Raw genomic sequence first — 117,486 nt, 5'->3', positions numbered from 1 at the left:
TAGTGGGTTTTGAAGCTCTTAACTTTATTAGAGGACAGATGTGATCAAACAAATGGGGGATCGGAAAAAGCTTATACTTTCCTGTTTGCATTTTGATTTTAATACCACCTGAAAAACCTTGTGGAACATAGTGAATTATTTAGAAGGTGAATTTCTGAAATGAGAAAGCTTATGAGGTATGTTAGTGTTTTTAGTAGTGAAGGCAGAAACATTTTTTCTCTAAAGAGGGATGGACTTGAGCTTGGCTTGGGGAAAAAAACCACTGTTGTGTGTATTGTTTTCCTTGTTTTGCTTATTTAATTTTGCATTTGTGAAGGGGTGCTCCAAAGAGATGCCTGAATGGCATTTAAAAAAAATTGGTATTTTATCATGAGGAAGGATGACAAGATAATAAGCTTTGACTGGGTATTTGATGTAATGTTAGAAAATTGTGGGGGTTCCTTCTTTGAATCAATTCAATCTGGTGAAGTTAGAGAGACCCAAGAGGAGACTATGTCTTTTCTGCATATGCCAAATAGCTTCAAATACAAGTAGTCCATTAGATGCTGCATGGTACCTTTCATGTTGTAGGGTAGAGGCTTAATATTTTTATTTGAGTTCTAAGTGTAGCCATTTCTTTCATCTTTCTGTCATTTATCACTAAGAACTTTGCCTTTCAAATAGCATCTTTTTTTTTTTTTGGTGAGGCAATTGGGGTTAAGTGACTTGCCCAGGGTAACACAGCTAGTAAGTGTCAAGTGTCTGAGGTCAGATTTGAACTCAGGTCCTCCTGAATCCAGGGCCGGTGCTCTACTGTGGCCCCTCAAATGGCATCTTAATTACTACCTTTCTTCCCATTAGGCAAGAACCAATGAATTTTTATAATTGTACAGTTGTCCTTTAGCTTGGCTAGATATGGAACAATCATATAACTCAGTATGGGAATGAGAGAGGATAAGGACAGAACATGATTGTTGGGGCACCTCCATTTTAAAAATTATATATTTTTATTGTATTATATATATTATATTTTTATTTTATTTTGATACAATGCTGGGCTTTAAGTCAGGAAGTCCTGAGTTCAACTTTTATTGTTTAGGTGTTTCAGTCATCTGATTCTTCATGATTCCATTTGGGGTTTTCTTGGCAAAGATACTGGAGCAGTTTGCCATTTCCTTCTCCAGCTCATTTTACAGAAGATCTAAAGCAAACAGAGTTAAGTGACTTGCCCAGGGTCAGATAGCCAGCATGTTTCTGAAGTTGGATTTGAACTCACAAAGATGAGTCTTCCTGACTCCAGGCCTGGCACTCTACCCAGTGTGCTACCTAGCTACCTCAGATTCAATTTTTACTTTTAGTAAATATTAGATATGTGACCATAGATATAATTTTACTTCTCAATGCCTCAGTTACCTCATTTGTAAATACGAATAATAGTACCTATAATTCCTGCCTCATGGGATTTTTACGAAGTTCGTGTGAGAATGTATATAAAGCTATTTGCAGATTTTATGTCACTATGTAAATGTCAGATATTATCGAGTGCCCACATCTTTGCTTAACATTTTAACCAACACATGGATTAAGTGCTTGTTATTATTAGAGCCCTCTGCTGTAGCCTAGTTAAAATAATATTAGACATCCTAACTTGCAAAGCACTATTCTGTTTGATACAGCAACTTTTAGATTCAGGTAGTACAGACAAGGAAGTTGAGAATTCAATGGAAATAGCAGATGTTGCCCATCTCTTAGCACAAGTAGACCTTAAATCCAGTTTTCTGATTAAACCTACTGTCTGGGGGCAGCTAGGTGGTGCAGTGGATAGAGCATTGGCCCTGGATTCAGGAGGACCTGAGTTCAAATCCAGCCTCAGACACTTGACACTTTTACTAGCTGTGTGACACTGGGCAAATCACTTAACCCTCATTGCCCTGCAAAAAAAAAGAAAAGAAAAACCTACTGTCTGTGCCTGCCCATGGGAGCCTTTTAAAATAAAAGCCAACAACCACTGGCAATACACACATGAAGTCATGTTCTGCCATATATCTGGGCCAGATTTCTGACCATTTTACACTTCAGAAATAACTCAAAAGGGGAGGAAAATTCCTAAAAGGATTAGAAGTTTCTCTGCCCAAGAGAAAAGGGAATAAGGTTCACTGGTAGGAGTCTCTTGAACCTCCTAGCAGTTCCAAGAAGCCCTGGCTGCTCTTTCATGTATGGGACCACCAAAAGAGACCCTCTTACAGAGCCTGGCAGTAGGTACCAGCTTCACTTAAAACACTCTAGGTGATCACTTGCATGGTGAAGTTGACCTACATCCATAAAAGGTTGAATTTAAATTTTTTTGGTGGGGACTTTATGATTCTGACCATAAATCCCAGAAAACCAGTGGTTGATAAAGAGTACACAGCAGAATTGAACTACTTTCCTGAAGTGACTGAACATTCCCATGATTATGGTACAAGCAATTTTCAGGAGATGAGGCCACTTCACTGTACCTGTCAGCCTTGGAAAAGTGAAAAAAGTTACCCCTACTTGATGATAATCATGTTCAGATTTAGGTTGGATTAATCAGAGATGTCAAACTTGTGTCTTAAACAAGGTTAAAATGTAATCGGGGAAACATTTAACAAAATAAAAATGTTACAGATAATGTTAGTTTGTGGTTTTCTAAGTATGCTGCCCCTAGGGATTAGTTTCTATTTGAATTTGACCCCTCTGGACCAGATGATCTCTCACCTCTTAACTCAAGATTCTGTACTCCCTGAATAAATAAATTGCCTTGAACTTAGACTATTGCAGTAGCTTCTTAATTGGTCTTCCTGCTTCAAGTCTCCAATCTGTCTTCTACACAACTACCAATGATATTCCTAAAGGATATGTTACTCTAGTGGCTGCCTATTTTAGGATACAATTCAAAGTCTTCTGTTTGATATTTAAAGCCCTTCACAATCTGACTCCAATTTACTTTCCTGGGGTTTATGGATTACAGAGGTGGCATAGCTTAGTGGATGGAGAACTCATCTCAAAGCCAGGTAGACATGGGTTCCAGTTCCACTTTCGACACACTGGTCATGTTAGAGAAGGGGCCAAGACTTAGATTGGCAGTGGGAGTTTCCTCACATGGAAGTTCTTATCCTAAAGATACAAGTCCAGCAGCTACCCTATTAGACATTACTCCCTTTCATGCATTCCATGGTCCAGCTAAATAGATTTCCTTGCTGTTCCTCATACATTCTAGTCTCCTTTCTCTACACCTCCATGCATATATACTTCTTGCTCATCTCTGCTTCTTAGACCTCTGGTTTTCTTCAAAGGTCAGCTCAAACACTACCTCCTACATAAGGCCTTTGTTTCCTGAGTACCTAGCACAGCCTTTGGCACAGAGCAGGCAATAATAATTGTAATAAATTGTTGCTGGGTTGATAACTGTGATAAACCTCTAGTGTAGTCCAGCTACTAGGAGGGTGCTCAGGCATTCTGAGGTGAGCCACACAACTACAGCTTTCTCTAGTGATTATGATCTCAAGCATTAGAAGGGAGGTCAGAGGCCATCTACTTCAACCAGTAACTGAACATGATTACCCTTGGTGGGGTAACAAGATTTTTTGCATTTTTTTTAGGGCACCTCCTAAAAAACTACTCATCCTGTCATGATGGTGCTATTCAGCCTGCTTTGGGAAAGTAGTCCAACCCTGCTGACTACTTTGTTCAACAATTAATTATTGGATCTCCAGGTTAAAGAATTATAAAGCCCCAGAATCTTATGATGAATATTATTAATAGCATGTATGTGTATAGCACTTTGAGGTTTGCAAAATACTTTACAAATATTTTATCCTCAGAACAGCCCTAGGAGGTAGGTCTATTATTATTCCTATTTTATAGGGGAGGAAACTGAGGCAGATAGAAGTAAGCAATTTGCCTAGGGTCACACAGCTAATAGTCTGAGGACAGATTTAAGCTCATCTTCCTGTCCAAGGCTCGGTCCACTGCACCATCTAACAACCATTATTTAAGTCCTATTTTTTATCGGATGCATTTCCTCATCCCTGACAAGTTGTCATCTAGCCTGTTTGAAGATGTAGTACTCATTGCTATGCTCTTAGGAGAATGTGGGTCCTTAGAGAAGGAAAAGCCGACTAGCAAAGAAGTTTGGATATCCTTCTTGTTCCTTTCCCTTTCTAATTTCTGAACAAGTACTAAATGAAAAAGCTGAGCAAATGAAACAATCCTATTTCCCCTCATTCTCCTTGGCCTCCCAAGGAAACCCCTGTCTTTATTCAACTCATGGAGTCTACAAAAATGTAGAAGACATGACGTACTTTCTGCCTTCCCTTAGATCCCAGCCCTGCTAAGAAGTATTTTGGCCTAGGTGGAGAGCTAGATTTTGCTGCTGTTCTTACAGGCTTTGCTTTCTCAGAGTGGCTCAGCAGGGTTTGAACTCCTTCCGAGTTGGAGGGAGAGAGAAGTTATTTGGAGCAGAAGCCGTTGCCACCACACCTACCACCAACAGTGCCCGTGCCAGTAATGAAAGGGTCAGGGAGCCAGAAGCTTCTGATGGAGTCTTTGTATGTATGCAGGGTTTGCCCCGGACCTTAATGGCAGTCATTCCTTCTCTGGGGCTAGGATGACATTTAAGGGAAGGGAGGTAGGAAAAAGCCAAGGCAGGAGCAAAATTGGGATGGAAACTGATCAACCCACTCCCAACACCCAAAGCCAAATGTGGAGGGCCTCCTCCCTCCTCCCCCAAGCCCTTGTCCTCTCCCCCTGCTTCCGCTTTGGAAATTCTGAAGCGCCTGGAAAAAAAACGGGGTTTTTGTGTCCCCCCCTTTCATTCCTACCCCGCCCGTCATGCAATCTCTTGCGTAACTCTGAGAGTACAGGGTTTGATGGGCTCCAGATGTGGAGGTTGGGATGGGGGGATAGCGAGAGGAAGGGAGGGTGTCAAGTCCTCTCAACCCTGCAACTGTGGGAACCTGGAGCCTGGCCCCAGTGGGAGATGAGAGGGCACATTACTCAGAGCCTCTGTCATGGGGTCAGCCCGGCCAGCCGTGAGTGGGCGGGAGGAGAGGAAGAGGGGAGCCTGCTGCTCAGCCCTGCCTGAACCCCTGCCTCAGCCGCCTCGGTGGCCAATTCATTTGTCCCTGAAGCAGCTGGAGGAGCTGCCTCTGCTTGAAGAGAAAGGGTGGAGCAGGGAGGAATTGGGTCATTCTGTATACACAAGATCCCATGAAGGGCCCTAATCTATGTTCTGGTTCCCCTGGGCCCCATATAATAATAGAATAACAGTAGCCAGCAAGGTTTGCAAAACACCTTACAAATATCTCATTTTATCCTCCCAATAATCCTGGGAGATAGTGCTATTATCATCCCCATTTTTCAGATAAGGAAACTGAGGCAGACAGAAGTTGTGACTTATCCAGGGTCACACAACTAGTATCTGAGGAAAGATTTGAACTCAAATCTTCCTGACTCCAGGTCCAGTACTTGTTCTCCAATTACTTGACTTTTCCAACTCAGGCCCTTTTTCTGAAGGTATTGACTTTATTGGTATCACAAAGATAGGATCTCTCAGCCTGGTTAGGATGAGTTGAAAGTCCTTTACCATCTTTTCGCTGAAGTGAAATGTCAAGAAGTTCTGCAGGCTTGTTTTTTTAAAGCCTGCTAAAGTAGAGAGGACGGGGGCAGCTAGGTGGCACAGTGGATAATGCACCAGCCCTGGATTCAGGAGGACCTGAGTTCAAATGTGGCCTCAGACACTTTACACTTACTAGCTGTGTGACCCTGGGCAAGTCACTTAACCCCCATTGCCCTGAAAAAAACTCAAAACCAAAACCAAAACCAAACCAAAAAAAAAGTAGAGAGGGCCATCCTCCCAAAGCCTAGAGAAGTTTCAGCTCACATGGCATAGGTTACATAGGACCTGTCTGTAGGACACAGTGTCTGCCCAAAAGACACAACTGGCTTGCCAAGGGCAAGATGTAGGGGTCATGTAGGGTTTGAAAAGCAGTCCCTACACTTCCTCCTCCACATGACTCCCACACTCCCCAGTTCTAGTCAGCTGCAGCCCTAGGGGGGCCTCCCTGCTGGACATCGGTCATGTTAATAAGTGACCAACAAACCAGCCTCCTCCTGTTCCAGTGCGGGAAGGGATGGGACTGAGAGGGGGTGGTGGTGATGGTGGTGGTGGTGAACTGTTGGACCAGTGACTGAGTCTGGAGCCTTTGGTTTCCCTCTGGTCCTGAGTAAAAGGACAGTCTGCCTTTCACTCCAAGTCAAGTTGCCTCCATCTTGGTGGGTCACAGTTTTGTAACAAAACATTTTGTGCATGTTATCCCTTTCCATCCTCTGTCCAAAGGGCCCCGGGAGAGGAGGGAGATCCCTGGGGGGAGTGGGAAGGGACGAAGGGAACACAATGTCCAATATCCCCCCCCCCCGTACAGGGGTCTGCCCAGATTATGAACAGCTTTCTGGAGCCTCCCCTATAAATCACCTTGCAAAGGCTAAACTCTAAGTTGAGGCTCTCCTGTCTCGGGCTAGTATTGGGTTTCCATGGGTACAACAGCTCTGGCCAGGTTCGGTTTCTAGACGGCTCTTGGGTTTCCAGCCCCACTTTTTTTTCTCACCAAGCCGTCCCCAAGCCAGCTTGGGCTGGTGTCCCGCTTCCCCCCGTCAGGGCTACATCTCTAATCTAGCCGGTTTGGTTTGGAGCTGCGGCCACGGAGACATCACTAAGCCCTCACCTTTGGTTGCTCAGAACTGGACGAGTGAGAATTGGACAAGGACACCTGAATCCTGGGGTTACTGATGAACTGGAAGTCGGTTTGAGGAGAATAATGGGTACAAGCCAAAGCCTTGGGGGGAAATAAATGGTGATTTATGGAGGGACAGAAGATACAGAAGTTTAGAACTGAGATAGGGACCGGTTGGAGCTCTCAAACGTACCCCTCCATGCACCATTATTTAAAACCTGAAGGGTGATCTGGGAAAATGGGGGGAGGTCAAGCCAGGAAGGGGGAGCCCAGCTGCAGAGAACAAAGCCAACGCTGTACAGCCGAAGGGAGGTGCAGCTGCAGGAAGAGGGGGGTGCCTCAGACTCCAACCCCACAACAAGGGCGGCTTTTCTGGCCTGGGGTGGGGGGGAAATGAGACTGAGATGGGGGGCGGGTCCTCGCCTGGGGGGCGGTCCTGGAGTTCTCTCCTCCTCTCTGGGCTCAAGGGGAGAGACACCCGCGTCCTGGAGCTGGAGCTCGAAGCGACCAAGGCAAGAGAAGGCACTGCCGCCCGCCCGCCCTCCCCAGGTAGGGGCACCTCCTCGTATCTTATCCTGTCTGATACTGGGGAGTTGGAAGGGGGTGCGAAATGTCGGGGCTTGGGTTAATGCAGGAGGTAGCTCGGGAAGGGAGTCCTGGGAGTAGAGGAGGTGTTGTTCAAAGAGCTCAAGCCCCTTTTCTGCACCGTCCCCCCCCCCCCGACCCAGAACCGAGCCTGCCTTGTCCGTGTGTAGGGAGGCGCCCACTCCTCCTACCCTGGCATCAAGAAAAGCCATTGCCGCCACCACTGCTAGAGGGAGCCCTCGCTCCCCGCCCCCCGCCCTTCGGCCCACCTGGAGGGTATCCGGACCTCTAAAAGGCTCCGCCTTCTTACCCTCCAACTTTGCTCCAGGTACTCGCCTGTTCTGGGGACTCTGGCTTCTAGGTGGGAGTAGAGGAAAGGGACCGAAGCTAGAATGGGACGCCTTAACCCTAAGGCTTGGTCCCCGGGACTCCCAGGAAAGGAAGTTGGGGTGTGGGAAGGCAGTAGAGGAGGCGGGATTCGGGGGCAGCCGCTTCTCTTTCCTAGCCGGCTCATCACACTCCTACGCGGCCAATGACTGGGCTGAAGGGGGGGGACAGGAATCCCAGGGGATCCGGGTAGAACTTGGTAGGGAAACTCCTCCAGGGCTTTCCCCTGGAGCCCGATGGCCTGATTCCTACAATTAAGCCAAGTTATCCAGGACAGAGTCCAGGAAGGGGAGAGGGAAGACTTGGGGAGCTGGGGTGGAGGCTGCTGACTACAGACTGTGTTCCAGTGGAAGGCCCGAGACACTTGGTTTTTCTATGTCATTTGGGGAGCAGGTCTGTGTTTTCTGGACATTCTCCCGCAGACAACCCCAATCCTGGGATTACTTCGGGAGGCAGAACTGTAGGAACCTAGAATTCAAGACTTTTTCTAGCCAGATATGCCCGCTGAGCCCTGGGTTCGAATCCCATCTGATCCTTCCCTGAGGCTGGGGAAGCACCAGACCGAGCCAAGTGAGCCAGGATTTCTCTGGAAGATGGAGAGGGAGGCGGGGAGGGAATCAGGAGTTGTCATCGACCTCTTCGAGGGGCCGCCCTCACCCAGAGGAGACTTCCAGGAGCGAGATGGGAGCAGGATAAAGTTGGGCCGGGGGTCTTGGGTTAACTTCGTCTGTCCCCACCCTGCCCTAAGGTCATGGGATAATACTGGACAGTCATACCAGGGACAGTGGGGTGGGAGAACAGAGTGGGAGACAGGGGCGGAGGGAACCCGGGTGGGCCATCAGGAGGCAGGCGGCCCGGCGCTCATTCTGGCCGGGTTAGCTCAGTTGTCCCGGCTGCTCGCTAGCACTGACTCATTGGCTGCGGGGGCGGGAGAGGGGCAGACCCCTGCAAGCAATAACAGACTTCCAGCACCCCAGGGGCCGCAGAAACGGGCGGGTCGCCTCTCCTAACCTCGCTTCATCCTCAGCCCAAAGCAGTACTCTTGCTTTACTGGGGAGGGAGTGTGGCTGGGGCGGGCCGAGGGGTGTGTAGCTCCGGCCCCCTCCCCCTGAGTTCCCCGGCAGGCCAGGCTGCTTCGCAGCCGAACAAGCGGCGCCTTCTCCCCAGCCCAGCCGGGCCGAGCCGAAGAAAGGACTCTTGTCCAAGAGCGGGGACGGGCGGGGCCGGCTGCGGCTGAGGTCCCAACACAGCCGCCTTGTCCGGGCCAGAACTAGGAAGGGGAGGGGGGCGCACTGCACAGCCCCCTGCCCTGGGTGACGGAAGGAGGGACGAAGGGAGGAAGGGGGAGCTAGGGAAGCAGAGCCAGGTGCCAGGGCACCTGGACGCCTGGGGAGCCGACGCCTCCCGGGCTTGGCCTCACGTCCAGTCTCCTCTCCCCCCTCAGGCAACCTGAATCAACCGAGCAACTCAAGAAAGCACTAAGCTGGCCGCAGTTCAAGATTCCCTTCCACCTCCCCCGGCCGAGCCTCCCATCTCTTCTCCCTTTCAGCCTCAGTTTCTTAGACCCCGCATTCCTTCTCTGTCTCTTCTCTGTACCTCAGCTTTCTCCTCGCTGCTCCTCACTCGCTCTCTCAATACCTCAACGTCTATGTGTCGGTTACCCTTTGCCCGCCCTCTTGTCCCTGTGGGCCTCGGCTTCCCCACTCAGGCTCTCCTCCTCATTCCCGTCCAATGCCCTTCTGGCGGATACTCTCTTCCCCCGGTTCCTCCCCCGCCTCCGCCTCAGTTTCCTTCCCCTCCAGACTCCTTCCTCCCTCTCCAGGGCCGGTCCTTGGCCTGGGGAGCGGATGTGCGCGGTAGGGACAGAGGGGAGGCGTTGGCCAGGCCGGAGCTGGCTGGGGTGCAGCTTAGCCCAGCAGTTTGGCTAGCCATGCAGCGATCGGGGCCAGAGCGGGGTTACTTGCCTCGGGGACAGGTAAAGGGCAGGGGAAGCCACCAAGGAGGGTTGGGGAATTTGGAGAGCAGAGCAGGCGCTGGGGTCACTCCGGGAGCACACATCCAAGTCGGGCAGTCGTGGCCCCAAGAAACAATGAAGGAGCAGCGCCTGGGTCTCTCCCCGATTCTGGTCTCTCTGGTCTTGGGCTTTCTTCATTTATTTTAACCATTGTCTTTTTTTTCTTGTTAAAACTTGACTTTCCTAAGTCTGACTGTTCCTTCCTTCCTCTACACACACACACACACACACACACACACACACACACACACACACACACACACACACACACACACACACACACACACACACCTTCCCCTTTCTCTTAGGGAGGAGAGAATGCTGAACAAGAACCCCAGGGAACGCAAGGAGTTATGGTTGGGTTTTCTCGGCTTCTCGGAGAGCCCCTTCTTCCGGGACCCCAATTGGAGGAGAGTGGAGGGAGACAGGTTGATCTGGTTGGGAAGAGACTTGGGGCTTCAATCAGAACCCTCAAAGACTCACCTCTGGAGTTGCCATTTGGTACCTACGTAGAACATTGTGCCTGTGTTTTGGTATCCTATCCGGGTCAGCTGGGCTTTAAAATGATTGAATGGCCAGCCACTGGAACCGGTTCGGGATCAGCAGGTGATGTCGGGCGGTGCTCTTATTCTACGGGGTTCACAGGGTGCCTCGGATTCCCCAAGTTAATATCTGACAATAGCAACAAATCGCAGCTAACCTGAGCCCAAGGAAAGCACCAGTTGCTTGTGTCGGGAATTTGTGGGTCAGAGTGAGGTGCACAGGGTTATCCCAGGGAGTCACGCCCGATCTAGGGGTGAGAAGCAGCTACAGGCAAGAGTTCCCCCCAACACACACACACACACACACACACACACACACACACACACACACACACACACACACACACACACACACACACACACACACACACACACACCCCGAGTCTGGGTTACACCGCAAGGACCTTTTTTTGGCTGCGGGACTCTGCTGTACTTCCCAGAAAGGCCTTAGGAGGGGTGAGGCGGGTAATTACAGCTCTTTGGGCTCCAGCTGGACTCGATGGGCTGGGTCAGGAGCTGTAGCGCTCGCCTAAGGGGGGGGGTCAACCGGCAGGGGGCTCCCTCGGGTTCCTCTGGCTAAACTCAGAAAGGGTAAATGGGGGTGGGGGGAAGGTCTGGAGAGAAGTCTAGCGCTACCGCCCCAATCTAGTGAGGCTGCTTTTGAGTGAAAAGTTCTGTTATAGTAAAGGGTCTAGTTGAGCTAGTTTCTCTTCCTTCTTCTAGGGAATTCCAGGTCTCAAAACCTCATCTGCCTCTGAGTCCACAGCATCTCACTTCCCACCTCCCCTCTTCTCTCTACCTTATCTTCTTCTGGCTCGGTCTGTACTCTGTCACTTCTTGTCTCTCTTTCCATGATACCTCTCTTTATCCCTGTCTCTCCTCTCCCCTTATCTTTCTCCATCATCATTAGCATCTCTGTGATGAAACTTCTTCCATTAACTTCTCTTTACCTTGAATTTTTCTCCCTTCTACTCGACCTGCACAGCTCCTCACACTCTCTCCGGCCTTTTGGGGGTCCCCCTCCCTCCACTCACCCATACAACAGGAACTCTCCCCGGGAATATTAGAGGATTTAAAATTACCCATAGCCTGAAGCAGAAGCTACTCTTCAGGTTGATAACGATATGGAGATGGAGGGAGCAGCAGCGCCCTAAGTCCCCGAAAATCAGTAATAACCTGGCCTCTTAGGGTTGTGCCCAGTCTGCTTGAGCCTCTTATACGTGCTCTCTCTTGCTATTTAGTCCAGGGTTGGGTCCTAGGGACATTTCCAGACTCTTTCCCTCCAGCTTGGGTGGAAACGGTGACGTTGCAGTCCAAGCCCGGAAGGGTGGGAGCCAGGAGGGTAAAATTAGCAACACCCCTGGCTTAGCCCTTTCGGCCCCCATGCCAGAGGCTGAGGCTGAGCTGCTCATGGCTCCGGCGGTTGCTTCCTCTCCAAATTGGCTGATTGTCGGTTTGAGGAGAAAGGCAGCTAGAGGCACTGATCTGGATTCCCCAACTTCCCCTTCCTCTCTCTTCCACCTCTGACTTTTCTCAATAACATCGAAAGAGGGACTTTTTGGGGGGCATTGTCAGATTGTTTAAGGAACATGCAAATAAGCACAAATGTATGTGTGTGCGCCATCTTCACATACCTGTGTTTGTACACAGGTCTGGTCCCTGAGAAATATGTGTGGAAGAGGAAAGCAGGTATCTTTTTTTTTTTATCCTGGAGAGGACATAGTATGGTGAATGGCTAAACCCAGGAAACTCTCAGCCTTCCCAGTGCATCTATGTGGCTCCCATGTCACCCATTTGGTTCATATATTGGGTCATGATAATCCCAGTATCTCCCCATTTAGTTTTGTTGCTGGGGGTGGGGAAAGAGTTGAAAGGATTGAGTGTAAGAGTGGGGTGATTTTTTTGTGGGGGAGAGAGGGATTGTAAGACCTGGGACAAGAGTTTGTTTTTGAGTTGCCAGGGAAAATTAAGTGTTGTTGAGTCCCCTTTAAGAACATAGATCCTCCTGAGACCCTTGGGAGAGGAGACAAAGGGAGAGAGAGGGAAGGGCTAAGAGGGGGAGCTGAGAGCCTCCTATTCTGCCTCAGCCTTAGCTGTGCCACCCACCTGGGTGTCCTCCAGCTACCAGTGTATTTGGAACAAACCTCTCTAGGTTCCTGTTCTCAGAAAGGTACAGTTCACTTGGAAGATCCCACTTTCTACACACCCATCGTTGTTCAGTCGTGTCTGGCTCTTTGTGACCCCATCTGAGGTTTTCTTGGCAGAGATGCTGGATTGGTTTGCCATTTCCTTCTCTGGCTCATTTTATAGATGAGGAAACTGAGGCAAACAGGGGGAAGTAACTTGTCCAGAGTCACACAGCTAGTGTCTGAGACAGGATTTGAATTCAGGAAAGATGAGTGTTCCTGACTCCAGACCTGGTATTGTATCCAGTGCACCACCTAATTTCCTCAACACATCCATCCCCAGCTCCAATTATTTGAAGATCTGGGCACTCTGGGTTGCCATGGCATGGTGGGCCGTGGTATACAGATCCAGGACAGGACTCTGAGGAGAAAGCAGGGCATCATGATGTGATGTGAGTGCGCAGGCTGATGGTTCAGAAGACAGCTCAGGGGTAGCTGTGATCTATAACTGAAGAATTGGCAGTATTCTTTTCCTCTGTGCTTTTCTCTTGCTGCATCTGCTTTTCTACAAGGATAAAGACACAAAGAACAGTTTCTGGCATGTCTCAATGTCCTGAGACCCTTGTCTGGTGATGGGCACAAGTCTTATCCATACTTGCTGTTCCTTTCTTCACCCCTCTTACACCGTCAGCCTAATCTCTCCCATTCTATGCTCCTAGGAGTTCTGGAAAGACAGGACCATGGATGGTTTCAACAGAAATGCAGCGGGCTCCGGGCGCAAGATCCAAGCAAGAGTCCAGGTGAGTTGGTTACCAGGTGGTATTTGGGGGCAGGAGAGGTAGAGGCTGAGGTGGTGAAACTGAGGGGTAAGACTGACATTTTGCAAGAACTGAGTCTGCTTTTGTGCCCACCAGGTCTCTGGACTTGAAAGAAAGGGCTGGTGGTTGGAGTTGAGGGGAGAGATAAATAGTAAATCTGCCTCAAAATCCTATTAAGAGCTTGCTCTTCACTCTAATCTGGTTAAGTGGTTCGCCCATCGAATATCCCCAGAAAAGGTTTGGAACTCACTCTCAAGGTGTTCTCTGATATGTTGGAAGATATTTTGTGCTGTGCAATCCTTTTCTCCCTCTCTTTCCCCTCTCTTCTCTCTCCCTCCCCTCACCCCACAACACATTTACCCTGCTATACTGGTCAGGTCCTAATTTAATTCAATAAACATTTATTAAGGACCTACTATGTGAAAATCACTGGACATACAAAGAAACCAACAGTGCTCGCCCTTAAAGAACCTATAGTCTCCTGAGAGCAACCAAGGGGAACTTTCTTTATCAATGTAGACATATGTTCTTCAGCTTGTAGTCTTAGTTCCTGGAGGCACTGAGAGGTAAAGTAAGATGCTCAGATCACACAGCAAGTACCAATGAAGACTTAGACCCTTCACTAGGCTCTGGTGATACGAAGACATTTTTTGATAGTATTTTATTTTATTTTTTCCAATTCCATGTAAAAAATAGTTTTCAACATTCATTTTTGTAAGATTTTGAGTTCCAAATTTTTCCCTCCTTCTCTTCCTCCCCCCAAGCCAGAAAGCAATCTGATATAGGTTATACATTATCATGTTAAGCCTATCACCACATTAGTCATGTTGTGAGAGAAGAGTCAGAACAAAAGGAAAAAAAACATAAGAAAGAAGAAACAACAACCAAAAACCAACAACAGAAGTGAAAAAAGTGTGCTTCAATCTGCATTCAGACTCCATAGTTATTTCTTCTGTATGTGGAGAGCATTTTCTATCATGAGTCTTTTGGAATTATCTTGGTTCATTATATTGTTGAGAAGGGTCAATGCTGTTGATACTGTGTACAATGTTCTCCTGGTTTTGCTCATTTCACTCCACATTAATTCATGTAAGTCTTTCCAGGTTTTTCTGAAATCCATCTGCTTATCATTTCTTACAGCACAATAGCATTCCATTACATTCATATACCAGAACTTGTTTATCCATTCCCCCATTGATGGGCATCCCTTCAATTGGCAATTCTTTGCCACCACAAAAAGAGAAGCTATAAATATTTTTGTATATGTGGGTACAAAGACATAGTATGATGATGAATCATTCCCTGACTTCCCAAAGAAGAGGAAGATAACAGGTCTGCATAGTACATAAGGTATTTCTTGGAGACTGGACTGGAACCCAGGTCTTCCTGACTCTGAGGCTGGCCCTTTGTTTACTTACTACTCCACCCTTACTCCTAAGTGCAGATAATATGGTAATTTGATAATATAGTAGTAATAACTCATTTGATATAGCACTTTGTGGCTTACAAAGCACTTTTTTCACACCAGCCCTGAAGTAAAAAATAATAGCTAACACCTATAGAGTGCAAGCTTAAATTTATATGGGGCAGTTAGGTGGCACAGTGGATAGAATGCCAGGCCTGGAGTCAGGAAGACTCATCTTCCCTGAATTCAAATCTGGCCTCAGACACTTACTAGCTGTGTGACTCTGGATAAGTCACTTCTCCCTGTTTGCCTCAGTTTCCTTATCTATAAAATGAGCCAGAGAAAGAAACAGAGCTGATAGAACAGGTAGTGGGATAGATGGGCTATTTGGGAAGTGAGGCAGAAGGTCGGAGGAGAATGTTATTTAGGTGTTGAAGGGTAGATAGGCAAGCCAGTAAGAACTTAGACTGAGGCTTGGTGTCTCAACTCTTCATCATACTGATAATGTTCCCTCCTCCCAGAATGGGCCCCTGGATTTAATTGAGACGGGCAAAGGGCTGAAGGTGCAGACGGACAAGCCACACCTGGTGAGCCTGGGCAGTGGGCGGCTTAGCACAGCTATCACTCTTCTGCCGCTGGAGGAAGGTGAGTCAGAAGAAAACATATGTGTCAGGTTATCCCACAAACCAACCCCCAACCTCACAGTCACAACTGCTTCAGGGCCCAGAAGCCTCTGCAGGAAAATAGGTACCCTGCCTATCGCCAAGAAATTAAGACAATTGTAGTTGTGAGCCGCCCTCCCCACTGCCCTGCTGGGGTGATACATTCCATTCCCACCAGGACATCTTTTCTACCAATGCCCTCTCCCTGTCCACTCCTCTGGGAGGAGTAAATACGGAAATATGGAAATAATCTGGTTCTCTGATGGCTAGAATTAAAAATCAAATTAAAAACTAGAGATAAAGCAGAGGAGCAAGTACCCTTTGGTCCTTGGTTAGGAGCCTTGGACTTGGAGGTTGGAAGGATGGGAGATCAAGAGTAGGGGAAGGGAAGGCGGTTCCTATCCTAGGAGTCTCCAGAGAGAAGATGTAAACAGGGAGTCGGGGTGAGTTGGGGTCAACCTTCGGAGAAGAGGCCCAGACAGAGCATCTCTTTTGCCCCTAGCTACGTCCCTCCCTTCTTCCCTCTTCCTCCTCCTCTCTCCTTCCTGAGCTGCACTTGTTGCCTGGGTGATCTGACATTCCCAGCATTCTCCAAATACCAGCCCCAGGGGCTCTGCTAGGGGTGGGGTGTGGGGAAGCCCATGTAGGTGTGAAGAAGCGGTGAGGGGGAGAGGGTGGGTCTGAGGAGGGAGTAAGGGAAGAGGGAGGGAGGGGAGTGAGGAGGGCAGGAGGAGTAGGGTGGGAGGGGGTGGCAGAACTGGGAGCTAGGTAAAGAAGGGACCCCGGGAAGAAGGAAGAACAAAGTGAAAGAGGAGCCTGTGCAAAGAAGTGCAGAAGGGCTGGGGCCTGTTTGGAAGGAAGGGAGGAGGGAGGCCTAGGAAGAGACAGCCCAGGCCAGGAAGGGGTGGGAGGAGGGAGGAGCTGGGAGGAAGGAGAATGGAGAGGAGCCTCTTTGAAGGGAAAGTTATCTATTTCTACATCTTCCTCAGGCCCCAGATGGAGCCTGTGCATCCAGATGGTGCCTATGTCTGGGTCTCCCTCTCCTTCCCTGATGCAGGGTATCATTTCCTCCTTTGGAGGATGCTTGCTACCTGTGCCAACTATGCCCAACCAAAGTGTATGTGTGGGGGCAGCTAGGTGGCACAGTGGATAGAGCACCGGCCCTGGAGTCAGGAAGACCTGAGTTCAAATCCGGCCTCAGATGCTTGACACTTACTAGCTTTGTGACCCTGGGCAAGTCACTTAACCCCAATTGCCCCACCAAAAAAAAAAAAGTGTATGTGTGTCGGGGGTGGGGATAGATAAGGGAAGGTGTAGACATCTTTCTCTCTGTTGTGGCTTCTCTTCCCTTTAGTGTAGGAAGCTGGGGAAAGGCATATAGTAACAGTTCTGGGTCTCTGCTATTTCCTGCCTGTCCTTGGGCAAACACTACTAACTCTCTTCCTCCCTTCTTCTCCACCTCCCCTAGGAAGGACAGTGATTGGTTCTGCTACCAAGGATATCTCGCTACAAGGTCCTGGCCTAGCACCTGAACACTGCTACATTGAGAACCTACGAGGGACCCTCACCCTCTATCCCTGTGGCAATGTCTGCACCATCGATGGGCTACCCATCCACCAGCCCACTCGACTCACCCAGGGTAAGGCCCTGGACATCCTCAAACCTGCTTATTGATTGATTGATTGATTGATTGAGAGGGGTTGAGGGCTGGGGGCTAAAATCTAATCAGATTGAGGTTCAGGTGCTGGTGACATCCTCATCTTAGTGTGGTCATGGAAACTACCTAGGGGTGGGGCTTATGGGTAGGCTATTCAAGAGGATTCTGTGTATATGTGTAGGGCCTTCAAGCCTATTGGCTGGAAGAGATATCCTTGGCTGGAGGGACCTCAGCTTCTCTGCCCATTACTGGTCTCCCTATAATGATGATGATAGCAGTGATAACAATCCCTGGGATTGTATCAGCCTCTTCAAAGTGCTCTTATATACATTCTCCTTTGACCCTAACAAGCCTTACATGATAGGAGTAATAATAATAGTTGGCATTTATATAGAACTTTGAATTTTGCAATGTGCTTTACATATATCCTTTCATTTGTATTTCACACCAATCCTATGAAATAGGCCCTAGAGGTATTATTATCTCCCTTTTACAGATTAGGAAACTGAGGCTCAAGGTTACCTGATTCACCCGAGGTAACTGTCAGAGGTAGGACTCAGGGATCCTTCTTGACTCCAGGTCTGGAATTCTATCCACTATACCATGCTAAAAGTGCCACTGTGATTATCTCCATTTTGCAGCTGAGGAAATTGAGGCTAGAAGAGGAAATGATTTGAACAAGGTCACATAGCTGATAAGTGGAAGGAAGAAGCAGGACCAGAACCCAGATTTTCTAGCTCCGAGTGTAATGCCTCTTCCCACTCCTGACTTCAGCCTTCTCTCTTCTCCTGGTTATCCCACTGCCCCTGGCAAAGGGTAGGGTTACATCATTAGTTGTCCAAGGGCACAAGAGAAGGTGGCGTGACAGCTGCAAAAGGCATCAGCTGGAGCAACTAGGAGTGGGAACAATGATGGTGTTTGTGTGAGAATAAGAAGGAACTAGGCTCCACTGGGAGCTGTTCTCCCAGAGCCTGGGCCTCTGGGCATCCCTCTGTGGACAGGGAAGGGAGGAGGAGATCTCCTAGCAAAGCAGGAACAGAAGCTGGTGGCACCAGTTACCACCACAACAAGGAGGAGAGCAGGGGAGACAGTCTCCCATCCTGTAACAATATCATAAGACCAACAGTAGCATCCTGGTTGCCATAGGGATCAGCACCACTTTCTCTGTTTCCTATAGCAACAGAGTATCCGTGGCAAAGTGAAATGCTTAGTAGCCTCTGATTTCTAGAGTTACCAGGGTGGGCAAGGGTTTTTCCTTGATTCTGCTGTTGTGTACCGGTTTGGGTTGCCATGGAAACAGGGAATCCAGCCTCATTTCTTCCCTTTGGCCAGCTTGGGAGGAAAAAGAGCATTAAGGGGGAGTTGTGGGTGGGGATAGGGACTCAGTACCAAGTCAGACTGTGGAGGAAAGGTTGGAATGACAAAACCATCTGGTCCTCTCAGTGTCTGGAGGAGCTGGTGCAGAAGGCACCTTCTACCCACTTTTGACTGTTTTTCCCTTTTCTTGGGTTTCTGACCTTCCTTCTCATCACATCCCTTTGGGGCCTTGGCTCAACTTTTCCCTTCCCTTAGAAGTCAATGTGGGGGGCAGCTAGGTGGCGCAGTGGATAGAGCACCAGCCCTGGACTCAGGAAGACCTGAGTTCAAATCCAGCCTCAGACACTTAACACTTACTAGCTGTGTGACCCTGGGCAAGTCACTTAACCCCAATTGCATCACCAAAAAAAAAAAAAAGAAGTCAATGTGGGCTAGATTTGGAGTCAGAAGATCCATATTGGAGTCCTGATTCTGACACTTACTAGCTAGCTTGGGCAAATCCTCTGGTAAAGCTCCCTGGGACTCAGTTTTCCCATCTGTAAAAGGGGTTAATAATATAGAAAGATTTATGTAAATGTGGACTGTCGTTATCGAAGGCAGGGACTGTTTTGCTTTTGTCTCTATCCCTTGAGCCTATCAGAGTGCTGGACACATTTTACGTGATTAATAAATGTTTGGTGATTGAATAATTTGATTGATCTATTGATATTAGAAGTTGATGCCTTGGGGGCAGCTAGGTGAGCACCGGCCCTGGATTCAGGAGTACCTGAGTTCAAATCTAGCCTCAGACACTTGACACTTACTAGCTGTGTGACCCTGGGCAAGTCACTTAACCCCCATTGCCCCACAAAAAAAAAAAAAAGAAATTGATGCCCAGCTTGGGGCAGCTAGATGGTGTAGTAGATAGAGCACTGGCCCTGGATTCAGGAGGACCTGAGTTCAAATCCAGCCTCAGACACTTAACACTTACTAGCTGTGTGACCCTGGGCTAGTCACTTAACCCCAATTGCCTCACTAAAAAAAAAAAGAAGAAGAAGAAAGAAGTTGATGCCCTGAAGGAGTTAGCAAATACCCCCCCTCCCCATCTAGCCTCCCTCCTCACTTGTTGGTGCTGGTGACTCTGATGCCTGTTCCCCACTCTTTTTCTCCTACCTGTGAATCAATTTACTCTTACCTCGTGACTATCTGACTAACTTTGGGGAAGGCTCTGACCTTTGTAGGGCATCAAGGTCTCCAAATAAAGCAGGCAATGTGGTTTAGTGGAAACAGCTCCAGGTTTGGAATCAGAAAAGCTGATTTTGAATCAAAGCTCTGTTATTTACTGCCTGTGTGACCCTGGACAAAGGACTTCCTTGCAGGGCCTCAGTTTCCTCACCTGTCAGATAAGGGGCTGGACTAGATATTCTCTAAGATACCCGTTTCAGCTCTGACACGCTATGATATTTGGATATCTCCCTCTGGTCAGTTCTAGGCAGAGCATCTTCCCCTCCCCCTAGTCAAGGAAATGGGGGGGGGCAGCAGAAGAGGGTTTGGAGGAGGAGTAAAATAAGGAACTGAAGCAGAAATTCAAGGGAATCATCAGTGACGGCCCAGCTCTAGCGCTCCTCTCCTCGTTCATGTCCCATGCGTACATAGGAACATGTCTGTATGTTCAGGCTAAGTAAGAGGAGAGTCAGAGATCTGAGGGTCCCCCCAATGCTTCTCCTCCACAAGTACACAAGCAATCTACACAATGCACCCATTTACTAGCCAAGGAGTGGGAGGGTCTGGAGCCAATGCTGGAGTGTCCTTAAGAATTCCCAGTGGTCCTAATGATGCCTTTTGTTTGATGCCACCCTGTGTCCTCCTCTCCCTCCTGGACCGCACAGCTGGACAGGGACCAGGCCCATGCCCCCAGTCCCCTTTGCCTTGAAGCCCACCCCCTCCCAGCCTCCTTGTCTGCACTCGCCCGTCTCTTAGGGGTTTGGCAGTCTGGGGAGCAAGTTGGGGGGTGTGCAGAGAGACACAAAGGAGCCGGTGTTCTACATCCTGTCTCCTCCCCCTCCCTGGGACTTGGGAGCTGAGGGTTTGCCTTGTTTCATCTCTAGAGCAAGGCACCAGCCCCTTCATGCTCTGCCCCCCCATCCCCTCTTATTGCAGGCCCGGCTCCGGACATTCTTCAGAGTTCATCTCCCTGGAGACTGTGGGGCTCAGATGTACATGTGGTGTCTCTGTGTGTTTGTGTATTTTAGTATGTGTTTACAGATCTCAGTATGTGTGCATCTGTGTGAGTTTGGCGATCGTCTCTGTGTTTGTATAGCTCTGTGTTTATTTGCACATATTTTAGGGTGTCCGTTTATTTGCTATATTATATATATACATATATGTATATATACACATACATATACATACATATATACATTGTTGTCGTTCAGTCATGTCCTGAATCTAGGTGACTTCATGGACCAAGGGGTTTTCTTGGCAAAGATACTGGAGTAGTTTGCCATTTCCTTCTCTAGATCATTTTACAGATGAGGAAACTGAGGCAAATAGGGGTTAAGTGACTCTCCTAGGGTCACACAACGAGTAAGTGTCTGAGGTCAGATTTGAACTCAGGTCCTCCTGACTGCAAGCTTGGTGCTCTATCCACTGCACCACCTAGTTGCCCCATATATATGCATGCATACACACATACAAACATATTTCTTTTCTGCCCAGACCTGTGAAATATTTCATCAGTGTGGGGAACTTCTTGTATGGAAACTCTTTCCATTGATGTGGATCAGCAACTTGTGTGAAACTTCTAGTCTTAAAAATCTATTACTTGGAAGCACTGAGAGGTTGAGTGTCCATGATCGCACAGCTAGTTTGTATCAGAGGCAGGGCCTGAATACATGTCTTCTGCCTCTCTGGGAACCATCTGTACCCCTGTAAATGCAAATAGCATGTGAACCTGCATTTTAGGAGATTCTTACCTAAATGTAGATTTGTGTATATTGCCTGATCTTAGCATTGTACTTGGTTGTTCATATAACTGTTTGTACCTATGAATGAATGTATATATGATATGAAGGGCCCATATGTCTGTGTAGAAAATAATAACAATAGTAAATACAATTTCTAAGTGCTTTAGGATTTATAATACACTCTGCTTATAACAGCCCTGTGAGATAGGTAGTGAATTTGTTATCCCCATTTACATGTGAGCAAACCAAGGTTCTAAGAAATTAAATAAATTTACCTACAGTCACACTGCTAGTAAATGTCTGAAGGAGGATTTGAATGCAGGTCTCTTGATTCTAAGTCCCTCACTCCCCCCGCCCCTTTATCATGCTGCCTTCCCTAGGCGCTATCTTCCAATCCAAACCTTCCGTAGGTAGCCCATGCATCTGCTTTGGAAGGAAGAGGCTTTCCCATCTCTGACTGCCCCACGCCCTCAATACCTCATCCTGGGCATCATGCCCAGAAGGGATGGCAGTAATAGGCTCCTCAGGCAGGCCCACTCCTATGGAAGGAGGGGGTTAGAAGCAGATGCCAACTTTGTCCTGTCGTGGTGGGGGACCAGAGTCTAAATGAGACAGCTGAGAAGCTCCTTGCTCTCCTTCCACCCTTTTTGGATGCCTTAGCACCTCCTCCCCTGACCTCTTTGCTCAGAGCAAGGGGTGAAGCTGGCAAAACAACCCAGGAGGTCAGGCGTCTATACGGGACCCTGCCGTTCCACCCTGGGACCACATGAAAGAACTATATGGAAAAGCCACATTACTAAAGACCCAGGATGTCTGGATAGAGGGTCCCTCATCACCCATTTTCAGGAGAGATTACCCTCACTTCCTTCCCACTCTGTGACACCATTCTAGATGGGCAGTGGTTCACGTCAAAGCAAGCAAAGGGATGATTGGGTCTTATTGTTGTCTACCTCCAGGATCCAGGAGGGCATCCTTTACTTCCTCAGTAATTTAGAGTGACTCAGAGGAACATGCTGGATCCATAACCCAAGGATCAGTGGAATGCAGCCACCGGCTGTTAAGTAGTCTTTGAGAAGCAACATCTGACAGTGCAAAGAATGTCAGACCAAGATTCAGACAAGTTCAGTTCAAATCTCAACTCAGACATTTTCTTGTTTTCTTTTTCTTTTTTTTTTTGGTGGGGCAATGAGGGTTAAGTGACTTGGCCAGGGTCACACAGCTAGTAAGTGCCAAGTGTCTGGGGTCAGATTTGAACTCAGGTCCTCCTGAATTCAGGGCCAGTGCTTTATCCACTGTACCACCTAGCTGCCCCCTCGACCATTTTCTTTTAGGCAAGTATCTGAACCTTGGTTTCCTCATCTATAAAATGAGGTGGCTGGACTAGATGATATTTAAGGTCCCTGTGACCCTATGAGATTCCTTCTAGGAAGAAGAGAAGAAGCCCATCTCTTTCCTGTGAGACTGGAAAAAAACAACATAGGAAAAAGAGATGTTGAAACTTTTCCTCCCTTACGTGGCCTTCTGTCATAATCTCACCCCAGCGATCATTCTCTTATGTTGGTCTGTATCTGTCCAGCTTGCTCTCATAGTTTCCAGATGGGTGAATCATTCTTCCTGATGAGATTTCTTTATTTAAAAAAAAAAAAGGCTTTCCCAACTTTGCAGCTGAAATCCTTTGATTCCTTTCCCTGCCATCAGAAAAGGAGAGAGGCGGATAAAAGGAGGGGGCGACTTGGGGATGGAAAGTGGGCCTGAATTTCTTTGGAAATCTGAGTCACATCCCAGAATCTCTCCAGGGCTGTGTGTATATGTGGTCGGGAGTATAGTGTGGGTGCCCGTGTAGCGTAAGAGAAGACTAATATATGGAAGTGAGAAGAGTGAGTTGTACAAGAAATGTGCATGTTTCTCTGTGTGGGGGTGCATGCCCAGAGTGGATACGGGTGTATGTGAAAGAGAAGAGTATTTGTAAGTGTTTGCCTGTAAGAGGCGTAATGATCCAGTGGATAGGAAAAGCCTGTGGGTTCAAGGCCCAGCTCTGGCTGTGTGACTTGAGCAAATCGCTTAACCTCTCTGAGCCTTAGTTTACTCATTTGTCAAATGAGGAGATTAGAGAGGACAACTGACAACTTTTAAGGTTGTGGTCAACAGCATAAGTATATGAGAGAGAGAGAGAGAGAGAGAGAGAGAGAGAGAGAGAGAGAGAGAGAGAGAGAGAGAGAGAGAGAGGGAGAGAGAGGGGGGGGGAGAGAGGGAGAGAGGGAGAGAGAGAGAGGACAGTGGGCGAGAAAGGGAAATCTCTACATGACAGAAAAGACTCTCCTTGTGAGAAAGAATCTGTATTTTTGGGGAAAGTTTCTACCTTTATGTGGTAATGGCAATGCCTGCTTTGGCTAATTGTGTGTAATGGACTTTTATTTAGGGAGGGTGGTTGGGTTGGTGTTGTGTCTGGCTGGCTGGCTGCCCCTCCCTGCTTGTGACCTTGGGGGTTACAGCTACAAGGTAACTGTGAGTGATTCCCAGGATGGGATAGGGAGGGGCCGAGCGCTGGAAAGCCAGCTGTTGAAATAGGCTGCTGGCTTGGACAATATATCAGCTCACACTGGGTGGCTGAGAGAACCTGGAAAGAACTAATCCCTGATCCCTGCGAGTCCTGTGGGTGTGTCTGGGGGAAAATTTGTTAAATGAGAGAAAAAAGGAGGGCTGGATTCTCAAGCTGTCTGCATGTTAGAAGCATCTGAGGCAGTAAGGTGCAATGGATAGGACCCCGGTCCTAGAAATCCATGTTCAAATCTGGTCATAGATACTTGTTAGCTATGAGAGCCTGGGGCAAGTCACTTTTGTCTTCCTCAGTTTCTTCACCTGTAAAATGGGGATAATAATAGCACCTATTTCCAAGGGTTGTTGTGAGGATCAAATGAGATATTTGTAAAGCTTAAAACATCAGATATGTGCTTTCCACCACCACCACCACCACTATCATCATTACAAACCCTTCCTTTCAACAGAAGCCTGTAGGATTCAGAGGAAACATTGCTCTATAGTCATTTTTTTTCCCCATCTTTGTTTGTTTTTGGCGGGGCAATGAGGGTTGAGTGACTTGCCTAGGGTCACACAGCTAGTGTGAAGTGTCTGAGACCGAATTTGAACTCAGGTCCTCCTGAATCCAGGGCCTGTGCTTTATCCACTGCGCCACCTAGCTGCCCCCTCTATAGTCATTTCTTACAGATAATTATGAGGGGTATAGTAGGGCCATATCTGACTACCCAGTGAAGTTCCTGAAGATTTTTCAGATTTTTCCCTCCAGGGTCTTTTTAACCTACTTCCTGCTTCCCCACCCCCCCCCCCAACACAGAACCACTGAAAGACAAAGCTCTAAGGAGTCTTCACAATTATCTAATCCACTCTGATCATTCTGTAGATGAGGAAACTGAGGCTCAGAGAGGAGTAATTATCACGCTGAGTAGTATAGATTAAAAGCAACAAATTGGCACCCAGTGCTGGGTTTGGAATCAAGAAGATCTGGATCTGAATCCTGCCTCAGACACACTCCCTGTGTGACCCTGGACAAATCTTTTTTTTTTTTTAATGTGTAAGGTATTTTATTTTTTCCGTTACATGTAAAGATAGTTCTCAACTTTTGTTTATACAAGCTTTACAATTTCAGATTTTTCTCCCTCCCTCCCCTCCCTCCCCCCTCCCCTAGACAGCAGGTAATCTGATATAGGTTATATCTATATATCTATATACATATACATATAGATATATATACATATATATATACACATAATAACATTAATCCTATTTCTGCATTAATCCTGTTACAAGAGAAAAAATCAGAGCAGTGATGCAAAACCTCAAAATAGAAAAAAAAAACAGCACCCAAAACAAAAGAAATAGTATGGTTCAATCAGCATCTATACTCCACAGTTCTTTTTTTTTTTCTTGAATTTGGAGATCCTCTTCTATCATGAGTTCCCTGGAACTCTTCTGTACCATTGCATTGGTGAGAAGAATATAGTCCATCACAGTAGGTCAACACTCAATGTTGATGATACTGTGTACAATGTTCTGGTTCTGCTCATCTCACTCATCATCAGCTCACGTAAGACCCTTCAGGTTTCTCTGAACTCCTCCTGCTCATCATTTCTTACAGCACAATAGTATTCCATTGTATTCATATACCACAACTTGCTGGACAAATCTCTTAACCACGATCTGCCTCAGTTTTCCTTCTTTGCAAATAAGGGGGTGATGATAATAGCACCTACTTCTCAGGAATGTTGTGAGGCTCAAATGAAATTTTATATGTAAAGGGCTATATAAATGTTATTATCATTTATTATTACATTATCTATATTATTATTATCATTATTACATCTACCATTAGAGATTAAATAACACTCGACTGGGTACCAGAGTCCTTGGGTTCAAGTAGAAGACCCACTACTTAAATGCTTGGTGAATGAGATCCATAGAGATCGTGGCTTTGGAGTGGCAAGGGGCTCTTCTGGCTAGCTAGACCAACCCTCTCTCTCTCTCTCTCTTTTTTTTTTTTTTTTTTTTGCGGGGCAATGAGGGTTAAGTGACTTGCCTAGGGTCACACAGTTAGTAAGTGTCAAGTGTCTGAGGTCGGATTTGAACTCAGGTCCTCCTGAATCCAGGGCCAGTGCTCTATCCACTGCACCACCTAGCTGGCCCCAACTCTCTCCTTTTAAAGATGAGGAACCGGAATCCCAGAGGTGATCTGCTTTGGTTCACTTAGTAAGGAGCAGAGCCAAGGTTTGAGCCCAAGTCCCCCATTCCAAATCCAGCTCTTTCCAAAGCACCCTATTTCTTCTTCTATGTTTTTTCATCTGCAAAATGGGGATAATACTTTCAGGACCTACTCACAAGGTTTCTGTGAGGGAAAAAGTGAGGGGGAAAGCTGGGACCCGCACCCAAGGACACATAACAAGTTAATGGCAGAATGAGGTCTTTCTACCAGGTCTCCTGCCTCCTAATCGTCTCTTCTCCGGCTTCTTAGCAAAGGGTGGGTGGTGGGTGGAGACACTTGTAGTCTCTTGTCACCCTTACCTCGGAGCTCCCTTCAACCTCCTTCACTCCAGGGCTTTGTGCGTCTGGCTTTCCCCTATCTCCTCATCCCCTTTCCTCTGGGGTCCTTTCTCCATCTCTGCCCCCCTGCCTCTTAGAACCGCAGACTTCGGGAGTCGGGGTCTTGCTTTTTATCCCTCTTCCCTATCCATCTCCATCTCCTTATCCATCTCCCTTGGTCCTCTCCCTCTCTTCTCTCCTCTCCTCCCCTCCCTAGTCCTCCATCACTTCCTCTTCCCCTCCCTCCGCCTCTCCTTTGTCCCTCCTCCCTCCTTTCCCCCTCCTCCCTAGCCCCGGCCCCAGCCCCAGCCTCTGCCCGGCCCCGGCCCCGCCCCAGTCCGCTCCAGTGGCTGTGCGGGAGGTCGGGACCGCCCCCTCAATAGGCCCCGGGCCGGGCTGTGGAGCCGGAGCAGGAGCCGGAGCCGGAGCCGGGGGGCCGGGCCGAGCCTGGCCGGGCCAGAACTGGAGCTGGAGCCCAAGCGCCCAGGGAGGTCCAGGCTCGGCTGGTGAGTTACTGGCTCGCGGCCAAGATGAGGCCGGGAAGCCGGAGGCGGGGAGAGTGGCCCGACCATCGGGAGGCATGCTGCTCTGCGTGCTGGGGTGATCCGGGGTGCGGGAGCAGGCGGGGGACCTTCTCCCCTTCCAGCTGTTGTTAGCTGTGTGTGTGCTCGCCTAGAGCTGGGCGGACTGCTGTGGGGTGATGGGGCTGTAGTGGCTACCGGCGTGGGTCTGTGGGCACACAGATTGTGGCTGTGGGGCTCCACCGGCACTGTTGGGTCTGGTACCAAATCCTGGTCATTCTTAGTTCCTCCGGGACAATCTTCACCAGTGTGTTGGACTGGGAATGAGAGGTTAGGAGGACACCCCTACTGAACTCCAGATCCTGTTCTGGACCGGAGTGGGGGTGGGGGGTGGAGAGCAGGGAAAGGGTCCCTGGTGGGAGGTGTTAGGAAGGGGCTATGAAGCCCCCTCCAATCTCCTGTTCCCTGCCCCAGCCTCACTTTGCATGATTCCGTCTGCCTGTCTCTCTGGCAGTCTGTAGTGCGTGCCTTTCCAAGGCAGACTCACTCCCCTCATCTCTGGTACCTCCTCTTCTGTTCCAAATATACCAGCCCCTGCTTTGGCACCTAACTGAGGCGTGGCTGAACTCCTTAGCACACTGGAGTACCTGAGAGAGAGTCTGTGTCTGGTGCTGAGATACTGTTCCTGGGCCCCCTGGTTGGGGAAGGAAGACGGTCCTGGGGAAAACAGAAATGGGTTAGGAGTAGAGAGTAGAGAATGAAAGAGTGAAAGCTCAGATGAACCCTGGGACAAGTTGGGGGCAGAGCAGAGGCAGCCCCAGGGGCTCCAGCACTTCACCCTCACCAAGTGCAAATAGAAAGTTAATTTGGTCCGGAGCCCTACAGTGCCTGTCCTTCTAGCCTCCTTCCCACTCTATTAATACAGCCCTCACCCCACTGCCTGGCATCCCCTATTTATAGCCCTAGAGGAAATGTGGCCACACCCCCTCTGCTGGAGGGAGGAGGGAGGGACGGAGTGGGTGGGATCCAGTCATGGGGGTCCCACCCTGTGTGCATACTCCTTGGGTGGGCTGGGGGGTCTAAGTAGCCATCAATACCTACCATTTCTCACCCTCTTCCCTTCCACTAGGGCACTGTATGGTTTCCTAAGCTCCTCTTTCCCCTCCTTTCTTGGGGTTAAACAGTTCGTTAGGAGCTTGGGCCAGTTACTAAGAGCTGCTCATTAGGTAGCTTGTTAAATAGCTGTAAAGTATGTGCGTGGGGGCAGAGGGTGGGACTGGGTAACTCAAAATAGCCAGGCTTGTTATTAGTACTGATTAGTAAAGTTATGATTATTCTCATGCTGGCTCCATGTGACCCGTGGCATGACTACAGATACCCCCTGACTGACTGGCATCCTTTAGGAGTCTTGAATCCAGCATGGCTTGAGCGACCGGGAGAGCTTGGGGGCATCCTAGGTTGCCACATTCTGACATTCTCTGCCCTGGGGAGAAGGCTAGTAAAGCATTTTTGTATCTAAGGCAGGTGGTAGCATTGTCAATGGCGCTGATCATTGACCACCCTAGGATCTTAGGATAAAACTAAAAACTTCCACAGCTTTGCCCATGTCCCTGGCATCCAGACATATCAGCAGCTACCAGTTCCCTTCCCTGCAGGGCAGAGGGAATTGCCAGTGCAGACACGTGGCCCGAGATGCCCCCTACCCTTGCTGCCTGCCTGAGCAAAACTGTCTCAGCGTCCAAGAATGCAGTCCTTCTTGCCAGCCTCAACTGCATATTGGCAGAGAGCGTGGGGGTGCCAGGTGGTACCAGGTTAGGCAGACTGGAGGCTGGTGGGGGATAGAGGGAGCATGTGGGCAGAGGAAAGAGTGGGTAGTGGCATCTGCACAGACCACAGAGGGTATCCCCTGAACCACCTGTCCCTGCCTCTCTCCTCTCCCTCAAGAACCTATGTGAATGGGAGCCCATAGGATAGCTGGCACAGTGGTAATGATGGCAGTGGAAAAAGATTTGCTAACTCGTGCCCCGGGGAGCCTGCAGGCACACCTGCTGCGGTGCACCCTCCTTGGTGCTCCCGGCTACATTCCCTGGCTCCGTCTCCGACTTCCTTGACTTCGTGGGCAGGACCAGGCTTGTGCTTCTGCCTAGGAATGTGTTGGGCTCTGAGGCTGGGGACTGGCTTAGTGAGGGCAGGGTCCAGGGGACTCCACTTGGGTGGTTCCAGTTCCACAGTTCATCTGTGATTTCTTGCCCTTGCCACCTTCCTCCTGACCAAGCACCTTCTGGACCAAAGCTCAGAATGTTAGCATTGGAAGGGACCTTAAGGTCATTGTTTTATAGCTAAGGACCTTGGAGGCGAAAAGTCAGATAGCCAGTAAATAGCCTAGTTCTAGACCACCCTACCTCTTTCCCTATTTCCTTGGGTGTCAGAATTCTCTCTAGTTAAGAAAGAAACCAGAGTCTCACTGAGGGGTAGCAACACACCCTTGGCCACAGTGTCAGTCAAAGGCAGAACTAGAAATAGAGCCCACAGCTTTTTTTTTTCCCCCGAGGGGCAATGGAGGTTAAGTGACTTGCCCAGGGTCACACAGCTAGTGTCAAGTGTCTGAGGCTGGATTTGAACTCAGGTCCTCCTGAATCCAGAGTGGGTGCTTTATCCACTGTGCCACCTAGCTGCCCCGAGCCCACAGCTTTTAATAGGAGGGTCTTCTGACTCTGCAGTTGTTCCTCTCCATGCCTCCCCCCACCCAAATCTGTCAACGGTCCACTTTAAAACCAAACCATCTAGAAGGTGGCGTATGAATACACATAAGCGTGTGTTTCCAGATATACATAGCAGTGCATTGGTCTCAGGTGGTTTTTAACTTAGGGGTCTGTGGACTTGTGTTTTTAATAGGATGATAATATTTATTTAATGTTTTGATTTCAATATAATTGGATTCTTTTGGAATTCCATTTTATTTGATGCATTTAGTATTATTCTAAGAAGGGGGCCGTTGGCTTCACGAGATTCCCCAAAGGGGTCCAATCGAACACAAAAGGTAGGTAGAGTCCCTGGTTTGCAGTGCTTTACAGTCTACAGAACACTTCCATGTTGTCTTAGGCGATTCCCCACAACTACTATGTGATGTAGGCAGGGAAAATTTCCCTACTTTACAGATGAAGAAATTGAGGTTTGGAGATCTTGAATGATTTGTCCAAGACCACATTTTTTTTTTTAAATGGTAGAGGTGGGAATAGAACTCAGGTCTTCTGCTTCGTCATCCAGAGCTCTTTCCATTCGATACAAAACATGCTGGACACGGAGGTGTGTTTGTGGGGGAGGGGGCGACTCTTTTACCTGTGTGGAGAAGTGTGAAACTTTGTTCATGAGTCTATTATAGTTAAGGGCATATAAATAAGTGAGGGGCAGCTAGGTGGTGCAGTGTATAGACTGTGGGGTCTGGAGTCACAGAAGATTCGTCTTTATGAATTCAAATCTGGCCTCAGACACTTACTAGCTGTGTGGGGCAGCAAATGTATGAATGCCTGTATGTGTTCTGGGGTGCCAGGACTGCCTCTTGGCCCAGAAGTTCATTGTAGGGGGGTAAATAAAAAGGGGGCATCCTTAGTTCTGAACTCTGGCTTTCTCCTCTTTCACAGGTTGCATGTTGTGCCTGGGTCAATCCACCTTCCTCCGATTTAACCACCCTGCAGAAGCCAAGTGGATGAAAAGCATGATCCCATCTGGAGGTAGGGGCCCTGGAGCACCCTATACCCCTGCCCTAGGTAGGTACCACGGAGTAAGGTGGGATCATGAAGTCTTGGTGGCCTGGCAAAGAGCTAGGTTTAGACTGACTCCTAGTGTCCACAGCTGGGCCCTAAGAGAGCCGCCCCCTCCCACCCTGAGCACATTTGGAGTGTCTGCACAGGACAATACAGTGGGTTTGGCTCCCCGTCATCTACCGAGTGCCCAGTAGGCAGAGGGGATGCCAGGCAGCAGAGGCTCTGGGACATATGCAGGGCAGTGCCAATTGGCTAGTATCAGGCTTTCCTGGGGATCATGTGACTAAGAGAAAAAAAGAGCTTTGCCAGCCCTACTCCCCACAGTGTGGTGCCAGGCAGGATCTAAGGCCTGAACCTTCTAGTTATGCCACTGTTGAAGTGCCTTGCCTTTCCCCTCTCTGGTAGCCTGAGGGGAGGCAGAAGGTCAAGGATTATGCCAGACAAATGCCTGTAAGCTGGCTAGATTGGTTCCTGCCTGCTGGCAAGCACTAAAGGGCTCTGCCTCATGCCCCACCCACCCCCAGTGTCGGTGATTCAGGCCAGCAGCTGGGGCTAGTGTGTGAATTATTGATTCTGGTAGGGGAGGATCTGAATTGCCCACGGGGCCTGGGTCTAACTCCCTAGCCCCATCCAGCTAAACAGGTGGGGAAAGAGACACCCTGAGCTTTCTCTTTACACAACCCTCCCGTGGTTATTACTTTTAGGGGAAAACTTAAGCTTGGAGCCAATAATAGGACAGGATAGCTTCCACAGCCACTAAGGTTAGGCCTAGACAGGAGATGTGGGGGAAGGTGGTGACAGGAGAATAATCTGGGTGGCTCTGGCCGATGCCACCGGTGCCTAGAAAAATGCCCCCTCCCCTTTGCCTGTTGTCCTACCACAGGCTCCTTAATTCCCCTGTTGGGTTTCTATGATGGAGGTCCCCAAACTTGTGGCAGAAATAGCTTCCCTCCCTTGCTGGCCCTCCTTAGCACAGCCTTTTCTGCTTGCCTGGGGGCTTGCCCCCTCTCCTTCCTCTCCTCCCTCCATTCCCTGCCTTTCAACCCCAATGCAGGCCCGATTGAGGCAGTCAGTGGTTCCGGAGCTGCCAGGGTGGCAGTGGGAGGAGAGGAGAGGAGGGGCAGGGCCGGACAGCAATGTGGAGCTCCTGTGGCTAGCAGCTTAATGGGGATAATTGGAGCCACAGAGCTTTACCTAGATGTCTGCTTTAGCTTCCAGGAACTGGCCATTAGCACTAGATCCCGCCTCTCTGGCCTCTCAGTGCTCCTGATTGGTTGCAGATGGTGCCGCCCCCAGCCTCCCCTTCCTCCTTTGTGGGAGGAAGGAGGCAGGTGATTTCTACCCCCCTCTTTGGGCTCCCCTGAATTGGATGGGGTGAATGTTCCATGTTTCCTAGCCTAGCCCCTGCCCGGTTATGCCCCCTTTGGGGGGCAGACTTCTCTTATCTCCCTAACACACTGTCAAAACCTACCCTTCTTACAGGGAAGTGAGGTTGGGGAAACCAAGGCACTGGAGGTTCTTAGTGAGGGGTCTCAGGCTTCAGGACCGAGGGACGCTCAGCATTTCGTTCTCCACAGCTCTCCTCCCTGCAGTTCTCTGGGAATTAGGATAGAGCTGGAGGGAAGCTTGATATAATATAATTTAGTTCAACATTCTCACTTTACAAGTGAGGAAACTGAGGCTCAGAGTGGTTCAGTCATTTGCCCAGAGTCACATAGATAGCTAGAATCAGAGCGCATCCTAGAACCTGGGTCTCTTGTATGCTCTGGGAGAGGAAGGGGAAGGTGGATTAGATGGTAGGGACCAGGTACTGGACCCAGTAAGAGATTCAGACCTGACTTACCACATGACCTCGGTCTGCTCTGTCCCAGCTGAGTCAGAGAGCCTGGTGAATGGGAACCACCCCCCACAGCCCCCCAACCGGGGTCATGCTGCTTGTGCCAGCCACAGCTCCCTGGTGAGCTCCATTGAGAAGGACCTACAGGACATCATGGATTCCCTGGTGCTGGAGGAGCCGGGGGCACCCGGCAAGAAGGTCCCTGCAAGCTCCCCCCTCTCCAATGGTGGGCGCTACACACTCTCACCCCCCATTAGCCCGGGGGCCATGTCGGTGGGCTCCAGCTATGAGAACACCTCTCCCCCCTTTTCCCCTCTCTCCTCGCCGGCCAGCAGTGGCAGCTGCGCTAGCCACTCACCTGGAGGGCAGGACCCAAGCCCGGCCATTCCCCCCCTGGTGCCTGCCCGCTCCTCAAGCTACCATCTGGCCTTACAACCCCCGCAGATCCGACCTGGTGGTGCCCGCCCCACAGAGAGCCCCCGGCTGGGCAGGAAAGGGATCCATGAAGGGCCTCCGAGCCCAGGCCGGCGAGGTCTGCTGACCGACAGTCCTGCTGCTACTGTGCTGGCAGAGGCCCGCAAAGCCACCGAGAACCCGCGGCTGGGGGTGTCGCTGCCCGTTGTGGCCATCAGCCTGAGTGAATACCCTGATGGCAGTGCGCGAAGCCAGGCCACCAACATTCCTGGCAGCCCCAAGTTCCAGCCTCCCATCCCTGCCCCCCGGAACAAGGCCAGCACCCTCCAGGAGCGGCCCCCTAGTCCCTTCCGGGAGCTGTCGGGCACCGAGCGAGCAATGACGGCCAGTCCTTCACGCCAGCTGGTGGGCAGAACCTTCTCAGATGGGATGGGCACCCGATCCCTGCAGCCCCCAGAGAGTCCTCGCCTGGGCCGGCGGGGAGGTCCCGATAGCATGCGGGAGCTCCCGCCCCTGAGCCCATCCCTGTCTCGGCGGGCCTCCCCACTGTCTCCCATGCCTGCCCGGGCCACTCCGGACACTAAGCTGACCAGGGAAATGGCTGAGAGTCCCCGGCCCCGCCGCTGGGCAGCCCACACAGCCTCTTCCGAAGACTTCAGCCTCACCCTGGGTGGGAGGGGCCGTCGGACAAGGAGCCCCTCCCCCACACTTGGAGAGCCACTGGTGCCTCGAAAGGGCAGCTTCGGTGGTGGGTTGAGCCCGGCCTACAGCCTCGGCTCCTTAACTGGAGCCTCACCCCGACAGAGTCCTCGGGCTCAGAGGAAGCTCTCTAGTGGGGAGCTCCGGGTGCCGGCCCCCCGGGAGAGGAAGAACAGCATCACTGAAATCAGCGACAATGAAGATGACCTGCTGGAGTACCACCGGCGCCAGCGGCAGGAGCGGCTCCGTGAGCAGGAGATGGAGAGGCTGGTGAGTGAGCACTGGCGTGGAGTGACCCTTCCCCAGGGGCCCCAGATTCCCTGTCCTAAGACCCATTGCATGTGTGACATGGAAGAGATCTTAACAGGTTTTTCATACGTTGTTAATAATGTCTTGTTTTTTACATCATCGTAGTCACCCCCATTCTCCTTGCCTCTCCCCCACTCAGAAACATTCCGTATTACAATTAGCATTTCTTTTTAAAAAATTATTTATTTATTTAATTTGGGGGGGGCAGGGCAGTGAGAATTAAATGACTTGCCCAGGGTCACACAGCTAGTAAGTGTCAAGTGTCTGAGGCCAGATTTGAACTCAGATACTCCTGAATCCAGGGCTGGTGCTTTATCCAGTGTGCCATCTAGCTGCCCCCACACATTTCTTTTAAAGAGGAAAAAAAATCAGCACAACTGATCCATACATTGAGAAAGTCCATGGGGCAGCTAGATGGCACAGTAGATAGAGCACCAGCCCTGGATTCAGGAGGACCTGAGTTCAAATCCAGTCTCAGAAACTTGACACTTACTAGCTGTGTGACCCTGGGCAAGTCATTTAACCCTCATTGCCCTGAAAAAAAAAAAAAAGATCCTATAGAGAAAGTCCAAAAACATATGCAAGATATAACACCTGGACACCTAGTGGAGGAAATGCTGGGGGCCATGAGACCCTGATAAAATTTAGACGGGGGTATCAAAGGCAGTGTCAATAGAGATGGCTGGGACTATCTTCATGTCCCTTCAATTGAGTCATGCTTGAGCTTTATAATCTTGTTAATTCACTTTTGATTTCTTTGGTGTATGGTTGTTCATTTACATTGCTGTAGTTCTGCATGTTTTCCTGCTCATGCTTACCTCACTCTGTATCAGTTTGTATAAATCTTTCCAAGCTGCTTCTCTGGATTCATCACACACATCATTTCTTACAGCACAGTCATATTCCATTATGTTCACATACCACCATTTGTTTAACCATTTTCCAATCAGTAGGCATCTACTTTGTTTTCCAGTTCTTAGCTAAGCACAAAAAGTGTTGCTGCAAGTATGTTGGAGTATATGGGGACTTTCTTCTTATCAATGGCTTCCGTGGGGTATAGGTCTGGTAAAGTTATCGAAGAGACCTTAAAATGATGTAGCTGCCATTACAAGATGAGGACATGAGATCCAGAGAAGGGAAATGACTTACCCAAAATCACACAGCTAGTTAGTGGCAGGCACAAGATTCGAACCCAGTTCTCCTGATTTCTTGTCCAGTGTTCCCTCCATTGAAACCCTCTACTCTGGCAGGAAGCTTTGTAGTCAGGAGACCCAAGCTCATATCTTTCCTTCGACATTTGATATGACAATGACGATGATATCTACTGCTAATAATACCTGACATTGAAGTAAAGAAATCTAAGGTACGGAAAGCACTTTATATCCATTATTTCATTAAAGCCTCATGATAGATAGCCCTGCGAGATGAGTTCTGCTTTTATCCACATTTACAAATGAAGAAACTGAAAGGATTGGATCAGTGGTATCAAAGTCAAATAGAAACGAGGACCACTCATTTGTACAGAAGGACACCTGTGGGCCGCATGTTGATTTAGTTGTTTTTTTTTTTTATTTTTTTTTTTTTAGTGAAGCAATTGGGGTTAAGTGACTTGCCCAGGGTCACACAGCTAGTAAATGTTAAGTGTCTGAGGCCGGATTTGAACCCAGGTACTCCTGAATCCAGGGCCAGTGCTCTATCCACTGTGCCACCTAGCTGCCCCTGATTTAGTTTTAAAATGTAATATTATTTATGTTACATTTTTATTTATTTTGTTAAATATTTCCCAGTTACATTTTATTCTGATCTAGGCCCACTCAGGAGTATTGTGGGCCATATGTTGTCTGGGGGCTTCGTGTTCGATAGCTCTAGGTTAGATGACTTATCCAGGGTCACAAAGCTATCTAGTATTCATATTTATAAAGAACTTTATGATTTACGAATATTTACTAGCTGTGTGACCACAAACAAGATAGTTAACTTTTTTAAAACCTCAGTTTTCTTATTTGTAAAAAGGGAAGGGTGTGTAATAATAAAATATACTACCCGCCATTAGGATTGTCAAGAGGAAAGTGCTTTAAATCTTACAGCACTTTTGAAATGTGACACCATCATCATCATTTCGGAAGAGTCTATTTAATAAGGGAGGACCTTTAAGAGCCCAGGCACCTCTCCTTTTCTCTCCTCCCCTTCCAAGGTAAAAAGAAGGAGGCTTAGGGGTTAGGCTGTTGTCTAGGCAGAGAATGCTCTGCCAAAGAGATAAAGGGGCAGGCTGACTAGGGGCAGGCTCTGGACAGGAGAGATTCATGGAGCAATGACAGGTAGGCTCCTCTGTCCCTGGCTGACCTCTCATCCCACAACCCAGACTGGGATCAGATACTTCTCTTCGCTCTTCCAAGCTGAGGTTCTCACTTGGTCAAGTCGGAGCTCAGATTGTCTGAGTTTAGAGAGTAGCAGGAACCCTTGGCCAGGCCCCTAGGGCCAGGTCTACGTGTCTTCCTCTCCCTGTGCAGAGGGGTCTGGGGGATGGGAAGGGCTCTGGGCAGCTGTCTCTGAGCTGGCATCTGAGCTGGGTGGGGGCCTGGGATTCCCAGGATAGCTCAGGGAAAGGGAGGGCCAGGGGAAAGTGGGGAGAACATGAAGGAGGAAGAACAGATTTTATCATCCTTCCCACCCTCACTATTTCTGCTCAGATCTGGGAAAGAATTCCCCAGCCCGGAGGAGGGGCTCCCCTAAGTTTTTCTTGCCAGCCTAGACTGGATCCTGGGATGTCCCTGTCCTGGGAGAAGAACAGTCAGTGTGGGTTATAGAACTGAGGAGTGGGTCCAGTTCCCTTTTCCCCAGCTTTCCAGATCGCAAGGGCCCTGACCTGCCCCAACCTGCCACTTTAAGGCTTGGAAGCGGCCGCCCCTCCCATCTCTGTAGCAGCTGCTTATCTGTGTCCTGAGGCGAGGGGAGGAGGAACAGGGCCCAGCCTCCTGGGGTGGCGGGACTTGGGTTCCGGGTCTTTTTGGCCATGGAACGGGGCAAAGAACAGGAAGGAGGCCAGGTGAGAGATTGGTCTGAGCTGGTGGGGGATGAAGGGGGAAAAGAGCTTGGGGAGTCTGGAGGAAGAAGCACTTTGACAGGGTCAGGGTTTCTTTGGGAGGAAGGTGAGGGTAGGGCACGGTCTCTTGCTTGGGGAGATGCCATGGTGTCCATGGGCATCTCAGGGGCACGACTTGGCCCTCGTCCCTCAGGTTCCCGAGGAGAGATGGTACCTATATTCTGGTGACTGGGGTGGGGCTCAGGGGCCATAGATTGAGGGTCAGGCCATGATGCAATGATCAGATTGGGACCAGCCGGACCTAGGCCTGGAAAGCAGTTTCAGGAAATCTGTGTGTCCTTCAGTGGCATGGTGCCCGAGGCTCATGTCGATTTGGGCCCAAGGTAGAAAGGAAAAGCTAAAGCTGTATCTCTGCCCCTGCCTGTTTTGTATATCTCTTGGTCTATGCATATATGCCCGTCTGCATGTCTGTGCTTTTACACGTGTGACTATCGGCATGTCTGAGTGTCTGTGTTTTCTTTGCAAGTGCCCCTTGGGGTGCAGAATGAAAAGTGAAAGGAAGCCAGGCTCAGGCTGCCTTTGGCTACTCAGCTCATTTTGAGGGTTCAGTCCTTCCTTTTTCCTCTCCTTCCCATTCTCCCAGTGCTTCTTGGAGGCCCGACCTGAGGGAAGGAGTGAGGGTCCTACGACCCTGACCAGATTTAGACAAAGGTGTCATGGGCATGTCCCTGCTCCTTCAGTGGGGTTGGGCGTCAGCCTTACCCATTGGCTTGAGAATGGCGGCAGGGCAGTCACAGTGGATGGAGTTCTGGACTCAGCTTGGGAAGTCTGAGAGGACTTAGCTGTGTCCCCATCTGTCCGCTAAAATCCCCTCCCTGTGCCCAGAGGGTGGCTCTAGCTTTTGGTGGGGAGAGGTCACAGGCTCTGCCTGGGTGGAGAGCTGGAGGAGACTTCAGAGGCCATCCTGTCCAGCCCCCTCATTTTATAGAGGAGGCTCAGAGAGTTGCAGTAGCTGGCTAAGGCCTCACAGGTGGTGGGCATCTGATGGGAGAGGGACCCATGGCATCTGAGTTCTCATCCAGTTCTGAATTCTATGACCCAAGCTTTGGGAGGTGGGAGTCACGGCCAGGCTTGGAGGTGGGGCGTACTGCGCCTTCAGTCTTTCTTGCTCTCTCTCCACCTAGGAGCGCCAGCGTCTAGAAACCATCCTGAACTTGTGTGCTGAGTACACCCGGGCAGATGGGGGCTCTGAGGTAGGGGAGCTGCCCAGCATCGGCGAGGCTGCCACGGCCTTGGCACTAGCAGGCAGAAGGCCGTCCAGGAGCCTGCCTGGGGCAGTGGGGGCCTCTGGCCGAGGCACTGAGGAGCCCAGCGCGGCTGCCCAGAGGCTCTGGGAGAGTGTGGAGCGCTCCGATGAGGAGAATCTGAAGGAGGAGTGTAGCAGTACTGAGAGCACCCAGCAGGAGGTGAGGGGCAGAGCCCCAGGTCTGGAGGCTGGAGGCAGTGGGGAGGGGTCAGTGAGAAGGACACAAAGCAGGCTTGAGATGAGGGCTGAAGGTGGTGGAAGAAGTCTGGGGAGGACAGGAAGTGGGGTTCAGATGAGAAATAGTATAGGAGGTGGTGGGAAGGAGTCCCGGAAGGGAGGAGATTGGGGGAATGGAGATTGCTGGTTCCCAGGGTTGGGGACAAGAAGAAGTAGGGCCTGGAGAGGGAAAGGAGGCTCTATGAAGGAGGGAGGGGGTTTTGGATGAGGCAGAATGATAGGGTCGAGAAGTGGGGCTGGGGGTGATTCAGTGTAGGGCAGGGGGAGGCTGAGGATAAGGGACAGAATGCTGGGAGGAAGAGAAGGGAGAAGAGGGGGAGAGGTGAGTCGGTGTTGAATATGGAAGGGAGGAGAGGTGGGACGAGGGACAGTTTCCTAGGTTTCATAGACCATAAACTTTTTATGACCCCCCCAACTTCGGCCTTGAGGCCTCACCTAGGCTTGGCATCATGACTCACTTTAAGTGAGTCAGCTTTTTCTGTGGGGTCCCTGGGGTGGGGAAAGAGGGGAAGGGCGGTGCAGAGAGATGGCTGTTTTTACCCCATCTTCCAGTCTGACACCCCAGAGGAGACCCAAGGTTTGGCCCTGCCCCTCTGAGTCTTAGGGCTTCTCTGCCCTGCAGCATGAAGATGCCCCGGCCTCCAAGCTCCAGGGTGAGGTATTGGCTCTGGAGGAGGAGCGGGCGAAGGCACTTGGCCGTGTGGAGCAACTCAAGGGCAGAGTGAAGGAGCTGGAACACCAGCTGCAGGAGTCGGCAAGAGAGGTGAGTGTGGAACAGCCGGTGGCCTTTGAGAGGACTGGCCGCCCTCCTTCCCTGCCCAGGACCAAGGGCTTAGACTCCCCCCGTGTGACCCAGACCCTGGGCTGTGCCCACAGGCTGAGATGGAACGGGCGCTGCTTCAGGGGGAACGGGAGGCAGAGCGGGCACTGCTGCAGAAGGAGCAGAAAGCTGTGGACCAGGTGCAGGAGAAACTGCTGGTGCTGGAGACAGGCATGCAGAAGGAGAGGGACAAGGTAACCTGAAAGTGGGCACCTCAGCCACGTCCGAGGCACCCACTTCCCGGGAGAAATGGAAACCTGGTGTTGGTCTCACCCTTCCTACTGGGGATGGGGCTTCTCTGTGCCTCCCTCATAGGTCCTTGTGGAGGATGCCAGCTTGGGCAGGGGCACTGTCAGGGTGCTGGGCTGGTATCTGGGCCTCTCCTCTTTCTAGGTCTCTCTCTACTGCCTCTGGGTATCAGGCACTTTGCCAATGCTGGCTTCCCCTGGGCACTTAATAGGTAAATGGGCTTATCCTTTGCAAAGGTCTAGAACCCCCTTTTTGGTAGGGGAAACACCATTGGAACAGAATTGTAATTTGGTTTTCCATGTTCCCCTTGGGTTTGTTGAGATTCTGTATGCCCCAGCCCTAGTGCTTGGTGCCCGAGCAGGCAAAGCCCTATTAATGCCCAGATCTCAAAAAATGCCCACCCAATATTGCCTTCTTGGTCCCCTGTCCTTTTGAGCTGCCCCCCCCCCGCCCCAGTGCCTGTCTCTGGAATGTGCAGTTTTCCCCATCCCAGATAGCCCCAGCTTTCTGCCCCTGAACCTTTCAGATCTTGTGCCAGCCTGCAGGGCCACTCCGTCCCACAGGTGCCATGCCAGCTGAGCCTGAAGAGCCCAACATCGTGCCATGGGGTCTGAAGTGAAGAGGGGGGCATTTGCTTCTGAATCTGACATTATTTTTTTGAGGGTCTTTCCCCCTCCTGGAATTTTTGCAAATCTTTTTCCTCCTCCTCTCCTTTTTTGAGGAACTATTTTTTTTTTCTTTGACATTTTTTCCCCTTTTTGGAGCATTGGGCTCTGGGTCCCCCAAACCACACTCCAAAAGTCTGTGCCAGATTAATCCCATGCTTGCCAGCCAGGCCTGCACTAACACCCTCTCCAATAATTGTCATGGGCCCCCGTGGGCTCTCCGCATGCCATCCTAACTGCCAGTGCTGCCCTAGGTAGGAGATGTGCCCACTGCCCCTAGGGCAGCTCTCTGCCTTTGCCCACTTCTGCACTAACTCCATGGGCACTCGAGTGCCCCTGGCCTCTTCCCTCTAATGCTGTTTCCTCCTCTTCTTGGTGTGGGACCCCGGAGCCCCTAATCAGAAAAGGATGGGTGAAGAGAACCAGGTTGGGAAACAACTCAGACACTCTTCTGGGGGGCATAGAGGAGGGATAGTGTTGGGGGGTATACCTATGGAAGAACCTTGACATAAGTCACATCTTAGGGTAATCACCATCACGAATTTCGAGGTACCTAGGAGTTGATTCTTCAGAGCACTGTGTGTGTGTGTGTGTGTAATGCAAAGTTTAGATAAGACCTAGTGCCTGCCCTCGTTGAGCTTACAGTGTACTAGGGGTTACAGAGGGAATAAGGAATAAACAGAAATAACTGGGGCACGTATCGTTCTGTGATAGGTGCATTAGAGATGGAAAACAAATTGGGGGCCATAAGAGCAGGGAATGCTGGTAGCAGCGGCAGTCCAGAGCAGGGAAGATTGTTCTGGAGGAAGGGGAGACAGCCTGGCCCCCCATTTGGCACTCTGCCTAGGGCAAGAAGAGCTTGGCAATGGTGGCCCATCCACGTTAGGGGAAGGGCAGACAGGTGTCTGCTAGCCTGACCCAGAGGTGCTTATCCTTTTGGGTGTCATGGGCCCTTTTGGGGAGACCTTCTCAGAACCACAGTTTTAAATGCATAAGATGAAACACACAGGCTTACAAAGGAAAACAATTATGTCGAGATTCAGTTATCAAAATATTAATTTGATATTAATTAATTAATATCAAAATATTAAAACACAAGTTCACGGACCCCATGTTAAGAATCCCAGCACCAGACCCTCTTTGGGGTACCATGACCAGAACCGGGTACTTCAGCTAGTGGGGCAAAGAGAAAGCCCCTGAGGATGGAGCCAGGGAGCAGACCCTAGAAGAGATGGCTCCCTTGGTTGAGCCACAGAGAACATTATAAGACTAAGCAGCTAGGTGGCGCAGTGGATAAAGCACTCCCCTGGATTCAGGAGGACCTGAGTTCAAATCCAGCCTCAGACACTTGACACTTACTAGCTGTGTGACCTTGGGCAAGTCACTTAACCCCCATAGCCCCGCCAAAAAAAAAAAAAGACTAAGCCCAAAGAGAAAGGCAAGCTGTGCTCTATGAGCTTGCAGGCAGGGGAGGAGGAGGACGTGTGTGCCCCCAGCCTCATTGGCAGCCTGAGCCTGCATTCCAAGCTTTGGTTTGTTTGGTGTTTCAGAGTTAAAGCTGATACCTAGGATTTAACATCCAACCTCTTAGGAGGCTTCTGTCCGTGGCCACCTGATCTGCCTTCCTCCTGGGATTGATTATTCAGAGGGTCTTCCCAACCATCGAGGGGCTGGCTGATTAGCCTTAATGAACTCTCTTCTTCCAGCCCAGGCTCCCAGGCTTGGGAGTCAATAATAACTGTTTCTCCTCTGCCCATCCTTTCCCGTGGGGTGACTCACCAACTCCTCCCCTCTTTTCCCACCCCCACCCCTAAAGGTGTCATCTCTCCCCAGACTGAGCCATCTACCCTCCTCCCCTTACCCATTCCTGGGGCTCTGATTACCATGGCAACGGCCACACTAATTGCAGTCCTCAGCCCAGCCCATGGTTCAGACCTCAGATGCCAGCATCACTACATCCTGGGTGGGAGGGAAAAGAAGGCTGAGTGAGGGGTGGGGGTGGGAGGGTGGATAGAGGAGAGGGTGCTGGGGTCCCCTCCTCTGTGTCAGCTGCTGCATTAATGTCCTCAGCTTCCCCTCCCCCTCCATACATACATCCACTAATTTAACCCCCTTTCCCAGGTTGGGCTTTGGTCTCTGGTGAGTGGGAAGGTGTTGGGGGTGGGGGATCCAAAATCTCCTCATTTGTGATATGGAACAAACCATGCCCACAGCTGGTTTGGCAGGAAAACCGACCTGTTGGCATCAGTGCAAGACCCATTTAAAACTGGCCAATTCTAGGAACCTCCTGAGACCAAAGCCCATGCTAAGTCCCTTCTCCTGCTATTATTCCTCTCTCCAACTCCTCCTCATTCCTTTTTCTGCCCCATCCATAACTCCCCACCTTTTCCCTTCCCCATTGTCTTTTTTTCTCTGGTCCCCACTCAGATTTTTTTCTCCCCTCGTCTCCTCCTCTTCTTTCTCCTGGATTTTTCTTCATTTCCCACAGTTTCTCTCCCTTCCTCTTTCCTCTTTCAACCCTTTCTCCCTTCCTTTTATCTTCCTCTTTCTCTCTCGTCTCTTTTCCTCCCTCCCATTCTGTTCCTCTCATTCTCCACTTCCCTCCCCCCATCAGCCCCTTTCCCCTGCCCATCCCCAGCCGCATGGCATGGAGTTAGAAGTGTGTGTTCTGTTTTTCCCCTTTTTGTGTTGTATACCCCCTTCCCCCCACCTCCCTCCAGGAGAGGGTGGAGCTGGCCGTGGGACGGAGTGAGCTGGAGGCCCGACAGGCGATGTATGATGAGCTCAAGACACAGCTCGATAACTGCCCCGAGTCTGTTCGGGAACAGTTACAGGAGCAGCTGAGAAGGGTCAGTTTCCCAAACCACCAGCCCCTATCCCGACTCCCTTGCCATGGTCTCGGAGTTGCCCCCCAGGGGCCCTCCCTCCAGCAGAGAAGAGACCAGAGCTGACAGACAGTGCCCCAACCGACCGGGCAGGATGGCGGGACCCTGGATGAGCCCTGCCCCGAGAGCCCTGCAGAGGAGGGCTTGTGGGACTTGTTGGCTCTCTCCGGCTTCCTCCCCTCCCCCTCATTCAGTTAAGTTTTTTGTACTTCCTGCCACCTCTGGCCTGGGCTCCAAGATGCCCTTTTGGGACCAGATGAAGGGGCATAAGGGTAGAGCTGTGCCCAGGGGGAGGGTGGGTGGAGTATTTTTTCCTTCCCAATCCCAGAAACATCTTGCTACCTAGAACACCTCTTTGTGGCTCTTACACTTGCCACCCCCCTGGTAGTCTGGCCCACCAGGTCCCAGGCTGGCATAATGGACTACAGCTAAGTCCCAACCCCTTCCCCAACCGTTGTTGTCAAAGGAAGCCGAGGCTCTGGAGACAGAGACGAAACTCTTTGAAGACTTGGAATTCCAGCAGCTGGAGAAGGAAAGTCGCTTGGAGGAGGAGCGGGAGCTGGCTAGCCAGGGACTGCTCCACAGCAGGGTGGAGCTGCATCGGAGCATTGCCAAGAGAAAGGTGGGAGCCTCCCCCCAGCTTGAAACCCTTTCCCCAGGACCCCCCTTACCTTCTCAGGGAGCAATCAAGTCAGCCTATTCCCTGTCCTGAACTTTTTGTGGGTTTGGAGCCCTGCCCTGGGCAAGTGGATTGAGAGTAGGTGGCCTGGGGGCAACTAGATGGCTCAGTGGATAGAGCACCGGCCCTGGAGTCAGGAAGACCTGAGTTCAAATCCATCCTCAGACACTTAACACTTACTAGCTGTGTGACCCTGGGTAAGTCACTTAACCCCAATTGCCTCATCAAAAAAAAGAGAGAGAGAGAGAGAGAGAGAGAGAGAGAGAGAGAGGGTGGCTTGGGGCAGAGAGCCAGTCAGTGTGCATTTATTGTGCATTTACTGTATACCAGGCACCATACTAAGTGCTGGAGATACAAAGGGAGGGGAAAAATATGGTCCCTGACCTAAAGGAACTCACATTCTAATAGGAATGACAACACAGAAGTAACTAGATACATACTACAAACACACATTCCAAGTAGATGGAAGGTCACGTGAAAAGAGATGACATGAGATGCTGTAGGGCCTGGGAAAGTCCTGGAGTAGATGAGATTTGAGCTGAGTCTTGGAAGAAGCCAAAGAGACTGAGAGGTGGGAGTGTGGGGGCAGAATGTTCCAGGAAATGGGGCTGCTAGATGGTACAGTGGATAGAGCACCGGCCCTGGATTCAGGAGGACCTGAGTTCAAATCCGACCTCAGACACTTGACACTTACTAGCTGTGTGACCCTGGGCAAGTCACTTAACCCCAATTGCCTCACAAAAACAAAAACAAAAGAATGTTCCAGGAATGGTGGGCAGCCAAGGCAGAGGCATGGAGAGAGATGGGCCGCAGATGGGCCCATGAAGCTGGACTATAGAGTGTGGCGAAGGGACCAAGGTATGAGAATGATCCAAAGGTTCATGAAGGGCTTGAAATGCCAAACGGAAGAGTTTTATTTGATTCTGGAGCCGGTAGAGCAGGAGCTCAACCCTGCGATTTAGGAAAGGCAGGTGATGGGAGGATGGATTGGAGCAGGGAGAGGCTTATGGTGGGGAGAAGGCTTTGGCCACAGGGGTGAGGCCAGAGCGAGGTGGGGGTGACTGTGTAATGGGGGCAAAGGGGCCACAGAGGGGCCATTGTGAAGGTCGGAACGATGAGCTTCAGCATCAGATTGGATATGTGGGGTCAGGGTGAGGATGATGACACGAGGCCCAGAGCCTGGGTGACCGGGAAGATTGTGGTTCTCTTTCACAGTAATAGTGGATCTGGAAGAAGTAGTGTTTAGGGAGGAAACTAATTCTGTTTTGGATGTTTTAACTTTGTGGTGCTGATGGGACATCCAGTTCAAGATGTCTAAGAGGTGGTTGGTGATGTATGGCTGGCATTCAGGAGAGACACTAGGGCTGGGAAGAAGTCTGGTCTTCCCCTCCTAATCCAGTGGGAGACAAGACACAAAAACTGAGGGACCTAAGTAGCTATAGGAAGGTGGGAGAAGACCTTAGAGCTGCAATAGAGTAGAGTAATAAAGAAAAATAGATCAGGGGTTAGAAAGAAGGAGGTGGTGGTTGTTGTTTGTCCTTTTTTTTTTTTTTGTGAGGCAATTGGGGTTAAGTGACTTGCCCAGGGTCACACAGCTAGTAAGTGTCAAGTGTCTGAGGCTGGATTTGAACTCAGGTCCTCCTGAATCCGGGGGCCGGTGCTCTATCCACTGTGCCACCTAGCTGCCCCTGTCCTTCATTTTCAAAGAGGTCCAAAGATTCCGTCTCTAGCTTTTGGAAGGAGGGTAATTTAGAGAAGGCTTCCTAGAAGAGTTGTTGTTCAGTTGTGTCAGACTCTACATGATCCCATGGACAAAGTCCATGGGGTTTTCTTGGCAAAGATACCGGAGTGGTTTGCCATTTCCTTTTTCAGTGCTTTCCCATTTGACAGATGAGGAATTGAGGCAAAAAGGGGTTGAGTGCCTTGTCCAGGATCATATAGCTAGTGAGTTTCTTCCTGACTTCAAGCCTGGTGCTCTATCCATTGCACCATCTAGCTGCCCCTCCTAGAGTTGATGAAAGCTGAAGGAGACTTTGCAGGAGGTGAGAGCTGTGACCTGGTGGAGAGACAGTAGGAGAATGACTTTGAGACAGGAGAAAAAGAGCTGTGTATGAGAAGGGAGTGGGTTTGCTGAGCGAGAAGAGACTCCAGGTTAGGGAATTATGGGAAAGGAAGAAGTAGGCAAGGAGGACCTGAAGCTCAGAAAATTTGGGAATGACTGGGAACTATCTGGCTGTCCCATTTTCTCTCATTTCTTCCTCGTGAACCCAATTTATTTCAGTTCTTCTTCCTATCTTCAATGGTTGCTCGGGGAGAAAAGGTTGGAGGTGGACATTAAGTAAACTCAGGCAAGCTGATAAGTAGTGTAGTGGCTAGAGTTAGGAAAACCTGAGTCCAAATCTTACCCCAGCCACTTATTTAAAAAAAAAAATTTTGGGGGGGGGCAGCTAGATGGTGCAGTGGATAGAGCACCGGCCCTGGAGTCAGGAGTACCCGAGTTCTAATCCGGCCTCAGACACTTAACACTTACTAGTTGTGTGACCCTGGGCAAGTCACTTAACCCCAACTGCCTCACTAAAAAAAAAAAAACTTGGCGGGGCAATGGGAGTTAAGTGACTTGCCCAGGGTCACACAGCTAGCAAGTGTTAAGTGTCTGAGGCCGGATTTGAACTCGGGTACTCCTGACTCCAGGGCCGGTGCTCTATCCACTGCGCCACCTAGCCACCCCACCCCAGCCACTTATTAATCCCCTGTCCTCTCTTAGCCTCAGTTGGTTCATCTGTAAAATGAGGATGATGATAACACCTACCTCACAGGGTTGTTGGAACAGCTAGGTGGCGCCATAGTGCACAGAGTGCCAGGCCTGGAGTCAAGAAGACTCACTTTCCTGAGTTCAAATTTGGCCTCAGACACTTACTAGCTGTGTGACCCTGGGAAAGTCACTTAATCCTCATTGCCCCACAAAAAAAAAGAAAAGAGGGACTTATCCAGCATGTGGGAGGCCTTCCTCTCTCTTTTCAAAATATTTTGTGGATACTAGTACAGCATTCAGTCTTCTCTGCTGGTTTGGTCCTTAGTGATATCTTTGACACCATTTCTTGCATATGAGTCATCTCTGGCTTTAATCCACAGGCAGCCTAACCTCCCTGCCCCCTCCTGTCCCATCACACCCTATTTGAGTTGGTTACTGAAGTTTTGATTCTTCTGACATCAAGGTGTTATCCTTGCAGTGCTACATGGCGGCATCAAAAACACGTCTTTTTAAACTCTGTTATTCTCCAGGTGATAAATAGAATTACCACCTGGAGAATAATGTTTAAAAAGATGGGCTTTTGTTTCATGGTGGAGCTTGGGATCAGTAAAAGAATTGCAGTTTCCTAGGTGGTGCAGTGGATAGAGTTTAGGCCTGGAGTCAGGAAGACTTATCTTCCTGGGTTCAAATCTGGCCTCAGACACTTACTAGCTGTGTAACTCTCGACCAGTCATTTCACCCAGTTTTCCTTAGTTTCTTCGTCTGTAAAATGAGCTGGAGGAGGAAATGACAAACCACTCCAGTATCTGTCAAAAAAACCCAAAAAACAAACCCTAAATGGGGTCACAGAGAGTTGGACATGCCTGAAAAATATTATCCACCCCATATTTCCTCCTCCTTTTCAATTCTGGTCCCTGTTTGTTGTCTATCTGTACATGCACAAATACACACACGCACAAGATTCAACAAGCTTTCCATCCAACCATTTGTCATAGTCTGGGCAATAGGCATTCTTTTTTTTTTTTTTTAAGTGAGGCAATTGGGGTTAAGTGACTTACCCAGAGTCACACAGCTAGTAAGTGTTAAGTGTCTGAGGCCGGATTTGAACTCAGGTACTCCTGACTCCAGGGCCGGTGCTCTATCCACTGCGCCACCTAGCTGCCCCAATAGGCATTCTTTATCCACTTGGTTTTTCCTCTGTGGGTTGCTAAGGCTGCTCTCCTTTAAGTGACTCTGAATCTTTCTGAGGAGGTTATGAATAGTCTGGCCCTTGATGCAGTAACTATAATGTCATCTGCATCTCTAGGGAATTCATCTTCTATTTGGACTTTATACCAGGCATCCTCCATGACATTAGCAAGTACCTTTGATGTGCAAGTGTCCATGGCTATTTTATTCTTCGCTCGATGTTGGCAAAAGATTGTTGTCGGATGACTTGTTGTTGAACAAGGTTATTTCTGTGGTTACATCTATCATGGAATCTATTCTAATCGTATGTATGGGAGACTTTGTTGGAGGAGAGTCCCCAAGGCTGTATTTTGCTCCACTGAGTCAAATGGTTTTTTGTAATCATCACACAATAGACACAAGAGGATATTGCACATTCTCCTCCTCCCAGTCAGCTGTGTTACTGTGAAGATGTGCTCTACTGTGGACAATCATCTATGAAAGCCTGAGTGTTCCCTTCTCACTCTTTCACTTGAGGATACTCAGTCCACATGTGGACCGTTTTCATGAAGATGCTCCAGTAATGTCAAAGTACTCACTGAGATAATAGTTGCTGATGTCTTCTCGGTCAGCCTTTTTTGAAAATAAAAACTGAGGTCTGTAATTCTAAAGGAACCTTCCCTTTGAGATACATATTAAAATGGGCCCTCCAACATGGATCTCCCCGATATGTTTTGTGGGTTTTTTTTGTTTTTTTGTTTTTTTGGCAAGGCAATGAGGATTAAGTGACTTGCCCAGGGTCACACAGCTAATAAGTGTCAAGTGTCTGAGGACAGATTTGAACTCAGGTCCTCCTGAATCCAGGGCCAGGGCTTTATCCACTGCGCCACCTAGCTTCCCTCTCCCAGTATGTTTTTTGGTTAGGGATAATCTTTCTTTCCCATGTCATCTTCTTAGGTATCATTTTTGCTTCCCCAGATACCATGGAGTGCCTAGTGACACTGTCCTGGGCATGGGATGATGAGGGTAGATTTCTTTTCTTTTTTTTTAAATTAAAAAAAATTTCTTTTTATTTTTTTTTTGAGTATAGATTTCTGTAGAAACACTAGCTGACTTGTTCCATTGTAAATATGGCTGTTGTTCCTCCAATTTAATTTTGGAGATAATTTGGTTTGACTGGGTCATGTGCCATTTTTTTTTCCTATAGGATCATTTTGCTCTATACTGCCTTTTATTGTTTATTTCTTTGTTTTTGAAGTGATACTGTTTTTAATCTTCTGTCACCTGCTTCTGTAATGTTTTGCAAACGAGCTTGTATTCTAAATCTGTATTACTTTTGACTGCTCTATCTCTCTGCTTGATCCGAGTTTGCTGGTTAAGGAATTTCTCTAGGCTCTTTTGGCAACTATTTTTATATTAGTTAAATTTCTCTAACAAATAGTTATAATAAGAATCAATGTTTTTTTTCTGTTTCCCATATTTAGAGTTATATTCCTTCTTAATAATTGGCTAATTAGACATTTTCTTTCCCTCTACCCAATTCAGTTCAATTCCCAGGCATTTATTAATGAACTATTATGTGCCAGGCACAATGTTAGGCCCTAGAGACATAAAAACATCTAAAAAGTCTCTGATCTCAAGGAATTTCCATTCTACTAGGGGAAAACAACACGAACACATTAATAAATGTAAAATATAGGCTCTTTCTGACTCTCAAAGTAAACTAATATGATTGGGATATAGATTAATTGCATGAGGGAGAATAATGTGAAATTGAATTAGCTTGTAACCAGATTGTGAAGGGCCTTAAATGCAAACAAAGTATTTTTATCTTAAGAGGTAATAGGGGGCAGCTAGATGGCGAAGTGGATAGAGCACCAGTCCTGGATTCAGGAGTACCTGAGTTCAAATCCAGCCTCAGACACTTAACACTTACTAGCTGTGTGACCCTGGGCAAGTCACTTAACCCCAACTGCCCCACAAAAACATAAACAAAACAAAACAAACAAAAAAAAGAGGTAATAGGCAGGGGGCAGCTAGGTGGCACAGTGGATAAAGCACCAGCCCTGGATTCAGGAGTACCTGAGTTCAAATCTGGCCTCCGACACTTGACACTTACTAGCTGTGTGACCCTGGGCAAGTCACTTAACCCCCATTGCCCCACAAAAAAACCCCCCAAAAACAAAAAACAAACCAAAAAAAAGAGGTAATAGGCAGCTAGGTGGCACAGTGGATAGAGCACCGGTCCTGGAGTCAGGAGTACCTGAGTTCAAATCCGGCCTCAGACACTTAATACTTACTAGCTGTGTGACCCTGGGCAAGTCACTTAACCCCAATTGCCTCACTAAAAAAAAAAAGAGGTAATAGGGAGTTCCTAGAGCTTCTTGAGCATGATCAATCGAAGGACAGGCACCTGTGCTAGGTGCTAGGGTTACAAAAAGATACAAAACCCAATCCCTGTTCTCAAAGAGTTCATGATCTAATGATCAGCCTGGGCTTTATGAATATCAATTTGGCAGCCATGTGGAAGTTGGATTGGAGAGAGGAGAGACTGAAAGCAGCACGCACAATTAGGTGGCTATTGAGGCAGCTAGATGGTATAGTGGATAAAGCACCAGCCCTGGATTCAGGAGGACCTGAGTTCAAATCCAGCCTCAGATACTTGACACTTTCTAGCTGTGTGACCCTGGGCAAGTCACTTAACCCTCATTGCCCCGCAAAAAAAAAAAGAGAAAAAAAACCAATTAGGAGGCTATTGTGACAGTCCAGAGGTAATGAGGGGCCTCATGAACCAGGATGCCGGTCACATGAGTTGAGAAAGGGATGGATGTAAGAGATGATGCATGGGTAGAATTGGCTACTGGCCACTCATCGGATATATTGGTTATGGGAAAGTGAGAAGTCAAGGATGACTCTGAGGTCATGACCCTGATTTACTAGAAACATGTGATGGTGTCCCTGTTGGAACTGTAAAGTTGAGAGGAGAGATTGTCTTAGGGAGAAAGATGAGTTTAAACATATTAACATTATTAAATAATAGTTAATAATAATATGTTATGGGGCGGCTAGGTGGCGCAGTGGATAAAGCACCGGCCCTGGATTCAGGAGGACCTGAGTTCAAATCCGGCCTCAGATACTTGACACTTACTAGCTGTGTGACCCTGGGCAAGTCACTTAACCCCCATTGCCCTGCAAAAAATAATAATAATAATAATAATATGTTATTATGGCACAACTTGAAGTCCTATATAAATCTTGAAGTCCTATATAAATGTTTGGTTTTTATTGTTGTCCAACAGGAACATGTGGTGATATGTACTGAACTCAACAGAGAGTTTTGGGCCTGGGTAGTTAGATTTAGGAGTCCTCTGCCTAGAGGGGAGCTGATAAACCCACCAAGGGAGACAATAGAGAGATTAGAAAAGGGGCCAAGACAGACTCTTGAGGACAGCCACACTAAGGGGCTGCAATGTGGATGAGAATCCTGTAACAGAGACAGAGAAGGAGCGGTCAGACAGGTAGGAGGAAAACTGGAAGGAGCAATAGCAGTAAAACCTAGAAAGGAGAGAGTTTCTGCTATGGAGAGGTCAACAAGGACAAAGTCTAAGAAAAGGCCATGGGATGACCTTGGAAAAGTCAGTTTCATTTGAGTGAGGTCAGAAACCAGATTGCAAGAAGCTGAAAGTGGAGCAGGGGTCAGCCAATGGAGGCAATGAGATTAGATAGCTTTTTTTTCCCTAGGAGTTTGGTTATAAAAGGAAGGAGAGATAGGATGACAACTTGAGGAAATGGTACAATCAAACAAAGTTTTTCTTTCTTTTTAAAGGATGGTGGAAATCTGAGCATGTTTGTAGACAGTAGGGAAGGAGTCAGAGGAGGAGAGATTGAACATTAGGGAGAGAGGGGATGACCAAAGGGACAAACTCTTTGGGGGATATAGCGGTTGTTGCTCCAAGGAGAGCACTGGTCCTGGATTCAGGAAGACCTGAGTTCAAATCCAACCGCAGACACTTGACATTCACCAGCTGTGTGATCCTGGGCAAGTCACTTAAATCTCATTGCCCTGCAAAAAACCAACCAAACAAAATGAAAACCCCAAAAAACAATTCAACAAAATGAATTTATCTATTTACATGTTGTGTTCCTTGGTACGGCATACGCTTTTGGAAGGTAGGCACTCTCGTTTTTGTCTTTGTATTCTTCAGTGCCTCAAACCTAGTGGGTGCTTTACAAATGCATGGTCAATAGTATTAAACGTCCCACCGTGTGCAGTGTGCCATTGTTCTGTATCCTGACTAGCTGTGTTCCTGTCTCCCCTTCCCTAGGAGCGCCTAGCAGTGTTGGAAAACCAGGCTACTCAGATCCGGGCCCAGGCTGTCCAGGAATCTGAGCGATTGGCTCGAGAGAAGAACTCTTCCCTGCAGTTGTTGCAGAAGGTACAGTGGGGCTGGGGGGTGGGGGTGGGGTGGGGCAGGGATGAGGAAGGAAGAGGCTAGTTGGGGAGAGGAGTTAGGAGCTGAGGGGTCAGGGTTGGGATGAACCAGAAGGAGCCTTATCCAGATGTCTCTCCCTCTTGTATCCTGGCTACCCTGGACTCTAGGAGAAGGAGAAATTGGCAGCATTGGAGAGACGATACCATTCACTCACAGGGGGGAGGCCTTTCCCTAAGACAACATCTGCACTCAAAGAGGTAACTGGGTTCTGGGGCTGGAGAGGGTATGGGACGCTCCAAAGCCAGAGATTACCCTGAGGACGGTCCTCATATGTTTACCTCTTAATGTCTAAATGTGGTTTGGAAAATGATTGTGTGTGTATGGGGCAGTGGGGCTGGGGATGCAGGCATTTGACTTGGTTCTATATTAAACCAGATGTTTGGGAATAGAGCATTTAGGGCCTGGGTTCCTAAGTGCTGCGTTTTAGTCATCCTTCTTATCCCTGAAGGAATCTATTGGTCCTGGTACCCAGGCTGCCCCATGGGTGACATTGTTGAGGAACCCTAAAGCTCTGCAGTATTGAGATGCTGATGGATGGAAGATGAGATTTTTTTGCCTAAAGAGGCAGCTCAGAGACTTGGGGAACAGGGCAGATGGTATGAGGTGTCATGGAGCTGGGTTCCCTGGTATTGGAGGCTAGTTAGTCACCCTTCCCAGGTCACTGGACGTAAGGTCTGGTTTTTATTTATTTTTATTTTTAGAACTCTTATTAAGGGGGGCAGCTAGGTGGCGCAGTGGATAAAGCACCGGCCCTGGATTCAGGAGTACCTGAGTTCAAATCTGGCCTCAGACACTTGACAGTTACTAGCTGTGTGACCCTGGGCAAGTCATTTAACCCCTATTGCCCCGCAAAAAAACAAAACAAAAAACCGAAATCTTATTAATATCTTTTGTTTTTGCATCACTGACATTTCCCTATGTGTAGAACTATCTCCCATAACAAACAATTAAATGAGGGGGGAAATTCAGCAACGTTACCCAATGTATATAAAAAGTCTGACATTCGAGGGGCAGCTAGGTGGCACAGTGGATAGAGCACTGGCCCTGGATTCAGGAGGACCTGAGTTCAAATCCGGCCTCAGAAACAACACTAACTAGCTATGTGACCCTGGGCAAGTCACTTAACCCTCACTGCCCTGGAAAAAATAGAGTCTGACATTCTACATAGAGTTCCACATCGGTAGATACCCACCTCTTTGTAGAAGCAGGGGAGGGACAAGTTTTCAAATCTCATCCAGGCTGTTGCCTCCCAAGTAGGCACTGGGGCCTTTCCCAAAACACAATCATAAACTGCATTTCTTTCTTTTTTGTTTTCTTTTGTTTTTTTGGTGAGGCAATTGGGGTTAAGTGACTTGCCCAGGGCCACACAGCTAATAAGTGTCAAGGATCTGAGGTCGGATTTGAACTCAGGTCCTCCTGAATTCAGGGCTGGTGCTCTATCCACTGCGCCACTGAACTACCCCCATAAACTGCCTTTCTATCAGTGCTTTAAGGTTTACAAAGACCCTGCTGGGGTAGGGAGTTCAGGTCTTATTGTCTGTCTCTATGTTAGTGATGAGAAACCTGATACTTAGAAAGTTTAAACCACTTGTCCTGGGTAACACAACTAGCTGTGTTCAAGTCCCTCCAGGTCTTCTGAATCTAAGAGTTTTCTTTCTTCTCTGACTGCCTCAGGACACCCGGCATGACTTACGGGCCTATGTCCATGTGCCTGGAATGGGACCACTAGCGCTGGTCAAACCCCGGGCTTCACATACGCTTAGCTCCCTATCATTTCTCTACCTGTCTCCTCCCTTCATACTATGACAGCCCCTCCCCTGGCTTCTTCCTACCCCCCCCCTCACAGTAGGCCTTGGGCCTGGGGTTGGTGACTGAACTGAGCGTAAGAATGTGAGGACCCCTTACTCACCACAACCCCTCTCTGTAGGATGAACTGCATATCTCTGAGTCCTCAGAGCTGGGGCTGGAGACTGACCCTTTGGGCTCCTTGCCCAGGCCTTTCCCGCCTGGGGCCGCTGCTGGCCCCCTAACCCCACCTGCCTCCACCCAGCTCTGCCCCAAGACACAAGAGGTAATCACTGCTAACTGCATGCCCACTGCCTGTGCCTGCTTGGCCCCAGAGAAAGAACAAACACAGTGGTGTTGGTGGCAAACATAGTGATGGCTTTGGCTCCAGAATTTGGAAATCTGTGTGTGTGTGTGTGATTCTTTTCCTAACATGATGTGTCTGGCTGACCCATGCCAAACCAGCATGCCAGTTTTTGTTTGTTTGCTCACATTTTGTATTTCATTCATCTATCTCAAAGCAAAAAAAATTTCTCCCAGTTCTTCCTCTTCTCTTGTGATTTCTGGTATGTGGCCTGGTTGGTCTGTCACTGGTCAGGGCACCTGTCACCGAGGTACCCTGCCATCTTCTCTGCCAGGATCTCTAACTGATCTCTGCTTGGGGTCTCTTCCTTAGAGTTTTCTCATCTTCCTGATGTGCCTCTTGCCTTTACCTCCTCCTTTCCCCCATCTTCTCTAGGGTAGATGGGGGTCTGCGATGGCTCTTGGTGGTATATTTGCTAGTTTGCTGAGGCTACATGTGTGTGTTCCTGATATTGTGGGTGCCCACTATTTTTCAGGCATGTGAACCTTGGAGAGACCTTGAAGGATGGGTTCTGATTTTCAGTGGGCACTGAGCGGCATGCTTATAGGCTTCCTATTGTTAACCCAGGACAAACCCAATGCCCAGTCTGGAGGGCTACAGTTCCCTATATCTAGGAGGTTAGAAGCCAAGGTGACAAAGCCCAGTGGCATGAGGACTGGGTATCTTTGGTCAGAAGAGCTGGGTGTCACCAGGCTATGGAGACAGAAGTGGCTCTTAGGAAGGTGCCAGGGTTCCCATCCCATGGTGGATCTTGTGGGGGAAACTAAGCAGTTTCCATCCCTCTTATCCCAACTCTGGATTTGGTTGTGGCTGCCTGGCATGGACTGTTGGGCCTTTGGCTTGGAGTGTTGGATGCCTGGTGCCAAGGCATTGTGCTGCTAATCTCTTCTCCCTCCTCCTCCTCCTCCTTGTTCTTGCCATGTGGTCTAGGAATATGTGAGTCTGGCAGATGTCCTCCAGCTCTGTGCCCGCTTGGACCCCAGTGCTTCTGCTCCTCCCCCCCATGCTCTCACTCTTTCCCTGCCTGCCAATGAGGTACCCGCCACTGAATCTGCCCACTGATGTTCATTGTGTGCCTAGCGGACCCCCAAAGCATCCTAGGCTTCTCTGGATCTCACACCCAAGGAGACATCAGTAGTGCTTCAGCAAACTACTTCCCAAAGGGGGCATGACCGTATGCCCCCAAAGGGGAGGGGCAGGGGTGCCTTGGCATGGGGCTGGCATGGGGTGGGTTGGAAATAGCCATTTTCTTTTTTCTCAGGGCATCTCAATGCTTGGTCAGCAATTAGTGGCATATGGAAGGTCCTAGACCTCCTACTGACATTGCAAGAACACCTCAAGGGGCATAGGAAACTCCAGCTCACCGGGTGCCCTGTATGTCCTAGGAATTACCAGCTGGCAGACAAACTCCTCCTGCTTGGTCCTTCATCTTCTTTCCTTTCCCCATTGCCAGCCTACTAGGGGGCTTAACTTGGGCATTGCCTTTCTGCTAACTTCTTGCTTTCCCTCCCATGCCTTATGCCCCCAAGTATGTGACGCTTGAGCAGCTAAAGGAAATGTGGGGCAGTGGCCAAGCAGGCACTGTGCCCATGTCCCCAGCCCCCACACTCGGCCCTCCCCTCCCAGGCTCTGCCTTCCGAGCTGTGCCTCAAGTCACCTGCCTTCCTACTCTGCCGCCATCCTTCTCCTCTTCTACTTCCTCCTCCTCCGTCTTGCCCGAGGTTTGTGGTTTCTGTATTGTTGCTTCTTCTCCCTGTCTCCTCCCCTTCCCATGCAATCATCCATGGGTGTGTCCATGTGTGTGCCAATGCTGCAGTGTGGCTCTTGGGGCTGCCAACATCAGAAGCTTTCAAGCCTACTGGGATCAGCTGGCAGTGCCCAGAGCACATGGGGTCTGACTGGTGGGTGCCATCTTGAGCGTACGGGTATTTCTGTGGTGATGGGGGTTCTGTTCCCAAGGCCTCTGCTTCTCTCAGCTCTCTGTGTCTTCACTGTGATAGCTTTCTCATTGTGTTTCTCTTTATATTCCTTTACTTCCCACCCTGCTCTTTCCTCACTTTCGTCTTTCTACTTCTCTCTTCCTGATCCCTTCTTTCTTCCCCTTCTTTCTTATTTTTCCCCTTTTTCTTCTTCCCTTCCCTTCTTTCTCCCTCTTTTTCCTGCTTTTTCTTCTCTTCCTCCTCTCTCCTGTTTTTCTTCCTTCCTTGCCCCCCTCCCTTGTCCTCATCTTCCCTCCCTCTACATTCCTCTTTCTTTCTTTCTCCTCCCCTTCTTCCCTTCTCCCTCTCTTCCCCCTTTTTCTCCAGATGGAGAAGCTGTTACTTCCTGCCCTAGACTTAGAGCAGTGGTACCAGGAGCTCATGGTGGGGCTCGGGGCTGGCCCAACTGCCTCCCCCCACTCCTCCCCTCCACCTCTGCCCGCCAAAGCTTCCCGACAGCTGCAGGTAACACCTCCCTCCCCCTCCCTCCTCCTCCCTCAATTCAACCCCGACTCCAGCTCTGTTCCTTTCTGCTCTCTCTTATTCCTGGTGAGCTCTCACCTAGGACTAAATTGAGCATCCTTGGCTGAGAAGAATGGAGATGGGGCAAGGGAATGGGGCTCCAAGGACCATGAGGTTCTTCTTCCTCTGGGGATGGGGTTGCTCCTCAGGAAAAAGCCAGGAAGAAATGGCTTCAAGGAGTGAAAGGTCCCAAGGGAAGTGCCAAGTTGACATCTCTTCTAAGGGATTGGAACCAGGGTGGGAGGGAGGCTATGGATCAATTAGTCGAAAGGTATTTATTCATTGCTCAATGTATTACCAACACCATGCTGTCTATGTGAGATGGATTCCACGCTGGCACTTCCCTCTGAGCCCTGAATTCCAAATACTAGATGATTTTCAGTTACATTGATGGTTGGCATTGGGGTTGGGTTGGGGTGGGAGAACTTGCCTATCCAGCATAGCTGTGAGTAGGAGATTATGTTCTCTACAGCTGGTGCTTCCTGGATCAAACTGGTGACATCTTATTGTCCTATGATGTCCAAGTGAGACCAAGATAATCAATTATTAATTATCAGATTGATCAATTGATTAATCATTAAATTGTTAAATTTGTTGAGCTCGTCTATGTGCCTGATAGGCACCAGGACTAATGACAAAATCAAAACAGTCCCTACCTTCAAGGAGCTTACATTCCAACTGGGGAGACAATATATATATATATATATATATATATAAAAGATGGAGGCAGCCATTACACATAAAATGGTCTGGAGTCCTTGATAATTCAGGTAGAGAATTAAGTCCTGCTGAAAACCTTAGAGGGCATAGCTTTGGGCAAAGGAGCAGCTGCCTATGAAGAGCCCCCCAGTCCTCTCACCCATGGGCCTTCTACCAATCACTTCAATGGTCCTTGCATCCCACCATTGAAGACTCATTCCTTTGTGCTCAGAGAAGTCTGGGAGGATGAAGACTGAGGTTAAAGGCCACTGGATTTTGCAGCTGAGTTCATCGATTGGGAAGAGCAGTTTCAGTAGACTGGCAGGATGGATAAGAAGGGCATGCGGTAATTGTAGACGACTCTAGGATTTTGGCAGTAAAGGGGAGGAAAAATAAGAGGGTAGCTTGAGGGAATAATAGGACCTAGTGTGGGGGCAGCTAGGTGGCGCAGTGGATAAAGCACTGGCCCTGGAGTCAGGAGGACCTGAGTTCAAATCCAGCTTCAGACACTTGACACTCACCAGCTGTGTGACCCTGGGCAAGTCACTTAACCCCCATTGCCTCACAAAAACAAAACAAAACCAAAAAACCAATAGGACCTAGTGGTGATCTTTGAAGGATGGTAGTGATTTAGGCATTTAGGAGGCAATAGGGTCTTATGAAGAGATTGAAAATGATGTGGGGGGAGGGGAAATGATGTGAGGAGAGTGGATGATCAAAGACAAGTTCCTAGAGAAGAGAGGGAGGGCATGAGATTGAAGGTGCAAGTAATAGGGTTAGCCTTTAGCCTGGGCCAAGAGAAGAGCCATCCTAGAGCCCAGGGCAAAGGAGGTGAGGACAGGCAAAGGTGTTAAGGGGAACTTCAGTTTTGAAGTAGGAGAAATGAAGGAGCTCTTGGTAGATGGTATTAGCTTTCTGATTAAAAGAAGAAGTCATCTGGGGCAGCTAGGTGGCGCAGTAGATAGAGCACCGGCCCTGGAGTCAGGAGGACCTGAGTTCAAATCCGGCCTCAGACACTTAACACTTACTAGCTGTGTGACCCTGGGCAAGTCACTTAACCCCAATTGCCTCACTAAAAAAAAAAAAAAAAGAAAAGAAAAAAGAAGAAGTCATCTGCTGAGAAATGAGGGTGGGTAGCACTGGGGACTTAAGAAAGAAGGTTTGGGGGCAGCTAGGTGGCGCAGTGGATAAAGCACCGGCCCTGAATTCAGGAGTTCCTGAGTTCAAATCCGGCCTCAGACACTTAACACTTACTAGCTGTGTGACCCTGGGCAAGTCACTTAACCCCCATTGCCCCGCAAAAAAAATAATAAAAAAATAAAAAGAAAGAAGGTTTGGAATAGATGCTGTGGGGATTGTTTCATCCCCATGAGGTATCAAATAGAAACACAGAATTGGGAACGAGATTTAAGGAGGCATTGGTTCCAGTCTGTCTACCTGGACAGGAACCACTGCTATAAGATCTCCAACAAGTGGGCATCCAGCCTCTGCTTAAAGGTATCTAATGACCAGGAGCTCACTACCTCCCCAAACAGCTTATTCCATTTATGAGTACCTCTAAGAGGTCTGAACTTATCTTTTCAGCATTGACCCCATTACTCCTAATTCTGCTATATGGGGACAAGAAGAAAACAGTCTTAATTACTCTTGGAACTTTGTGAGCCTTTAATAACTTGGTGTGAGTTAGTTTATCAGATCTTTTCCAGGACCCTAACTCGAGTAGGTCTGAACAGGGATCAGGACTCGGAGAGAGGCCTGTATCAGGAGATACTGCTCAGGGAAGTCGAGCTCCAGTGGGGAGGTAGGGACCAAAGTTAGGAGACCTGAGGATGCTGGGCCCTCTGAGGGGAGTAGAGAGGTGCTGTCAAAGAGGCCAGGTGGGAGAAGACAAGGAAGACAAACTTCATGTGTTCTGGAGCCTTGCTAGGGACCGGCCCATCCTGGCTTTATTGGTTGGCACTGACCAGAGGCTGCTCTGGTGAGAGGCCAGCCCCTCTGGGGTCTGAGTCCCCTTGTATGATGATGGTTGGTTGAAGTGGGGGCTCAAGTTGTGCTGAGTGGGCTCTGTTCCTCTTTCCCAGGTTTACCGCTCCAAGATGGAGAGTGAGGCAGGCAGCCCCCTGCCTCGTACCCGCAGTGGGCCCATCCCTTCTTCCTCTGGCTCTTCATCCTCTTCCTCTCAGCTCAGTGTTGCTACCCTGGGCCGAAGTCCCTCCCCTAAGGTCTGGGACTGGGGGGCCGGGGGTTAGTGAGGGAAGGTAAAGGGAGAAGGGGTTACCTTGGAGCTCTAGAGAGGGTGCACATGCGTGTGCACGCGTGTGCATGTGTGGCTGGTTTGTATTCACATTGAGCATGGGGTGGATGCAATCAGAATCCTCAGAAGAGTTTTCTGGGAAAGGGAGAAGTGGTGCTAAGAAGGATGAGGGGTTGGGAAGGGGTTTTGGCCCCCCTGCCAGTACCCTGATGTGCTTAACTCCCCACCCCCAGAGTACGCTCCTTACCCAGAATGGCACGGGGAGCCTGCCCCGCAACCTGGCGGCCACACTACAGGACATTGAGACCAAGAGGCAGCTGGCCCTGCAGCAGAAGGGTGAGTGCTTCCCGCCTTTGCCCTGCCACCCCGCTGTACTTACCTTGCTCCTTCCCTGGGATGCTTTTATTTTTAAAAATTTATTTCTTAAATTTATTTATTTAACTCATCTAATTAATTAATTAATTGGTCAATTAATTTGATTGTTTATTTACTTAATTGAGTAATTACTTAACCTGAGCATTTAACTAATTAACTGATTAATTTAATTGTTTTATTATTTAATTTATTTTTTTAAAAATTGGGGGGTGGCAGGGTAATGAGGGTTAAGTGACTTGCCCAGGGTCACTCAGCTAGTAAATGTCAAGTGTCTGAGGCCGGATTTGAACTCAGGGCCTTCTGAATCCACGGCCAGTGCTTTATCCATTGTGCCATCTAGCTGCCCCCTGGGATGCTTTTATTTGAGTTAGGCCCCTAGCCAACAGAAGGAGGGATTTAGGATACATTTGTGTACATGTGTGTATACATGGATATATATGTGTGTGCCTATCTACAGATACACACATTTAGATAGATAGATAGATAGATAGATAGATAGATAGATAGATAGATAGATAGATAGATAGATAGATAGACAGATAGACAGATAATTTACATACAGAGATATATGTGTGTATTATGAACTTCCTGACAAAAAGGGGGGCAGATTAGGGGTCAGTAGGAACATTGCCTTGTAAATAGTAGATATTTAAACTGAACTGACCAAGGATATAGCTTCTTCCGTAGAAGAGCCTAACTAACCACTGGAGTTAGTTAGGTGCAGCAGCTTGGGAAGCCCTCAGGGATGGCTTCCTGGACTCTACTGTGGTGACCCAGGAATCCCTGTTTTCTGTGTGCCCTCCCTTCCTCGTCTCCCACGTCCCACGTTTTGGAGTCTACGAGTGTTTTGAAAGCCCACGTCTGTACCTTTCTCTCCTCTTGTCCCTTCTGTGTCTCCTTTCTGCCACCCCCATCCTCTGTCCGGCTGTCCCCGTGCCAGGCCAGTCACTTCCTGCAGAGCCCCCGCCTCTCGACGACACAGCAGGTAGAGCGGTGGGCACTATGGACATTGCTTCTGGCCCAGCGATTCCTCCCTTCCCCCTCGCCAGCTGCATGACAGCGGGTCTTCCTCCCTCTCGAGGCCCCACGCCAGGGCCCTTGGCTCCTAGGGCCGATGACTCTCATGCTAAGTTTTGTGGGGTATTTTGGGCCCTGGCCACGGAGGGTCGTGGAAGTAGCCTCTACCCTGAATCTTTGGGGGGCATTATGCCTCTCTCCTCTCTCCTCAAGTCTGACCCCTGTGTCTGTCTCCTGTCAATTACCCCTTTCCTTCTTCTTTCATTCTGGCTGCCGCTGCACCTCCTGGGCAGGGCCTGAGCAAGGCCTGCCTGTCCAAACAGGGAGTCTGCCTGTGACTGGCGTTGCTTTCCCCACCCCCTTTCCCCCAAGGGAGGCTGATGCATGTGCTTTACCCAGCCTCCCTTGCTCCTGGCTGCAAGATGGAAGAGGCTGGCCAACTGTTGACCACTGGGAGGGTCTGTGGGATGGACATTGATGGATGTGGAGGCAAGATGCGGGCAGGAAGCTGGGGGAGCTGGGGGAGCTGAAGCAACCTGAGGGAGGGCTCCCCGGGGAGAGCTGCCAGGGCCAGTTGCTGCCAGTGTTGAGCTCTGTCCCCAGGAGGCCCTCTGCAATGATCCCACCACATTTATCCAGGGAGCTGACAGTACGCTCCCATCTGGGCACCATGCCCACCATGACATCCTCTCCTCCGTGCAGGGCAGCAGGTGATTGAGGAGCAAAGGCGGCGGCTGGCTGAGCTCAAGCAGAAAGCGGCGGTGGAGGCCCAGTGCCAGTGGGAGGCCTTGCACGGGGCAGCCCTCTATCCCCCAGCCTCCTCAGGCTTCCCCCCACTCATGCACCACTCCATCCTGCATCACCTGCCGGCCAGCCGGGATCGGGCAGAGGAGGGGGAGCATGCCTATGACACATTGAGCCTGGAGAGTTCGGACAGCATGGAGACCAGCATCTCCACAGGGGCCAACTCTGCCTGCTCCCCCGATAACATGTCCAGGTAACGCCTGCCATGGGCACTGCCCCAAATACCCAGCCTCCTACTGCTCCACCCCCAGTACCTGCTGTCTCTGTTTGTCTGGTCACTAGCTCATGAGGATGGCCCAGGCCCCTTAGCCACCTCTCCTTTTCCCACCCACAGTGCCAGTGGAATGGATATGGGGAAGATTGAGGAGATGGAGAAGATGCTGAAGGAAGCCCATGCGGAGAAGAGTCGACTCATAGAATCTAGGGTGAGCCTTGTGGGGGAGATGGACTGGATTGGGAGTGGGCAAGAGAATCGAATAATAGCTGGACCTGGGGTCAGGACATCCTGAGTTCAAATCCTTCCTCAGATGCTTCCTACTATGCAACCCATGGCAAGTCATTTAACTCCTATTTGCCTCGGTTTCTTCATGTGTAAAATGGGATAATAATAGCATCCATCTCCCAGGGTTGTTTTTTGTTTGTTTGTTTTTTGCGGGTCAGTGAGGGTTAAGTGACTTGCCCAAGGTCACACAGCTAGTAAGTGTCAACCAGGGTTGTTGTGAGGGTCAAATGAGATAATATTCATAAAATGCTTTGCGCATAGTGCCTGACACATAGTAGGTGCTTGATAAATGCTTGTTACCTCCCTTCCTGTTCCCTTTATACCCTGGCTTCTTGAATGGAACTGGCAAATGATTGGACATCCTTGTCAGAACCCCGACTCTGTATGAAAAAGAAGGCAAAACCTTCTTCCCTGCTTTGGAGCGGGGGGAGACTATGGGCGTGGAATACTACCTAGACCATAAAAAGTGGCTGATTGTTTTCTTTTGCCAACTGTTTTTTCTCTTTTTTAATCTTTACTATAAGGGAAGCCTCTCTGAGAAGGGGAGAAGGGAAGGCTCTATTTAGGAATGAAAGTGAAATAAAAACAAAAGATATCAGTAAAATAAGATTAAAAATAAGAAAAAAACAAAGTTAGCATGAGACTGGTTCAGGAGAGGCTGTCAGTGCTCTGGGAGTCCCTGAGGAGTCACTTCTTTATCTATCATCTATCTATCTATCTATCTATCTATCTATCTATCTATCTATCTATCTATCTATCTATCTATCATTTATCATCTATCTGTCTATCTATCTATCATTTCTCTCTATCATCTATCTATGTATATGTGTATGTATGCATGTATCTATTATCTATCATCTACCTATGTACCTATCTACATATTTATATATATATATCATCTCTATATATGTCATCTCTCTCTATGTATGTATGTATATGCATGCCTGCATGTATGTATCTGTTATTTCTCTATCATCTATGCATGCATGTGTCTATCATCTATGTATCGATGTGTGTATATCTGTGTATACATGCATGTATGTATATCTCTCTATCATTTATATGTGTATATAGGTATCTATCATCTCTATCTTCTATCTATGTATGTATCTATCTATATATCTGTCGGTCTATCTATCTATCAGTTGGCATGGTTAGAAAAAGCCGTATGGAGGAAGGTAGGGTTTGGAGGGATGGGAATGCCATCTTTGACCAGCCAAGCCCACAGAGCGGGCTCTGTACTCTACCTTGAGAATCTGGGTGAGTTGAACAATTGGACAACTATTTATTAAGCACCTACTTACTATGTACAAGGCACTGTACAACATACTAGAGAAGGGAGGGAGAAAGTACAGAGATAAATAGGCAAGAGCCCTCCCCTCCTGGGAGCATCTTACCTCCCCCTCCAAATATCTGTTTGATGGCCTGAGGGAATTCTTCCAAATTCATTTGAAGGAGGAACATGAAGACATGAATTCAGGTGCAGGTGTGCTGGGAAAGGGTCTACCATCCTTCAAAATCTTGTTCCTCTCTTCCTCTGAGTCTGGGGGAAGGGTCCCAAGAGAGGGATGGTATGGTGATGAAACCCTAGGAGTGTTGTGAGCAGGCTCAATCATGCTCTGTTCGCCAGACCAAGGGTGAGGTGTGGGATAGCATTCTCCAGAGGAAGTACGCCCCACCTTGGGGGGAAGTGGCCTTCTCCTTCCATCTACCCCTAATGTCTGCATCCTGAAGCCATCTTGGCTGACTTATGTGAGTGATGAGTCTGGTCGCATTTCTGTTTTGCAATTTTGCAAAGTAAGTCTTGCCAGGTATGAGCGATATTATCCCCATTTTACAGATAAGGAAACTGGGGCTTAGATGAATTGATTTGCCCAGGATTACAGAACCAACAAGTAATGGTGCCAGGACTTGAATGAGGTCTTTGGTAGTGGCCCAAGTAAAAGAAGTAAGGGGCAGCTAGGTGGCGCAGTGGATAGAGCACCAGCCCTGGATTCAGGAGGACCTGAGTTCAAATCCAGCCTCAGACACTTAACACTTACTAGCTGTGTGACCCTGGGCAAGTCACTTGCCCTGCAAAAACAAACAAACAAACAAACAAAACACAAAGGGGCAGCTAGGTGGTGCAATGGATAGAGCATCAGCCCTGGAGTCAGGAGGACCTGAGTTCAAATGTGGCCTCAGATCCTTGACACTTACTAGCTGTGTGACCTTGGGCAAGTCACTTAACCCCAACTGCCTCACCAAAACAAAACAAAACAAAACAAAAAACAAGTAAAAGGAGTAGACCACGCAGGGCATAAGAGTTGGGAGGAAGGTTGTGATACCCCCCTCCCAAGTCACCTGAGAGGCAGGAGGTGGTGATGAGTGACTCTGGGACCTTACCCTCCTTCCTGCTCTTCACTGAGGTCACAGGAACGGGAGATGGAGCTGCGGCGGCAAGCACTGGAGGAGGAGCGCAGGAGACGGGAGCAGGTGGAAAGACGGCTGCAGAGTGAGAGTGCCCGGAGGCAGCAGCTGGTGGAGAAGGAGGTCAAGATGCGGGAAAAGCACTTCTCCCAGGTGTGTGGGCAGTGTGGACAGAGAGGTAGGACCTGAACCATCTCAGTGGTGAGCCAGAATAGAACCTACATACATGTACAGGTTTGTGCAGATACACATGTCGACATGCACATGTGTGTGTTGCATGTATATATGTACATATTGCATATGTGTGCATATATGCCCACAGCTCTATGTAAGGGATAAGAGTTGGACCCATAATTTCATGGGTGTGGTAATTCCTGGACAAGGAACTTCCTCTGACCACCACAGGTGGTCAACTTCCAGTCTTAGAGAGTTCCCTGCAGCACTGAGACTTGTTTAAAGTCACAAGGCCCTTCCATGTAGAAGTAGACTTAAACCCAGTTCTTTCTGGATTCCAGGCCACTTCTCTAAGCACTATTCCTTACCATCTCTTCATACTCCAATGTAGCAGACCCTAAGACATACTTTTCTTTAGGAGAAATTGCCTGGCACTTTGTCCATATCTCACTGGTGGTATTTCATGTCCTTTGGGAGAATAAGGAAGGTTTTGAGTTGCTTCCCCCAGTCTCCTAGAATTGAGTGTCTATTGGTCCCAGGGCCCCCTTTTCCTATGGAATGGGGCTTTAAAATTCAGCTACGGGTATTGGCTTCTACATTTTGTTGTCATTCTCTTTGATTAAATTATTGATAGTTTTTATGATTGGTTGTTTGACCTATCTATTCTTTAGGCTGAGATCATTTAGTTTCCAATTAATTGTTAATCTATCTTCCCATGGACCTTTATTAAATGTAATTTTTATTGCATCGTGATCTGGAAAGGATGCATCTAATGTTCCTGCCTTTCTGCATTTGATCATGAGGTTTTTATGCCTGGATACATCATCGATTTTTGGGTAGGGTTCTGGCTTCCATATTTTAAAAGGGCCTCTGACAACCTGGAGTCCATCAAGAACCATGTCCTATGAGATTCTCTTCAAGAAACTGGGAGTATTTAGCCCAGAGAAGAAAGAACTGTGGGGATGTGTGATAGCTGGTCTTCCCCACATATTTGAAATGTGAAAGAGGGATTACATTTGTTCTGCGTGGCTCCAGAGGGGAAAAGGAGGAGCAATAGAGGTGTGTGATAGGGGAAAAAAGTGTATTTGTAAATAGGTTTAATTTTTTCATTTTTTTTTTGGTGAGGCAATTGGAGTTAAGTGACTTGCCCAGGGTCACACATCTAGTAAGTGTCAAGTATCTGAGGCCGTATTTGAACTCAGATCCTCCTGAATCCAGAGCCAGTGGTCTATCCACTGCGCCACCTAGCTGCCCCTGTAAATAGGGGGGGTTTTTTGGTGAGGCAATTGGGGTTAAGTGATTTACCCAGGGTCACACAGCTAGTAAGTGTCAAGTGTCTGAGGTTGGATTTGAACTCAGGTCCTCCTGAATCCAGGGCTGGTGCTTTATTCACTGTGCCACCTAGCTGCCCTGTAAATAGGTTTTTAAAGTGGGGTAGCTAGGTGGTGCTGGCCCTCAATTCAGGAGGACCTGAGTTCAAATCTGGCCTCAGACACTTGATACCTACTAGCTGTGTGACCCTGGGCAAGTCACTTAACCCTCATTGCCTGTCAAAAAAAAAAAGTGGGGGCAGCTAGGTGGCGCAGTAGATAGAGCACGGGCCTTGGAGTCAGGAGTACCTGAGTTTAAATCCAGCCTCAGACACTTAACACTTACTAGTTGTGTGACCCTGGGCAAGTCACTTAACCCCAATTGCCTCACCAAAAAAAAAAAAAGTGTATTTGTAAATACGTGTATAGTGGATAGAGAGCTGGCCCTAAAGGCAAAAGATCTGTGTTCAAGTCCTGCCTATGATGTACTTAAGTTCTTAGTGTTCTGGGCAAGTCTCTAAGTCTCTACATTGCAGAGAAAATACAGATCTGCATCAACAGGAGCTCCCAACATGGAAGGAATCACAGGTGCAATCCATTATAAAGAAAAAAGGACTTCCTAACAATCAAGAATTATTTAGGTAGTGAGTTCCCTGTTACTGGAAGTATTCAGGCAGTGTATAGGTGATCACCTTTCAGGGATGGCATAGTGGAGATTCATCATTGGTACAGGAGGATGAGTCAGATAACCCCTAAGTTTTCTTCCAACCCTGAGAGTCTTCTTTTCTTTGATTATCTTGTGGACTTTAATTAGATGACTCAGTTAAATTTTCCTGGTTAAATTGTCAAGTTTGAGGCCTAACCAGAAAACCCTGTTTCTTTTAGAACTTAATCTCTAAAATCTTTCTGAAATGTGGATCTGCTTTTCCTGCCTTAGTAAGCAGAATTTGGGAGGGTCCTTTCAGGGTTCAATGGGCCGTGTTCTGAATATCAGTGATGGTTGTGCTTTATCTGTTGACCCTGTGGGAGATAGTGATGAATCATTGCTGACTTTAGGGCAAATCCTAGGAATTGCTAGGTTTTTTGTAAAATAGAAGAGCCTGATCTCAACTAAATTGTTATCATTTGCATCTCTCCTAAGAGGAGATTATTTTAAAAAAGAAAAAGAAAAATCCAACCAAAGATAGAAATTAGAATCTTAGAATGTTAATTGTGCTGGAAAGGACCTTGTAAATGATCTAGCCCAAGACATTTATTGCATAGATGGGGAAACAGAAGTTCAGTGGTTATTTGGATGCTGTTAATCAAGGTTTTTCTGCCCTACTTATAGTGAGGAACACGTTAGAGTAGATAAGTACAGTAATCATGTTAGAAAAACTATGGGTTTCTGTATTCAGCCTATTGTTCCCAAGTAGTTTATAACTCTCCTCTCCTTTTATTCTTCCCTTTAGCTATTGGTGTGAGGGAAGGAGGAAAGAAAGGTTAGGGGTGGTTGTCTCCTCATCACATGTGGAAAAGTAGAGACCTAGAGAGGGTCAGTAGTTTGTCCAAGGTCACACAGCAAGTCAGGGATGGAGTCAGGAAGTCATCCCTCATTCTTAACTGAAAGGCTTGTGAAGAACCAAATGGTACTGTTGGGGATGGAATGGGTGAGGACCACAGAAGCTACTTGAGAGTTTTGTCCTGTGAAGGAAGATAAGTCCCAATAAGGAATGAAGGAATATCTTTGCAATCCATCCACTCTTGCCATCTTCTCCCATCCCATAGGCACGGCCCTTAACTCGATACCTGCCAATCCGGAAGGAGGATTTTGACCTGAAGACGCACATTGAATCATCAGGGCATGGTGTGGACACCTGCTTGCACGTCGTGCTGAGCAGCAAGGTATGTTTGTACATGAGAGTGGGGAGACTTTCACCCCTTCCATTTTAGACACAGCTGGGGACCTCCAGAATGAGCATTTCCCCTCCCATATCTCAAATCCCCAGAGATTTCTGGTCAAGCATCCTTGTGGGGTGAGGGACCATGTTGAGGGCACTCGTAAGGCCTGGAAACACGAAGGGAAAAACCACCTAGATTTGCTCTGACTTGAGTTGGATTGGGTTCAGTGGTCCTGGGGGACTTTGGAGGCATATGACATAGGGTAAGCCACATTGTCCAGTGGACAGAGTGTATACTTTGCTGTCAAAGATTGTCGTTGTTGTTTAGTCATGTCCAACTCTTGGTGACCCCATTTGGGGTTTTCTTGCCAAAGATAATGGAGTGGTTTGCCATTTCCTTCTCCAGCTCATTTGACAGATGAGGAAATTGAGGCAAACAGGGTGAAGGGGCTTGTCCAGGGTCACACTGCTAGTCAGTGTCTGAGACCAGATTTGAACTCAGGTCTTTCTGGCTCCTGGCCCAGCACTCTATCCACTGTGCCACCTAGCTGCCCTCAGCATCAGAGGACATGCATTCAAATCCTCACTGCCATTTCTACCTTAAGCAAGTCACTTAATTTCTGTGGTCCTCAGTTTCCTCAACTGTAAAAAGAAAGTATTGGACCAGATGAACTCTAACCCTGCAATCCTCTCCCCAGCCATCTTCTTACCCCATAAGGAAAGGAGTGTGAGGATAAGATTCAGGTGTTCATTCCCCCCACCCCAGGCCTGCTCCTGTTCTACCTTTAAAAGATACCAAGGGGACAGCTAGGTGGCATAGTGGATAGAACACTGGCCTTGGATTCAGGAGGACCTGAGTTCAAATCTGGCCTCAGACACTTGACACTTACTAGCTATGTGACCCTGGGCAAATCACTTAACCCTCATTGCCCCCCCCCCCAAAAAGAAGCCAAGGACTTGTTGTGGTCTGGGGAGGGGTGGGGAGAGGGGTATCTGCTGGTTTGACATCTCCTTATCTCGGTTTCTCCCAAGGTCTGCCGGGGCTATCTGGTCAAGATGGGTGGCAAGATAAAATCGTGGAAGAAGCGTTGGTTTGTCTTTGACCGGCTCAAGCGCACCCTTTCTTACTATGCTGGTAAGTCATGCTCTTCTGCAGGCTCACATCCACAACCTCTCTTCCTCTACCAACTCCACATCCAGTGAGCTGGGCAAATCCCTGGGAAGCTGGACCACAGGGCTCAAGCCTCCCATGCCCTTTGTGGCCCTGGAGAGATGCAAGAGTGTAGTTTCCTTGCTATGCCCTACTATTTTATAAGACTAGAAATCAGGTTGTTGTTATTATTATTGATAATAATAATGGTAATAATCACTAACATTTTTATATAACATCTATTGTGCCAGGCCCTGTGCCAACTACTTAACAAATAACATCTCATATAATCCTCACAACAATCCTGGGAGGGAAGATGCTATTATTATCCCCATTTCATAGATGAGGAAGATGGGGCAAACAGAGTTTAAATGACTGGCTGAGGATCCCATAGCTAGTCAGTTTCTGAAGCTAAATTTGTACCCAGGTCTTTAGGACCTGAGGCCTGGTGCTCCATCCACTGCATCAGCCAGCTGCCCAGGTTGATCTGGATTTAAATTCTACCTCAGATGTTCACTACCTATGTGACCCCGGGCTAGTCAGTTCGCCTCACTGAGCCTCAGTTCTGTGATCTGTAACTTGGAGATAATAATACTTAATTTACCAACCTTGATAGAATTATCGTGCATGTGTGGGGAACGTTTTTTTCAATTTCCAGAGAATAACTTTTTTTTGAGTAGCAACATGACATAATGGATAGAGAGTGAGCCTTTGAATCAGAATGAAGCCACATTCAAGTCCTGCTTCTGACATATGCCAGCTCTGTGATTCTGGGCAAATCACTTGCCTCTTAACTCTTTAAGCTGCAGAACAAGGGCAGATGTGCCCTGAGAGAAGGAGAGGGAGTTTCCTCCTCATGAAATCAATCACAGGTCTATCCCTACCCCCCAAAAAGACCAGGCCCTATATATTTCCAAGAAGGGTAAAAAAGACTCTTGTGGACAGTAACTCCCAGAGCATGCAATGTCCAAACCTTGCTTAAGGTCCACAAATACCTTGCTCAGGGTCTGGTCAAACTCCATTGGAATCTCCAGGCCTTCCCCAAGCCCTCCAAACACATTGACACCCAGTCTCTGGTTTTGCCTGACAAATTTTCACTTGAGAAGGTGGCATCAGCCAAACACATCAACAAATCACAAAACTCTCTTTAAAAAGTGATATTTGGGGCAGCTAGGTGGCTCAGTGGATAGAGCACCGGCCCTGGATTCAGGAGGACCTGAGTTCAAATCTGGCCTCAGACACTTTACACACTTACCAGCTGTGTGACCCTGGGCAAGTCACTTAACCCCAATTGCCTCACCCCCCCCCCAAAAAAAGTGATATTTGGGGCAGCTAGGTGGTGCAGTGGATAAAGCACCAGCCCTGGATTCAGGAGACCTGAGTTCAAATCCGGCCTCAGACCCTTGACACTTACTAGCTGTGTGACCCTGGGCAAGTCACTTAACCCTCATTGCCCCACCTCTCCCCCAAAAAAAAGAAAAGAAAAGAAGAAGCGTCATACATGTACATAGCTTCTTTGGGGGGGGGGGCAATGAGGGTTAAGTGACTTGCCCAGAATCACACAACTAGTAAGTGTCAAGTGTCTGAGCCTGGATTTGAACTCAGGTCCTCCTGAATTCAGGCCCGGTGCTTTATCCACTGCGCCACCTAGCTGCCTCCCATGTACATAGCTTCTTACATAGAACACAGAAGTCTAAGTTGGCCTTATTGGCCATTGGATGAAGACTTGGGCCTAGGCCCTCTGCCCTCTACAATTCTAATTGACTCCCTTCAGTTTTCAGTTTCTTTGTTTGTAAAATGGGCAGGTTGAACGAAGTGATCATCCCAGGTTCCTCCCAGTTTTAAAACTATGATTTTGACTACACAAAGTTTTTTTTGTTTATTTTCTTTTTAACCTATGTCTGGGCTCTTGATAGTGTTGCTGACATTCTGAGCCTTGATTAAAAACTGAGAGACATAGTTTCTGAGTAATTTAATCATTTTATTACTAGGTCAGCAGGTTATTAACAAAAGGATGGTCATTTGGCCATCTCTCTTAGACCAAAGAGCCCTAATGACAGTGGGTTTACAGCTTAGATGTCCTTTGAAGAGGAAGTATTCCTGAAGGCTGCCTACTCAACTCTCCTTAGTCAAATGGGAGGTGGGCTATCTTGGGATACGGGACTGAGGTCACTCAAACCTTGGTCAAAGAGACATCAATTTCCATATCACCTGTCTTGATAACAGGTAGAATCATCCTTTCCCTGGCAAACACAATGAGCAGGAACATACCCATTAGCCCAAACTTAGAATTTCTTTCTTTCATTTTTTTTTGGTTTTTTTTTGGTGAAGCAGGTGGGGTTAAGTGACTTGCCCAGGGTCACACAGCTAGTAAGTGTCAAGTGTAGATAATTTATTTCTGAAGACTGAAATTTTGCATCTCGGCCATGGGAGAGACAGCTCTGTGAAGGCAGGGGACGGGGGAAGGGGGTCAGAGGATAGGCAAGGGTTATCCTCCCCATTCACAGATGGGAAGATTAAGGCCCAGGTCTTCATCATAAGATGGGCTTCACTCTTCAGTCCCTGCCTCTCTCTCTTCACAGATAAACATGAAACGAAGCTCAAGGGTGTCATCTACTTCCAGGCCATTGAGGAAGTATACTATGACCACCTTCGAAGTGCTGCCAAGGTGAGGGCGGGGGTGGAGGGGGGCCCTCGGAGAGCACGGGCTGAGGGGGGAGGATGCAGCCGTTGTGAGGGGCTGGGCAAGTCTCAGGAAAAGATCAGGAATTCCAAGCTCTGACTTCCTACATGGCTCCTGTTGACATTTCTTCCTTTCTTTTCCTCATACCTCCCCCATTTCCCAGAAGAGATTTTTCAACTTCAGCCTGGTGACTGAGGTACCCCTGCCTTCCAACCCAAAGTCCTTTAATCCAAATGCTGTCTTCGCCTTCATCCTGACTGGGGCCCTGATCACCCTCCCAGAGCCCTGCTCCCTCAACCTTGCAGTGGATGTCAGAGACAGGGTGGCAAGGGAAAGGGAAGCAAGCTGACAGTGCCCCACAGGCTGGCAGATGAGGGACGACAGTGTTCTCCTATAATACTGTGCCCATAATTCCTCATCCAGCTTTCCCTGGGAATGACTTCTGTCTGTCCCTCAGCCTGCCTGGTGTGGAGTTGGGGGATAGAAGGAAGGGGAATGAGCTTAGGCAGTTTCTTAAGAGGCTAAATCTGAGAGGGTGGGCCAGAAGCCAAAAGCTTGGGAAAGGAAGACAAAATTATTTCACCAACCCGTAAGCCTCTTTGGACGGAGGTCTGCAAGCCGAGAGGGGCAGGGCCATGCGTGAAACCTGGAGCCAACCATCCTCATGAGAGTCAGGCACACTCACCCAAAGCTTCACCCTGATCCCCATGCCAACCTAACAAAGCTCCCGGCTCTAACCACAGCCCCTTGACTTTCCTGGGACCTGACACCCGGGATCCCAGCTGCCCAAGTGTGTCTAACCTACAGTTCTGCATTGTTTTTGAGTGAGAGGCCAATGCTGTGGGTGGCTAGGGTTACTTGGTGCTGGCTTTTCTCCTCCTTCCCCTCTCCTTTTCCCAGAGAGGCGAGTGACCAGCCTTCTCTTTTCCTGCTCTGTCTGATTCTCAAAGCTTTCTTTCTGGTGGGTGGGGGCTGGAGGGTAAGTTCCTAGACCTGCCTGGTTGAGAGTGGCCTAGAAATAAGCTCTGAGGATGGTCGAGACAGAGATCAGGAAGAGAGAGTTGAAAGGGAACCCAAGCCCGGCACTGGGTCTGGCATCTGTCCCCAGTGGGAATTTCTGAACAGACCAGCTGCCAGGTGGGGTGGGGGCAGGTGCCAGTCTTTGATGCCACCCGCCTGGCCATGCCTACCTAGATGCCAGCAGGGCTCAGCCCCCATACCCAAGTGTCTTGACAAAGGAAGATCACCAGATCTAGGGTGGCGGGGCTGACAGATGGCCTGGCACTGGGCTGTGGGCTTGTGCCTAGTCTCAGACTCCCCTGTCTTTCCTTTCCTCTGCAGAGTCCCAACCCAGCACTAACCTTCTGTGTCAAGACCCATGACCGGTTATACTATATGGTAGCGCCTTCCCCTGAGGCCATGCGCATCTGGATGGACGTCATTGTCACTGGGGCTGAGGGGTACACCCAGTTCATGAACTGACCTGGAGGTGATGGGAGGAGTCACCCCCAGCCACCTGCCCCTCCTCCACCCCACCCCCACTGCTCCTGGGGGCCATGAGACCCTGACACTGGGTCTGGCATCTGTCCCCAGTGGGAATTTCTGAACAGAAATGTTCCTCCCGGAACACCTTTCCTGAGGCTTGGGACTTACTCTACCAGGATATTTCCCAGAAATCCCCTGGGTGGGGAGAGCCTGATTTTGATGGTTTGTATAAGACACTTTGTTAACATCCAACAAGCTTCTTGCTCCTGCGAGATGCCAGGCTCTGGGTTTCCTGGGAGCTGGCCAGAAGGGGAAGCAGGGATGTGTGTGGGGGGTGTCCTCCTTGGGTCTCAGCACCTGCCATGACCCCTCAGGAGCCCTCCAAGGAATTGATCGGGGCTGAAGGCCTTGGAAACATGTCTGTGCTAGCTGGCATCTGGGACAGAGGAGGCTCTCGGCTCAGCTTGGGATAAGGGCCCCTAGGTCTCCCTGGTCCCTTTTCTCTTTTGGAAAGGACACGCTTACGGTACCAGAATCTGCCAAAGATCCCCTCTTCATCTCAGCCCCCTTCCTAGGGGCCCTGAGGGCTGAGCACAGTAGAAGGGTGGGGAACTCTTGTTCCTGAAACCCCTTGATCTCTCTCCTCCTTCCCCTTCTCCCAGTTTATTTTTTATGATTTTGCTCGTGACAGAGGAAATGGTACCATTACTGTGGTCACAGCTCCATCTCCAGCGATAGAGCCATAGTTGTGCCCCCCCATCCCCACCATCGCTGCTCTATCCTCATCTCCCCATGGCTCTGGGCACCTCTTGTGGGCCCTAACCCCCAGTCTTCCCAAGGCTACTTGCTCAAGGGCCCTTGGACATCTTACACTGGGGAGAGGGGACTTGACCACCCTTCCCCTCCTCCCCACCCCATTCTCTTAGCACCAGGCCCCAATGCACTAGCCCTCCCTGGCCTTAGGTCTGGGCCCCTTCCCCCTCCACTCGTGCCTTGACTGGAGCCAGAGGTTGCCAGGGTCTGGGGGTACGGAGACCCGGAAAAGAGCCACAGGGTCTGGGGTGGGTGGTGGAGCGTGTCCTGAGGCATATCCTTGCCCTGGGAAGGGTTTCTTTAGCTTGTTTTCCAGGGAGGAGAGGAGCTCACCCCCACCTCCAGGAAGAGAAGATCACCAAGGTGGGAAGAACCATTCAGGGGGGTGAAATGCGCACTCCCTGCCAGCTGCCTATGTCCTACCCCCTCTTGGCCTCAGGAATGTGGCAGGGAAGACCAGGCTCCCACCCACGCTGGTCCCAGCCCAGCCCGTTAGGCCTTAACACTAATCCCTCTACTCCTGTTCAGACCTCCTTCCTTTCCTGCCTTTCCTCCCCCTTGGCCCGAGGCCCGAGTTGCTGCCTGGGTCCGGGCTGGGGTTGATTGTTGTTTTGTTTGGTTTTTTTTCCAGTATTTGTAAGCAGTTCAGCAAAAACAATAAAGCATTTGAAATAATCATCCGAAGGGCCTGCTTTGGGGGAGTGGGGAGAAGGAAGCACAGGGACTGTGGGGATGATCCTTCATTACAGCCCTTCAGTGGATTCTCAGACCCTGAAGTGACTCGGTTTACCATCCCATGCCTTGGACAACGCCCATCCCCCAATCACTGTAGGCTTCGGCCTCCCTAGCCCAAGCCCTGGCCTCCAGAAGTTGATGGTTAGTGAAGGTGATGAGGCTAGGATGACAATAAGAACTGATTTATTGGAGACAAAAATCAAAATGAAAGTCTCTGCCTGTGGAGAATTTGCATTCTATTGGGATAGTCGAGCATACTCCCAAGGAATATGCCCCTGCCTCCGTGCAGGACATTCCCAGGCTGAGTCCTTTGGCCGTCTCAGCTGAGCAAGCCCAGAAACAGGAGGGGCAAGAGCAGCCAGCTGGTGCTGAGCAACATGGGTCCTGACCTAGAAGTCAGCCGGTCACCGTATCGGTTCAAGAACTCCAGGGCAACTCCGTTAGTCCAGCCGAAGCCCTCCTGGGGATGGGGGCGGGGGCAGGGAGGCATAGCCAATCAGGTGGAAGGCATGCTATCTCCTGTGAAAACTCACCTGGGACAGGCCCCATCTCTATCTCTGTACCAACCACCCCTGGTACAGGCACCATCTCCATCCCCACCACCCATTCTGCCTCCCCCAACCCCAGCCTTGGGTGGCCAGCACCATTACCTGCACTTCATACTCTCCTCCACCACCAGGTTCCCCAGAGTCGGTGCTGACGTCATACTAGAAGAGAGGATGAGGGAGGGGCCATAGTCAGATACTGTCCAAACAGCCTCTCCTCTCCCACTAGAGCAAACTCTGCCAGCCCGAGGCTTACAATTAAATACCTTTGGACTGCTAATTCTTTTTTTTTTTTTTTTTGTGGGACAATGAGGGTTAAGTGACTTGCCCAGGGTCACACAGCTAGTAAGTGTCAAGTATCTGAGGCCCGATTTGAACTAAGGTCCTCCTGAATCCAGGGCCGGTGCTTTATCCACTTCACCACCTAGCTTGCCCCCTGGCCTTCTAATTCTTTTAGTGGAAGGTGGGGCTGGAAGAAGGTTGAAGGCAGCTGCCAATCCCCAAACCCTTGAGGCCATCTTGAGGGATCACTGGCTGGGATGCATCGCAGCGTTAGGACCAGGCTAAGTACTGGCAGTTCCATGTAATGGCCACAGGAGGCCGCCATTATCCCTATACCCCCAAATAATGAAGCATTTTCCAACCAATGGTTCTGTAAGAAGAGCCCCCAACAGCAGGGGCTATGGAGGGAGAGGGGACCAAGGAAGACCGTATTACCTTCTCATACATGGCTTTGTTCTTCTGATAGAGAGCAAAGTTGGTCTGGATCCAGTTCTGGGCCAGCTGAAAGGCCACGTCCTGAGCCTCGGCTGAACCGGAGTCTGCTAAACCTGTCCCCACAATCCCAACAGGGTCTTGATTGGCTCCCAGAAGTCCTTCCCTCATCCCCAGGGCCAGTGCAGGGAGGGGTGGGTTGGGATGGGAAAGTTGAAAAACAGGGTCTTGCCTTGACAGGGCTAAAAAAGTATGCTGGGGATAGGGCAAGAGGCAGCTTTGGCCTGAATAAAGGGGCAATAAGACCAAGGCAGAGCCCTTCCTGAAGGGCACTGGGCCATATGCCCGCTGGTCTAGCTCGTTGAACCTATTTGGCCTTCCCTTGACCTTCCTGGGATGAAAAAGCATCAAGTAATCAAAGCTCCCCTTCGTGGAATCCTGAAAGATTTACAAAGTTCTTTATATACAAGTCTCCCATTTTGTCCTCACTCCAACCATGTGAAGTTGGTGCTATAATGAGGAAACTGAAGCTTATCAAGGTTGTGATTTGCCTAGGGTCTCACAGCTAGAGAGTATTGGAGGCAGGATTTGAAATCAGGACTTCTTGGCTCCAAATACAAAGCCACTATACCAGATTTAGAGCTGGAAAGAGTTATCTAATCCAGCCCCTTCATTTCACAGATGGGGAAACTGAGGAACAGAAATTAAATGATCAGCAGTAACTTCAGCATCAGCCCCGAGATCCTGTGCCCAGGGTCTGTTATCTTGGAATGGAAATCTGTTTGCCCTACAGAAGGTGTCCCATCTCCCCACCCTACCTACAAGGATCCAGGAGTCTCTCCCTGCTATCTGCCCACTGTTTGGATGTTCTGTTTTTTGGTTTTTTACCTCTGACAACCAGGTCTTGAAGAGGAGCCCAGGCATTAGGGAAATCCCACTGCTGACCGCTTATCTGGAGGGAGGATGGGATTCCATGCTTATAGGTCAGTATCTTGTTGTCCTGTGGGAACCAAAGACAACCAGGAGAGGAATGTGAGAAGACCTGGGCTTATGGATGCAGGGGACAGACTCCAAAAAAGGTGGGGCTGGAAGAAAACTAGCAGAGGCATCCCTGGTAGGCTCAAAGCTGCCCTCTAGTGGATGTGGGGGATCCCATCAGGGTGGGAGACACCAGGGAAGAAGCTGCCGTTTGTCCTCTAAGAATCCTAGGATTCAGAAACTGAAGGCTTCAGAGATCTCTTACCCTAACCTCGTTTTACAGAAAATGAGGAAACTGAGTCCCAGAAAGGGGAAGTCAGAACAAGAGATCTTGTGGAATGTTAGGCAAGTCATCACCTCTTTGGGTCTCAGTTTCCTTGTCTGTTAAAAGAAGGGGGGGATGGGGGCAGCTAGGTGGAGCAGTGAATAAAGCCCTGGCCCTGGAGTCCGGAGGACCTGAGTTCAAATCCGGCCTCAGACACTTGACACTTACTAGCTGTGTGACCCTGGGCAAGTCACTTAATCCCAATTGCCTCACCAAAAAAAAAAAAAAAAAAAGAAAAGAAAAGAAAAAGAAGGGGGGCAGATTAGATGGCCTTTGGGGTCCCTTTCAGCTCCAGGACTGTGGTCCGTTAGTGCTCTACCCCTCATCCTCACCTCTAGGTACTTCACATTCTTTCTGACTGCGTCAGGATCAGAGAAGCAGCCTGCCCAGAGTGGACTGAGGTTGGAAGGGTAGAACCCGTGGTTTTGTTGCCTATTCTTTAAGTTAAAGTCAAACCAGCTGCCCAAGGTCTCATTCCACAGGAGAGCCTCCATGGCTGCCTTTCGCCGAGTCTGGGCCTCTTGGTACCTCTGGGCCATGTTCAGGTTCCCTTTAAGGAAAGAGCAGGGTCACCTGAGAGTGGGGAAACAGCCTGAGGACCTTGGGATAGTCAGAATGGCCCCAAAGGTACGTGTACACACACACACACACACACACACACACACACACACACACACACACACACTCAGAAAGCTAGAGGAGCTTAGTTAGCCCCAAAGAGAAACTGGGTCTTAATTCTAGGCAGAGTCCCTGTGCCTCTAAATAAGAATATTTATGAGGGCACCTTACCCAGCTGGATGTGGAAGTTGGCCAGTAAGTTCTCCGCCTGGCACAGGAAGGCATTTAGATCAACGGGCACTAGATGACTAGTCTTGATGTCGAGCAGATAGTTGCTGCCGACAAACCAGCGGGAAGAGAAATCCCAGCCTGATTCAGCCCCAGCCTTCAGTTCTGTCCACAGGGATTCCCGGGCATCTGTGTGGGCAGAGGAGGGTAACTGAACTGGGCACAGATGGGTCAGAATTCTGAATGTGACAGACACAAGGACGAGTCAGTGAGGGGGTATAAAGGCAGCATGAACATGGAAGAGATATTGATGAGGCCACCATTCAGGGCTACACAGATAGATGCATGCTTCACCCAAGGAAGAGCTACCATCAAATGGGTAAGAGATTTTGTCTGGGCTGTGTTCTCTCCATATCCAATGCTGTCGCTGTTTATTTACCTTCTGGTAGGAGCTCTGCCAATTCTTCATCTTTGCTGTAGGATTCTGGCCTATGGGAAAGAGAAGGGCAATCTGAAGGAAGGGATGGCAAAGGTCAGAAGGTGAGGAGGATGTCAGGTAGGAACATCATTAACTAGAGGAGAAACAGGGTAGGTGTGGAGATTAAGGGTGGTCCAGGGTCAGGAGTAGTGTGTGGTCCAAATAAAATAACAGATGGAAAGCACTTTGTAAACCTTAAAATGGCATACAAATGACAGTCGTTGTGGTTGTTGGTAGCCTCCAATCTGGTGATGACTTCTTTCCCTGAGCTTGCTACTGTACTACTTTCTGTTGGACTCAAACAATGTTTATAGGGCAAAACTGGGCATGCTGGGTAACTCACTGTCTAACATCTGGGCTTTCATGAGAAAAAATGTACACACACAAACGTTTAAATTTAATCTGCAATAGTAACACTTTCTTAAGTCTAGACAATCAACAAAATCATTAAATGAGCTCTGATTTGTGGTAATTGATGATTTCTGAAGTGTAAATGCTCATGCTGAAAATGTAACCATTGCTTCCCACAAGCCCCTCAGAGCCAGGTCCATCACAGCCTTGTCCTGGGTCCACCATTAACTCGTCATGGCACCTTGGACAAGCACTTAGTCTTTCAGTGAGTGTCCAGAATGAGGGAAGTAACAGTCCCCTTGTACTCTGCCCTGCTCAGTCCCCCATCAGGAGTACTGCTTTTAGCTCTGGGCACATTTTAGGAAAGACACTACCCCCCAGGCATGTGTACAGAGAAAGGGGATGAGGCTGGTGAGGGAACTTGAGACCATGCTAGCTGGACTCTTTAGTTGGAGGAGCACAGGTTATTGGGCTGAATAGGAGGAAAACGGGGTAGGATGGAGGGCAAACATGTGTGATGTTTAAAATCTATATTGTGTGATCTCCTTTAATTAGAAGATCCAGCACCAGTCTTTGGGCATTAAACATTTATTAAAGCATACAGATATTCACAAGGAGTTCAGAAAGTTAAGAAAAAGCCTATCTAGCCTAGAGTTCCAGCCTGGTTGGGTTCTTCCTCAAGTCCTCCTCCAAGAGCCTGCTTTAATCAGGAACTTTCCAGCAAGCTGATTGTGGAAGCTTTTTGTAGGTCTGGAACAGAGGCAGTCCTTACATACTGCTTCAAGCTGATTGGTTGGCATCATCCAAATCCATTGGTTTTGAAGGTGTTCTCAAGTTGAGTTCACAGTCTAGCTTCCGAGAACAATACCTTCTTAAGGGATAGCCAGGTTCTTGTCTGTGTCTGAGATGATCCCTACAGTGACCTTGTAGCTGATCCCCTAAAGCCCTAAAAAGGCAATTTCCATTAAGGGATAGCCAGGTGTGATTGCAATCCAATTAATTTGAAGTAGGCTAATCAGCAGTCAATCACTCTCACTTGATTCAATCAGTCTAGATTAATCTCCAGGTGGGTCTTTGAGTATCTGTGAAATCCCATTATTTCATCACACATGGTAGCCACCATCAAGTTTTTGAAGGACTGACAAATAGAAGAGGGATAAAATTTGGTCTCTTTGGCCCCATTGTAAATACTAGAAGCAATGGGAGGAAGCTGCTAAATGAATGAATGAATGAATGAATGAATGAATGAATGAATGAATGAATGAATGAATGAATGAATGAATGAGGGAAAATGCCCTAAGTATCAGAACTGTTCTGAAGTAGAATGGGCTGCCTCAGGCAAAGTGGGCTTCCCATACTAGACAGCCTTCACAATCTGGATGGCCCCTTGTTGGTGGGTGGGGTATAGAAATTCTTGCTAAATTACATTGGGAGGAGATGACCTCTCCAGGCTCATCCATCTCTGAGATGCCATGACTCACCCTCCCTCAGGGGTCCTGAGAGGACCAGACATCATTGGATGCCGTCTTAAATACCTGTAAAAAGGGCTTTGGAAGGAGTCCATGATTATTAACATTAGAAAGAAGGAATCTATACATGAACTGATTCTGAGTGAGATGAGCAGAACCAGGAGAACATTGTACACAGTAACAGCAACATTGTGTGATGGTCAATTGAGATAGACTTAGCTCTTCTCAGCAGTGCAATAATCCAAGACAATTCCAAAGAACTCATGATGAAAAATGTTCTCCACATCCAGAAAAAAGAACTGTGGATTCTGAATGCAGATTGAACCATACTGTTTCTACTTTTTGGTTGTTTTTTTTTTCTTTTTTGAGGCTTTTCCTTTTTGTTCTGATTCTTCTTTCACAACATGACTAATGCAGAAATATGTTTAATGTGATTGTACATATATGACCTATATCAGATTTATTTCTGTCTTGCAAGGGGGAGGGAGGAAGGGAGAAAAATTTGGAATTAAAAATCTTATGAAAACAAATGTTGAAAACTATCTTTACATGTAACTGGAAAATAGTAAAATACTTTTATGATTTAAAAAAAAAGAAAGAAGAATCTCTCCTCACCTGGGCCCCCCATAGGGCACATAGTAGCGATTCAGGGTATAGTTCTCCCCATTATGGCTGATGTTGACACTTCTATTTTGCATCCAGAACTCCAGCTCCAGCTCGAGGGTCCCAATGTTCTCTCTGAGTTGAAGAAGCAGGCATCAGCTCAGTCACTGCTCAGGAACCCCGCCTCTGTCTCTGTCTCTCTGTCTCTGTCTCTGTCTCTGTCTCTGTCTCTGTCTCTCTGCCTCTGTCTCTCTCTGCCTCTGTCTCTCTGTCTCCATCTCTGCCTCCGTCTCTGTCTCTGCCTCTCTGTCTCCCTCTCCCTTCCCCCCTCCCTCTCTGCCTCTGTCTCTCTCTGCCTCTGTCTCTCTGTCTCCATCTCTGTCTCCGTCTCTGTCTCTGCCTCTCTGTCTCCCTCTCCCTTCCCCCCTCCCTCTCTGTTTCTCTCGCTCTTTCTCCTTCTCTCTGTCTCTCTCGCCTTTCCTTTTACTCTCTCTACCACTCTCTCTCTCTCTTTATCTCCCTACTCTGTCTCTGTCTCTCCTTTCCCTGTCTCTACCTCTTTCTATCTCTGTGTCTATTCTCTCTGCCTGTTTCCCTCTCTCTCTCTCTGTTCTTCTCTCTCTTTTTCTCCCCCTTCCCCCTTCTTCCCTTTCTCTCCTCCCTCTATGTGTCTTCCCTCCTTCCCCCTTGTCTCTCTTTCTTTGTCTTGTCATTCTCTCAAAGGTCACCGAGACTTCTGTCTTCCTTGGTAAGGTAAAATAGCAGTGGCAGAAGAGTCCTATGGTACTGTGGAAAGAGTATTGGGCTTGGAACCAAGAGATGGGGGTAGAGACTGAACCCGTGATTTCACTGATACAGAGAACTCCCAGATGGGGAAACTCCCTCCACCAAGGCAAGTCTGTAACTTATCATCTTAGGGAGTTTAGAGCTCTGAGAGGCTATGTGACTTGCTGAGAATTGCATAGTCATTATGTGTCCGAGGCAGGATTTGAACCCAAGACAGGTCTTCCCAGAGCCAAAGCCAGCTCTCCAGTCACTATGTAACACAGCCTCCCATGAAGTGATGAAATCTGGGTTCAGATCCAAGCTCAGGTGTGTCCTAATTTCACAACTGAATGTGCCTTCCTGGGCCTCAATTTCCTTGTTTGTAAAGTGGAAATTTAAAGCCTACATGACCCACTCCACAAGGTCATAGTGAGGAAGGCCCTTTAGTAAGCTTTGGAAGGCTGGAGAAGTGTATTCTTAGCAATGATACTACTGAGGGGATGTATCACACAGAGGCCAGAACAGGCAGAATCAGGAGATGTGGGCTCGAGTGTCTCTCTGATTCTTACCAGCTTTGTAAACATGGCCAATTCTTTTGATCTCTCTGAACCTCGGTTTCTTCATCTATAAAATGGGAACAACAAAACGTTGACTACCGACCTCACAGGGGTGTTGTGAGGAAAGCATGTTGCCAGGCTGACAGCCCTGTATAAATGTGAGCTATGATTCTTCTTTTTCTTTTTTCTCATTTATCTTTTTTATTCATTTTGGTCTAACTTCGAAAGGAATACATTGAACTCCCCAGTCATTAGAGTTATGCTTCTTCTTAGGTTATCTACCTGAGGAAGGGCACATCATTGGTGTACGCCAAGTATCGGTCCATCATGAGGGCCAGGAGTGGGGGCTGGCTCCGCTGCAGATAGTACACTCGCCCGCCATTAGGGATGAGCCCGTAGCTGATGGGGAGAATTCCTGCTGAGATCTTTGCTGCTCCTAGAGAAGGGGGCTTCCCCATCTCCTCCCCAGCCAGCCTGGCTCCTGGGGGGAAGGAGCTGGGTTCAGCCCCAGCTCCTTCCACCATCCCTCTCTCTCATCTCTCAGTGCCATCCCCCCAACCATGTCCTTACTGTTTCACCATATCCAGGAAGTTTTGCAGCATGCCCTTGACTGTGCCAGGCATCTCTGACAGAAGCAACCCCTGCATCACCCAGTAGGAATCCCTGTGGGGAAAGGAAGAAGTCAGAAATGGAAGGGACCTTAGCAGGCGTCTGGTTCAAGCTCCTCACTCCACAAATGAGGGACCGGAGGCCAGAAGAGTTGAAGTGGCTTTCTTGGGGTCACACAGCAAGCTAGTGGCTGAGTCTTGTGGTCCCCCCAGTCCAGCAGCTCCCACTGCCCCCCTTAGGCTGGAGAGAAACGGGCAACATCCAGGGCACTTTCCAGGCACCAGCTCTACCCTCCCCCTGCTCCTATTTCATGCAATCTTGGGTTACAAAGGGATTAGGTTGGGGGAGGGGCATGATTCGATGCCAAGTCTCCCCTTGCCTAAGAGTGCTGTGTAATCCGGACACATACACACTCTCCCACTACCTCCTGCCTTTGGGATTCCCTGGATGCCACCAGGACCCAGCTGCCCCTCCTTTCCTTCCCAATGGGGAGTGGGTTTCTGGCCTCTCACCAATAGTAGAACTCAATAAAACGTCCACCAGGCACAATGAAGGGGTGAGCTGCATAGATTAGAGAGTAGCGGTCAGGCTGTTCTGAGACCTCGAGTTTTATCTGTGGGAAGGAAGAGAGGAGCATGCCCTGGACTTCCCTGGAAGTGGATGAACCTCTTTGTTGGGGGGGCAACGGGGAGGGAAGTGATCTGTTATAACTTCTATATGTATATAAGCTGAGCCAGGAAATAAATGAACAGTGATTGGATTTAGGACCTGTCATCTCTACTCTGGAAATGAGCTGATAGATTAAAAGAATTTCCTCAGACAGGAAACAGGGGCTTAGGGAGTTTCAGACCAGGAAGAAATGAAGGTCTACCTTCAGTCCTCAGAAGGTGCATGTCTGAGGTCTACAAGCTCTAGGCATACTGGCAATGGCTGTAAAGGCCACGTGACCATCAGAGAAGCCAAGGCCAGAGTCTAGACCAGGGCTTCTTAAATTTTTTCCACTCATCACTCCTTTTCACCCAAGAAACTTTCATTTGACCCCGGGTACGTAGGTATATAAAATAAGTATACATAACCTTTTACTGTTGCCAGATTTTTTGCAAACCCCACATTCAGGTACATGACCCCAATATAGGGTTGCAACCCACAGTTTAAGAAGCTTTGGTCTAGACTAGAATAAAGGGTGAGGAAATCAATTCATGGAAGGATAGATGCTTTCCTCACAAGGTTGAAGAGAAGGAATTGTGCCAACCAACCTGGTTTGTGGCAAGCTCTAAGCCACCTTTACGTAAGGACTCTGAGCCTAGTCTAGGACACAGGACAAGTCCATTACCTGTAATTGTGATATCCTCCCAATCAAAGGCTGGGTTTGATGTCCACTAGAAGAGTCCCTCTCTTTAGCCTGCTTCCTCATCCCATCCCAATTATCTCATCTTCTAGTACCTTCCTTCCCAGCTTCTTCCAAAGATTATGCAGATCCTCTGCCCAGGCCCGGAGTCTGGTGTCTGAAATAGTCTCTAAGAATTTGGGGCTGGAAGACAACAACCCCAGGGTTAGTTACAACAACCTCAGGTCAGAGAGATCATCCTTGGACTGCCCTGCCTTTATCATCCCAGACCGATAGCGCACCTGGCCTTCCAGTCCTCGGGAATCCAGGTTTCCATTTCCTGCCCTGGGTCCTTAAAGTGTTCACTGACAAAGGTTTTCAGCTGTTCCCGGGAGATGTTGCCTCCACTGGACTTGAGCAGCTCATTAAAGTCACTTAGAACTTGGTCTAGGGGACAGTAGACAAAGGGAGTGAGCGGCCCGAACCATCCTGAATGGCCTCTGCCCTCTAAAGGAATAAAACTGCAGAACATGAAGGGACCTGGTCGGTCCAACCTCCCCTTGAAACATGAATCCCTTAAGGAAGACTTTCAGCCATGAGGAGCTCAGGACCTTATGAAGAAGCCCATCCCAACTTGCAGCCAATATGGTGCCTAACTAGAGGCAAGTAGCACAGTTCCCTTATAACCACTCCCGCAAAAAACTTAAAAATCGCACCAGATGGCACAATGACTAAGAAATCCAGTGAGAAACCACAGTAAGTGACCTCTTTCATCTTTGAACTGCACAACAAGGGGGGAAGGAGGGAAGGGAACAAGTATTTATTAAGTGCCTAGAACTGTGCCAGGTTCTGTGCCAAGAACTGTGTTTTGTTTTTTTGCAAATGTTCTCTCTTAATCTTCCCTTTAATCTTGCCTTTGTGACCCCCATTTTGCAGTTGAGGAAACTGAGGCATATATTAAGTGACTCACCCAGAGTTCCACAGCTGAAGTCAGCTAGAAGCCCATGTAGTCTCCCAGTATAACACATACAGCCTGCAACATGCATGTTCTCTCTCTCTCTGTCTCTCTCTCTCCCTCCTCTCTCTCTGTCTCTGTCTCTCTCCCTCCTCTCTCTGTCTCTGTCTCTCCTCTCTCTGTCTCTCTGTCTCCCTCCTCTGTCTCCCTCCCTCTCTCTGTCTCTGTCTCTGTCTGTCTGTCTGTCTGCCTCTCTCTCTCGACAGCAAGAGAAAGAGGGAACTTCCAAGAAAGCCCCAGGATAGGTTGTAAATTCACTGTGGGGAATGCCTGGAAGTGCAGGAGTGACCATGGCAATGACAGCTTGTACTTGGACCCCCAGATCTAGGAGGTCAGCACCCTTTCTGGAAATATTATAGAGGTCCCTGAATATCCATCACTTTAAATCTCAGAGATACAGAGGGGCCTAACTTCAGGAGGAGGTCAGGAATACAGGGGACCCAGGGCAAGATTAAGCAGGACTGATCACACAGAACTGACCACCCCAAACAAAAGCATAGCAGGATGCAGAGCCTGACCCTTGGCCCAAAAGTCCCAATTCAGAAACTAAAGCTAGAGGATGAGAAAACCAAAGAAGACACAGACCAATATAAAAAATTATGGCAAATAGTGAGATCTCCAAAAAGAAAGTAACTCCACAACTGCAGAAAGAGATTGAAAGGAAAAAATAATCCACTATTGTTAGAGTTGTAAAAAGATCCAACCATTCTGGAGAGTAATTTGAAACTATGCCCAAAGGACTATGGAACTGTGCATACCCTTTGATCGAGCAAGACCACTATTAGGTTTATATCCCAAAGACACCCCCCAAAAGAGAAAAAGACCTATCTGTACAAAAATATTTATAGCAGCTCTTTCTGTGGTGGTTAAGAATTGGAAATCAAAGGAATGCCCATCATTTGGGGAATGGCTAAACAAGCTGGGGTATATGATGGTGATGGAATATTATTGTGCTATAAGAAATGATAAGCAGGATGATTTCAGAAAGTCCTGGAAAGACTTGTATGAACTGATGTATAGTGAAGTGAGCAGAACCAAGAGAACATTGTGCACAGAGACAGCAATATTGTTTGATGAAGAACAGTGAATGACTTGGCTATTCTCAACAAAACAATGATCTAAGACAATTCCAAATGGACTATTGATGAAACAGACTATCCACTTCCAAAGAAAGAACTGATATTGATAGAACAGACTGAAGCATGCTATTTTTCACTTTCTTTTTTTTCCTTTTAATCAAGTTTTCTTGTACAAAATGACAAATATGTAATGTCTTATCTGCTGCCTCAGGGAGGGGGGAGGAGAGGGACGGAGAGAGGGATAAAAATTGGAACCCCAAACTATAAATAAAAATGTTTATTTAAAAAAAAAGAATATTAAAAAGGGAAAATATATTTTTTCCACCAGAACTACAGGACCCCCTAGTAAAAAATGTATCAAGAGATTTAAAAATTTACTAGATTAGAAGAGAGTGGGCGGCTAGGTGGTGCAGTGGATAAAGTGCTGGCCCTGGATTCAGGAGTACCTGAGTTCCAATCTGGCCTCAGACACTTGACACTTACTAGCTGTGTGACCCTGGGCAAGTCACCTAACCCCCATTGCCCTGCAAAAACAAAACAAAACAAAAAAGAAGAGAGTGGTAAATTTTACCCAAGTAACAGACTCCCTCAAGTCCCTAAAAGTTCACTTCAGAACCATAATATCTTCAAAGGGCATTGAGGGAGTTAAATAATCAAAAGAGAGAATCTGATGGCAGGGGTGGGAGTGGATTAGTTCTGTTCTGAAGGTTTTAAGAGGGGAAAGAGAGGGGAGAGTAAAGGGAATACACAAGTATAGAAAGGAGAAAAAAGAAGGTTGAACTATTTTTCGTAACTGGGATTCTTGAAAGGAAGAATCACGAGAAAAAGAGTATACAAAGGAGCATAGAAAAGGTAGTCCAGAAGGAAGCACAGAGAAGAAAAACAGTTTTGAAAGTGATGGGTTGAATTTATTATATCCTTTTTTTCCAAAAAAGCAAGTGGTATAAAACTGAGATCCACATTTTCACACACAATCTTCTTGCTCTGTTCTATTTTATAATGAAAATGCTTTTGTGGAGTTTTTTGTTTTGTTTTGGGTATTTTCGAAATTCAGAATTTTAAAAAAATGAAATAAAGTCCTTCCATGTGGAGACAGTTTGAATCTATTCCTTCAGTGCTTCAGTTCCATAAGGAGCTAAGATCCCTGAGAACAGGGAACTACCCCATTTTTGGACTTTGTATCCCCAGGACGTGGCACACAACAGATGCTTAAGAAATGGTTGTTGAGTAACAGATTGATGGATCCACCCACAAATCACAAATCACAAATCCTCTATTGTTTCAAGTGCTGTCCTTGCATCCCCAGTGGCCTAGCCTAGTGTACTTAGATGCTTAGTAAGTACTCGTTGATTGATGAATAACTTGCTGATCTTGGTCTGAAATATGCTCCCTGCTTTGGCTCACCTGGTAATGAGCCTCTCAGAGTTTAGGTAGGCTAACCCTGGGACTACCAACAAGCAACCTGACTCCTCATATACTCAAAGCCTTTATAGATTGGCAAAATCTGCTGGGGCTTTTGCCCCACTAGGAAAACCAGATATATTCTAAGGAGGTCACTGACCAAGAGAAAAGCTCTGAAGGACTTCTGGGAGGTCATTTCTGTTCCTACACCACATCTGATGTAGTCTTACTAGGCCTAGGAGCTAAGGTTCCAATAGCTTAACGGATTTAAGGTTTGTGATCACCCGGGTAGACTCTGCAATAGCTGAGATACAAACCTGTGTGTGCTGATGCTAAGTGCTGTATTCTTTCTGTTCTATGATGCTGCCTCTTTTTACAGAGTTGTTCCTTATATTGATTTCAGAATCTGCCTCCTTGCAACAGGCCCCAGGTCTGCCTTTTGGAGTCAAGCAAAGCAAGCCTAATCTCTCTTTCCTGGGACAACGATTCAGAAACTTGAACTGGATCCCAGCCCTACTCCCGCCCCTAAGCTTTAGGGGCCTGTGGTTCCAGTACCTGATGATCAGCCTCCTAAGCACATTTAGGAAACTGACTCTTTGGCCAAGAGTGGGAGCCAATGGCAAGGACTATTGGGAGGCTGAGAGAGTGGGGTTTCTTAGCCTGGTGTCCCATCCCCACTCCCAACCCGCTGCATGCTGTGCTTACCTGGAGCTTTGGTCAGAGGCATGTCGACAAAGTGCTTATCATCCTGGTAGAGCTTGGCCATCTGAACCTGCCGGAGGAGCTCACCTGTGCAGTAAATCTGACTGGGGGAGAAGAAGAAGAAGCAGACACCCAGACAGGAGAGCAGAGAGGATCAGAAGCAAACACTTAGATGGATGCAGGTTCCCTCTACTGGGGTGTTCCTCCTCAGCATCCTCCACCCTCAAAATCTGGATCAAGGTGAACTTAAGTTAAAAATAAAGCCGAGGGGGGGCAGCTAGGTGGCGCAGTGGATAAAGCACCGGCCCTGGATTCAGGAGGACCTGAGTTCAAATCCAGCCTCAGACACTTAACACTTACTAGCTGTGTGACCCTGGGCAAGTCACTTAACCCCAAATGCCTCACAAAAAACCCAAATAACAACAACAAAAATAAAGCTGAGGGAAAAGGAAGTCACCAAAGAAAAACTGACAATGTAGGGGTGAATGTGGAGAAATGGGGGTGGGGAGGATAATTTATGAACTTCACTTATTTTTCACCCTGGTTTCAACTATTTACTTTCTCATTCATAATAATGTGGGTTCCCCCTAAGAGGGAGCCAAGATGCCCAGAATTGCCCTATCTCTTGAATCTCCAGGAAAAAACAGTCTTGTCTTTGCACATGCCCATGATATTAAGCTGACAGATCCTTCCTCCTCTCTAGTGGCTCAGGCCTCCCTCTAACTGCCCAGGTGCTCAGAGCCCTTAGGATTTTTCTTTCCTTCCCTCTTTCTGCTTTCCTTCCCAACCCCAAAGCCTGGGTCCTAGGCCCAGGTACCTGTCACAGGGTGGAGGTAAGGCCCCCTGCAGCCCCAGCTCAAATCCCAGCAGGAGGCCCAGTTGAAGCAACCCGTTTATTCCCTGCATGGTTGGGCACTGAGAGGGCAGAGTTCTGGTGCCAAGTGCTGGTAAGAACAGAGTCCCTCCCTGCTCCCTAATCTGCTGTCAAAGTCCAGTTAAGAAGTATATTACAGTTGTCTATATATAACCTATATCAGATTGCTTGCTGTCTTGGGGAAGGGGGAGGAAAGGGAGGGAGGGAGAAAATTTGGAACTAGAAATCTTATAAAACAAATGTTGAAAACTACAGCAACAAAGAAGAAATCTATCAGGAATTGGGTGGGTCGGGATACCTGGTTCCAACAAGTTCTTGCTGTTAGGTTTGGGCCTGAGAACCTTTTTTTTTTTTTTTTTTGTGAGGCAATTGGGGTTAAGTGACTTGCCCAGGGTCACACAGCTAGTAAGTGTCAAGGGTCTGAGGTTGGATTTGAACTCAGGTCCTCCTGAATCCCAGGCCCGTGCTCTATCCACTGCGCCACCTAGCTGCCCTTATGAGAACCTCTTCTTCCTTTCCACAGCCTGTAGAATCTATAAAGGGAGGAGAGGGAACAAAAGGTGAAAGACATGTCTAATTTGAGTAACCCACTGCTGGGCCCACCTGACCTGAGCTGCTGCAGTTCCCTCCTTCTGTGGTAGACAAATAGCTGGGCTGAGTTCAGTCCTGGGGAGCCTGGCTTCTTATGAGTTTGTATTGATTGTATTGATACAATATGAATCAGGAATGGAACAGATACTTTATTCCTACAACAAAAAGAATGCTAAACATAAAAAGACTCTCACATTAAAACAACTTCAAAGCCATGTTCAAAGCACCTACTCAGGAAAGGAAAAAACAAGTAGAGAAGATGAATGTAGTTCACCTAGTTGAAGGGGTAGGGAGAATAGCATAGTCCATACCCTCACCCTCCTCTCACAGGGAGAGAGCACTACTTGCTACATGGAGCGTCTCAGCCAAGAGTCCATCATCTGAAAGATCTTTTATTTGACGGATGAAACACCTCAACCCATGACACTGTCACAGGGAAGGGTGAGGAACAAGAGACAACTCATGATCACCTCATACTATAAAATACTAAGGTATTTAAGCCCCACTCACCATAGTACCAGAAAAAACAAGTTCCCAAACTCCCAACAAGTCAACTAGAACCAGGAAGATCAACTCTGAACTTGCTCCACAGGACACACCAACCACTCCAAGTGGTTCTTGGAGGCTTCTTTCTTCTATTTCTAACTTCTGCCACCCCAACCCCTTGATCTCCCTCTCTGAGGCTCTTCTCATGCTTCTCTCTGCCTATCTTGGACATGAAGCTAATATTTTTTTTTTGGTGAGGCAATTGGGGTTAAGTGACTTGCCCAGGGTCACACAGCTACTAAGTGTCAAGTGTCTGAGGCTGGATTTGAACTCAGGTCCTTCTGAATCCAGGGCCAGTGCTCCATCCACTGCGCCACCTAGCTGCCCCAACATGAAGCTAATTTGAGGCAGTGTTCATCCTTGACTGCTCTACAGCTAGGCAAACTCTGACATAAAGGGAGAGAGAATGGGGTTTGGGGCAACATAAACTCAGAAAGGCAGGGAGCAACTAGGGCAGGACACAAAAGAATGACATGGGGAGAAGTCATACCTCCCCTCTGCCAACCCCAGGACTCCACTGCCCCTCATAGAGCGCTAAGTACTAGAGTAAAACTTGTACCTGAACAGGAACTCCCCTACACCCACCTTGATAAGAGGTTTTCCAGCCTTGCCTTAAAGGCCACCTGTGAAGGGAATTCCACCTGCCACCTCCAGAGGCAGCCCACACTACTTTGGGACATCTCTAATTGTTAGGAAGTTTCTCCTTAGATAGAGCCAAAACCTGCCTCTCTATAACTTCTATCTATTGTTCCTCATCCTGCCCTCTAGGACCAAGCCAAAAAATCCAAGTCCCTCTCCTACATGACAGCCCTTCAGAAAGCCCTATGATCCCACAAGTCTTCTCCTCTCCTGGCTATACATCCTCAAGTTTCTTCAACTGATCTTTTTTTTAATTAAAATTTTTTTATTTTTGCATTTTTTCAATCTTAATAGGATTTTTCCCCAGTTACATGTAAAGATAGTTTTCAACATTTGTTTTTATAAGCTTTCTAGTTCCAAATTTTTCTCCCACCCTCCCTCCCTTCCCTCCTCCCTCTCCAAGATAGAAAGCAATCTGATATAGGTTATATATGTACAATCACATTAAACATATTTTCACATTAGTCATGACATGAAAAAAAAATCAGAACAAAAAGGAAAAACCTCAGAAAAGAAAAAAAAGGAAAAATAGTATGGTTTAATCTGCATTAAGATTCCACAGTTCTTTTTTCTTTCCTTCTTTTCTTTTCTTTTTTTTTTTTTTTTTGATGTGGAGAGCATTTTTCATCACGAGTCCTTTGGAATTGTCTTGGGTCATTGTATTGCTGAGAAGAGTTAAGTCTATCACTCAACTGATCTTTATATAATGCATCCCCCTATAACCTTTCCACTTGGATCATGCATGAATACTCTGCTGGTAGAGTCTTGAACATGCTTCTGTTTCTAGGGTGGGTTGCTGGGTTGGTTGACTCTTCCCCATCCCGGTCATTATTGAGCTGGAAAGGTTGATTTCTATATTGGGCTCCCTTCTTTACCTTCTTCTTTGCTGGGGAGAACCTTTTGGTAGAAGAAGAGGTGGCTTCTGGCTGGTGGGTCTCTTGGAGGCAGCCCTTGAGAAGACAAGATGTGACATCATTCGGAGATGGAGCTGGGGGAAAGGTCTTTACCTACCTCAGGAGAGTGGCTGGCCTAGACCTCTGGGCCTCTTGTCTCCTCATATAGTGTGGCCTTAACTAGTCAGGAGGTCCTTAGCTGTCTTTTCTCTCCTTTTGTGTTTCTTTTCCTCTGGCATCTGGCCTGTGATCACCCAATGATCCTGGAAGAACTGAGTGTCCTGGTGACAAGGGATATATCTATTGGAGTGGTTGTGGTGTTATAACAACAAGAACATTTTTTTTTTTTTTGGTGAGGCAACCGGGGTTAAGTGACTTGCCTAGGGTCACACAGAGCAGGAACCTTTTTTTTTTTTAGTGAGGCAATTGGGGTCAAGTGACTTGCCCAGGGTCATACAGCTAGTGAGTGTTAAGTGTCTGAGGCCGGATCTGAATTCAGGTACTCCTGACTCCAGAGCCAGTGCTCTATCCACTGCGCCATCTAGCTGCCCTGAGCAGGAACATTTTTAACAAGAAAAATAAATAGCCTTGTGTTTTGATGGTGCTTAGTGGTAGTAAATAAAGTATGAACTTGTTTAGCAGCCTTCCAAAAAAATTGGTGATTATCCCAATGATGCTTGAATATTCACCTCCCAACTGATTGCACCAGTAAGGATGTTATTGGATTCTGTTTTAATTCACAGTCTGGATTGCTTTCTATTCCCTTTTCTGTGTGGAAATAAATTATCTGTCTCCTATATGATTCATATTTCTATATTGGGCTCCCTTCTTTACCTTCTTCTTTGCTGGGGAGAACCTTTAGACATGAAGTCCATAATCTTTTCCATAATTAGCAACTCTGCAAGCAGCAACTTTCCCTGGAATAGCTGGGACAAGGGATGAAGGGCCAGTGAATATGAGAATTGGAGAGTCTGATTCTCCTCTTAAAAAGTTCTGTAACTCAAGAGCAATGAATCCAAGGTAATACATGATGGTGGGTAAGAAAAGCACTTGGCACAGGTTGCCAAGCCCTGTGGCCATAGGGAGTGGTGCCTAGCTAATTACTGTACTACAGTTGTATGGCAAAATCTCTAGTCTGTTCACTATTTTGCTTACCCTCCTCTAGATTTGCTGAAGCTTGTCGAAGTCTTTTCTGCTTAGTCCCACTGGTCCACTCTATCCATCTACCAGGCTCAAGTAAGCAGAGGCCTGTCTTCGTACTTGGAGTGAAGGAAACTTTGGGAGTAGGGGAATGAGCTGGCAGGGAGAGGTTGGTACTTTGAGGGAGGTGGACTGTATTTGTTTTTGTGAGTCATTAGAATCCTGTTAGAGATAAATGTGCAATAAATTGAGGTCTTTATTTATTACAGCTCCCTACTCCCAGGCCTCATACTCTAGCCCTACTAGAGTCAGAGCAGGAGAGAGCCCTCCATTGGGGACTTGGGACTGGGATGTGATGCTGAGGGTTTGGAGGTAGAGTTTTCCATGAGCGAAGGAAGATAATCACCTAAAGAGCATAAAATATTAGTAGCTCAGAATTCAGTGCCCGGCCCCTTCTTCATTCATTACACACATCTCTTGTCCTCCAAACCCCATACTACCTAGCAGCTGTTTATCTAAAGCATCTCACTGTCTTTCCTTCCCTACCCCACCCCACCCCTCTTTTGAAGCTCTGTGCAGAGACAGCTGAAAGCTGAGATGGCCAAGCTCAGCCCCTCTGCACACAAAGAGTCATGCTATACCTCTGGCCTCTTTAGAGTTTGCAGGTTTCGGTAAGCATTTTAGCAGCTGCTGCCACCTGCCACTGAGCTGTGGGTGGGTGTAAAGGATTCGTCTGAGAGCAGGAGCACTGGTCCTGCCTGCTGCCTTCCACAGAATGTCCATCAGCTGCCCACCCCACAGCCTGTCCAGCCTCCATGGGCCAACAAAGAGCAGCCCTGCGGGCTGACCATCCCAGCACCATCATTTCCTTTCATAATGCTGAAGCTGGGCACTTGAGAGAGAGGGTCATCAGGAGAAGTAAAGGACCTCCAGATTATTCAGAAAGATTCAGATCAATCCAGGGCAGTCTAGGTAAGAGGCAACTGGAATAGGGGCAGCTAGGTGGTACAGTGGATAGAGCACTGGTCCTGGACTCAGGAGGACCTGAATTCAAATCCAGCCTCAGACACTTAACACTTACTATCTGTGTGACCCTGGGCAAGTCACTTAACCCCCATTGTCCCGCCAAAAAAAAAAAAAAAGAGGCAACTAGAATGCTGGGAGAAGAACAATGGCTTCATAGCCCCATCTCTTATTTACTAGCCATATGAGTTTGGGCAAGTTCATTAACTTATCTAAGCTTCATTTTTATATCTATAAAGTGATAATATAAATACAATATAATAAATAGAAATGATAATAGAAATCAATATCTATACTGGGAACTTTAGGTTGCTCATCAGAGATTATTATGAGAGCACTGTCCAAAGTGCTACCAAAATGTTTGGTTATTACTCTCTGTTAAAATGGCCATCCTCTCTCCTCTTCCCTCCCCTATCTCTCACTAAGGCCAGTCAGTGAGATAGTTTAGGTGACCAGACTTTTTAATTCAACCCAATCCAATCTAATTCAATTCAATAAGCATTTATTAATCTCTTACTCTAAATCAGACTCTGACCTAGGCATTAGTGACTCAAAGACAAAAAAAAAAAAATGAGATGGATCTTGTCCTTAAGAAACATCCATTCTACTGGGGAGGGGGTGGTGGAAGCAGGTTGCGTTTGACTTGTACACAGATAAGTAGATACAAGGTGATCTGAAGAAGGAAAGAACTACAGTCTGGAGGATCACAGAGGAGTTGGCACCTGAGCTACACTTGGGAGGAAGTGAAGGATTTGGAGAGTTGAAGCAGAGTTTCCAGTTATAGGGAGATAATCAGGGTTTGTATTAGCATTCATGTAGCACAAAAGGATCAGTGCTTTGCATTTGTATTATATTCATAATAAAGGGAGATGGATAAAGCACTGGCCCTGGATTCAGGAGGACCTGAGTTCAAATCCAGCCTCAGACACTTGACACTTACTAGCTGTGGGACCCTGGGCAAGTCACTTAACCCTCATTGCCCCACAAAAACAAAACAACATAAAAAGCAGTTGCTCCCTGAGAGCTGCTTTCAGGCATAATAAAGGGAGAAATATGGAGTAGGAGTAGAAGGCCATGGCCCTGCCAGCTTTTGTTCTTTACCCTAGAATGCAAATCCAAGAAGATAGTAGGAAGGAGGGGACTTCATCACTCCAGTCCCTATACAGAGACTATGGGGTTTCTTTGGGACTTAAAACCAGATAGACATTAAATATGAAATAATAGGTATTAAAATAAATTTCCTCACACCAAGTCAGATAGTTGTTTGGGAGCAACAGCTGATTCTGAAATGGATAGAAAAATTTAACCCAGCATATTGTAGCCAAGAGCAGCTGAACAGAACACACACACACACACATTCACATGGATTTTGGTGTAGGAATATACTCAACTCAACAATCATACAGATAGAAACAGGAAAAAGGGAGAAAAAGTGCACAAAAGAGAGGCTGTATTCAGGAAGGAATTAATCATAAGCTAAAAAAACCTTCAGTCAAGAGAGGGGATAGAAAAAAGATAGAAAAAAAAAGTAAAGGGTAACAACTTGAAATTAACAGAGTGGGAAGAATATAGGGAAGAAAAAGTATAAGAGAATAGGATGGAGGAAAATAAACAATTAGCTATCATGACTATGAATGTGAATGGTATGAACTTACCCATAAAGTGGAAGATTTTAGCGGAATCAATAAGGAAGAAAAACATGCAACAATATATTGTTTACAAGAAATATATTGTTTTGTCCTTCATTCTTGAAGAGGACCATGACATTGGGAGGTGATGTCATGACTTAAGTGAGGGAGCACTGTGCAAAATCACTGACCTCACTGTCTCCTCCAGATCTAACTGGGTCCAGTAGCAAGATATATACATCAGAATGATTGGAGATGGTTCTGGATGTTTGAGGAAATTGGGGTTAAGTGATTTGCCCAGACTCACACAACTAGTAAGTGTCTGAGATCATATTTGAACTCAGATCTGCTCAGTGCTCTATCTACTGTACCACCTAGCTGCCCCTACAAGAAACATACTTGAAATATAAAGATTCACAGGCAAAAAAAAGAAAGAAAGAAATATAAAGATTCACACAGAATTAAAATGGTGGTTTGGAGCAAAATCTGTGGTGCCTTAGCTGAATGCAAAAAAAAAAGCAGGGATAGCAATTATGATTTCATATAAGTCAACAGCAAAATTAAACTTAATTAAAAGAGATAAAAAGAAAACTACTATCTATCTATCTATCTAGCCTATATCGGATTGCCTGCTGTCTAGGGGAGGGGGGAGGGGAGGGAGGGAGAAAAAATTGAAATTGGAAATCTTATATAAACAAATGTTGAAAACTATCTCTACATGTAACTGGAAAATAATAAAATACTTTTATTTTTAAAAAGAAAACTACATTGTGCTAAAAGGTTGCATAGAAAATGAACTTATTTCAATATGTAGCTTATATGCAATAAATAGTATAACTTCTAAATACTTAAAGTGAAAACTAAATAAATCATTAGGAGAAATAGAATATAAAACCATAATGGTGGGGGAACCTCAATGTATATCTATTGGCCCTAGATAAATCCAAACAAAAAAAGAAACAGAAAAGAAGTTAAAGACCTGAACAGAATTTGAGAAAAATTAGATATGGTTGATCTCTAGTGATTATTGAATGGGAATATACATGTGTATATATGTATGTATATACACAAATGCACATACACACATATACATCTATCTATCTATATACACACATACATTTACAAAAACTGATCATGTATTGAGACATAAACACCTCAGAAATAAATGCAGAAAAGTAGAACTTTATACACATCCTTTATTGACCATAATGCAATAAAATATATTAAATAAAGGGCTACTTTAAAAAGTATTAAAAATCACCATTTTATACCTATCAGATTGGCTAATAAGACAAAAAAGGAAAATTATAAATGTTGGAGTAGATTGTTGGTGGAGTTGTGAACTGATCCAACCATTCTAGAGAACAATTTGGAGCTATGCCCAAAGGGCTATGGAGCTATGCATACCCTTTGACCCAGTAATACCACTACTAGGTCTGTATCCCAAAGAGATCATAAAAAAGGGGAAAGGCTCTTTCCTGTCTCTCAAGATGGCAGACCAAAAGCCCCCATAGGAGCTAAAGGAAAAAAAGGTCAAAAAAGAAAAAAAAGGAGGGGCAGCTAGGTGGCACAGTAAATAGAGCACTGGCCTTGGAGTCAGGAGTACCTGGGTTCAAATCCAGCCTCAGACACTTAACACTTCCTAGCTGTGTGACCCTGGGCAAGTCACTTAACCCCAATTGCCTCACTTAAAAAAAAAAAAAGGAAAAGAAGCCCAAAAAGAAAGATGCTGCCTAGAAGGTGGTGGAAAAGCCTCGAAAGCACTGCAGCCGCAACCCAGTCCTGGCCAGAGGGATCGGCAGATACTCAAGGTCTGCCATGTATTCCAGGCGGGCCATGTACAAACGCAAGTACACTGCACCCAAAACCCGGATTGAAAGGAAAAAGAAAGATGAGGTACCTGCTACCATCTCAAAGCCAGTTAGTGGGAACAAGAATGGAGGAAACCGAGTGGTAAAGATCCGCAAAATGCCTAGGTATTACCTTACCGAGGATGTGCCTAGAAAGCTGCTCAGTCATGGCAAAAAGCCCTTCAGCCAGCATGTGAGGAGACTCTGATCTAGTATCATCCCAGGCACGGTTTTGATCATGCTCACTGGCCGCCATAGGCTGGACCTCTGACCATCAACCGTGTTCCTCTGCGATGACCCCGTCAGAAATTTGTCATTGCCACTTCTACCAGGGTTAACCTTCCAGGTGTGAAAATTCCAAATCATCTTACTGACGCTTGCTTCAAGAAGAAGAAGAGGCTCCATAAACCTAGACACCAAGAAGGAGAGATTTTTGACACAGAAAAAGAGAAATATGAGATTACAGAGCAGCGCAAGACTGACCAGAAAGCAGTGAACTCTCAGATCCTGCCCCAAATCAAGAAGATTCCTCAGCTCCGTGGCTACCTGCGTTCTGTATTCTCTCTCTCCAATGGAGTCTATCCTCACAAACTGGTGTTTTAAATGCCTGGCAGAGAACTCTTATTAAAATATTTGAAATAAAAATAAATAAATTAAAATTAAAAAAGGGGAAAGGACCCACATGTACAAAAATATTTATAGCAGCTCTTTTTGTGGTGGCAAAGAATTGGAAATTGAGGGGATTCCTACCAACTGCGGAATGGCTGAACAAGTTGTGGTATATGAATGTAATGGAATACTATTGTGCTATAAGAAATGATGAGCAGGCAGGCTTCAGAAAAACCTGGAAAGACTTAAATGAACTGATACTAAGTGAAGTGAGCAGAACCAGGAGAACAGTGTACACAGTAACAGCAACACTGTGATGATCACTTGTGATAGATGTAGCTCTTAGAAAAACAATGAGTCAAGACAATGCCAAAAGAATCATGATGGAAAATGCTCTCCACATCCAAAAAAAGAACTGTGGACTATGAATGCACATTGAACCATATTATTTTCACTTTTTCTTTTTGTTTTTGTTTCTTCTTTTTTGAGGTTTTCCCCTTTTGTTCTGATTCTTCTTTCAAAACATGACTAATGTGGAAATATGTTTAAGATGATTGTAATGTATAACCTATATCAGATTGATTGCTGTCTTGGGGAACAGGGAGGGAAGAGAGGAAGGGAGAAAAATTTGGAACTCAAAATCTTATAAAAATGAATGTTGAAAACTATCTTTACATGTAACTGGAAAAAAGTATTTAAAAATCAACTGGGGACTAAATAACAGTCCTAAAAATTGGTGGATCAAAGAGCAAATCACCAAAATGATATTTGTATCTGTATCTATATCTATACCTATATCTAGAATAGATATCTAAATCCAAGGATGATCAATATATGTTATAAAGATAAATGAGAATCCTTTCCAAGAAAATGAAGAGTGAAACAAGGATGTCTATTGTCACCACTTCTATTTGGCAAGGTATAAGAAATATTGGATATAGCAATAAGACAAGAAAAAGAAATTGAGGGGAAAAGTATAGATTAAGAGGAAGCAAAATTATCACTTTTTGAAGATAATATGATGTTGTACTTAAAGAGTCAACTTAAAAAATAAATTGAGTTGGGCAGCTAGGTGGCGCAGTGGATAAATCACTGGTCCTGGATTCAGGAGTACCTGAGTTCAAATCTGGCCTCAGATACTTGACACTTACTAGCTGTGTGGCCCTGGGCAAGTCACTTAACCCCCATTGCCCCACAAAAAATTTTTTTTAAATAAAATAAAAAATAAATTGAAACAATGACTTCAGCAAACTTTTAGTATAGAAAATAAATCCATGCAAATCATCAGTATTTCTACCTAATACCAATAAAACCACAGGTAAAAAATAGAAAAAGAAATTCCCTTTTAAATAACTACAGATTGTGTAAAATACTTGAGTCTATCTATCAAAATATACATAAGAACTAAATAAATATAGCAAGAAATAAAGACAAAAGTAAATAATTAGAAAAGTATTAATTCCTCATGGGTAGGATGAATAACAGCCACAATGCTACCTAATTTACCTATTCAATGCCATATCAATCAAACTGCCAAAGGATTACTTCATAGAACTAGAAAAAATGTTAAGAAAGTTTATATGGAAGCAAAAAAAAAGTCAAGACTCTCAAGGGAAATAATGAAATATGAAATAAGGGAACCTCATAGTACCAGATCTCAAACCATACTACAAAGCAGTGATTCTCTTTTTAATAGTATTTTATTTTATTTAAAAAATTTTCTCCTCAATCTTGTTCAGACCCTAACCAGGTGGGGAAGTCCATTGTGTTTTACTCAGACAGGTCTGGAAAAATGTGGATTCTTTTGGCAGACAGGGTGATATGAATAGATAAATATCTCTGACCAAGACTAAGTGATCAGAGTCACATGCCCAAGACCCTCATTAGAATAGGTCTGCCTCTCATTATAATAGTTATTCTCTCATTAATTATTAACCAATCAGAGTTGATTTCCACCCTCAGGAATACCCACTCTTCCAACCCTTGTAAGCATTGAATGGGTTCCCTGATTTGTCTTTGGTCTAAGATAAACATGCAAATGACCATCCTTTTGTTTATAACATGCTAGTATTATTTTTTTAATAAAAGTATTTTATTATTTTCCAGTTACATGTAGAGATAGTTTTCAACATTTGTTTATATAAGATTTCCAATTTCAAATTTTTCTCCCTCCCCCCCTCCCCTAGACAGCAGGTAATCCAATATAGGTATATATATATATATATATATATATGTATATATATGTATGTATATATATATATAAAATAACATTAAACATATTTCTGCATTAGTCATGTTATACGAGAAGAATCAGAGCAATAAGGAAAAACCTAAAAAAAGAAAAACAACAGCACCAAAAACAAAAGAAATAGTATGGTTCAATCAGTATCCATATTCCACAGTTCTTTTTTTTTTTTTCTGGATTTGGAGAGCCTTTTCCATCATGAGTCCTTTGGAACTTTCTTGTACCATTGGGCTGGTGAGAAGAATCTAGTCTATCACAGTTGATCAACACCTAATGTTGATGATACTGTGTACAATGTTCTCCTGGTTCTGCTTATCTCATTCATTAGTTCATGCAAGTCCTTCCAGGTTTCTCTGAACTCCTGCTCATCATTTCTTACAGCACAATAGAATTCCATTACATTCATATACCACAACTTGTTCAGTCATTCCCCAATTGATGGGCAGCCCCTCAATTTCCAATTCCTTGCTACCACAAAAAGAGCAGCTATAAATATTTTTGTACATGTGGGCCCTTTTCCCTTTTTTATGATCTCTTTGGGAAAAATACCCAAAAGTGGTATTGCTGGGTCAAAGGGTATGCACAGCTTTATAGCCCTTTGGGCATAATTCCAAATTGCTCTCCAGAATGGTTGGATCAGTTCACAGCTCCATCAACAATGCATTAGTGTTCCAATTTTCCCACAGCTTCTCCAACATTTATTATTTTCCTTTTTTGTCATACTAGTCAATCTGATAGGTGTCAGGTGGTACCTCAGAGTTGTTTTAATTTGCATCTCTCTAATCAATAGTGATTTAGAGAATTTTTTCATATGGGAATAGATAGCTTTGATTTCTTCATCAGAAAACTGCCTGTTCATATCCTTTGACCATTTCTCAATTGGGGAATGACTTGGATTCTTATAAATTTGATTTAGTTCCCTATATATTTTAGAAATGAGGCCTTTATCAGAAGTACTGGCCATAAAAATGTCTTCCTGACTCTTCAAGTTCCGGACCCGCAACTGGCAACATGGCTAAACGCACCAAGGTTGGAATTATTGGTAAATATGGAACACATTATGGTGTATCCCTCAGAAAAATGGTGAAGAAAATTGAAATTAGCCAGCATGCCAAGTATACCTGCTCCTTCTGTGGCAAGGCCAAAATGAAGAGACGGGCTGTGGGTATCTAGCATTGTGGATCCTGTATGAAAACAGTAGCTGGTGGTGCATGGACCTACAATACCACCTCTGCAGTTACAGTCAAATCCACCATCAGAAGACTGAAGGAATTAAAAGACCAGTAAAATCTTCTCTCCATCAAATATCTGTAGCCCATAGTCCAATAATAAATGGGTTAATTTATGGAATTAAAAAATTTTTTTTTAAATTGTTTCCCAGCTTTCTGCCTCCCTTCTAATTTTGGATGCATTGCTTCTGTTTGTACAAAAACTTTTTAATTTTTAATTTATTTATTTATATTTCTTTGGTGAGGCAATTGGGGTTAAGTGACTTGCCCAAGGTCACACAGCTAGTAAGTTTCAAGTGTCTGAGGCCAGATTTGAACTCAGGTACTCCTGACTCCAAGGCCAGTGCGCTATCCACTGTGCCACCTAGCTGCCCCAAAACTTTTTAATTTAACATAATCAAAATCATCCATTTTGCATTTCATAATATTCTTTATCTCTTGTTTGGTCATGAGTGGTTCTCCTTTCCAAAGATCTGAAAGGTAGACTATTCCTTCCTCTCCTAATTTACCTATGGTATCACCTCTTATGTCTAAATCATGTACCCATTTTTTTTTTTGTGAGGCAATTGGGGTTAAGTGACTTTTAAGTGACTTGCCCAGGGTCACACAGCTAGTAAGTGTGTAAAGTGTCTGAGGCCGAATTTGAACTCAGGTCCTCCTGAATGCAGGGACGGTGTTCTATCCACTGCACCACCTAGCTGCCCCAATCATGTACCCATTTTGACCTTATTTTAGTATAAAGTGTAAGATGTTGGTCTATGCCTAATTTCTGCTATATTATCTTCCAGTTTTCCCAGCAGTTTTTGTCAAATACTGAATTCCTATCCCAGAAGCTAGAGTCTTTGGGTTTATCAGACAGTACATTACTAACGTCATTTACTACTATGTCTCCTGTGCCTATGCTAGCATTATTAATAAAATGATTAATTACCCCAAAATTATGTCTCTTGAAATTTTTATACACCACAAAATCAATTAGTGGAACAGTTTAGGTACACAGCATAAAGAAGCAAATGTATCTAGGACTTTATAGTATTCAATTAACACAAACACCCCGGTTTCTGGGATATGACTTCCTATTTGACAAAAACTGCCAGGATAATTGGATAGCAGTATGGAAGAAACATCTCCCACTTTATACCAAAATAAATTCTAAATGGATATGTGACCTAAATATAAATGGTCACATAATAAACAATTTAGAAAAACACGAAAAATATCTATCCATGAATAGAAGAAAAGTTCATGATCAAACCAGGATTAGATAGGATTACAGAAGATAAAATGGTTAATTTGGGTTACATAAAATTGAAAAGGTTTTGTACAAACAAATCCAGCAAAACTAAGATTAAACGGGAAACAACCAGGGGTGGGGGTGTCTTTCCAGCAAGTTTCTCTGATAAAGTTCTCATTTCCAAGATATGTAAGAAACCAATCCAAATTTACAAGAACAAGAGCCATTACCCAACTGATATGCATATAGTCTACTTGGTATCCTGGTACACAGTAGGTTCTTTATAAATAATAATTGATTGTTCTATTTAGAGATTTCATAACTGCAAGAGCTATACTTCCTCACTCTGGTGAATATACATACCTGTATAAGAGGTATTTACAAATGGGTTTCCCAAATGGATAAGATATGCCATGGATAGCTATGATCTGAGGCCTGCACTGCCTCTGGGGAGAAGAGTTAAGCCAAGAGCAGTGCCTGAATCACTAGCACACAAGCTGTGTGGGGAAGGGTGGGGCCCCAGACACACTGAAGAAGGCTGGGCACTCTTCTCTCCAATTTCCGAGAGGAGTATCAGGCTAGAATTATATTTGCCATACTTCAAATATCTGTCTACTGTAAGGGTCTGAAGTTCAGGATAATAATAATAATAATAGCTAGCATTTACATGGCACCCACCATGTGCCAGTTGATAAAACTCCATGTGATTCAGATGGAGCAATTTGACCAAGGCTTTAAACCCAAATCCCTCTGGCTCTCACTGATTGGCCAATAATAGGTCCCAGCCCAAGCCTCACTTGGTCATCGTTTGGGTTTTGGTGGATCAGAGTGAGTGTAAATAGCATTTCTGTTTTGGCCAGAAACCCTCCCAGATCGATTTTTTTTTTTTTGTATTAAGTAAAAGAGGCCATTTTTTGGTCTCATTTCTTACATAGCCTTAATAACCAAATGGATGTTGCCTCAGACAAACTGAGAACTGGAAAAGATTTTAGTTTTAAAAGCCCAACGTTTCCCACTGCATTCAGGGCCATCTCCAGTCGTCCTGATGTATATCTTGCCACTGGATCCAGATGAGTCTGGAGAGGAGAGTGAGGCTGGTGACTTGGTATAGCCCTCCCTCACTTAAATCCAGTTCACTGCAAGTCAAGACATTAGCTCCTGATGTCATGGTCCTCTTTGAGAATGAAGGATGAAAAACAACAACAAGGAAGCATATCACCTGCCTGCCCTTTCCCAATCCATCTTGGGTAGGATCCAGGTTACATCTGCTATTTCATACATGTGTAGCTAGACTTTTTCTCCCCTTTCAGATCTTTACTGGAAACATACAGTTTCTTCCCTCTCCCCTATAAAATCAGAATTAGCATTTGTATTTAGACTTCTGAGAAGCAGGTAGTTTAGTGGCTAGAGAAGTAGCTTTTGATCCAAGAGGACCTGAATTTAAGTCTCACCTCTGACACACAGTGGCTGCATGACTCTGAACTTAACCTCACAGAATTCCAGGCAATTCTGAAACTCTCATTTGGAGAGAAGGTGTCAGCTTGGAAAAGCTGAGTGAGTTTGCTCATCCGGGAGTTCCCTATACAAATGAAATCAGACTTAGTCTCTCTCCTATTGAGAATCTCAAGAGAGAAAGCCTCAAGCAAGCACCTCTTTAAGGCCTTTGATTCCGGACTTGAGGGAATGGTCCAAGGGCATTCTCCTGGTCCTCTGCTATAACTTGAGGGGAAATACCCATATCAGTTGGTTAGTATTCTGTGTTAATTGTGCCATTTTTTGCTTTCACCCTAAAATACAGCTAAAACAAACTCCCCTTCTTTTCCTAATAACGACTTCATAGACAAATATCCATTTGGGTCTAAATAGCTCCTAAAATCATGGATCAGATCCTTTCTCTCATGCCACCCCTTACAGCCTCCTTGTTAGCTATCCACGAGTCAAACAAGGAATGGTCCATTTTCTTACTTTCATTCCTCTCAACTAATTATTTCACTCAGACAACTGGAAACAGATAGCAAATAACACCCAGCACCAATCAGAATACTAACATTCCTGAAAAAGAGCCAGCATCTGTAACATGTCAGCAATGGAATTTTTCCTATTTAAAAAGTGAAAACTGGAAAGCCATCCTTGGAGCTGCCACAACATCATCTCCCATCAGGACACAGATTGGGAGCCAGGGAATGTTTCATTCCCATCTCTAGCTGGTGTGAAGAATATCCTTTAATAAATCCCTTTTTGGTATTTAAGTCTTATTCATGCATCTCTTCTCCCTCTTCCCCTTCCCAACTGGATTACCACATAATTAGTGGTGGGTAGGGATGAGGTGGTCTCCAAATGAAAGAATCAAAATGGGTAGGAACTATCTATTTTTTAAACCCCTTGAACTTGGGAAGCTCTCATTCCTATTGTAGTAAGTAGCCCTAATTTAGTTCAAATGGTTAAGTTCCAAGACCACGTGTATGGAGAGCAATTTCAATTATGAACTGACAGTAACCTGCTGACATATTTTAACTGAGGGAAAGTTAGATATTGCTTACCAGAAACAGGTAGAAGCATAGGCCAATTTTGCATTTAGCATATTGTCTATCAGCCAAAGTACACAAATGTGGAAGCAGATGTCTTGGCCCATAGGCCATATGAATCCAAAGGGGTGACACCTGTAGAAGATGTGGAAGTAATGTGTGACATACAGGGACAGCACTTCACCCAATGAAAGAGCAAGCAGAGAGCCTAGGACTTGTGCCACAGACTATGCCACCAGGAGATGTAAACTTGTTCGTACTGAGTCAATCCTCCTCGGATGATTGATGGAAGAAACAAGTGTTTGATGGAGGGTGATGAGAAATAATATGGAATGAGAATGTGTCTAGCTTTAAGGCAGGGGGCACCATATTGTGGAAAGAATGGCAGAGCTTAGGGTGATATAATGCAATCCATTACTAGTATAACCCCAGTCCCAAAGCTTATTGGTAGTGATCAAAGTCCTACTCCCATGTGAAGGATGGAGCAGAGCTGGTAAGAATGAGAAAGGGAAGTTTCTTTAGTTCTCTTCAAACCTGCAGTCACTTTGGGCACTTTTGGCTTCTAGATTTGAGAAAGAAGGTGGTCATGACTAACCCCACTTCAGGTTGCTGAAGGAAAAGACTATGGGAAGACTCTGAGAGCCAGCAGTTTCTATCATGTCCTTGTCCCCAACTTGTTACATGAGAGACTTTGGGGAGTTTCCCCTTGGGTAAGATCTAGGACTCTTGGTTGAACTGTTATCTTGCCCCCGATGAGATAAATTCTTCACTCTGTATTATCTGATATGTATTCTCCCATCTATAGCTTCTCTGATTTCTGTTTTGCTACCCATTTGGATAAATGAGTATTTTGGCTAATTGCTATATATATATGCTCATTGTGGAACTGGTATTTGATCGGAAGGGTGTCAAGCCTTGGGTATAAAGTTTGGGGTCTTCCTGTCTCCTCCAATAACGAAAGTGGACATGAAACTCACACCCCCTAGATTTAAGGGAGCAGATAGGTATAATTCTAGTCTGGTACCTGACCTCCCCAATTTTCTGCTTCCTCTCTAGGCAGAAATTAAAGTCTCTCTTGGAGAAAGATGGGGAGAGAAGAGGTTAGAGATTACTATTCTGCCTCCCTTCAAGCCACACAATCATACACCCATGCCACATGTGGAGGACGGCCCATGTAACATGTGGGGCCTTACCACACTATACTGTGATTCCATATGTGTACTAGGAAACAGCTGGTGCTGTCAATCAGTAAACATTTATTAAGGACCTACTATGTGCCAGGCACTGTGCTAAGAGCTGGGGATACAAATATGTTAAAAAGAAGAAGAAAATTGAGACAGTTCCTGATTTCAAGGAGCTTACAATCTAATGGGAAGACAGTACACAAAAGGAGTAGTGATAGTGGGTGGGGGATTGATGGAGAAGTCTAAAGAATTCCAAAGACTGTGTAGCTGGTGGGAAATGGGGAGAAGACAGTGCTGAGCCTATGGCCCTGCCCTCCAATCAGAGGAGCAGATGATACTGATGAGATGTATCAGGCAGACTCAGTCTTGCAGAGTAATGATATTTTCCAGTGATGAGTTTCTTGGAGAAGGAAGGCATGATGGGAAGTTCCAAAGGAGTCACAAAGCAGTGTTGCTAGTGGGAAATGTTGTGGAAGTCTATAGCACTAAGGTCTTCACTGTGTTATTTTTTTTAAAAAATCACAATGAATGCTGCAATAGCATCTTTGATCTGTTATTCGTGACCTCCCTTGACTCAAAACCATATCTTTACTTTACTTTCCCAAAGAAGTTATAACTGATGAGTAGATCAATAGGTGCTACTGCCTTCCCTCTTACATTGCTTCTAACTTGTATGTTAGTTATTTGCCTATCTTCTCCCCATTAGAATGTGAGCTCCTTGAGAGCAGGAATCACTGTGTTTTGTTTTTGCCTTTCTTTGTATCTCTATCACTTTGCACATTGACTCGCATATAGTAAGTACTTAATTAACTCTAACTGTGGAATTTCTTCACTTTTTCTTTCACTATAAAAATGTGAATTAGAAATTACAAATTGCCTGAGGCAATTTTTGCTCCAAGTAGAAGGTTTGTACATGAATAATATGTGTCTTAGGCCGATTTTAACAAAAAACAAAGAGTGGAGATTATTTTTCTTCCAGGGTGTTACCCAAGCATTTCACTCTATAACTATGAAAGTACTGCATGATGACTTTGGACATGGGCCAAGAAGGAGCATGTGACCTAGTAGGAAATAGGTTTTACTGGCCCAAGATGGCAGCGGGTGTCAAGAAGTATAAGATTTGGGGGCAGCTAGGTGGTGCAGTGGATAAAGCACCAGCCCTGGATTCAGGAGGACCTGAATTCAAATCCAGCCTCAGACACTTGACACATACTAGCTGTGTGACCTGGGGCAAGTCACTTAACCCTCATTGCCCCACCAAAAAAAAAAAAGAAGTATAAGATTTGTGCTCAATGTGTCCAAAAGACAGAGCTACCAACTTGTACTGTTTATTTGGGGGCTATAAATAAATGTATGTCTTTGGAGCTTTATTACATAGATTATTTTATATCTCAAAAGAGATGGGAAAAAAGATGAATAGCATCCTAGTAGTGACACACCACTTCACCTATTATGTACAGATAGGTCTAAGCAGGAACCAGAAAACTTTGAAGGCATTGTTAAAGAAGAATTTCTCCAGGATTTGGCTTCCCAGTCATGATCCATTCAGACCAAGGCAGAGATTTTGAAGGCAAACTACTCGAAAAAAGAATCAGTTTTGAGAGGAATTAAATATAGAGCTATATTTCATAAGAGAAGTCCATAGCCTTAGCATTTATCTGTGCACTGCTGAGTATACTGAGTTTGAGCAGAGAGTTCAGTGGAGTCAACTTGGGACAATTCTAGTACCTACATAAAAGCTACAAGGAGTAATGCCACTGGCTTTACTCCATACCAATCCATGTTTGGACAAGAACCATAACCACCTATCGATTTTTGTTTTGGAGTCTAAGCAGAAGGGGAAGACACTGGCACTTATAAACAGGATCATTCTTGGCTGAAAGGTCAGCTGAAGGAGGCACCCATAGCCTAACTTGGCCTATTGACAAAGCTTTTATTAAGCATCTACGTTTGCCTGGCAGTATGGTAGCAGCTAGGTATACAAAGACAAAAATGAAATCATGCGTGTCCTCAAGGAGCTTACATATATAAGTATATACAAACACACAGAAAATAGGCACAAGTTAATTGTGGTAAGAGGGCACCAGCAGTCAGCGGGATCATGAAAGGCTTCATGTAGAAGGTAGGACTTGAGCTAAGTTTGGAAGGAAATGAGAATCAAAGAAGCAGAGGTTAAGGAGAGAGTGTCTTCCACAGAGGTGAGGTGAGGGTGGAGGGGGGGTGGCGGGGTGGGGATAGCCAATGCAAAGCTGTGTAGATGGAGATGGTGCATTGTGTGCAAGGAACAACAGGAAGTGGGGTTGGGAAAGAACAGGAACAAGCATTTATTATTTTCCAGACACTGTACTAAGTTCTTGACAAGTATTATCTCATTTGAAAGACTGGTCACTTTGGATTGTCGAGAGCATGAAGGGGAATCATGTATAAGGTTAGAAAGATAGTGGGGCAACTAGGTGGTGCAGTGGATAGAGCACCAGCCCTGGAGTCAGGAGGAACTGAGTTCAAATCTGGCCTTCAACACTTAACACTTACTAGCTGTGTGACCCTGGGCAAGTCACTTAACCCCAATTGTCTCATCAAAAAAAAAAAAGATAGGTTGAGGCCAGGTTGTAAAGGGCTTTAAGTCTCAAATACAGGAGATCACAGAGGTAAAAAAGAAACTTTAAAGTTTATTGAGTAGACAGGGATGGGTAGTGGAGGACATGTTCAGATCTATGAGGAAAATCACTTCGGCAGCTTTTCTGACAATGGATTGGACAGGAGCAAGACTTGAGGAAGGGAGTTGGTAGGTGGCTGTTAGGGGTTATGATGAAGGTTTAAACTGGCCAGACACGAGTCTGGGGTAACTCTCCTTGAGAAGCTAAACTCAAGGATAAACACACTTTAGGAAGCAAGAAAGATAAGCCCATTAGGTGTGGCTGCTGCCTGAATGGTTCCAGGGGGACAGAGATGGCTCCAGATATCTGAGAAGCTGCCCCTCACCTGACTTCTCCCAGCCCACCCCCAATAAGGGCCCAGGTGATCACCCCATCTACCATCTATAAAAGCTACAGCCTTTCTCCTGTTTGGGGAGATAGGTATCTCAGAGAACCACATCTCTGAAACTATCTCCCCTTGAGACTCCTCTAAAGGTTTCCTTTCTCTAGTGCTTAAATAAAAGATTATTTTATTCTAATTGGATTTGTGTATGAGAGGGTGTAATTCTTTAAAGAGGAATACCTAAGGACCACCACAACAACCATTTCCTGGCTGTGGCTATTTTAATAGTCCAGAGAGATAATAAGGTCCTGGATTAGGTTAGTGGCTGTGTTAATAGAGAGAAAGCAATGGATGGGAGAGATGTTGAGGAAAAAACAAGGAGATTTGGCAACTGATTGGATACATGAAATAGGAGAGAATGAGGAGTTAAGTATAACTAAGAGGTGGTGAACTTGGGTAACTAGAAGGATGATGGTGCCCTGGAAAGAAAGAGAAGTCTGGAAGAGGGATGAGTCTACATGGGAGAAATAACGAGTTCAGTTTTTGGTCATATTGAGTTTGAAAGGTCCAATAGGCAGCTGGAGATGCATGACCAGACTTCTTCTAGAGGCTGAATGGATATAGACATCTTGGAGTCATCTGAATAGAAATGGTAATTAAACCCATGGTAGCCAATGAGGTCACCAGATGAGAGAGTATTAAGAGGAAAGGGCTCAGGGGCAGCTAGATGGTGCAGTGGTTAAAGCACCGGCCCTGAATTCAGGAGTACCTGAGTTCAAATCCGGCCTCAGACACTTGACACTTACTAGCTGTGTGACCCTGGGCAAGTCACTTAATCCCCATTGCCTGCAAAAAACCAAAAAAAAAAAAAAAAAAGAGGAAAGGGCTCAGGACAGTGACTCGGGGCTATACTCACAGTGGTGTGGAACTCAAAGAATGGGTTACCATAACATAATACAAAATGAATACAAGGTTAATTTGGGGTGGGGAGAGCACTAGCACCTAGAGGCATCAGGAAAAGCCTCATGTAGAATAGGGGTTCTTGTTTTTTGTACAATGTATCTATCCCCTTTGGTAAACTATGGAGTCCTCAGAATAATGATTTTAAATGCATAAGCTATATAGGGACAAATTTGGGGGGGGGGGGGGCAATGAGGGTTGAGTGACTTGCCCAGGGTCACACAGCTAGTAAGTGTCAAGTGTCTGAGCCTGGATTTGAACTCGGGTCCTCCTGAATCCAGGGCTAGTGCTTTATCCACTGTGCCACCTAGCTGCCCCAGGACCAATTTTTAATTAGGGAGTTTTAGCTAGGCGGCTCGCCACAATATTAGGGCAAGGAAGGAGACCAACAGCCTCCCTCAAAACAGAGCAGGATTTATTTAACAAGAATGAACTTTAAAAATCACAAATAGGATCAGTAGGATCAAAGGAAAGGAAATAAAATAGGGAAAGGGAAATTATACAACCTGTACAACACCACCGCCCAGGAATCAGCTGAGAACACACAGCAACATCCTGTCGCCTTCCAGCTTCACGCTAGAATGGTGAAAAACCTCCCTTCTTCCTATCAGACCTCAGGCTGACCACACACAGCCCCCAGCCAATTGGCTGGCCGCTCTGACAGTCACATGACTGGTCTCACTAGGCTTCCAATCATTATAATTTTGCGAGGCCCCTGTAGGCATCAGCGAGTGGTAATTACATGAGGTGCCAGTGCCCTGGCAACGGCTACAACCAGTGGATTTGAGGAGCCCCAGGCCAGTGAGCGCGCCAAGGTTTTTTTTTAATTCTAGCCAAAAGATGGGGTCATAAAAACCTTAAATAACAATTAATTCTTTTTTTTTTCTTTTTTGGTGAGGCAATTGGGGTTAAGTGACTTGCCCAGGGTCACACAGCTAGTAAGTGTTAAGTGTATGATGCCGGATTTGAAATCAGGTCCTCCTGAATCGAGGGCCGGTGCTCTATCCACTGCGCCACCTAGCTGCCCCAACAATTAATTCTTTACAGATAAAATGCACAGAATTACAAAGGAAACCAAGTGTTAGTAAAAAATAAAGATGCAATTTTTCCCCTCAACAAGTTCATGGATCACTTGGAGATGTGTCAATCCCAAGTTAAGAACCTCTGATGTAGAAAGTACCTAGAGCCAAGTCTTAAAGGAAACAAGAGATTCTTAGAGGCAGAGGTGAGGAAGGAATGCATTCCAGGCATGGAAGATAGCAAAAACAAAGGCAGAGCGATGGAAAATGGAAAGAGAATTCCATGGTAATGTGTGAGAAATAGCAAGAAGGCTCATCAGAGGCAGAGTCAAGATGGTGGAGGAAAGGCAGTGACTTCCCAGAGCTTTCCCTCCAAGCCCCTCCAAATTCCTTCAAATAATGCCATAAGACAATTCCAGGAACAGCAGAACCCACAAAAGGATGGGGTGAGATCATTTTCCAGCCAAAGATGGCTTAGAAGGTCAGTGGGAAAGATCTGTTGTGCCAGGTTAAGAGTGAATGGAGCAGGGCAGCTAGATGGCGCAGTGGATAGAGCACCGGCCCTGGATTCAGGAGGACCTGAGTTCAAATCCAGCCTCAGACACTTAACACTTACTAGCTGTATGACCCTGGGCAAGTCACTTAACCCCCAAACGCCTCACCAAAAAAAAAAAAAGAGTGAATGCAGCCCCGCAGATCCAGCCCCAGGCAGGCCACTCCAGAGTAGCCTCTCAGCTGCAGCTGCGGCTGCGACTGCTTCTGGAATTCAGCCCACAGACGGTGAGGGGGTCAAGTGGTTGGCCAGGGGGAGATTACAGGGGTCTCTGTTGGCACTGAGGTGGGACTCTGTTGTTTTGCACAAGCCAGGGTCCAGGTCTCAGTCTTGAGTAGCAGCCCAGGTAGGGAAGGGGCTCAGGCTCGCCAAAGAAATAGCAATAAGGCCAGATTAGCTGAACCATAAAGTATGTAAAGAATAATAATGTATAGTAAGGTTAGAAAGGCAGTATGGGCCCAGGTGGTGATAGGACTTAAAAATTAAACAGATGAGCTTGTATTTGATCTAGGGACCATTGGAGTTTATTGAGTAGGAGGAAAGTGAGAGGGTCATATCTGTGCTTTAACAAGATTAATTGGGGGCAGCTAGGTGGCGCAGTGGATAGAGCCCTGGAGTCAGGAGTACCTGAGTTCAAATCCATCCTCAGACACTTAACACTTACTAGCTGTGTGACCCTGGGCAAGTCACTTAACCCCAATTGCCTCACTTAAAAAAAAAAAGATTACTTGGGTGACTGATTTGGAAGATAAATTAGAAAAAGGAAAGATGATGTAGGGAAACCAATTAAGAACATATTGCAACAGCATAGGCAAGAGATGATGACGGTCTGAAGAAGGTTGATGGTTGTGAGAGTAGAAAGGATTGGGAGAGATGTAGAGGTAGACATGATATGGATGATAAAAGCAAAAGATTAAGAAGCAATCAGAGATGTAGAGGTAGACATGATATGGATGATAAAAGCAAAAGATTAAGAAGCAATCACACAGGTAGGAGGGGAGCCAAGAGAGCAATGTCATGAAAACCCAGAGAGGAAAGAGTATCCAGGAGGAGAGGATGGTCAACAGAGTCAAATGTCTCAAAGAAGCTGAGAAAGATGAGGACTGAGGAAAGGTCACCAAATCTGGCAATGAAGAGATCAACATCTTAGGAGAGAAAAGTTTCCACTAAATTTGGATGACAGATTCCATGGGGTTAAGAAGTGAGAGAAGGGGGGGGGGGGGGACAGCTAGGTGGCGAAGTGGATAGAGCACCGGCCCTGGAGTCAGGAGTACCTGAGTTCAAATCCAGCCTCTGACACTTAACACTTACTAGCTGTGTGACCCTGGGCAAGTCACTTAACTCCAATTGCCTCACTAAAAAAAAAAAAAGAAGTGAGAGGAGGGGCAGCTAGGTGGCACAGTGGATAAAGCACTGGCCCTGGATTCAGGAGGACCTGAGTTCAAATCTGGCCTCAGACACTTGACACTTACTAGCTGTGTGACCCTGGGCAAGGGGTCACTTAACCCTCATTGCCCTGCCCGCCCAAACCCCCCCAAAAAAAGAAGTGAGAGGAAAGGAAGTAAAGACAAAAGGTGTGAGGGCAGGGATCCTGCTTGTCTCATCGATATTTTGTTCTTGCTCATAACATATGGGCATTTGTGAGCTGTAGTTTTGAGTGGGTGCTGATTTAGAGTGTCTCTAACTTTTCTTTCCTAGAGGTAATAATTGTTAAAACAAATAAACAAACAAAAAGTCCTAAGACCCCTCTGGTGAAGGGAGGTTGCCCTGGATTACCTAGACTAGAGAGTCAAAGTCATGAATTAGCTTTTGAGAGGCTGCTTAGGGGTATTAATTGGCAGAAAGGAGGCAGAGGTAATATAAAATCAGGTTCAGAGATTAGCTTGGGAGGTTGGGGGGTGGGGCCAAGATGGCAGAGGAAAGGCAGTGAGCTCCCGAACTCATGACACGATCACTCCAAAAAACATCCAAATAAGGTCATAGGAAAATGCCCGGAGCAGCAAAACTCACAGAAGAATGTGCTGAAATCATCTTCCAACCAAGAACGGCTTGGAAGGTCAGGAGGGAGCTGCTGTGCTGATACAGGAGTCGGGCCCAACCCCACAGTCACCCTGACACAGATCCAGTCTCAGGAAGTCCTCACCAGAGAAGGAGACCCCCCCAGATCCTCTGAATCAGCTGAAGCACCAGTGTCATCTGGAACTAAGCTCACAGTCTGGTGAGTGGGCTGAGCCCTGCGCAGGGGAGAGACTACAGGGGTCTATGCTGGTGCTAAGGCAGAACTTGGAGTTTACACCCCTACTGAGAACCAGGTGGTAGGCTCGAGTAGAAGTGGCCCAGGTGGGGGAGGAGCACAGGCTCGTCTGAGCTAACAACCACAACACACAAAGCTGGTTGATTGGCAAGTTGGTCTGGGGTCATCTAGGACCAGGGGACAGGCCCGGCGGAGGGAAGAACCTGATTCTCCTTAAATCATGCCACCTGGGACTTCTTAAGCTTGGAATACTGCAGCCTGGAAACAGTGCCCCACTTTAAGGAGCTAAAAGTCTAGTAAAAGAAAGGCAAGATGAGCCAACAGAGAAAGGTGAGGACCATAGAAAGTTTCTTCAGTAACAAGGAAGACCGAGGGGCACCCTCAGAGGAAAATGTCAACATCAGGGCTCCTATATCTAAAGCTTCCAAGAAAAATACGAATTGGTCTCAGGCCATAGAGGTGCTCGAAAAGGACACTGAAGATAAAATTAGAGATGTAGAGGAAAAAATGGAAAGAGAAATGAGGGTGATGCAGGAAAGATATGAGAAAAAAGTCAACAGCTTGAAAAGTCAAATGGAAAAGGAGGTACAAAAGCTCTCTGATGAAAATAATTGCCTAAGAATGAGGATTGAACAAATGGAAGCCAGTGACTTTATGAGAAACCAAGACACAATAAAGCAAATCCAAATGAATAAAAAAATAGAGGGCAATGTGAAATATCTTCTGGGAAAAACTGCCGACCTGGAAAATAGGTCCAGGAGAGATAATTTGAAAATTATTGGTCTACCTGAAAACCATGATCAAGGAAAGGGCTTAGACACCATCTTCCAAGATATTCTCAGGGAAAATTGCCCTGAAATTCTAGAAGAAGCTAAAATAGAAATTGAAAGAATCTACCGATCACCTCCAGAAAGAGATCCCCAAAAGAAAACTCTTAGGAATATTATAGCCAAATTCCAGAGCTCTCAGGTCAAGGAGAAAATATTGCAAGCTGCCAAAAAGACAGAATTCAAGTACTATGGAGCCCCAGTCAGGATAGCACAAGATCTAGCAGCTTCTACATTAAAGGACCGGAGGGCATGGAATATGATATTCCAAAGGGCAAAGGAAATGGGATTACAACCAGAGATTAGCTTGGGCCCAAGGAATTGGGGTCAGTCTTAAAAGAGCTTCAGAAAACTGAGAATTGTACTGGCTATAATTTAATTGAAAAAATGTTTCTAAGTGCCTATTATTTGGGAAACTAGTATTTCCATAGGCTAATAAGACTTCACAGGATTGCCAAATGGGTTCAAGACAGAAAAAGGTTAAAAATCTCTGATCCAACTTCATCACTTTATAGATTAAGAAACTGAGACACAGAGAAATGAGAACAGTCATCGATTTAGTGGAGGAAGTTTGTCTTTCATAGCTTGCACATAAACCTTGCCCCCAGAATTGCCTATTTTGGGGTTTGAAAAGCAGAAAACCAAGGCTATTAGCATGGGTAATTATGGCATAAAATTCCCCACAACCTTAATTTAACTGAGAATAAAAAATGAAAGGTAATTGAACGAAAAGGACCAAAAAAAAAATGCATTCACCAGAACAGATACATATTTACCTATGCTGCTTTCTAAGTTGCATCCCTTATCTCCATGTTAAAACATTGTCATATGCCCCTGAGATCTTTTTTGAATCATAATTTTGACTTCTGGTTTGTAGGCCAAGATAAAGCCTAAGTTAATAAAAGAACCAGTAATGGTGGTGATCTGAGAAATCACGAATAGAAGATTGTAGTCAAAGGTTGACTACAAAGGTGCAGCTAGGTGGCCCAGTGGATAGAGCACCAGACCTGGAGTCAGGAGAACCTGAGTTCAAATCTGGCCTCAGACACTTGACACTTACTAGCTGTGTGACCCTGGGCAAATCACTTAAGCCCAATTGACTCACTGAAAAAAATTAAAAAGCTCTTCCTTGCATGCCTCTTTTTTAAAAAATTGACTACAAATATCCCTATTAAAAAAAAGTGTGTTGTGTGTGAGGAGTATATAAACTCAGGACTAATGAGCTTGATAATCAATTCTTGGGCAAAATTCTGAAGACTACTAAACAATTTGCATGTGTGCTCATACACGTAAGTCACTTGGGAAGGAGTTATCTGAAAGGCCAACATGAATTCTCAAGAACCATGAAAAATTTTATTTTGATGGGGTTACTAAACCGGTACATCAGGGAAATGCTATAGACTGGGTGGGACTTAATTTAATCAACACAATTAACAAGATCACTTTCACTTGTGAAAAGAAAGGAAGTTCTCTTTCGGAGATATTGCAGAAAGGCTCTTAACGTGGTATCAGAAGCTAGACTAAGTACCTTCCAGTTCTAAATCTATGATCTGTACCTTCTAACGCACTGTTGCTAGTAGCACGATGTAATCTATTTCAACCTCTAGGGTTCTGTTTCTTTACCTGTAAAATGAAGCCTTTGTGCATGATGATCATTATTTCTTTTCTAAAATTCTATTTCTTATATCACAGCATAGGGCCCTTGCATAATAAATGTTCACTTAAGTGCTTACTGACAACTTCTCCAAAAGCTTCTTTACAAAAGACTTTCTAATGTTATTGGATGGCTTGAGTGCAATCCTTCCTGAAATCCACCAGATGAAATAGAAGACTGCTCAAGGTTCCTTCTTGTTTGTAACGTGGTTGGATTTTCTTACCCTAAATCAGTCTGTTCACTGCTTCAATTCTTCACTTTAG

At 46.8% G+C, this 117,486-nt stretch overlaps 2 protein-coding genes and 1 pseudogene across 12 annotated transcripts; 2 read left to right on the top strand and 1 right to left on the bottom strand.

Annotated features, from left to right (window-relative positions):
• The first annotated feature begins 9,545 nt into the window (after positions 1 to 9,545).
• On the top strand, positions 9,546 to 75,195 carry PHLDB1 (pleckstrin homology like domain family B member 1). Of its 11 annotated transcripts, none has more exons than XM_043992580.1 (26): positions 9,546 to 9,681; positions 13,108 to 13,188; positions 15,133 to 15,256; positions 16,742 to 16,912; positions 30,446 to 30,571; positions 32,440 to 33,788; positions 38,055 to 38,336; positions 39,036 to 39,176; positions 39,290 to 39,427; positions 42,868 to 42,996; positions 43,499 to 43,654; positions 51,956 to 52,066; positions 52,231 to 52,320; positions 54,051 to 54,194; positions 56,579 to 56,716; positions 59,554 to 59,694; positions 59,960 to 60,062; positions 61,042 to 61,086; positions 61,821 to 62,115; positions 62,257 to 62,347; positions 64,840 to 64,986; positions 68,085 to 68,201; positions 69,230 to 69,332; positions 71,930 to 72,015; positions 72,194 to 72,226; positions 73,372 to 75,195. In XM_043992580.1, exons 1-26 carry the CDS (start codon positions 9,637 to 9,639, stop codon positions 73,510 to 73,512), a joined length of 4,527 nt encoding a protein of 1,508 aa, XP_043848515.1. In that variant the 5' UTR covers positions 9,546 to 9,636; the 3' UTR covers positions 73,513 to 75,195. The 11 variants fall into 11 exon arrangements, with proteins under 11 accessions (XP_043848515.1, XP_043848516.1, XP_043848517.1 ...); XM_043992581.1 differs by having other exon boundaries at positions 72,197 to 72,226; positions 73,372 to 75,189; XM_043992582.1 differs by lacking the exon at positions 72,194 to 72,226 and having other exon boundaries at positions 73,372 to 75,188.
• A 187-nt stretch (positions 75,196 to 75,382) lies between these two features.
• On the bottom strand, positions 75,383 to 89,673 carry TREH (trehalase). The gene is made up of 15 exons (XM_043993551.1): positions 89,585 to 89,673; positions 88,771 to 88,871; positions 84,873 to 85,017; positions 84,687 to 84,774; positions 83,756 to 83,856; positions 83,205 to 83,297; positions 82,917 to 83,033; positions 81,325 to 81,447; positions 78,851 to 78,900; positions 78,415 to 78,600; positions 77,958 to 78,175; positions 77,211 to 77,322; positions 76,326 to 76,438; positions 75,714 to 75,770; positions 75,383 to 75,523 (listed from the first exon to the last, which is right to left on the bottom strand). The coding sequence occupies exons 1-15, from the start codon at positions 89,671 to 89,673 to the stop codon at positions 75,383 to 75,385; spliced, it is 1,734 nt and encodes a 577-aa protein (XP_043849486.1).
• Positions 89,674 to 97,591: 7,918 nt separating this feature from the next.
• On the top strand, positions 97,592 to 98,581 carry LOC122750426 (annotated as a pseudogene).
• Positions 98,582 to 117,486: the final 18,905 nt, after the last annotated feature.

Source organism: Dromiciops gliroides, chromosome 3 (genome assembly GCF_019393635.1).
Source record: "Dromiciops gliroides isolate mDroGli1 chromosome 3, mDroGli1.pri, whole genome shotgun sequence".
Classification (NCBI taxonomy): Eukaryota; Metazoa; Chordata; class Mammalia; order Microbiotheria; family Microbiotheriidae; genus Dromiciops; species Dromiciops gliroides.
This window is presented reverse-complemented; position numbering and strand designations above follow the sequence as displayed.

Excerpts from the sequence above, each read along its gene's own strand:
- TREH (XM_043993551.1), bottom strand. The coding sequence starts at position 89,673 with ATGCAGGGAATAAACGGGTTGCTTCAACTGGGCCTCCTGCTGGGATTT. Across the intron at positions 81,448-82,916 it reads AATGATGTGCCCTTCCTCAG|AGAGAACATTGGGACCCTCG; the intron begins GTAGATAACCTA and ends TCTTCAACTCAG. Across the intron at positions 76,439-77,210 it reads TCAAGACCTGGTTGTCAGAG|GTTTAGCAGACTCCGGTTCA; the intron begins GTAAAAAACCAA and ends TTGTGGGGACAG.
- PHLDB1 (XM_043992578.1), top strand. The coding sequence starts at position 9,637 with ATGCAGCGATCGGGGCCAGAGCGGGGTTACTTGCCTCGGGGACAG. Across the intron at positions 39,428-42,867 it reads TGCAGAAGGAGAGGGACAAG|GAGAGGGTGGAGCTGGCCGT; the intron begins GTAACCTGAAAG and ends ACCTCCCTCCAG. Across the intron at positions 62,116-62,256 it reads TCCCCCGATAACATGTCCAG|TGCCAGTGGAATGGATATGG; the intron begins GTAACGCCTGCC and ends TCCCACCCACAG.